The sequence below is a fragment of the Pelophylax lessonae genome (genome assembly GCF_965119305.1).
Source record: "Pelophylax lessonae genome assembly, chromosome: 1".
Taxonomy (NCBI): domain Eukaryota; kingdom Metazoa; phylum Chordata; class Amphibia; order Anura; family Ranidae; genus Pelophylax; species Pelophylax lessonae.
Genome location: NC_138768.1, coordinates 363354175 through 363498353, shown reverse-complemented (window position 1 = coordinate 363498353; position 144179 = coordinate 363354175). Strand labels below are relative to the sequence as shown.

Here is a 144179-nt window from a genome sequence, read left to right as displayed (position 1 = left end):
AAGTTAGCCCAATTTTTTTTGTATAATGTGAAAGGTATCTAATTACTCGGCGTAACATCATCTAACATGTCATGCTTTAAAATTGCGCACACTCATGAAAGGACGCCTAACTTCGGTACTTAAAAATCTCCATAGGCAACGCTTTCAAAATGTTTACAGGTTACCAGTTTAGTGTTACAGAGGAGATCTTGGTCTAGAATTGTTGCTCTCGCTCGAACATTGGTGGCAATACCTCACATGTACGGATTGAACGCCGTTTACATATATGGCCACGATGTACGCATGCATTCGCTTCTGCATGCAAGTATGCGGGCACTTTAATTTTTTTTTTTTTTTAATTGTAGATTTTATTTTTACACTTTCCCTTTAATCACTTTTATTCCCATTTACAAGGAATTTAAACATCCCTTGTAATAGTGCTTGACAGGTCCGCTTTATGGAGAGATCTGGGGTCAAAAAGACCTCACATCTCTCCTACAGGCTAGAAAGACTGAAATAAAAAAAAATAAATAAAAAAACATAATATTGGCTATCCAGCCGAGATCACGGCAGTACTGACAACTGCAAGGCCGGGCAATATGTCATAACGTCGCACCTGCTCTCCGAGGGTTGTAGAGACTCCCGGGGACTATCTGGTCCTCGGCAGTCTCTATGGTGTACTTACGCTGTTGGCAGATATCTTCTCGGCTTGCCGATCGCACGGATGAGCCGGTAGAAGCACCGGAGGGCGGCGGGAGGGATGTCCCCTCCCGCCGCCTGTAAGAACGATCAAGCAGCCGCTATGATAGTTTTTATGGTGCAGGGAATCGCAGCTGCAGGCATCATTCACATATACCCACTTAAAGTCCCAGACGTTGTATGACGTCCAGCTCTAAGGGAGTGGTTAAACATTTAGTTGCTTCCTGGTTTCTGGACAAAGTCAAAGTGAGGTTATACATCCTAGAAGTCTTCATGGGCATTTTTTCCCCTTTCAACTGGAGGAGAGGCTTTCTCAGATAAACTCACCCTCCCAGCCTGTATGCCTGAGCTTAATTCAGATGGATTCCAGGAAGTAAACACTACATGAATCACCTTGCCCTTGTTTAAGATGGCCACCACTGGAAATACTAGGGAGGGCTTTTTCAAAATAATTTCTCAATAAAATAAAGCATCGAGACATGAACATATGGACAAATTTGCTTTGAATAGTAAAAATATATTAAATAGTGTTTTCAGCTTCTGGTGCTTTAAGGAATACAGTGTTGTAATCTTTCTGATTGGTCAATAAAGAAACAGCAATTTATTTCCTAATTACACACTCTGCATTTTTCTCCTGGCAGCACCTGTGCATGCATCAAAGCCTGAGAGGGGCTATTAGGGCAGTCCCTCCCTCATGCTTTGCATTGAATAAGGTCTCGTTAACACAGGCATACAGCTGTGGAAAGGCCATATTCACCTGCACGGCGATGAACAAGGGTTCTATTCATCCCTGTGCCAGCAGTCCTATTCATATCAATTGGGACACCTTGGCTATGTCCATGCATCGCAACGGACATGTTCCCCTCCCATTTTCACAACCATGCATGCATGCATGCATGCATGAAGGTGCATGAATGCACACAGTCTGCATTTGAGGACCCACATGACTGTCAAATTAGGAGCAGAATTTGGTGTGGATGCCATTTGTGCCATACAAAATGTGCGATTCCTGTGCGAATCACATTCAGTGTTCCGCATGCACTAGTGTCCAAGTTTTGGATAGATTGGTGAGGGGTTGGTACTTTTATCAGGTCTTTACTGCTGTCAGAGTCCCAGCTAGGGAGAGGCACTTTATTTGTCCTGGGGACCACTGTTAATATAATGGAAAGAGAGGGAAATCCAACATTTGGGGTAGTTACCAGGGCAGGAATAGAGAGAACTCTTGTTCCAGTGGCAACTGCTCAAGAAGGGTTTCCTTAATTTTGGGGAGATTTTCTCGCATTCACTGTTGTGTCTAACACAAAAAATCTCCCAAGTGGACTCAGATAGCAAAAAAAATAAAATAACTGACAGACTATACTCTACCATTTAATGGATAGGCCTTGTGGCATAAAAAAAAAAAAAGTGTGGCTTTAACCCTTTGCTACCAATGTGTATCACGTCATGGTATTTAAATAGTTAAAACAAGCTCACGACTGCTTCTGAATAACAACCTTGTTTGTTGAAAGTATCTCCAGGCTCTGGGCTTTATTGTAGAATTGATGCCGTGCCCAAATACTTCTACAAAAAAAAAAGTGGCATATATGTTTGTAGAAAAATTGCAGATACATTTATTTACGTTTGCTATAAAGATACATTACCATTTCTCTTTGGGAAAAGACTTTAAAATCTCTTCGACGATAGGCTGATAACATGCATCTCTTTCCATCTTGCCTTCTTCACTCCAATCACGTACAAACTGCTTTATTGTGGACTTTAGCTTGTCCATATCGAAGCTGGATGCAGGACTCAGTTTTCTGTGAATCTATGGCACAAAAAAGAAAGACTTCCATATGAGCCGATTTTTTTTTTTTATGATTTATGGAGCATTTGAGCTACTGTTGGTTATATTTTACTAAAACGTCAAAATATGTCAAAGCTGTAAAATATACAGTGTATGTGTATATATATTTATTGTACAGGACACTGAGAATGTGTCCTGGATGGCAGGTACATTTCCCCGATATCTGAGTTGTGGTCCCTTTAATGGGGACAGCTGCAGAGCTTTTGTTGTACTCAGGGGTTCTCACCCATGCAGGGTGAGGTGTCCTGGGTTAGGTTTGGCAGGAGAGGACTGACTTCCAGAACTCTGGATTGCTAAGTTTATATAAGGGACCCGGGATTTCGAAGGTTCAAAGAGACTTGGGGGGGGGGGGGCTTCAAACCAGGACTCTGGTCCCCAAGTGATTAAGTCCCAGGTGAGGAAGGCTTGAAAGGCAGCAGAGGGCAATCCGCACCGGTGTCAAGGAAGTGGAAGAGAGAGACACTCACAAGCTGTATAACAAGTGGAAGCTCTCAAACAAAGTTGAGACACCGGCTGCTGACCCCGTGTGGCCTGTCTGGCACCCTAACTTTGGAGGAGCCTGAACCCCTGTATGGGACCAAAGACTAGCGGTGAGCCTGCTGCTTCATTACCAATACCAGGATTTGGACTATTTACTTTGGCTGAAGTAAGCTGTCTTTTGTTTTGCTGCGATTGGAATGAACTGTTTTGCTTTTACCAAACTGGCTGGCGGTCATTCCAGAGCTACCCCAGGTTACATTTGGTGGAGGTTTGCAAGGCAGAGTGCAGTCACAAAAGCCATTTGGAAGCATTTAAAGAGCCAGTACCAGGACCCACAGTTGCATGTCCTGGGTCAGTAGAGCACAAGCTCTGAAAACCTCACAGGGTGACATGGAGGAGATGATAAAAGCCCTGACTCAGAGCATGATAGCCCAGCAGCAGGCCACTGTAGAGGCCAACCGTCGCCATGAGGAGGCAATAGCTGCATTACAGAAAACAGTGCGGCATCTCGCCCAGGGACATGAAACACATGGCTGTTGCCCCTAGCAACTAGGTAGCCTTAACGGCCAGTCACTACCTGCAAAAGTTGACGCCTAGTGATGATGTGGAGGCATTTAAGGCTACTTTTGCGAGAACAGCAGAAAGAGGGATGGCCCCCAGACCAGTGGGCTGGTATTATTGCTCCATTTCTCACTGGAGAATCCAGAAGGTCTATTTCAAACTGTCATCTGCGGATGCCAAGGATTACAAAAGACTGAAGGCAGAAATCCTGGACCGCCTTGGGGTGACAACTGCTATACGGGCCCAAAGGGTACACTGTTGGAGATACCGCCTGAACTGTTCGCCAAGGACTCAGATGCATGACCTGAGTCAGCTGGTCAAAAAATGGCTGCAGCCCGAAGTGTTAACGAGTCCCTAGATGGTGGAGCAGGTCATGTTAGACCGATATCTGAGGTCGCTGCAACATGACCTTCAGCGCTGGCTGAGTCATGGGGACCCCAAGACAGCAGATGAACTAATGGAAATGGTTGAGAGACACGCAGTGGTGGAGGATCTACTGGGACCTGTCAAGCCTCGAGGACCCTTGCCAGTGAGAAGAGCCAAGCCATCCATAAACCTTGGAGTCAGCACCCAGAAGAGTCAAGGAGCGACCACCCCAGCATCCCAGAGCTCTGCACCGGCACACAGGAATGAGGGCATGCAGGAGGAACCCAGGAGTGTGGCGCTCTACAAAGGATGTCGTTTTATGCCCAGATGGTCTGTGCTACCCAGCTGGACCTAACTGAGGGGGCGGTTTGAATGTGACCTTTGGGTGAACCACTTCATGCCGAGCGCTGTTGGGCTCTGGAAGTATGGTAACACTTGTGGGTAACGGGGTAGCTGGGGAGGTCAGTCCGGGAGCAAGAACCCTGAAGGTGGCATGCATAAATGGGGACACCAAGGAATACCCACTGGTGTCAGTGACAATCACCACAGCCTATGGCACAATTGTCCAGGAGGTTGGGGTGGTACCCGACCTCATCCGTGATGTTATCATAGGGAGGGGCTGCCCGTTATTTGTTGAACTTTGGGACTACGTGAGCCAAGGACTACCGGAACAGCTGGACTGCTCTGTTCCCTATAAGGAAGCTGGACAACCCTGATAGCATTGCATCTGGAGCAGAAGGTTCCCCAGCTAAAGTGACCCTTGGGGGGGTCCCTTATGCAGGTCATGGCTGGAGAGAACACAGAGGAAGCCTCCCCTCTGCCATTTATGTCAGAGGAGGATGAAGGAGAAAGCTCCTCTAGTCTTACCCATCCTGATCTCGAGGTGTCACGGGCTGCATTTTATTCTGCCCAAAAGAGGGATCCCACACTCAAAAATGCCATGGAACAGGTTACCGTAGTTAATGGGGTGTCTCAAGTACCTGAGACCTATACCAGGTTACTGAGGTTGGGGGAGAAGTGGTCGACCAGTTACTGGTTCCCCAGCTTTTCAGATACACGGTGCTCGACCTAGCTCACAATGACGCGTTGGGGGGGTCACTTGGGGGCTGACAAGACCGAGACACGAACAACGGACCGGTTCTACTGGCCAGGAGTGATCGCAGAGGTGAAACATTATTGCGGTTCATATCCCACCTGCCAGCTGACCACACCAATGCCCCACTTGAGGAACCCATTGGTGCCGTTGCCCATTATTGAAGTACCATTTGAGGGGGCGTGGCCGGGATGTAGAAGGCGCCGGAGAGTCTCACCAGAGCTCCGCAGTATCCTACACTCATCCACATCCATCCGTGGCTTTCCACGCACCGAATCGCGGCGGTTTTGCCCTGGTCATCTTGGGGCAGCAGTGGGGGATCGATGCCGAGCAAAAAAAAAACGGCACTCCAGCTCCGCAGACTCAGCGGGTTACTCAGCCACGAGGCGCGTGCGCAGCCGCCATCTTGCCTTCTCCGGAGGCGCTTCCTCCTCCTCTCTCTCCGGCCGCCCGGGCTGCAGCATCGGCGGTGAAGATGGCACATCCGGCTGGGACGCCTCCTCGGGAGCTACAGGAAGACTCAGGCATCCCTGGATCCACATTGGGGTCTGCTGGACAGTTCGGGGGAGCCTCTGGAGGTGAGGACATCACTGCCCCCATTCTAGCTGCCATCGATGGCTGCAAAACTGCTCCGATGATACGTATTGACCATCTGGCCTCGGACTGTACATTGATCCGCCATGACCTGGACAAAATCAGGGGGCACCTGACAGAAACTGAGGGTCGCATTTCTGAGGTGGAGGATGTTACAGCTTCTCACTCTGCCCAGCTTATTGCCATGCAGGCTCAAATGAATGCTATGGCGGACAAGATGGAAGATGCTGAAAATGGGCAGCGCCGCAACAATGTCAGAGTGGTGGGTTTGCCTGAAAAGGCGGAGGGCTCTAATCCTACTCAGTTTGCTGAAAAGTTTTCTGCGACTTGCTTAACTTGCCTGCCCCTCCCCTACCTATGTGGTGGAGAGGGCCCACAGGGTGCCTACGAGGGCTCGCCCGCCCGGGGCTCTCCCACGTCAGTTTTTGAACTTCTGCGACCGGGACCGTATCCTCTCTGAAGCTGGAGGAGCTGCAGTATGCTAATAGCAGAATTATGTTATTCCCTGACTTTTCTGTTAAAAACGCAGAAGAAACGCAGATCATATACACTGAGGTACGCAAGCGCCTGAGGGCCAAAGGTCTGAAATATGGGATGATGTACCCAAGCCGGCTGCGTGTGGATTACAAACGATCAGCTCTTTTCTTCCACTCAGCGGGGGAAGCTGCTGACTGGCTGGACTCCATCTGATATTCTCCTGTGCCTGTTCTCTGGATGCCTGCGGTGTGCGGTCTGTTACCTCACAGTTCTCCTGTCACCGGGGGGCATGTCTCGTGCTTCATCCTCATCTATATCCTGGTTCTTTTCCCTAGGATGTCCTTTGGATCTACATTGTACCCCTTCTGGCTTTTTCAAGAGGAGCCACGGAGTTGGATCTCGCCCATGGGAGCTCTGGTTTCTGCACGTTGTTTGAACTTGCCCCTTTTTTTCCCCTTTTTGGGGTACTGTTGCACTTTTTCAACTTTTTTAGTGGGACTGGTTGTTTTCTGATTTTTTTCTTATTTTTCTATACCTTTCCTCTATTTTTTGGAGGAGGACTTGGACTGACAGCGACAGCCTATTGGTTGGGCCGGTACTGCCGCCTGCTGTTCTATGACACAGCCATTAATGTTCTGGGTTCTGGGATCAGGCTGAATACCAAGTTTTGTTTTTTTGTTTCTCAGGTTTTGGCTATTACAGCAGGGATGTTTTTTTCTAGGCTCCGGGCTCCATCTAGTGGTCACTTTTTCTATTACCTCAATGTATTTTTTGCTCTATACATGGGTGTCGCTCGAGGGTGGGAACGGTTCTTCGGGACCGTCCCTGGTCCTCCTGCTCGCCCACTGCGTTTACCCTATCATTGTACTTTGGCTGGGTTAATCAAGGTTATGTCATGGAATGTGCGGGGTCTCAATGATAGGGTGAAGCGAACAGTGGTGTTTAATTATATTAAAACTGTTCAGCCTCATATCATCCTCCTCCAGGAAACTCATTTGGATGGGGGCCGGGTGCTCTCTTTAAAGCAGCCGTGGATCCAACGGATTTTTAATGCCACATATTCCACTTATGCTCGGGGGGTATCTATTCTGCTTGGTAAGAGTGCACCCTGTTCCGTTCAGAAAGTGATTACGGATCCTGGGGGACGGTATGCTATTGTTCTCTTGGATGTACATCAGCAGACAATGGTATTGGTGAGTGTATACCTACCTCCACCATTTCACTCTCAACTCCTCTTGGACCTCCTGGTGACCCTGGCTCCTTACATGCACCTTCCCCTACTGATGGCGGGGGATTTCAATGCAATCCTGGATGGCGGACTTGACACCTCTAACCAGCGGGGGGCATCTGCCCTGGAGCTGCTCTCCTGGGCTTCCGCGGCACAGCTCACCGAGTTATGGCGATGGAAACATCCTGGGGTACGGGGTTATTGGTTATTCCTGCTGGTCGGGGGTTCACAGAAAGGCATCCAGGATTGATATGGCCTTTGCTAATGTGCATTGTCTACCATTTGTACAAAATGCCACCTATTTGGCGGGGGGGGGGGGGGGGGGTTGTCTGATCATAACCCTCTGCTGCTGACACTACGGTTGGCAGATGGGGGTGGGAGGGGTGCATGGTGCCCGTCACCAGGTTGGTTGCAGGTGGAAAAGGTGGTGGAACCCCACATGCCCGCGTATTGGGAGAAGAATGCCTCCTCCACGGCTGGGGTGGTGCTCTGGGATGCTTTGAAGACTTTCATGCGGGGTCACTACATCTTGGCAATTAAAGCATCGCGTAAAGAATCTAATGCTGATAGAGAGGTTGTTCTGTTGGAGGTCCGTTGGTTGAAGGAAGATTACTCGGCTGAGTCGGGGCCTGCTGCTTATGCGGCCCTGGAGGAGGCCAGGAGACACTTGGCTCTGCTAGGTACAGATTTTGCACATGCCAATAGAAGACATAGAGCGGAGTCACTCTTTGAGAAGGGTTTTCTGGTGACGAATCAGAGGACCTCGGTAAGTGTCCCCTGTATTAAGTCCAGTACTGGGGAACTGGTCAGGGATCCTGGGGAGATCTCTCAGGTATTTATGGATTATTATGCTGACACGTACTCACCCTTGCCAGCTTATGATCTGGAGGAGCTGGAGCGGCTCCTGTCTGGTCTGCCGGTGCCGGTTCTGGAGGGGGGATGATAGTGCCTGGTTAGATAATGATATTGCACTACAGGAAATCAAGAAGGCCATCCTTTCCTCCAAATAAATCGCCGGGCCCGGATGGGTTCCCGGTGGAATGGTATGGGCAGTACTCGGACTCCCTGGCCCCCAGGCTTCAGGCCCTGTATGCTGCCTGTTTAGACGAGGGGGCTCTGCCAGGTTCCATGCTGGAGGCATATGTTGTTCTCCTGACCAAACCGGGTAAGGATCACACCCTCTGTTCTTCATACCGCCCCATTGCTCTGATTAACGTGGATCTTAAAATCCTTACAAAGGTCTTGGCTACCAGACTAGCTGTGGTCTTGCCCTCGTTGGTGGACATAGATCAAATGGGCTTTAAGCTGGGTAAGTCCACGGATACCAACCTTCGCCGCCTGTTTACTCATTTGCAGGTAGCGCATGCCTCCACATGCACTAGAGTGGTGGTGTCGCTGGACATAGCCAAGGCCTTTGATACAGTAGACTGGGTGTATATGGGGCTGGTGTTGAGGCGCATGGGGTTTGGTCCCAAGTTCTGCAAGTGGATCTCCCTTCTGTACTCTACCCCTTGCATGGCGCTGAAAACTGGATCATCCCTGTCCCCCTTTTTTGTGGTGGGTCGGGGGACCAGGCAAGGTTGTCCTCTTTCACCCTTCCTGTTCTCTTTGATGATAGAACCCCTGGCCATAGCGCTGCGTACGTCTTCGGAGGTGGGTGCATTGGAGGTTGGCTTGATAAAGGAATGTCTTGGCACTTTATGCGGACGATATGCTGCTGCTGTTCCTGAAGGACCCCAATAGCTCCCTGCGTGCGGTTTAGACTATTTTGGATACTTTCGCCAAGTTCTCGGGTCTCAGGGTTAATTGGGACAAATCTACCATAAATCTACCATGCTAGCAATTGACCCGGGCACTCAGGCTGCAGCTGATGGGACATTGCCACTACTGAATTCACTTACCTGGGGGTCAGGGGGTCGGCTCAGGTGGCAGATTATCTTAATCTTAATTTACTACCTCTGTTAAACGTCTTTAAGCGCAGGGCGGAGGTGTGGAGGGACCTGCCATTATCAGTTTTGGGGCACATCAATTTAGTAAAGATGAAAATTCTCCCCGTCTTCCTGTACTTTCTCAGGAACTCTCCGGTATGGGTTCCCTGCTTGTTTCTCCGTAGGGTGCATGGCCTGATTGGGTCTTTTGTCTGGGGTAGTTCCCCTCCTAGGATTGGCATTCAGGTGCTCCAGGAGCCTCAGTCTTCTTGTGCATCGGGGTTCGAAAGCTGACTTTCCAGACAGGGACAATGCACTCCACTATCAAGGCCTGGGAACATAATGCGGGCGTTGATGGAACCTGGAGCGAATGGAGTCTCCCCGGCCTCCCCCCTGTGGTGGAATCCTAAATTTTCTCATTTACTTCGATTCCAGATCCTGTTCTCTGAGCGTCAAGAGGGATCAAAACGCTGGGTGATGTTACATTCGGTGGAGAATTTTGCCCCTTTAATGCCCTGAAAGCAAGATTTAATCTGCCGAATCATTTTCCGTTATCTTCAGCTTCGACATGCTTTTCTGGCACAGTTTGGTTCTTCCCGTGTGGAGATCAAAGCCTCTGCGTTAGAGAATGTTGTGCAGGTTGAGGATATGCGGAAGCCTCTCTTGGAATTGTATAAGGAGTCGTTTGTCACTACCCCATTAGTTGTGCGTAGGTGTAGGGAACGGTGGGTGCAGGAGGTACCAGACTTAGATGGAGATGATTGGGATGAGATGTGGTGTAACCCTTTCGCTTATCTAGTCTCTGCAAGGGATCGCCTGATCCATTTCAAGTTCCTGCATAGGATCTATTATACGCCAGCACGGTTGGCTCGTATATATCCGGAATCCTCTGCTGAGTGCTGGCGTTGCTCCTATTCACTGGCAGATTTTGGACATATCTTCTGGCGTTGCCCGGTGGTTCGGGATTATTGGACTGCGGTGCTGGCCTTCATTACAGAGGTGGTTAAGATTCCGATTCCTAACTCTATTGGGGTCTGTCTACTGGGGTTGGTTGATGGCTTAGCCCCTGCGAGGGCCCTTCGCACGCTGGTCAGCCTACTCCTCTTTTATGCCCGTAAGGCCCTGCTCCTTCATTGGAAGAGCCTGCTGGCCCCCCCTCTATCCTCTTTTGGAAGGGTTTGGTGAATAAGGTGACTCCGCTCTATAAGGCTACGTATCTCAGTAGGGGATGCCCTCACAAAATTTGATAAGGTGTGGAAGCTGTGGCTGGATTCTCCGGCCTCGACCTCTGCTAAACAGTCGTAAGGGTCATAATGTCCTATGTTGGGGTGGATGTGGGTATGTTCTTGTTCTGTGCTTAGGTTGCCTGTCTGCTGCACTGACACTGAAAAATTCTCTTGTCTACTTTATAGATTGGACATATAGGACATCCGGAGCTCCGCTTCCTGTGTGGGCGTTCTCTGAACAGTGGCCCTGCAGAGTCCGGATGGATCCTGGATCACTACAGCTCTGTGTTTTATCTGTCACAGCTTGCTTATTGTGAGTGTTTTTAATCCTTTATTTCACAATAAATATCTGAATTACTGCACTTAGAGGCGCCTTGCTTCTTTTTCCATTCCACGAAAGCGCCCATACACATCTACTTTTTATTCAGAATAATCACACGAATGCTAGAGTTATGTTCAATTTGTAGCTGAACACAGGCCAGGAAAGCATCGACAGAATGCGGATGCTCTCTTGGTGTGTCCCATATTGCCTCTGACAGCTGGATGGCAGGTACATTTCCCCGATATTTGAGTTGTAGTCCCTTTAACAGGGACAGCTGCAGAGCTTTTGTGGTACTCACCCATGCCGGATGAGGTGTCTTGGGTTAGGTTTGGCTGGAGAGGACTGACTACCAGAACTCTCTGGATTGCTAAGTTTATATCAGGGACCGGGATTTCGAAGGTTAAAAGAGACTTGGGGGGGGGGGGGGGGGCCTTCAAACCCTGAGTACCAGGACTCTGGTCCTGAAGGAGAGAGGGGAAGAGGGGGAGAGGGGGAGAGGGGGAGAGGGGGAGAGGGGGAGAGGGGGAGAGACTCACAAGCGGAAGCTCTCAGACAAGCCGAGACACAGGCTGCTAACCCCGTGTGGCCTGCCTGCCACCTTTACTTTGGAGGAGCCTGAACCCCTTGTATGGGACCAAAAGACTAGCGGTGAGCCTGCTGCTTTATTACCAATACCAGGATTTGGACTGTTTATTTACTTTGGATGAAGTAAGCTGTCTTTTGTTTTGTTGTGATTAAAATAAATGAACTCTTTTGCTTTTACCAAACTTTTTGATAAAGCACTTAACACATTAGTTATATCTAATGAGGTGTATCCCACTACCTGCAGGCAGCTGTTTCTGGTTAAAATCTTCCTGCAGGGTCTCCTTCCCAGTCACCAGATACTGCCCTGGCTAGCCGAGACCCTGTAGAATAAAATGGTGGTAGTTCCAATTTTTTGTGTCACATATTTGTAGTTTACCAAGCACACATTTTCAGTAAAAAAAATTACACTAGAATTTCATTTAAGGGCCCATTTTAGTAATGGGCGGGCGGGGGAGCTTTGAGTGTTTGGGTGCAATTTTATTTACCTTTTTTCAACTAAAACTTTATTTATATGACATAAGAGACCAAAAATCCCCTATATGATATAATGGGGTTAATTTACTAAAACTTGAGAGTGCAAAATCTGGTACAGCTGTGCATGGTAACCAATCAGCTTCTAACTTCAGCTTTGACAAAAAACAGGAAGCTGATTGGTTTCTATGCAGAGCTGCACCAGATTTTGTACTCTCCAGTTTTAGTAAATCAACCCCAATGACTGACAGGTTTTCTCTTTATTGAGACATCAGGGGTCTATTAGAATTCACTTACAGGGGTCAGCGAAAGCAGACACTTTGCTTGTAAAACGTACACACCTCCCATATATGTAAAAAGGTTAAAGTAAGCTGGCCACCACTGGGTCACTTTTATAAAAACTCCCACCTGTAAATAGGGTTTAACCGGTTGCCGACCACACGCAGTGTATTAAGTTCAACAAAGTGGCTCCCCCAGGCAAAGCAACGTAGGGCTACGTCGGTCGCGAGCAGGGAGCTAGGGGGCGAGCGCGCGCCGACACGCTCCCACCCCCAGTCGGCAGCGGGAAGCCGATGCACGGGTCAGGCGTCTCCGATTGCCACCTGACAGCCGCAATCATTCCCCGCTGAGAGAGAAGAACGGTCAGCTGTTGTAAACACAGCTGACCATTCTTCTCCCTGGAATGTTCACAGAGCCCATGTGATCCTTCTATCAGGATCACAGGTCTCTATGGTAATTTCAGAAGCCACGCCCCCCACAGTTAGAATCACTCCCCTAGGCTCAAATTTAACCCCTTGATCACCCAATTGCACTAATTTAGATTTTTTATTTATTTATTTTGACAATGTTATATAGCAGAATGTGAAAAATATATATATATTTTTTCCAGAATTGTCACTCTTTTTTTTTTTTTTTAAACAAAACGCACAGGTGATCAAATACCACCAAAAGAAAGCTCTATTTGTGGAGAAAAAAGGACATCTGCTTGAAGTGTAATAAAACTGCTTGCAGTGAAGTGGAGGGACACACAGAATGTTTTTGTCCTGTCCTCGACAGATACGACAGTCCAAATTGCATTAGCGACTGGTGAAGCCCCTCTGTGTCCATGAATACAACCTTAACATGTGAGGGGTGGACTTTAACGACCAGATGATGGCACTGCACTTAGTTGCCCGTTAGGGCAAATGCTGGTCCAAAAAAGTGTCTGTATACTTATTTCAATTGGCTCTGCCGAACCCCTCTGTGCTATACAAAGCGTCAGGAAGAAGTAGATCCTTCCTAAAATTCCAGGAAGAGATCATCACCGCCCTTCTGTATCCAGAAGGTGCTGTGGTCCAAATTCACAATCCAGATGCAGTGAGCCGCCTGCACGAGAGGCATTTTCCAGATGTCCTCCCCTACCCAAAGAACACCCCGAAGAAGATGCCTTGTCTGTAGGAAATGAGGATATAGGCATGACACCTGCTGTTTTTGTCCCTGCTGTCCTGGCCAACCTGCTCTCTGCATTGGGGACTGTTTCCGTCGCTACAACACACTAGTAGAGTATTAGTATAGAGTACAGCACGGCACAGTCTAGGGCACACTTTTTCACATAGGGTCTTGAAAAATGTTGGCTATCACATTTTGAGAGCCCCTAGACAGGAACAGTTTTTTTACAGTCACAATAAAAGTGCATAACAAATTTACAAACAAATAAATAAATAATTGAAAAGAAAATAAAAAGCCAAAAACAGTTGTTTTAAGCCCCCATTCACACTAAGGCGACTTGGTCGCCTCACAGGTCGCCTCCCATAGGGAAGCTGCGGACCCGTTCTAATAGGAGCGACACAAGTCGCTCCGACTTAGAAAAAGGGTCCGGAGCTTCTTTGGGGCGACCAGGAGGCGACCGCCATAGACTTCAATGTTATGAAGTCCGTGGCGGTCGCTCCGAGGTCACAGCGCGCTGCTCGCACCGTAGCGTCGCCCCTATGTGAACGGGGGCTCATGGAGTTAGTTTTCCGTTCTCTCTCTACTTTTCTACTCTTTCTACTACTACTGTACTTTATAATATACTGTTATACTGTAATGTTTAATTGTTAACCATTGTTTGCTTTGCAGGTACGCCCATCATCTGCAGCACTGATTTGTTTATTCTGACAGCAACAGCGTTTGCTAGCACCATATACGTAATCAATGACTGTAGGAGGGGGATTTCACCACCGCAGTTAAGAAAAAGACCATATATGGCGATAGAGAGGGGATGGGGTGGACATAGAGGGACTCCCCTATGCGTCACCATATATTTTTTAACTCATTGCTTGACAGATTTTTTCATCCACATTGATCGATACGAATGGAGGAATCTGCTATGTTTGCTTTTTTCTTTTCTTCAGCCCATTGGCTAAAAAAAAAAAAAAAAAAACCACAGAACATTGCATGTGTGCCCATCATGAGAAGTGGGTGGATGCTGGGAGGTCTAATGGTGGGCATACCACACACTTTCTGGCATGGTCTTTTTTTTTGCAGCCAGAGGTCAGCTTTCATACAAAAGCAATCCTAGCAGATAACTAGACGCTAGACTGCTTTTACAAACAGTGGGAGGGGACTCCCTCTCCCGCCGCCTTCCACAGTTTTCACAGGCTCTCCTATCCCACCGGGAACCCGAGACTGTAGCCGGTGGTTCTGTCAGCGGACCATAGAGATGATTGGAGACCAGAATGGCTCCAATCATCTTCATGGCCTAAGATACCAGAAGCTATGAGCATTTCATGACTTCGGTTTTGCCAAATATAAACAGCGTCATTGGGAAAGCATCTCATCACACCAATCTTGGCGTGGTCAGATGCTTTAAGGGCAGAGGAGAGATCTAGAGTCCAATAGACCCCAATTTTTTGGGAAAAAAAGAGAAGGAGTACCTGTTACTACTTATTGCTATCATAGAGGATATTTAAATTCCCTGTCATAACAATAAAAAAAAACGGAAGGTGTCAAAAAAAAAAAAAAAAAAATAATAATTCAAGCACCCCTGTCCCCTCATGTTTGCCCGCAAAGGCGAACACAAGCTTCGGTCTGGTGTCATATTTAGACCACAATTATAGCATGAATGTGAGGTATCGCCGCAAACGTCAGATCGAGGGCAGTAATTCTTGCAGTAGACCTCCTCTGTAAATCTAAAGTGGTAACCTGTAAAGGCTTTTAAAAATGTACATAGTTTGTTGGCGCTGCACGGGCGTGCACAATTTTAAAGCATGTCATGTTTGGTATCCATGTACTCGGCATAAGATCATCTTTTATATTTTACCAAACAATTGGGCAATATATGGTGTATTTGTGTATTGAGTTTAAAAAAAGTGTTTTTTTCCCCCCAAAAAAATTGCGTTTGGAAAATCTGCACAAATACCGTGTGACAAAAACAATTGCAACACCCACCATTTTGTTCTGTAGGGCCTCTGCTTTAAAACAAATATACGTTCAGAGGTTCAAAGTAATTTTCTAGTAATAAAAAAAAAAAATAATAATAATAATAATAATAATGTTTTCCATGTAAACAAAAAGAAAAGGCTTGGTCTTCAAGTGGTTAGAAGAGTGGGTGAGGTATGGCATAAGCTTCTAATATTGGGCATAATATGCCAGGACAGTTCAAACCCCCCCCCCCCCCCCCCAAATGACCTCTTTTTGGAAAGTAGACACCCCAAGCCATTTGCTGAGAGGCATCTTGAGCCCATGTATTATTTTATATTTAGCCACAAGTTTCAGGAAAATTACACTTTTTTTTACACAAACTGTCACTAAATATTATATTGCTCACACATGCCATGGGTATATGGCATGTGTAACCAATATTTAAAAAAAAAAAAAAAAAAAAAAACAAATGATCCCTTTTTGGAAAGTAGACACCCCAAGGTATTTGCTATGAGGCATGGTGAGTATTTTGCAGTTCTCCTTTGTTTTGGAAAATGACGAAAGAAAAAGGAAAATTTTATTTTTTTTCTTTTTTCAATTTTCAAAACTTCGTGTTTGTGACAAAAAAGTGAGATGTGCAAAATACTCAAAATGCCCCTCAGCAAATAGCTTAGGGTGTCTACTTTCCGAAAATGGGTAATTTGGGGTGGGGGTTTGCTATCTTGGCATTTCATGGCCTCCGAAACTGTGATAGGTAGGGAGGAGTGACATCAACAATATATGCCCTTAGAAAGCCTGAAGGCAGTGATTGGTTTTCGGGGTCCTGTACGTGGCTAGAATGCCAAAAAGTCTCACACGTGTGGTATCCCCATACTCAGGAGAAGCAGCAGAATGTATTTTGGGGTGCGATTCCATTTTTTTTGTCATTTTTCAAACACCTGTGACAAAAAATTTAAATATTCAATGGGCTCAACATGCTTCTCAGCAAGTTCCTTGGGGTGCATACTGCCCCGCCATTTTAGCACTTCAAGAAATTAGATAGCCAGTCAGAAAGTGAAAGCTGCGTAAATTTCAGTATATACTTCATAGTTTGTAGAAGCTATAACTTTTGCGCAAACCAATAAATATACGCTTATTGAGATTTTTTTTTTTTTTTTTTTTTTTTTTTTATCAAAGACATGTATCTAAATACATTTTGGCCTAAATGTATGACAAAAATTTAGTTTATTGGATATTTTTTATAAGAAAAAGTAGAAAATGTCATTTTTTTCCCCTCAATTTTTTTTTTTTTTTTTTTTCATTTGGATCGCAATAAATAAATACCGCAGAGGTGATTAAATACCACCAAAATAAAGCTCTATTTGTGGGAAAAAAAGGATCTAAATTTAGCTTGGGTACGGCACTGCATGACCGTGCAATTGTCAGTTAAAAAGTCACGCAGTGCCAAATTGCAAAAAATGACCTGGTCATTAATAAGTAAATCCTTCCGGTTCAGAAGTGATTAAAAACCATCTGAACTGTGGAAGCAGAAAAAAAAAAAAAGGCAGACAGAGAGAACAAAGCAATGCAGAAGAAATAGCAAATAATTAGTCCACATGTGTGACTGTCTATGAAATACTTACATTACTGTCATACTCTTTGTTCTCAAACATGCGTGTGCAGTCATTCAGAATCATCTGCAGGATCTCCTGATTGTGATCTGCACATCTGCGCAGTCTATCCATGTTAGATAAGAAATGTGGGACCAGTTTTTGTTGATATTTAGGAAGACGCTTGAATTGACTCTCTGCTCGGGTCACACGTTCATAGATGTGCGTTCTGCAGGAAAAACACAAAAGGAACAATAACAAAACTGTTATACCCCCAGCTAAGCTGATGACAGTCTATGGCACTCAGTGCTGTATAGAATATAAGAGGTGAACAGGAAGACAACCCAGACCTACAATTGTTTCACACTCTATGACTGCATTTGATGGAATTAAAAGAATCTTGTTAAAGAAAAGCTGTACTGGGGAGCATGCAGGCTGCCATTGCTGGCCACTTCTTGAAATGCTAGTTGCCTGACTTCTTTGTTGATCCATAACCTTCTGAACCATCCACTTGGAACAAGTATAAAAATGGGATGACCTGCTTTGCTTTGACTTTGTGTCACTGACTCAGAAATGTGCAGCACATAAAGTACTGAAGTTAGAAAGGTCAGGTAACTAAAATTTTAAGGAGTTCGCAATTGCTGATCATCTCAATTGCTGCCTATGGCTCCTTTCACACGGCCGCTCCGTGTGAAAGGTCCGCTGCGGGACTTTTTTTTTTTTTTCTCCACGGAGCGGATGACATTTGTGTCATCCGCTCCGTGTGCCCGCATATCCCATCCGTTTGCGGATGATATGCGGACATAATGTAAGTATATGGCACTGCGGATGTCAGCGGATGACACCGTTGACATCCGATTTTCCTTCCTTTCCGTTTTTTACACGGAAGGAAAAATGGGTTCTGTTCCATTTGTAAAAACGGAACAGAACTGAAAGGAGGAAAATCAGGGGTCAGCAGATGGTATTCCGCTGACACCCGCAGTGCCATTCACTTACATTATGTCCGCAAATCATCCGCAAACGGATGGGATGATTTGCGGACACACGGAGCGGCCGTGTGAAAGGAGCCTACCTGTTTATCAGTACAGGTGTACTTTAACCACTTTAGGACCGGAGGATTTCCCTGCTTTATGTCCAGGCCACTTTTTGCGATTCGGCACTGTGCGAATTTAACTGACAATTGCGTGGTCATGCAACGCCGTACCCAAACGAAATTTACGTCCATTTTTTCCCACAAACAGAGCTTTCTTTTGGTGGTATTTGATCACCTCTGCGCTTTTCATTTTTTTGCGATATTAATTAAAAAAAGAGCGACAATTTTAAAAAAAATAACAATATTTTTCTACTTTGACAGTTAAAAAATATCCAATATATTCAATTTTTGTCATATATTTAGGCCAAAATGTATTTAGCTACATGTCTGACAAAAAAATTCTCAATGAGCGTATTTTTAACCGCTTTAAGACCGGAAGATTTTACCCCATTCCTGACCAGGCCATATTTTGCGATTCGGCACTGGGTTACTTTAACGGACAATTGCGCGGTCGTGCGACGCTGTACCCAAATTAAATGTCCTTTTTTTTCCCCCACAAATAGAGCTCTCTTTTGGTGGTATTTGATCACCTGTGTGATTTTTACTTTTTGCGCTATAAACAAATAGCAATAAAAAAATAGCGACAATTTTGAAAAAAACAACAATATTTTTTTCACATTTTTTTTAAATGAAATTCCCCAAAAAAAAAAAAAATGTAAAAATCAAAATTTTTTTACATTTTAGACCAATTTGTTTTCTGCTACATATATTTTACAAATAAAATAAAAAATATGCGTATTTTGATTGGTTTGCGCAAAAGTTATGGCAGCTACTAACTACGGGAAATTAATGTCATTTTTATTGTTATTTTTTTAACTAGAAATGGCGGCGATCTGCGATTTTTTTTTTACGGGCCTGCGACATTGCAGGGGACAGATCGGACCCCTAACTGACATTTTTGACACTGTTGGGGGTACCAGTGACATTACTACAGTAATCAGTGCTATAAATATGCACTGTTACTGTAAAAATGACACTGGCAAGGAAGGGGTTAACTTTTATTGGTGATCAAGGGGTTAATGTATGCCTGGTGCTTACTGACGTGTGTGGGGGGGAGGGGACTGTGTGACACAGGCACAGATCGCAGGTTCAGCTATGCTGAATCCTGTAATCTGTGACTGCCTGTCACTTAGGAGATAACCTAAGTGTAAACAAAGCGGGCGGATCTCCTCACTCGATCGCCGACGTTCGGGGAAGAGCGGCGGTGATCACCGCCGCTCCTCCCCTGGCCCGACTCCCGCTGTGTCTTAATACAGCGGGAGCGCGCCGCCGACAAGGGGAGGAGTCCAGCGACGTAGACCTACGCCGCTGGACGATAACGAGCCACTTTTCCCGCAGTACGCTCAATGTGAGCGGTCGGCAAGTGGTTAAAGCCATAAAGTCATTTTTTGTTTTTGTTTAAAAACAAACATGTTATACTTACCTCCTCTGTGCAGTCGTTTTGCACAGAGCAGCCCAGATCCTCCTCTTCTCGGGTCCCCTGCCGATACTCCAGGCTCCTCCCTCCTGCTGAGTGACCACACAGCAAACAGCTTGCTATGGGGGCACCCAAACCGAGGTGCTGCTCTGTGTGTCCATTCAGACAAGGGGTTAATACTGGGGGTGATCAAGGGGTTAAATGTATGCCTCATGCTTACTGATGTGTGTGTTAGTGGGGGGGTTCTGTGACAGACACAGAGATCGCATCTGCTGATTTCTTCCTGTCTGTCACTGAGAAAATCCGCCTGCTTTGCTCCACTGTGTAGCTGCCTACCATGCTGTCATCTCTGCACACTGTAGCTGCCTACCATGCTGTCATTTCTGCACACTGTGTAGCTGCCTACCATGCTGTCATTTCTGCACACTGTGTAGCTGCCTTCCATGCTGTCATCTCTGCACACTGTAGCTGCCTACCATGCTGTCATTTCTGCACACTGTGTAGCTGCCTACCATGCTGTCGTTTCTGCACACTGTGTAGCTGCCTACCATGCTGTCGTTTCTGCACACTGTGTAGCTGCCTACCATGCTGTCGTTTCTGCACACTGTGTAGCTGCCTACCATGCTGTCATTTCTGCACACTGTAGCTGCCTACCATGCTGTCATTTCTGCACAATGTGTAGCTGCCTTCCATGCTGTCATTTCTGCACAATGTGTAGCTGCCTTCCATGCTGTCATTTCTGCACACTGTGTAGCTGTCTACCATGCTGTCATTTCTGCACACTGTGTAGCTGTCTACCATGCTGTCATTTCTGCACACTGTGTAGCTGCCTACCATGCTGTCGTTTCTGCACACTGTGTAGCTGCCTTCCATGCTGTCATTTCTGCACACTGTGTAGCTGCCTTCCATGCTGTCATTTCTGCACACTGTGTAGCTGCCTACCATGCTGTCATTTCTGCACACTGTGTAGCTGCCTTCCATGCTGTCGTTTCTGCACACTGTGTAGCTGCCTACAATGCTGTCATTTCTGCACACTGTGTAGCTACCTACCATGCTGTCATTTCGGCACACTGTGTAGCTGCCTTCCATGCTGTAGTTTCTGCACACTGTGTAGCTGCCTTCCATGCTGTAGTTTCTGCACACTGTGTAGCTGCCTACCATGCTGTAGTTTCTGCACACTGTGTAGCTGCCTACCATGCTGTCGTTTCTGCACGCTGTGTAGCTGCCTACCATGCTGTCGTTTCTGCACACTGTGTAGCTGCCTACCATGCTGTCGTTTCTGCACACTGTGTAGCTGCCTACCATGCTGTCATTTCTGCACACTGTGAGCTGCCTACCATGCTGTCGTTTCTGCACACTGTGTAGCTGCCTACCATGCTGTCGTTTCTGCACACTGTGTAGCTGCCTACCATGCTGTCATTTCTGCACACTGTGTAGCTGCCTACCATGCTGTCATTTCTGCACACTGTGTAGCTGCCTACCATGCTGTCATTTCTGCACACTGTGTAGCTGCCTACCATGCTGTCCTTTCTGCACACTGTGTAGCTGCCTACCATGCTGTCCTTTCTGCACACTGTGTAGCTGCCTACCATGCTGTCATTTCTGCACACTGTGTAGCTGCCTACCATGCTGTCATTTCTGCACACTGTGTAGCTGCCTACCATGCTGTCGTTTCTGCACACTGTGTAGCTGCCTACCATGCTGTCATTTCTGCATACTATGCAGCTGCCTACCATGCTGTCGTTTCTGCACGCTGTGTAGCTGCCTACCATGCTGTCATTTCTGCACACTGTGTAGCTGCCTACCATGCTGTCATTTCTGCACACTGTGTAGCTGCCTACCATGCTGTCGTTTCTGCACACTGTGTAGCTGCCTACCATGCTGTCATTTCTGCACACTATGCAGCTGCCTACCATGCTGTCATTTCTGCACACTATGCAGCTGCCTACCATGCTGTCATTTCTGCACACTATGCAGCTGCCTACCATGCTGTCATTTCTGCACACTATGCAGCTGCCTACCATGCTGTCATTTCTGCACACTATGTAGTTGCCTACCATGCTGTCGTTTCTGCACACTGGGTAGCTGCCTACCATGCTGTCGTTTCTGCACACTGGCACACTGCTATGCTGCAATTCTGACCTATGACGTTCCCATATAAAATAAAATGTCCGTGCAGCAGAGCAGTGTGCTGATAAAGGCTGTCTGTAAGAGAACGGATCTGAGCCGTTTGAGAGGAGGGAGAGGAGTTGTGCTGTCTGTGCTCACACTGTGTGCAGTGTGGGGATTTGAGAAGGAGCCCAACAGGCACAGGATCCATGGAGCATGGGGGGGGCACAACTGAAATCTAAGGGAGGGAGGCACAGCCCTCCCCAACACCTCCTCCTAGATCCAGCAATGTCTATACCACTTAAGTATGTTCCACTAATCACAGGAACAGCACAGTGTCTGAACTTATTTACTGTTCAGGTGTGTGAGGGACAGAAAGAGTGGGCTGATTGCTGAAGTTGTATCCATCCCCTCTAAACTTCCAAACAGCCCGTTACTGGGACCTACATGACAGATGAAGTGCCCCAGTAGGAAAAACAAAAAGAGGGAGGACAGAAAAAACAGCAGATTCATGATTATGGTAATATGTGTTAATTATTCACTTGAAGACCGCCACCATACATACTAGGGCTGCACGATATTGGGGAAAAAAGTACATTGCGATATTTGGTTCTCAATTATATATATATATATATAATCGCAATATTTCTCTGGGTGGAATGCTGAAGACACTGACAGTGTGGATTAGGCAGAGTCGGGACTCACAGTGGTGGTAGGAGGTAGAAGAACATCCTCACACCCAGTCCCAGTGCCAGCTCCGTATACACAGCGCCCCGGACAGTCTCCGGAGGAGGGATCAGTGAGCAGAGCTCAGCTCTCCGCCAGGGGATCCGCCACACTTGTAGAACTTCTCCCACCCGGACAGCCCGAGCCTTGTGTCGGAGCCGGAGTGTAGAGGAAGCGGGCTGAGTGAAGTCTCCCAGCAGTAGTACAGTAGCAGCCTTTGTCCCCCAGTGCTCCTCCGCCATGCTCCAGACGTCTCTCCCCCCTCTCCTGCTGCTTTGCACTGTAGCGCTTTGCAGCCTCTACGCCGCCATGCAATCCAGCTCTCCCAGCTCTGCCTCTTAGTCTCCAGCCGACCATTACTCCGCCCTGCTCCGCCCATTGTCTCTCCATTGAATCTATTTACAAAACATTACAGCCTGATCCCGCCCCCGATGCAGCCAGGAGAGACAATGGGCGGAGTAATGGTCGGCTGGATACTAGAGGCAGAGCTGGGAGGGCTGGATTGCATCAGGCTGGAGGGGCGGAATTCCGATCACAGCCGAAATCAAAACGGATGTGTTGGCTGCCAGCACTGCGAGTCCTCACTTCTCCCTGCCTATGCTAAATATCGTGTCTTCGGCGATATAAATATCGCCCACGCCCGCAGAACAATAGTCGATATCACATCAACTATCGTTCAGCCCTAATACATACAGTGCCTTGCCAATGTATTCGGCCCCCTTGAACTTTGACCTTTTGCCACATTTCAGCCTTCAAACATAAAGATATAAAACTGTAATTTTTTGTGAAGAAGCAACAAGTGGGACACAGTCATGAAGTCGAACTACATTTATTGGATATTTCAAACTTTAACAAATAAAAAGCTAAAATATTGGGCGTGCAAAATTATTCAGCCCCCTTAAGTTAATACTTTGTAGAGCCACCTTTTGCTGCGATTACAGCTGTAAGTCGCTTGGGGTATGTCTAGAAGTTTTGCACATCGAGAGACTGAAATTTTTGCCCATTGCTCCTTGCAAAACAGCTCGAGCTCAGTGAGGTTGGATGGAGAGCGTTTATGAACAGCAGTTTTCAGTTCTTTCCACAGATTCTCGATTGGATTCAGGTCTGGACTTTGACTTGGCCATTCTAACACCTGGATGTGTTTATTTGTGAACCATTCCATTGTAGATTTTGCTTTATGTTTTGGATCATCGTCTTGTTGGAAGACAAATCTCCGTCCCAGTCTCAGGTCTTTTGCAGACTCCATCAGGTTTTCTTCCAGAATGGTCCTGTATTTGGCTCCATCCATCTTCCCTGTCCCTGCTGAAGAAAAGCAGGCGCAAACCATGATACTGCCACCACCATGTTTGACAGTGGGGATGGTGTGTTCAGGGTGATGAGCTGTGTTGCTTTTACGCCAAACATAACGTTTTGCATTGTTGCCAAAAGTTCGATTTTGGTTTCATCTGACCAGAGCACCTTCTTCCGCGAATGTTTGGTGTGTCTCCCAGGTGGCTTGTGGCAAACTTTAAACTACACTTTTTATGGAGATCTTTAAGAAATGGCTTTCTTCTTGCCACTCTTTCATAAAGGCCAGATTTGTGCAGTATACAACTGATTGTTGTCATGGACAGAGTCTCCCACCTCAGCTGTAGATCTCTGCAGTTCCTCCAGAGTGATCATGGGCCTCTTGGCTGCATCTCTGATCAGTCTTCTCCTTGTATGAGCTGAAAGTTTAGAGGGACGGCCAGGTCTTCGTAGATTTGCAGTGGTCTGATACTCCTTCCATTTCAATATTATCGCTTGCACAGTACTCCTTGGGATGTTTAAAGCTTGGGAAATCTTTTTGTATCCAAATCCGGCTTTAAACTTCTCCACAACAGTATCTCAGACCTATGTAAAAAATCCTCAGCCTTACGCCTAAACTGTGAATTAATCTCCGCGCTCCAGGGAGCACCAGCACACCGGCTGGTAAAAGTTAAAACCAATGTAGCAGCTACTTAAACAAATATAAAGTATATTTGATGATAAAATGAACAAAGAATAATAGTAGCGCTTGAAACAATGTTAAAAAGTCTCTAAAAATAAACCATAAAGTATCTCAGACCTGCCTGGTGTGTTCCTTGTTCTTCATGATGCTCTCTGCGCTTTAAACGGACCTCTGAGACTATCACAGTGCAGGTGCATTTATACAGAGACTTAATTACACACAGGTGGATTCTATTTTTCATCATTAGTCATTTAGGTCAACATTGGATCATTCAGAGATCCTCACTGAACTTCTGGAGAGAGTTTGCTGCACTGAAAGTAAAGGGGCTGAATAATTTTGCACGCCCAATTTTTCAGTTTTTTAGTTAACAAAGTTTGAAATATCAAATAGATTTCGTTCCACTTCATGATTGTGTCCCACTTGTTGATTCTTCACAAAAAATTACAGTTTTAGATCTTTATGTTTGAAGCCTGAAATGTGGCAAAAGGTCGCAAAGTTCAAGGGGGCCAAATACTTTCGCAAGGCACTGTAAACCTCGTGGCTTTCAAGTGGTATATCAGGATGATGCCTGCAGCCACAGGCATCATTCATATATCTTTTTTTTTCTGCCAGTGGCCGATTTTGTAAAATCCATTCTAGTGGCTAATTAACCACGGATTGTTTTTACAGGCACCAGGAAGGGGTCAACCCACTGCTGGTGCCTCTCCAGGTTCTCCTTCCCACCGACGAACCCTAAACGGAAACTGACGCTTCCGCCCGCTTACCATAGAGCTTTTTGAGGGCTGGAAGGTCCCCATGAGCTCTATTGCATAGGAAACTGGAAGTGACAAGCATTGTTACTTATGATTTCCCCAGATGTAAACAGGGCCATTTTTAAAATAGGAAAGCATCTGATCACAACAATCTTGGTGTGATCAAATGCTTTTAAGGGCAGAGGAAACATGTGGGGTCTAATCTAAATATATATATAACATCTGGGGTCTAGATGTCAAAAGTACCTGTCACTGCCTATTGCTGTCTGATGTTTACATTCCTTGTGATAGCAATAAAAGTGATCAAATATTTTTTTGGAAAAAAAAAAAAAAAAAAAGAGAAGATGTAAGCGCCCCCTACCCTCATGCTTGAGTGCAAAGGCCCTGGTCCCAACCGCTGCGTCACCAACAGACATCGATGGGACTGCCGGTAAAGGAATGGCTACAACACCTGTACATTCCCTTGCCAGTAAAACACAGCCATGCATATCACAGGCATGTAATTGCCCTGTGTGAACGAAGCCTAAGGGCTCTTTCACACAGGCGGACCGTTCAGATCCGCCTGTCAGTTTTTTTGGCGGATCTGAACGGTCCCCCCATGCATCTCTATGGGGCATCGGATGTCAGCGGAGACATGTCCACTGCCATCCAATCCGTCAAATCTGGACGGATGGAAACCCTATTTTCCATCCGTCCAGCGGATCGGATCGGACAGACGGTCCGTTCCCATCCGATTTCCCCCATAGAGATGCATAGGGAACTGACAGCTGTGTCTCCGGACACACAGAGACACAGCTGTCATCCTCCTGCTCAGCAGGGGATCAGCGGATCGATCCCCCGCTGAGAAAAACGGACTCCGTCTGACGGACGTAGTGTGTGAAAGGGGACTTAGGCTGCCATAACTTGCTAATATGCTGTGCATACTGGCACATTATTGGTAAGAAAAAAAAAAATATAGCAGAGGTTTATATTTGCTGTATTACTTTCTCGTGCAACATCTGCAGAAATGCCGCCCTCTTGAAAAGCTACCTGACAGATGTGGTTTCCCCTGCAGCCTGCTGTGGTTTCTCCCGCTGACCCCTGTGTCTTATAGTAGAGTGGGGGTATGCGGGAGAAACCACAGCATCCTGCAGGGGATGTGTAATCAGAATGGGAGGTATTGGATGACACTGGTGACCAGAGCAGTAGGGTATTACTTGTATTATATTATGATGTATTAGAACATATATACACAATCATAGTGGCAGGGTGTGGAAGCCATGAACAGTATATAAAGAGAGATGGGGGCAGTCCAAGGACTCATCACCTATACCAGGAGAAGGCGTTAATGATCTTCCAGAAGTGCTCCTTCTCCAGCCTCTCCTCCTCCTCCGGACTCTGCCTCCTCTTGGTGTACACACTGATCTCCAGCTCCTCGACCTCCTGCTCATCCCCCGGCCGTCTCTCTGCCTGGAGCCCAGGGCTTTCCTCACTCCCCTCCAGCTCTTCGTCTCTTCTCCGCCGCCGGCCCCGGCTGCATGCTATCATATCTCCCCCCTCGGTGATCAGACAGCTGCGGGCCGGTGTACCGGACCAGCTTCAACTCATTCACCGGACAATACATACAACATTACAGCACGTTGTATAGTATCCGTGCTACAGGGCTCCGGATGTGACGTCAATTCTGAGCAACATTACAAAACCCATTAGGTGACATCTTGAGTCCTGGCAATGCCCTTCTCTGGATGCTTACAATGAGTTCCCAGCTGTCCCTTTCTTCCTCAGTTCTGTACATACATGCCAGGACAGGAAGTCAGAGAAGATCTCTCTGTTTCAGTGTACACTTACAATTAGGGGACATGAAAAACAGGCAATTATACCACAATTGTACTGTCCAATAAGGATGCCACCTCATCCCTTTAAACCAGAACACAAAATAATTAAACAGGTTCTGTGACTGATTAGCCACTCCTGGACCGGAAGGTTTTATTTACCCCCTTAATGACCAGGCCATTTCTTGCGTTTCGGCACTGTATTACTTTAACCACTGGAAGATTTTGCTGTCTTACGTCTGGGCCACTTTTTGCGATTCAGCACTGTGCGACTTTAACTGACAATTGCGCGGTCATGCAACTTCGTACCCAAACAAAATTTACGTCCTTCTTTCCCCACAAACAGAGCTTTCTTTTGGTGGTATTTGATCACCTGTGCGATTTTTACTTTTTGCGCTATATACAAAAAAAGAGCGACAATTTTGAAAAAATAACAATATTTTTCACATTTTTTTATATGAAATTCCTCCCAAAAAATGTAAAAATCAAAATTTTTTATCATTTTAGGCCAATTTGTTTTCTGCTACATATTTTCGGTAAAAAAAATCGCAATAAGCATATATTGATTGGTTTGCGCAAAAGTTATTGCGTTTACTAACTAAGGGAAAGATTTCTGTCATTTTTGGTGGGTTTTTTTTAACGAGTAATGGCGGCGATCTGCGATTTTTTTTTTGCGGGACTGCGACATTGCGGCGGACAGATCGGACCCTTAACTGACATTTTTGACACTTTTTGGGGTACCAGTGACATTACTATATACAGTATATGCACTGTTACTGTAAAAATGACACTGGCAGGGAAGGGGTTAATTTTATTGGAGAGGGAGGGGTTAATGTATGCCTGGTGCTTACTAACGTGTGTGGGGGAGGTGACTGAGTGACACAGGGACAGATCGCAGGTTCAGCTATGCTGAATCCTGCAATCTGTCACTGTCTGTCACTTAGGGATCCGCCCGCTTTGTTTACACAAGCGGGCGGATTTCCACACTCGATTCCCCGACGATCGGGGAAGAGCGGCGGTGATTACCGCCGCTCCTCCCCTTGCCCGACTCCCGCTGTAACTGAATACAGCGGGTGCGAGCCTCCGGCGGCACAGAGAAAGGGGAGTGTCTGGCGACGTAGGTCTACGTCGCCAGACGATAACGAACCACTTTGCCGCAGTAGCAGCTCAGTGAGCAGCGGTAAAGTGGTTAAGGGACAATTGTGCGGTCGTGCGACGCTGCACCCAAAATAAATTTCCTTTTTTTTCCCACAAAGAGCTTTCTTTTGGTGGTATTTGATCACCCCTGCAAATTTTATTTTTTGCACTATAAACAAAAAAATAGCAACAATTCTGAAAAAAACCTATATTTTTTACTTTCTTCTATATAACATTCCCAATAAAAAAAAAAATGTAAAAATCTAATTGTTTCATCATTTTAGCCCAATTTGTATTCTGCTACATATTTTTGGCAAAAAAAGAACCCAATACCTGGCAGGGGAGATGCCATGATCATGAAGGTGGCTCTGTCATTCCACTCCGGTTGTACTGACCCCTGCGATTTCCCCAAATGCAGGAAACTCTACGGCATAATGTGTGGCAGTGGGGGACTGCGTTCGCGCTTTTCCCTGATAAAAAAAAAAAATCCCAATAAGCGTTTTTTGATTGGTTTGCACAAAAGTTATTGCGTCTACAAACTAGAGGAAAGATTTATGTAATTCTTTTTTTTTTTTTTTTACTAGTAATGGCGGAATGGCGGCGATCATCGATTTTTAGCGGGACTGTGACATTGCGGCGGACAGATCAGATCCCTAACTGACATTTTTTACACTTTTGTGGGGACCAGTGACATTACTACAGTAATCAGTGCTATACATATGCACTATTATTGTACTAATGGCACTGGCAGGGAAGGGGTTAACCCAGGGGCACTCAAAGGATTAAGTGTGAGCCTAGAGGGTTGTTTTCTAACTGTGAGGGGGATGGGCTTGTGGAATCAATACAGAGACCGGTGTTCCAAAATAGGAGGATCACAGGAGCTCTATGCTGATTCCTGAGAGAACAACGATCTGCTTTGTTTACAACAGCAGGTCGCTGTTCTCTCTTCATGGGGATCGATCGCAGGTGTCCGGCGGCAATTGCGGCCGCTGGGCCCATGGATTGGCTTCCCCACTGCCCAATCGGGGCATGTGCATTCGCACCCCCAGGACCGCTCCCACGAATCGACGTACCTATACAGCAGTTCACGCAGCCGAGCCAGCCTGACACAGTATATCTGTGGAAGGTGGTTGGCAAGTGGTTAGTATGGTAATTCAACTCACTTGGTGCATTAAATTAGCCTCAGAACCTGTGTAACTGATATGTGTTGGGGTTTAAAGGGATGAGGTGGCAAACCTACCGTCCACCATTAGGGCTCATTCATACTACAGCAGTGAGTGGCATTTTCCCACACATGGAAGAGCGCCCGCCACCACTAGGGCACATAGAAAATGATTACTCTCACTTCAATGCAGCCTGAGGTGTGGTGCAGTGTACTGTGATAAAATGCATAATATCGCACCATGCTGCATGGCACTGCATACTGCACCTCTGTGCTGTGTGGTTTCATGAATGAAGTATCACTTAGAAATAAAGTTCCTGGAAAAAAAAAAGGGCACTATATGGTGCGGTATAACACACACAACACTGCAGCCCAAAACAGACTGCTGCCCGTACACTGACCCCCATTGGTTTAGTGTACAGGCAGGTATGGATGGGCCCTTAAAGTAGAACTGTAGGCAAAAGTTATTATTTTTTTTTTTTTTTCCATTTTGAATAGAGCAAGGAAGGGTTATAACCCCTGTCAGATTTTTTTTCACAATCTGTTTCCCTTCACTTCGTGTCCCATAGCACCACACAGGAAATCCCTGCAAATTAAAGCGGAGTTCCACCCAGTGAAAGTTTTTTTTAATAAAAATACCCCCGGGACAGTCAGGGCTAGTACATTCCACAATGGCTAGCCTCTGATCTGTCCCGGGTTGCACTTAAATTTTAGGACAAATACTTACCTTGAAAAAGTATTCTCCAGCGCTGCCATCTAAGGTGTGGGCAGCTTGAAGCCAGCGCGATCCTCTTCTGTGTCCTCTTCCGTCTTCTTCGGTCCCACGATGCACTGCACCGGCCCCACCGTCACTTCCGGTGCCGCAGCGTCATCCCTGCACAGCTTCTGGGCATGCCCAGAAGCTGTTTAGCAATGTATGACGGCGCCTGCACCGGAACTGACGTCGGGGCCGGTGCAGGCACATTGATTCCTGGGAGCGATGACGTTCAGCTCCCAGGAATCATTGCAAGCCAGGAAGTGATGAATCGCCGTGGCCGCCGAGGGGAGGAAGAGGAAGTAAGGTAAGTATATTTTCTTCTAAACAAAGTAAGTAAAAAATAAAAAATACAATTGCGATTATCCATTTGTTTTTCAGGTGACCCGGAGCAAGAAGATGGAGGTAAGTATCATTTTAGGGTGGAACTCCGCTTTAAGAGAATTTCTTGGGGGCCCCCAGATCTCGTGTCCCCATAGGAAGATTTCCCTTTTATTACTTTTCTGGGGACAACCCAATATCTGGGATTTTCTTTTACTTTCACTTTTAATGATAATGGTAAACAGAACAAATGGAGAGAGAAAAACTCCCTAATAGGGGCACAGACTGCAATAAAAACTGAATGGTGTTCTAATCCCTCTCCACTCTATCCAAACCCAAAAAATAGTCTTGCTTTTAGTTATACTTTAACCTGTTCCTGCCCACACTATAGCCGAACGACGGCTACAATGCGGGCTTTAAATGCTGGGACGGTGTCAATGGACGTCTTCCCATGCTCGCGCTGCCCGCGCACCCCCTGTGGTCACCGAATCCTTCAGACTCATCTGATCACAGATTGGGGTAAAAAACCAATCAAGGCCCTTTACCACTTGATCAGCTATCAGCCAATGACAGCTGATCACACGATGTAAACAAAAGCCGGTTATCCATGACTGCGTGAGGAGAATGGAATGAAGCTGATAATCAGCTTCTGTAAAAGAGACATCGGTCCCAACATTTGCCCACCAGTGCTGCTAATCAGTGCCCACCAGTGCTGCTAAGTTCTAACCAGTGCCACCTATCAATGCCCATCAGTGCTTTCAATCAGTGCCCATCAGTGCCTTATCATTAGTGTCACCTATCAGTGCTGCCTATCCATAACCATCAGTGCCACCTATCAGCGCCCACCAGTGCCACCTCCTCAGTACCACCTTATCAGTGCCCATCAATGCCACCTTTTCAATGCCTGTTAGTGCAGCTTATCAGTGCCCATTAGTGCAGCTGCATCAGCGCACATCAATGAAGGAGAAAAATGACCTGTTTGCAAAATTTTATAGCAAACTGTGAAAACTGTTTGTTTTTTTCAAAATTTCTTCTTTTTTTTGTTTTTCAGCAAAAATAAATTACCCCAGTGGTGAATAAATACCACCGAAGGAAAGCTCTATTTGTGTGAAACAAATGATAAACATTTCATATGGGTACAGTGTTGCATGGCCACGCAATTGTCATTCAAAGTGTGACAGTGCTGAAGGTTGAAATTTGGCCTGGGCAGATGGGGGTAAAAGTGCCCAGTAGGCAAGTGGTTAACATAGTTTCCAACATTTCAACAAAGTTTCCAAGGACACCTTTTTTTGCTGTTTGTCCAGAAAGACTTTGTAGGCAGAGAATGTACTTTAATTAGGAGTGAAGCATTTATTCTAAAATTCTACAAGAAGCATATCGTTAACCTCTTTCCGCCGCCGCCTCCTGGTTTTTTCGGAAGTTCTGAATGTCAGGAGGCAGAGGCAGGCATTCCAATCATGTGACCGCTATGATTGGCAGTCGCCAGGTGATCAGAAAGCTCCCGATCGCAAGTATGCACCCGATGGTTACTGTGCCGGGTATGTGCAGAGAGCGCATTCTCAGCGCAGTAATGTGTTTAACCACTTGCCGACTGCGCACAGTATATTTACTGCGGCAGTCGGCCCCGGCCAGGCAGAGTGATGTAGATCTACGTCACTCGCCTGTCACTCCTTCTAGAGCCAATAGCGGGCGAGCGCGCGCCCGCCGAGGCGCGCGCCCGCCGAGGCTCGTTCACGGAGGAGTGCGGGAGTGTGGCTGGCGGACCCGATGTCCGCCGGTCACACTACGATCGCCGGTACAGCGGGAGAAAGACAGAGCGGCTTCTGTAAACAAGCCGCCTGTCTGTTCTCCCTGTGTAAAAATGAAGATCAGATGGTTCTACTATGTAGAACCGTTGATCTTTGTTTTTACACCAATAGCAATGTCCCACTACAGTTAGAAGCACGCCCCTAGGACACACTTAACCCCTCCCTGTCCAATACTGTTAACCCCTTCCCTGCCAGTGTCATTTTTGCAGTAACAGTGCATATATATATCACTGATTACTGCAGTAATGTCACTGGTACCCCCAAAAGTGTCAAAAATGTCAGTCAAGGGTCCGATCTGTCCGCCGCAATGTCGCAGTCCCGCAAAAAAAAAATCGCAGATCGCCGCCATTACTCGTTAAAAAAAAAAACACCAAAAATGACAAAAATCTTTCCCTTTGTTAGTAAACGCGACAACTTTTGCGCAAACCAATCAAAATACGCTTTTTGCGATTTTTTTTACCAAACATAGGTAGCGTAAAACAAATTGGCCGAAAATGTTAAAAAATTTTGATTTTTACATTTTTTTTTGGGGGGAATTTCATATAAAAAAAAGTGAAAAATATTGTTATTTTTGCAAAAATTACGCTCTTTTTTTGTTTATAGCGCGTGATCAAAAAATCGCACAGGTGATCAAATACCACCAAAAGAAAGCTCTGTTTGTGGGAAAAAAAGGACGTGAAATTCGTTTAGGTACAGCGTCGCACGACCGTACAATTGTCCGTTAAAGTCACTGAGTAAAAAATCGCAAAAAACCCCCTGGTCTTTTAGCAGGAAAATCCTCCGGTGGTAAAGTGGTTAAATAGGGCTGTATATAAGCATACAGCTGATGGGAAGAGGTTAATCAAATGATTTATTTGTAACAGGCATATACACTCACCAGCCACTTTGTTAGGTACACCTTGCTAGTACCGGGTTGGACAACCTTTTGCCGTCAGAACTGCCTTAATTCTTCTTGGCATAGATTCAACAAGGTGTTGGAAACATTCCTCCGAGATTTTAGTACATATTGACATGATGGTGCCATGCAGTTGCTGCAAATTTGTTGGCTGGTGACTGTTGAGGCCATTGGAGTACAGTGAACTCATTGTCATGTTCAAGAAACCAGTTTGAGATGATTTGAGCTTTGTGAAATGGAGCATTATCCTGCTGGAAGTAGCCATCAGAAGATGGGAACAATGCAGTCATAAAGGGACTTGGTCAGCAAAAATACTCAGGTAGGCCGTGGCGTTTAATGCTTAATTGAAACTAAGGGGCCCAACGTGTGCCAAGAAAATACCCCCCACATAATTACACCACCAGCCTGAACCATTGATACAAGGCAGGATGGATCCATGATTTCATGTTGTTTACGCCAAATTCTGTACTCTCTATTCACAACTCTCTACCATCTGAATGTCGCAACTGAAATCGAGACTCATCAGACCAGGCAAAGCTTTTCCAAACTTCTATTGTCCAATTTTGGTGGGCCTGTGTGAATTTTAAATGTGAGAAAGTGCGCTGATATGTGTATGTGAGCTGCAACCAAAGATCCAAATGATGGAATATAAAAATAAATGAAAAAAGTCTGGTACGCTAAACGTGTATCGTCTGAAACAGGTGGATGTGATATAAAACATACCTTTTAAACAAATCAATAAATGTTCAATAAATGCTGTTGACCAGGTTCTGGTCTGAGACTCAGAAGGGAATCTGAGAGGAGCTCTTTTTGGACTTTAAAAATAGATGTGAAAATTGGACATTGAACCGAGCGTGAGCGCCAGGATACCTTCCTCTGTACATTACCTATTGCCTAAGAGAGACTGGATGATATACCACAAGCCTCATATATTTGGGATCTGGTAAGAAGCCCCTTTGTATATTGGTGTGGGATTCATCACTTTCAACTTGGTTTGTCACAGAGGCTCTCCCTGGATTGTTTTCTGCCTTCTACATGCCCTTTATATTATAATTTCTGGTAAAGGCCCGTACACACGATAAGAAAATCTGTAGGGAAAATTCTTCCGACGACAGATCTGCCGATTTTCGAATTGTTAGTATGGTGCTTTCGACAGCCGACTCCGACTTTTCGGCTGACAAAATCCTGATGTGCAGGCTATAAGATTTTTGTTGTCCGTAATACAACGTCCAATTTTCGCCTCATTAGTACAGATTTCGACAGAAAAAAATCTTAAGAGCAAGACTAGGCATGCTCAGAGACGAAAGAACACATACAAAGCAATCCAACACATGACATCACTTCTGAAGTAGAATTCTGTCGTATGGGAAAATTCATATGAAAATAATCTCTTCACTTTCCACATCAGACTAGCATGCCACAAAAACGGACGACAGATCATTCGATAATCTGATCGTGTGTACGGGGCTTTAGAAGCAAACTGGTTAGGTGGTGGGAAACTGTCACCTAAGTTGGATCACCCTAGTTTTCTTCATTACCAGCCCACCTATCACTCATCACATTCATAATATTCAGCACCATTGGATTTTAGTCAGATAGTTTTGGATCTATTGCACCATTTACCATTGGACTTTGATTTGTTCACTTTGGGACTTTTGCACATTCCTGAATGGGATAATTGGTATTCCCCATATTATTCACCATAAGTTCACTCTTGTCTTTAGTCAACAGCATTTATTGAGCATTTATTGATTTGTTTAATGGGCCTGTGTGAATTGTAGCCTCAGTTTCCAGATCTTAGCTCACAGGAGTAGCACCCGGTGTGGTCTTCTTCTGCTCTAGCCCGTCTGCTTCAAGGTTCGATGTGTTGTGCGTTCAGAGATGGTATTCTGCATACCTTGGTTGTACAGAGTGGTCATTTGAGTTACTTTTGGCTTTCTACCATCTCAAACCAGTCTGCCTATTCTCCTCTGGACCATTCTCTGTAAACCCTAGAGATAGTTTTGCATAAAAATCCCAGTAGATCAGCAGTTTTTGCAATACTCAGACCAGCCGTCTGGCACCAACAACCATGCCACGTTCAAAGTCACTTAAATCCCCTTTCTTCCCATTCTGATCCTCGGTTTGAACTTCAGCAAGTCATCTTCACCACATCTAGATGCCTAAATGCATTGAGTTGCTGCCATGAGATTGGCTGATTAGTAATTTGTGTTACCAAGCAATTGAACAAGTGTATGTAATAAAGTGGCCAGTGAGTGTATAAAGCCCCTACAATTTTCACAGTGCTTTACATACAGTAAAATGGGGGTTCTTCCTGAGTCAATACAGAGTGCCAGAAACTGCCAGGGGAAAGTAAAGCGGGGAGATTTCATTCTGGGTTGTAGATTTAGCCCAATGATATGCTGCTGCAATCCCCTCGGCCCTGGACACGGCTAAAGCGGGATAGCTTAGTAAAAAGTGTGACTGTCCCTGTAAATCCGGGATAGTTGGCAAGCATGCCTTAACCACTTGCCGACCGCCCACAGTATATTTACTGCGGCAGTCAGCCCCTACTGGGCAAAGTGACGTAGTACTATGTCACTCGCCCAGGAGCCTATAAGGGGCGAGCGCGCGCCGCTGGAGGCGCACTCCAGCCCCCGCTCGTTCACGGCCATCCCCGCGCGAGTGACCGGTGGCTCCGATGTCCGCCAGCCACTCGCGATCTTTTGCTGGAGAGGGAGAAAGGCAGGCGGCTGATGTAAACAAAGTAGCCTGTCATTCTCCCTGGTGTAACTGCAGAGATCATATGATCCTGCTATGTAGGATCGTGTGTCTCTGTGGTTACATCACAAGCCACGCCCCTTGACAGTTAGAATCACGTCCCTAAGGACACACTTAACCCCTTGATCACTAATAAAGTTAAGCCCTTCCCTGCCAGTGTCATTTTTACAGTAACAGTGCATATGTATAGCACTGATTACTGTAGTAATGTCACTGGTACCCCCAAAAGTGTCAAAAATGTTAGTCAGTGGTCCGATCTGTCCGCCGCAATGTCGCAGTCCCGCAAAAAAAAAAAAACACAGATCACCGCCATTACTAGTTAAAAAAAATAAAAAATAAATATTACATAAATCTTTCCCTTAGTTAGTAAACGCAATAACCTTTGCGCAAACCAATAAAAATACGCTTATTGGGATTTTTTTTTTACCAAACATACAGCATGTAGCAGAAAACAAATTGGCCTAAAATGTTAAAAAATTTTGATTTTTACATTTTTTTGGGGGAATTTCATATAAAAAAATGTGAAAAATATTGTTTTTTTTTTTTAATTGACGCTTTTTTTTTGTTAACAGTGCAAAAAATAAACATTGCACAGGTGATCAAATACCACCAAAAGAAAGCCCTGTTTGTGGGAAAAAAAGGATGTCGATTTCATTTGGGTACAGCGTCGCACAACCGCGCAATTGTCTGTTAGAGTCACGCAGTGCCGAATCGCAAAATAGGCCCTGGTCTTTGAGCAGCCAAATCCTCCGGGGCTTAAGTGGTTAAAAAGAAACTAAAGTTCACAATACCTACCTCTCTGAGGTGCCATGCAGGCATCTTCTACCCAACCTCTTCCAGCTGTCTTCATTGGCTGGCATGGGATGATGTTGCTCCTGGCCTGCAAATTCAAGACAGTTGGCATGTATGGCTTAAAAAGGAACTAAAGTCCACAATACTTACATCCATGAAGTACCGTGGAGGCATTGGCATCTTCCATCCAACCTCTTCCAGGTGTCAGGATGTGGCTGTCTTCATTGACTTGCACAGGATGATGTCACTCCTGCCATGCAGGATCTGTGCCAGAATGTAAACTAAGTTGCATATGCACAGCACATCACAGCGTACATTCAAAGGAAGACTGCGAGAAAGCACATTCATTTATTTTATTACAGGAGACACATTGCGTGTCACTTCTGCAATAAAGAGCCTGAATGTTCACAGTTTTTAAATGTAGAGAATAGTTCTGCTTTAAACAAAGGCAGACAGACAGGGTTGTATTTTTGCCACGGCCTTGATGCTTTGCTTAACCACTTGCTGACCGCCCTATAGCAGTATTACTCCTACAGGGCGGCAGCTGTGTGCAGGATCACGTATACATTCAGTACATGATCCCGCACTTCAGGCTAGGGGGCTCTAATGCATGCGACCAGCGGCTTGCTCCCCCTGTTATTACACACAGCAGGAGCCGATTGGCAGGTGCTGGGTACTCGATGTCACCTGGCACCCGCCGATCGGCAGGCAGAGACATAGAACTGCCATCTGCCAATGTAAACAAGACAGGGAAGGGATGGAATTTGTGTTCCTGCAAAGCAAGGAATAAAATCTATCTCTTTCCCTAGTAAAAGCACCTCACACAGTTCAAATAAACACAGGCTAGGCTAACCCTTTAATTGCCCCTGATGTTTAGCCCCTTCCCAGCCAGTGTCATAAGTACAGTGACAGTGAATATTTTTAGCACTGATCACTGTATTAGTGTCATTGGTTCCAACAAAGTGTCAAAAGTGTCAGTTTGTGTCAGAACATCCCCCACAATATCGCAGTTCCACTATAAGTAGCTGATTGCTGCCATTAATAGTAAAAATAAAAAATTAATATCCCATAGTTTGTAGACGCTATAACTTTTGTGCAAACTAATCAATATATGCTTATTGGGATTTTTTTTAACTGAAAACATGTAGCAGAATACATATTGGCCTCAAATTTATGAAGAAAATATTTTTTTTTAAATCTTTTATTCAATCTATTTTATAGCAGAAAGTAAAATGTATTTTCTTTTTTTTTTTTTAAATTTGTCGGTCGTTTTTTGTTAACAGCACAAAAAATAAAAAAAGCAGTGGTGATCAAATACCACCCAAAGCTCTGTTTGTAGGATAAAAAGGGCATTCTTTTTTTTTGGATACAGTATCCAGTGGTGTATTTAGGTTTTGTGCTGTCCTAGGCCGGACTAAATTTGTGCACCCCCTAATTTAACTACGACCCACCCCTTCCTGTCAAGGCCACACCCCTTCCTGCTTCGCGCAGCCGAGCCAGCTTGCCGTAGTAAAACTGCAGCGGGCAGTTGGCAAGTGGTTAACCACTTCCCGACCACCTATCGCCGAATTACTGCGGCAGGCTGGCTCGGCTGCGCAAACTGATGTATGGGTACATCGGTTCGTGGGAGAGCTCCTGGGGCTAAGCGCACACTCCTGGGGCCCCCACTAGACAGCGGAGATGCCAATCCACAGGGCCGGCGGGACGCGATCGCTACCCGCTGAGAGAGAAGGACGGTCAGATGTTGTAAACACAGCAGACCGTTCTTCTCTCTGGAATGATCACAGAACGCCTTTGATCCTTCTATTTAGGATCACAGGTCTCTGTGGTCATTTGACAAGTCTCTCCCCCATACAGTTAGAAAACACCCCTTAGGCTCACATTTAACCCTTTGATTACCCCTGGTGTTAACCCTTCCCTGACAGTGTCATTATTACAGCAACAGTGCATATTTTTAGCACTGATTACTGTAGTAATGTCACTGGTCCTCCCAAAAGTGTAAAAAATGTCAGTTAGGGGTCCGATCTGTCCGCCGCAATGTCGCAGTCCAGCTAAAAACCACAGATCGCCACCATTAGAGCATGGTACACTTTGCAGTACATGAACTTTCACAGAATGTAAACTGTTTAATGATTTCATTGATTTCAGCATGCATGAAACACTTTGTACATGATGAAATCACAATGCAACATCATTAAACAGTTCACACTCTGTTAAAATGTATGTACTGCAGTCAGTGCACAGCACAGTTTAAATTTAAGTTAATTTACAGTACCTGCTCCTGGCTCCTGCTGTCCTGGCCTGGGGGTTCCCGGGTTCTCTTCTGCTCTCTATCCCCTGCTCTCTCCTCTCGTCCAACACGCACAGTCAGTTGCACTGTGCAGGGCAGCCCAGGGATCATGTGCAGGGATGGCGGCCGCGCGGAGGAGGGTGGGCGGAGAATTAGGCTCCGCCCCACCACCAAAATTAGGTGAAGTTACCAGCATCTATGGGGGTGGCACTGTCCGTCCCCTCCCCCCCCCCCCCCCTGGTAAAGTAAGCCGCCCTTTCAGCTGCCTTCAGTGAAAGGCAAGTCTGTATTCTTCTTCAAGCCACCGGCCGCCTGGGACTGCTTGTGTGAGGCAGGCGGCCGCGGGCAGCGGAAGGCAGCAGAGTGTTGCCAGTACCCGGGACTCGGGAGGATGGGTTGGGGGAGTTTTCATGCAAGGGGGGGCGGTTTTTTTGCCGCCCCACCGCAAAGTGCCGCCCTAGGCCTGGGCCTTGTCGGCCTAGGCCTAGATACAGCACTGACAGTATCGCACGGCTGTGCAATTGTCAAGTAAAGTAACACAGTGCCGTATCGCAAAAAATGGCCAGGTCATGAAAGGGGGTAAATCCGGAGGTCAAGTGGGTACAGAACAAGGTGTTGAGGTGACATAACACTTCCCGAGCACCTATCACTCTCTGAAAAGCAATCCACCGCTCATCTCTCTTCAGATGGCAACGCCAATTGTAAACAGGCCCTATAAGCGACACACAAAAAGAAAAACATCTTTGCTACAGTAGGGAATGAATACAACTTATGACAATATTTTTATTGCTGTTTGTGCCTTCCGGTCTCGATCACAAATACACCTCCTTTCTGGAATGCGGTGCCACCTGGCTAGGGTTTTTTTGGGACTTCCAATGTTTTTAACCCGTTATCTACTATTTCTATTTATAAATGGTCGGTGGCTCCTGTAGGATCCCCTTGGTATTAGCAGGGCCGTTGATAAGGCAGTACAGCCAGCCCTCCTGTTCTGGGCCCAGGCTCCATCAGTTCAAAAGGGGGGCTTGGCTAGCTTTACTGCCTGATTGCCAACTCTTGTGGCTCACCCTGTAGGTGTTATGATTGGTATATGGGCGATCACTTCCCTGCTGTTTGACCCCCCCCCCCATGTGAATTTTATATATAATTTGATATTTTCTGTTGATATTTTCTGAGGGGGTGGCAGGGGCCTGTCAGGTAGGCACTACGGGGCTCCGTGATTTCTAACAGCAGCCCTGGGCACTAGCACTGCAACCGCTGGCTGTCAGTGACAGCTGTGGTCCCGTGTTAAGTGTAGGAGCTGAAGCAATCAGTTCCTGGGCTTCTGATTGTTCTACAGACCACTCCATAGGCTCCTACTGTAGAAGCAAAAATAAAACACTTCTGTATCAGAAAGGATGTGACATCATGGCAGTTGCTTTCAGTAGGAAGGCTAAGGTAGAGCTGGTATAGCGCTGCCATGCCTCTCCCTGCAGAGGTAGATCACTGCCATAGCCATCTATTGCTGGCTGACTGCAGAAGTGATCTGCTGCAACTCAACTGCATTGGGGGACTCTGGATCTGGTCTCCACTGATGAGATCCAGACCCCCTATAAAGAAAACAAAGATAAGATAGAAATCATAAGACTGCTAATAATGTTTTCTAGAAAAGATACTAAACTTAGAATCATAGTGACAAAATATTCCTGCATAACTGGATTGGGGAATATGGATGGTGCACACAGTCAGGAGAATTCCATTCTGCCTCCGTGTGACAAATGTCGGTGCATGCAACAAATCTGAGGGGCGCAGTGAGACCAGAGTATCCATACAGACACTCCATCTTCAATGCAGCTGTGCTCCCTCCCTGCTTAGGATTTTTGAAGCCTGATGGGGACTCACAGACACTAGTTTCCTATGTGATCTGCTCTCTCCTTGTGATTAACAGCAGGCAGTGGACGGATTCATAGCTAATAGAGAGCTTTTGAATCTGCCCACTGCCTGTTGTCAATCACAAGGAAAGAGTGGACCTGATGGAGAACTAGTGTCTCAGCTTCCCCATCAAGCTCTGTCCACTCTCAGCATCACTGGTTGCTAGGGGGAAGTCAACTTAGGGGGGACTTTATCAAAGTTAAAATCTGGAACAGCTGTGCATGGCAACCAATCAGCTTCTATCCTTTGCCTGTTCAGTGAAGCTTTGAAAATAAAAGATAGAAGCTGATTGGTTGCCATTCACAGCTGCTCCACTTTTCCGGCTGCTCCAATTTTGATAAATTCTCTGCAAAGTAAAAAAATGCCCCACTACCTGTCCTACATACCACTTAGCTGGCTCCATGTCACCGCTCCAGCACTGTCTCTGGCTCTTGCACCTCTCATAGCAGAGCAGAGCCATAGGTTCCTGGTGCTGTCATTCAAACTCCTGTCAGGAGGGATCGGGCAAGTGGCTTACTGGCGCAGTGTGGGTCTACAGATGCACACAGCCAAGCTCAGGACCCAAGGAGAGCATGCATACATGGGTGTCTCCTTGGCATCTGGCTGGCATCTGGGAGGCAGCTGAAGGAAAGAGCCACCAGGCACTGCCAGAAGAAGGGATAAGCAACCTTCATGTGCAATATCATTGTACAGAGCAAGTAAATATATCCTTTTTTTTTATTAAATTTTTGGACATGTTTAGAGTTTAATTACCTGCAGTTTTATTATATATAAACTGGAGGTAACCATTTTTGAATTAGGTGCAGTAGTAACGCCACTTTGTAAAAGTGGCGCTACTAAAATCTACCTGAATCTACCAAGTGTCAGTAAAACGACAGAGACAGCAAATATTTTGAATCTTTTGCAGGGCATTTCAAAGGGCCATATTGCCAGAAAAGTGTTGTTAGGACTTTATTGAATTCCTTCAAATATAGCTTATGAGGTAGGGAGACCAAGTCTGTCCCCATTTTTGCCCCCGGCAGGGGCGGCGCCAGATGGGTGCTTGGGTGTGTTTAAGCACCCCCAAAAATTCTTCAGCATCCTCATAGCACCCCCCAAAATTCAGATGCCACTACCTGCATATGTCACAAACTTGTTTTGTACCTACACATCCTCTATTGATGGCAGAAGGCAGAGGGCCCTTTTTTCCTGTCGAGGGATACAGCTGCTCCGGCCGCATAAGCCAATAATCTTTAGTTAGACCTGGCAGCCTGATTTTAGAGGCAGATGGATATTGTCAGAGAAACGGTCATGCTGCAACTGGCAACTCCGCCAGTACTTCCAATGGCCGCAATGGACTCAGGCCATAGACTCATTGTCAGTGAAATGGCTGTGCTGCACTGGCAACTTTGCCAGTACTTCCCATGGCCGCAATGGACTCAGGCCATAGACTAATGCACTGGCCTATAAAAGGACTCTGCTCAGCCCATCAGATTGCTGGATTGTCTTCAGCTCTTCCTGTTTCCTGAGCATTGCTACTTTCTGGATTCCAGTTTGACCCGGCTTGTTCCTGACCTGTCTGCTCTCTCTCCTGGCTTTGACCCTTCGGCTTTGTCTGACCATCCCTGCTCCAGTTTGGCTCTCCCGTTATCTGATCTCGGCTTGGCTCACGGACTTGCTTCCTGTCTTCCTGCCCTCCAGTACCTGATCTTGGCTTTTCCACGGACTTGTCTGCTTCTGGCCTTCCTGCTATACTTTTGGCTCGCACATGTTGCAGCTTCCTGCCGAGCCCTGTGTTTGACCCCCGGTCGGTCTTACACCTACTGCCTGGTTGTTCCTGGTTCCTCCTTGGACTGTCCGGTGTATTCCTGCTCAGCACTCTGCTAGAGACCGCCTGTCTACCATCAGGACCCAGCCAGCAACCAGTGCTTCTGTGGGCGCTACACTCTTTGTCTCAACCCCAGGGGTGTGCCGCACTCAGCCGCAAGGGGAGCCCTCTCTGCATCTCGACCTCGGATCAGGTACGTGACAGATATACAGCCTCTCTGCTGCTTCCTCAGCCAATTAGAAAGCATTGTACCCGCCCCCTTCCTCAGCCCACCTGATTTGATTTCTAAGCTAAGCTGTATCAGGAGGAGGTGCCTGCAGATTGATAGGAGGGGGACAAGTGGAGAGAACACAGCCTAGTATGGAGGATGGATTACAAGAGGCAGACAGATTATTTCTCAGCCTCTGCAGTGAGCCTGTGAGTCTAAAGAAACAGCTTCTGCCAGCAATGAGAGAGCAGAGGCTGTATTCACAGAGTGTGATACAGAAAGTTAGAAGAGCAGTACCAGGAAAGGATTTCTGTGTGTTCTATCCCTCCCTCCCTTAATCCATCCATCACTCTATCCATTCCCCCATCCATTTATCCATCCCCCCCTCCATCCATCCTCCCACCCCTCCTTTCATCCACCCCTCCCTCCCTCTATCCAACTATCCCTCCCTCTATCCAACCATCCATCCGTCCCTCCCTTCATCCCATTGTGTACCTAGCGCATTCCTGATCTCTGCAATGTGTTCGTAGACCACGCCTGATCTCTGCATTGTATACGTAGCGCGCTATTATACTCTGCACTCTGTATATAGTGCACTCCTGAACTCTGTACATAGCGCACCCTTAAACTCTGCACTCTTAATGTTGTGTACGCCTAAACTCTGTACATAGCGCACTTTTGAACTCTACACTCTGTAACGTTGTACACCCCCGATTTATGCACTCTGTACGTACATAGCACACCCCTGATCTCTGAACTCGGTACATCGCACACCCCTGACCGCTGAACTCTGCACTCGGTAAATCGCACACCCCTGACCGATGAACTCTGCACTCGGTACATCGCACACCCCTGACAGCTGAACTCTGCACTCGGTACATCGCACACCCCTGACCGCTGAACTCTGCACTCGGTACATCGCGCACCCCTGACCGCTGAACTCTGCACTCGGTACATCGCACACCCCTGACCGCTGAACTCTGCACTTGGTACATCGCACACCCCTGACCGCTGAACTCTGCACTCGGTACATCGCACACCCCTGACCGCTGAACTCTGCACTCGGTGCATCGCACACCCCTGACCGCTGAACTCTGCACTTGGTATATTGCACACCCCTGACCGCTGAACTCTGCATTCGGTGCATCGCACACCCCTGACCGCTGAACTCTGCACTTGGTACATCGCGCACCCCTGACTTCTGAACTTTGCAATCTGTACTTCACGCACTCCTGAACTATGCACTCTGTACATACACTGTGTATATAATTTAAATTAAAATATGCTTATAAAATAGTTTACCATTTGCCAATAAAAAAAAATTTGTCCCTGGATTTCATTTTAAAAATTTGGTCACCTTATTATGAGGTGTACTTTTACTTTTTCAGCCATTCTTCCCCAACACTTGGAGCATTTCATACACTTGCACTCTGTATGGCATTTGACCATCCCTTGACTGAAGTCTTCAGAATCCCTCTAACTTGTACTAATGTATGCATGATGCATTCTTTGTTTTAACACAAAGCAGATCTGTCAGCTATTTGTGGACTATATATAGACAACATGGCAATATACTGGGCAATAAAGCCTTTACAGATGCCCTAGCGGCAATATACAGAAAGTATGGCACATAAAGGAAAGCAAGTAGCGTTGTACAATAAAATGCGACATATGCAGTCTAGTAGATAACTGTTCTTTTAAAACACATTAAAGTAGAACTATAGGCACATTTTTTTATTTATTTTTTTCATTTTGAATAGAGCAATGGAGGGTATAAACTCTGTCAGAATTTTGTTTTGCCATTTGTGTCCCGTTTCTGAGATTTCCCTTCACTTCCTGTCCCATAGCCAAGGAGGAATTGAGAGGAAATCCCTGAAAATTAAGGGAATTCTTTGGGGTCACCAGAAATAGTGTCACCATTGGAAGATTTCCCCTTTATTACTTTTCTGGGGACAACCTAAAATCTGGGATTTTCTTTTACTGTTACTTTCAATGATAATAGTAAACAGGACAAATAAAGGGGGTGAATCTGCACAACGGGAGCACAGACAGAAATAAAAACTGATAGGGATCCTAATCTCTCTCCACTCTATCCAAAACTAAAAAAAAAAAAAAAAAAAAGAAAATTGCCTTTAATTATACTTTAACTCATTTACATTCAGAAATAATAAGTAACATTTTTTACATGCAGTTTCTCTGCAGTCTGTAAACACAGACCAGGACTGACAATCAATAGGTTTCATATACTTTTTTTGGTTCAATGTTTTCACTGAAGCAGGAACCATACATTATTATTTCTAGCGGCAACCATACATTATTATTTCTAGTAGTCAGTGGAGATCACAAACATCTAGATCCAGTTTCCACATATGTTTTGAGTCCAGAGTGCAGAACATGTCTCTAGACCAGGTCTGATAAAAAGAAATCAGGGATCCCTCTGCATTTGGCTTTCAGTGACAATTACTTGTCTGGAATCTCAACATGGGAAGGGAGTGTAGAGATTGAGCAGGGCGTAGCTCAACTTATACAGCGGCTATTTGCTTCTAGCGTTTTGTGATTTATCAGAGATAACAAGTACATGTTGTATTCTGATCTGCAGTTCACTATAGAAAATAACACTTCAGGTTTTCTTTATCATTGCACTTCGTGTTTTTTTTTTTTTTTTCTTGTACATGGGCAGTTTATTGTAATATCTCAGCATGCCTTGGTGCCAGGATGATTTGAAATAGAACTTTACCACTTCAACTCCAGAAGATTTACCCCCTTCATGTCCAGGCCATTTTTTGTGATACAGCATTGCTTTATTTTAGTCTACCTATAGCGCTTGCTTTAAATAATTACAATATATATTATTATAAGTGAGTATAATAAATTTCATAAAATTGGTATTACTGACAAATATAATAAGTGCAGATAATAAACCTTATTCCATATAACATTTATGAATGTGAAAGTCCAAGATGAAAAAGTCCAATAAATAATGCTGTATAAAGTGAGTCTTTTGTGCAAACAGTGCCAATTTCCAAACGAATCTCCGGAGACGTCACCGGATGTGACGAAACGCGTAAGATTGGAACGCACAGCGTAGTGACGTGTGACGTAGGTGGAACACAAGCCAGAAGTTCTCCCGATTGCTTCCACGCTATCGGCTTGCGCTTAACACACGGTCACAAGCGGCCGTATTAGGGCTGCATTCGGGTAAAACCCCGTTTTTTTTTATCCTACGTTTTTGCTTATTTGCACATAGCTCTGTAAATATTATTTTTGCCCAAACGGGAATAAACTTATATTGAAGATATTACACTATCTGGAGCTCCTTTTTTTTTTTTCCTTATATCCTTTTGGCACGAGGGGAGAGGAGACAGAGGGGGATCCCACCATCTCATCTACCTGGAGCAAGCCATAAGCAGAGCCCATTCCAGCCTGGACGGCTATTCAAGCTCGATTGGTAGTGGTGCTATAAGGCATACATGACCCTCGCCATCCGGTAAGTGATCGAATCTTACCATTGTCAAGGTGACATTATAGCTATATGGATTACTACTGAGTAGACTGAGCAATCATCACGCTGAGCACTTGCACTTTTCTTTTGGAAATTGGCACTGTTTGCACAAAAGACTCACTTTATACAGCATTATTTATTGGACTTTTTAATCTTGGACTTTCACATTCATAAATGTTATATGGAATAAGGTTTATTATCTGCACTTATTATATTTGTCACTAATACCAATTTTATGAAATTTATTATACTCACTTATAATAATATATATTGTAATTATTTAAAGCAAGCGCTATAGGTAGTCATCTAGACTACTTACCTGCAAACATCTTTTTTATTTCTATAGCAGCTGCTATAAACACACCAATTTTAAAATAATTTTTTATTCACAAAAATATATTTTTTCATTAATTTTATCACTATTTATTCACATATTTATAAAGTAAATACGTGGCGCGGTGCATATACACTAGTATAATCCTTACACATTGCTTTATTTTAACTGACAATTGCACGGTCGTGCGGCACTGTACCCAAATAAAGTTGATGTGTTTTTTTCCCCACAAATATAACTTTCTTTTGGTGGTATTTGATTACCTCTGTGGTTTTTATTGTTTGTGCTATAAACAAAAACAGACCAACAATTTTTTAAAAATATATATTTTTTACTTTCTGCTATAAAACGTATCCAATAAAAAAATGTAAACGATCTAAAATTTTTCACAAATTTAGGCCAATATGGATTCTGCTACATATTTTTGGTAAAAAATATCCCAATAAGCGTATATTGATTGATTTGCGCAAAAGTTATAGCTCCCACAAACTATGAGATATTTTTTAATATAATTTTTTTTAATAGTAATGGTGGTGATCAGCGTCTTATAGCGGTAGTGCGATATTGCGGCAGACAGTCAGGACACTGACTGACACTTTTTTGGGGACCAGTGACACAAATACAGTGATCAGTGCTAAAAAAAATATGCACTGTCACTGTACTAATGACACTGGCTGGAAAGGGGTTAACATTGGGTGCGAATAAAGGGTTAAATGTGTTCCTAGGCTGTTTTTTTACTAAAATGTGGAAGGTGCTTGTACTAGGGGAAGGCAGAGATCCGTGTTCCTGCTTATCAGGAACACTGTATCAATGTCTTCCTCACTAACAGAATGGCAATCTGCCTTGTTTACATAGACAGACTGCCGTCCTGCCTGTGTAATGAATAATTGGTGGGTGCCAGCGGATATCGAGTCCACGGTACCCACTGATCGGCTCCTGCTGTGAATAGTCACAGCGGGAATGGGTTGTCGGCGGTGCGCCTGCACGCCCCAACCCAGAAGTGCTGGATTATGTACTAGGTACATGATTCGGCACAGGAGAGCAGCCTTGCCATTATATATATATATATATATATATATATATATATATATATATATATAGAGTATACAGTCAGCAAGCAGTTAAAGTAGTTGTAAACCCTTACATCGCCCAGTTAAGTGATTTGCCTCAAATAATACAGAGAGTCAAAACAAATCCTCCTACATAAGTTGTTCTTGTTTATTAGCATGTTTCCCTTCTCTACATTCATTCAAATGCCAGAATTAAAAAAGTTTGTCTAAGCGTTCAGAAAAAAGGTGTGGAGAACTGAAGCTACACTCTGCAGAGCTCAGTAAAGAGAACTCTGAGAGCTGATTGGAGGGAAGGGAAGACTGTCAATTGGCTGGAGGTGCCTACCCTGTCACCTTTTTTCCCTTGGTGTCAGGAAAACTTGTCAGAAGTGACTCATGCAGATAGCAGAGGAACAAGGCATGAGACAGAAATTACACTTAATGACAGAAATAGTACTCTGTAATGAGACAAGTACGCACTATAGAGGGATAGGCTTTGTTCATATTTCATGTCTGAGGTTTACAATGACTTTATTTTTACGTGACTAACCTTCCTTCCAGCGATGCAAAATCTACAAGCTCCCTTGCTGGTGTCTTCACCCAATTTTTTGTATGGGTTTAGCATCTTTGGCCATTTAGATGATCTGGCACAGGAATAAGTAATGGGGTTTAATTACTAAAACTGTAGAGTGCAAAATCTGGTGCAGCTGTGCATAGCAGCCAATCGGCTTCTAACTTCATCTTGTTTAATTGAACTTTGACAAAAAAACATAGAAGCTGATTGGTTTCTATGCAGAACTGCACCAGAATTTGCACTCTCCAGTTTTAGTAAATCAACTCCGATATCTACATATGTGCATAGAAGTAAATTCATCCCAGAACCAAAGTATTCCAAGAATGTATCCTGAGCTGTTAATGTACATTCTAAATACATAGTCAAACAGGAAGGTGAGAAGCTTCTGTTCTGCAATAAAAAAAGTCCTGCTTGCAATTTATTGTTTTTATGGTAAAGGTCCGCTTTAATTCCTGTGCAAATATACTGCAATTACATTATCCTGGGGCAGCTAATCAGGATGGCCAAAAGACACCGAACCTAGAAAAAGACCAGGGGAAGATAAAGACAGGGCAGAATAATGAAACAGTCACCTCCTTCATTTCAGAGAGCATTTTTCATTGCGGGAACTAGTATAACAACTTCTCTAAATGGAGGGAGAGGGCGTAGAAGGTGGGCATATTCAGCACTTTTGATGAGTGATTGCCACAGATGAAGCCACTTGTATAAACCCCCACAGCAATGGAATATCACTGCTGCAGGGGTATCCTGGAGGACAGAGGATGGAAGATTTCAAGACACAGAACAGCCATCAGCATAAGGAACATACTTCATTTGTGTGGTGTCATTAAAAATAAAAAAAATCACTTTGGCCCCTGGGGAGGTTCCGTGGCAGTTAGGTGCTTCCAGTTTTTGGCTGGATCTGAGCTGAAATCTCTGGCAGCATTGAGGGAAGAATGGGGCATTAGCCTATTGGATTCTTGGAGGCACCTAAAGCTGCGGTATTTCTTTGGGGGCCTTAGGGGCTTGATATGGTATGGGGATTCTCTCACCCACTTTGAGGCCCTGTGTATGATGACATAGAGACTGACTAGACTGTTATCTCAGCTCTTCCAGCTATTGCTTGACTTTTCTGCCCAGGTGGTCCCATATTATATTAGGGACTGGGAGAACAAGCTTGGTCGCAGCCTCTCAGAGAACCTAATCGCTAAAATGACCAAACTAACCCACACATCCTCTGCTTGCTCTAGGACACGAGAATCTTCTAATGAGGTGGTATAGGGTCCCAGAAAGGGTTTTCCACATCTATCTCTCTGTATTTTCACATTGTTGGAAGGGATGTGGACAATAGGGAACATACCTGCATATTTGGTGGGAATGCCCCCGTATTAAGTCATTCTTGGCTGAGGTCCGGAACATTCTAGCAGAGGCCATAAAAAATTAGTTAGGTAATGACCCTCTTCCAGTATCATTCCATGGTACTCATCTGCCAGTTGGTAACGACAAATGATCAGTGATACCCCACCTCCCTAACGATGGCAAGAGTCTGATACCTCTGCATTGGAAATCCTCTGGAGCCCCCACAGTGAGAGAGTGGCTCCTTAGGGTACATGAAATCCTGTCAGCAGAGGAGTGGCGGTATCAATGTGATGATAAATACTCTCACTATTATAAGACCTGGGTGTTGTGACAAATATAAGCAGTAGATGGTGTAAGTCTTCTTTTAGATGTGCATTGTGATATGCACATCCTATTTCCTTTGTTACAACAAATTTTATGATACTTCACGGGGGTCTAAATGCAATGTTTTCAAATGTTCTTTGTGTTGTTTTGACTCCCGCCCTAGGTGGTGAAGGATTTGCTATCTTTTACCTTCTTTCCTCCTCTTTTTTTTTTTTCCTGGTCTCTTTTCTCCTGTCTCTTGTTTTTCTTCCTGCTCAGGCTCCATACTTCTCAGTATGGTATGGGCTCGGGAAGTTCAGGCATTCAACCTTTATTGTTGATTCTTTTAATTTTAGCACAGACCATAGCCCAGGCCTGGAAGGAGTAAAGTCTCTCATGTCCGCCCTGATGATTCAGGAACAAATGTCCAGCATCGCAAACGATTCACTGTAAATTTCTCAAAATTTTGGGACCTCGGATTTCCTAGGAGTTCCTCTCACTCCAGACGGCTTGTGCGGGCCTCCTCTGACTGTTCCCAGCGGCGTCACCGAGTCCAAACTCACCCCTTCTCTCTTTTCTCTCCCCTCTTCCTAAGGTATAACCTCTTCCAGCTCTCCCCTGCTGGATCCCTAGATCCCTTTCTCTACCTTCTCTTCTTTAAAATTTTAGGAAACTTATGGGGCTGGTTCCAGAGTCAACGTTCCCGGAGTTGCTCGAGATTGGCAACGGTGTGCGATTTACAGCATTACCTTGCCCTCAGGGGAATTCCCCCTCTAGCCTGTTTTTTTGCCCCGATACATTAAGCATTTACTGTTATTATCTCTACGATACAAAGGTTTACAATGATGTAAACATTTTCGATCTATATTACAATTTTATTCTTCCTGTATTACTGTAAAATTGGTAGCCCCTGCGTGGGCGATATTTGTCCTGTTTCGAATTCTATATGGGGCAGTAGGCAGGATTTCCTTAATTTAACACTAAAACTATTTAAATAAGACACCATCAGACTCTATTAAAGTTTGGAATAAAAGAGGCCGCGGCCGTTTATTATTTAACACATTAAAGATCGATAAATCTTTTAAACTTTAATAAACATCAGGATAAAACAACCCGGTCACCATGACCCAGGTTGCCATTAGCAGAAATAAATACATCAAAAACTCATCCAACTCACATATTAAAGTGGAGTTCCACCCTATTTTTATACTTACCTCCATCTTCTCGCTCCGGGTCACCTGAAAAAGAAATGGATAATCGCATATTTTTTTTTTTTTTACTTACCTCGTAGCGAAGAAAATATACTTACCTTACTTCCTTCTTCCTCCTTCCTCGGCCGCGGCCCGTCGTCACTTCCTGGCTCTGCAATGATTCCTGGGAGCTGGACGTCATAGCTCCCAGGAATCATTGCGCCTGCACCGGCCCCGACGTCAGTTCCGGGTCGCGCGCGTCATCCCCTTCTAAACAGCTTCTGGGCATGCCCAGAAGCTGTGGAGGGGTGACGCGCGCGACCCGGAAGTGACGTCGGGGCCGGCGCAGAGCATCGTGGGACCACAGAAGGCGGAAGAAGACGCCGAAGAGGACGCGCTGGCTTCAAGCTGCCCACATCTGAGATGGCAGCGCTGGACAAGACGTTTGCAAGGTAAGTATTTCGTCTTGCAGGTAAGTGCAACCCGGGACAGATCAGAGGCTAGCCATTGTGGAATGCACTAGACCTGACTGTCCCGGGGGTATTAAAAAAAAAAAAAAACAAATCCAGGGTGGAACTCCGCTTTAAACACAAACGTCCCCCTTTGCAATGAGCAAAGGTGACCTAAAATAATAAACTGACCGCGACAAACAAGGGGGGGGGGGGGGTGGTCGGGGAACCGCTGGGCTATCTTCTCTCTTCTTTCTTGACAGGCGAAGTGACGTCTCGTCCGTGAGGGGACCCATTAAATAGGTCCGCTGAGAACCCTTGAGCCAATCATCAGCCTGTATCTCCGGCGGGAAAGAACCGGCTGAAACAAGTAAGGGGCTTATTCTCGCTAGATACTCGGACATCTAACTTATGAATTTTAATGACCAATCAGCTTAAAGTGCTAGCTGACAGGCTCAGAATCTGCCTAACAACTAAACTCTGCCTATTGCTTGCCTATACTGACCTTACCTGCCACTACCCCATAAATAAAAGGGGCTATTCAGCCCCTTTTCTCTTTATGGGGCAGTAGGCAGGATTTCCTTAATTTAACACTAAAACTATTTAAATAAGACACCATCAGACTCTATTAAAGTTTGGAATAAAAGAGGCCGCGGCCGTTTATTATTTAACACATTAAAGATCGATAAATCTTTTAAACTTTAATAAACATCAGGATAAAACAACCCGGTCACCACGACCCAGGTTGCCATTAGCAGAAATAAATACATCAAAAACTCATCCATCAGGCAGGTGGCTCACGCCCGCCTGGCACAACCCCAACACGCGGCCTCCTCAATGCAAGTTCCCAAATTAGCATTAAAAGTATCAAGTCCTATGTCTGATAAATGGGTGTCATCGAACCTATATAAACCTCTAGTACCACCCTCTAATTCCCTGTGCCTAAATGGCAAAATGCCCGCGACACGCAGCAGCTTTTCTAAAGCTCTGTTGACCCGTTTACGAATTTTTTCAAGTGGTTTCAAATAACAATGTTTGAACCATGCGAGTCTAGGGATGACTTCCGAAAAAACCACGGTCATAAAAGGGTAAGACAATTTCAATATTTGTAAGTCATCCTGAATCGCAAAAATTAAGTCAAGAGTTCTGGCCCTACCGACATCATTCCGCCCGAGATGCACCACCAGCACATCCGGGGGGGGGGGGAAAGAAACTGCAAAAGCCGAAATACCTCGAGACGAAATACTGACCACAGCATCCCTCTCTTACTAAACCACTGCACATTGTAGTAATTGGGATTCAGGCCAAGATTTTCCCCATATGGTCTTCTTCTGGCTCGTGCACGAGCCCAGTGCACAAACGAGTGTCCGATGATCCATATGTTCAAGCTGCGTCCTAAAATATTAACAGACAGTGTCAGGGCGGATATATGACTGAAAAACATCAGACTTCCATCTACCCAACTTTTTATCCAACTGATCATCCAGACCCAATCTTGCAGCTTCAGTAGCGGCACCGATTCGAAAAGAATGAGAAGTCAACCTTTCTTTGTCCAGTCCCAACCTCACAAGACATTTCTTAAAAACTGCGGTAAACTGATAGCCAGTCAATGGCCTACCATCCTGGTGGGTGAACAGAAATACGGAACCGGCCAACCGTATGGACAAAAATTCATTCATTAAGCGAACCGGACATACCGCCGATTCCCGAAACATATGTAAATGAACACGTTTCCCCACACCCAGCTGATCTGTTTTAGAGAAACGTATTAAAATGCTACAACTTCTGTCCGAAAAAACCACGTCCGAAAGAAAAAGACCAGAATTAAGCGTTCTCCCCGAAGGCACCAGCTCAGAAATTCTCAGTGCCGCGAAAAACATCAACGAAAAAGCCGCCTTAAAAAGGACCGACTCGTAATAAGAATAGCAAACAGAAAACGCAACCTTACATAGCCTAGTCAAAATTGGGATAGTTATAGGTCTCCTAGAATCCGGTAGAAAAGTGGCTTTACGATAGCCTTTCAAAGCTTGACGCACCATAAAAAAGGAAGAGCAAGAAGGAAAATTCCTTAGCTTAACAAAAAAGGACACGCCGGCTAAAATTTTGTTAACGTGTGACCACGCATATTTTTTATGAAATAAAGAATTCAAAAAGGATAGCACCAAGTGCTCCGAAAACTGGTTTGGTGATATACCCAACAACTGAAGGTGTGACACCCATAGCGACCACGCTGATTGATATCCCGCCATGGTCGACGGAGCTAAAGAATGTAAAACATTCCTCGCGACCAAATCTAAACTATGCTCCACAGATGGCTCGGGTAATGACAGCTCAGCTCGTCCGCTTCCGGGAACAACGTAAAAAAGCGCTCCATCTGCAAGCGAGACAAAGCATCCGCCAATACATTATCTCTGCCCGGGAAGAAAGTCGCCTTTATGCATACGTTCAGCGACAAGCATTTAGATACCAAATAACGTAATAAAGCTATAACAGGGGGGGATTTAGAAGATAAACAATTAATTGCAAACATAACCCCCCTGTTATCAGTTCTAACCATTAGTCGCCTATTCCGAAAGTGTTGGCCCCATTACTCCAAGGCCACCACGATAGGAAAAAGCTCAAGTAAAACACTGTTGCATGTGAAACCCAATTGAATCCATCTCTGACACCAGCGATCTGCGCACCAACGCGTGCGCCAAATGGCAGCAAAGCCAACCGAACCCGCTGAATCAGTAAAAAGACAAAAATCTTTGTCCAGGACAAATTCTTCCTGCCAAACACTTTTGCCGTTAAAATCCGTCAAAAATTGAAACCACACCAACATATCCTCCCTAATCTCCTGAGTTAACCTAACATGAGAATTAGGGGATTTCAGACCTGCAATCGCCACATACAGTTTCCTGGAAAATAGCTTACCCAAGGGGATAACCCTGGAAGCAAATGCCAGTAAACCAAGCAAAGACTGCATTTCTTTCAAACGTACCTTTCGTCTGCGGATCAAACTCAATAAACATACCTTAAGCTTTGAAACTTTCTCCTGGGGAAGCCTAAACTCCATGCTTTCAGAATCAATTGTAATGCCTAAAAATTGAACGCAGGTAGACGGCCAAGCCGTCTTCTCATGAGCCAATGGGATCCCAAACTGCTCGCACATCTGGAAAAAAACATTCAGCAAGCGCAAACAGTCTGTAGACCCAGCTCTTCCCAAAAACAAAAAATCGTCCAAATAGTGGACTACATTGGTCGAATCACAAGAGACAGAAACGACCCATTCCAAAAAAGTGGCAAAACATTCAAAATAAAAACATGATAGTGAGCATCCCATAGGAAGGCACCTATCAAAATAAAACTTACGTAAAAAGAAAAATCCCAGGGAATTGAACGCATCCGGGTGTACTGGTAGCAAACGAAAAGCCGATTTGATGTCTGTCTTGGCCATCAAAACCCCCCTCCCAAGACTCCGCAATTTAACCAAGGCATCATCAAAGGAGGAATACTGAACCGTAGCTAAATCCTCACTTATCTCATCATTCAGAGAATCCCCGAAAGGAAACGATAAATGATGGATAAGTCTATAAGTATTAGGCTCCTTCTTTTGGACAATGCCCAACGGAGAGACCCTAAAATCACAAAAGGGGGGGGACCAAAAAGGGCCAGCAAATCTGCCCAATTCAAGCTCCTTACTCACCTTTTCAGCCACTACTGATTCCAGGCTATGAACAGACTTCAGATTCTCAACCATTTTACAACCCTGCCCGGAAAACTTGGGCAGAGGGAAACCATCCCTAAAGCCCTCAGTTAGGAGGGTGGCCTTCGCCCTGTCTGGGTACCGCTGAAGCCAAGGAAGCATGGCGGTGAGCCTCACCGGGGTTATTGCTTTTCTGCACAACACCCGTGGGCTGACTCCCTTGCCTCTTGAAGCATTTTGCAATGGGGTGAGACCCAGAGCAAAAGGCGCATTCGTGTCTATACTTGCACGAACCCGGCCACTTACAGACGGACTCGTTATAGTTGAAGCATACGCCCTTTCGAAATTGAAAACCTGTGGCAAGGGGCTGGGGTTGCTGATTGGGAAAAGGCTGTCTGGAGAAAATTGACCTTTGCGGGAGAAAAAGGTCCAGCCAAAGGCTGACATCCTTAACCCCCCACTTCATGGATGGCTGTACTGCCAACTTCTGGCGAAAAGCCACATCATACTGGAACCATGAAGTGCCACCGAAATTCTTGTATGCTTCCAGGATGATATCTGCATGTTGAAAAAGCCCTATGCTCTTAGCAGGGAATCTTTCACACATAACAGAAGAAAATATAAAAAAGCCCTGCAACCAGTTGTTAAAGGACTTGGAAATAGGACGCCTCCTCTCATCCTCGTCCTTCTTATCACCTTTAGAGACAAAATCCCTGGCTGAAGGTAGAAGAGATAAAACATCTATAAAATTACCCTGCCAGATCCTTTCCTTAACAGCCTCAGATAGGTGAAAAACTAAAGGAGAGACTTCACATGTAAGTGCTTCTCTCAACGCAGTTTCAGGTAAATTCTGGGATCTTGCCAATAGATATGAATGAGACACCTCGGAGTGCACACTCTGAGGCCTATGAGGGTTAACCTCCAAGCTGTCCGTAGGAGGCACCCACACATCTCTTGGAGAAGGGGCAGGCTGATTAGCCACAATATTGCTAGACATGGCAGGGCTAGCATCAACAATGGATTTAAAATCCCTTAAAAAAGTTTGCAATAGACAAGAAATGGCTGGCTGAGAAGTGCTGTCCTGAATGACAGCACTTCCCTGTGTGTGTTCCGCCCCCATTTGTGGCATCCCGGGGGGCTGTGTGGTAAAATCAGGGGCTGACACAAAATCCAGGAAATGCTCCTCAGCTGTCCCCGCCGGCTCCGAGCTCCTCGCCTGGCCGGACACCCTCGCACCCGATGCTTGGGCCCTCGCTCCGGTTCCTGGAGCAGGTCTTCTCCCCGTTCTTCTCCGCGGTGATTCTCCTCCGCCCCTCCCGGCACGTCTGGCATCCGCCGGAGGGGAGAAGCGATGGCGCGGAGTGCGCCGCCTCTTCGCCGGTCCGACCTCGGAACCGGCTCTTCCGGGGGTGACGCGCCTGAGTACCCCCCTCTCCGTGACGTCGCCTTCCTCCGGAGTCACCGGCGATGACGTTCTTCCGCCCGCGACAACCGCGTCACCCGGTCCGCGTCCTCCGTCTCTTCCGGTGGCCGCCTGAGATGACGCTCCCGCCCGATCTCTGTCCGCCGGTCCTCCAGGTTCCGCGACAAGCGTCAACTCCAAACATCTCCGAAGCCAGTCTTCACCGCCATCTTCTCCGGCGCGCTCGATCAGCCGACGAAGGAGGCTCATCTTCTCCCAGGTAATAGGAACAGCGGGGCTTTCTTGCTTCTCTCTTCTGACAGGAACCGCTGGGCCGATGTCTTCCGCCTCCTAGACCGGGAACCGCTGGGCTATCTTCTCTCTTCTTTCTTGACAGGCGAAGTGACGTCTCGTCCGTGAGGGGACCCATTAAATAGGTCCGCTGAGAACCCTTGAGCCAATCATCAGCCTGTATCTCCGGCGGGAAAGAACAGGCTGAAACAAGTAAGGGGCTTATTCTCCCTAGATACTTGGACATCTAACTTATGAATTTTAATGACCAATCAGCTTAAAGTGCTAGCTGACAGGCTCAGAATCTGCCTAACAACTAAACTCTGCCTATTGCTTGCCTATACTGACCTTACCTGCCACTACCCCATAAATAAAAGGGGCTATTCAGCCCCTTTTCTCTTTATTCTCCTTGAAAACTGATAAACATATTGAAACAGAAAACTTAAAACCACCCTGTTAAGACTCCAGTTGAAATTGCAAACATTGCCCTAGCCTGGCAATGACTAGGTGTTTATGGCAACAGGAGAGCAGAAGAGATGTGCCCTGTAGTCACAGTGGTCGTAATTGGCTTGAACAGGGAGCGCGCATGCCACTATGTGGTACAGCGCATGGTCCGAAACGCGTTGCATTCTGGTCCTGAGCCCTGCCCGCATCATCCTGCTCCTGGCTGTGTCCCACACTGCGCCCCACCTGCTTCCGGAAGGACTTCGGCCGGCATTTTCCTCCACTCGGGGGCTCCTGTCATATTCCACCTGGCAGTCCCAGTAGCCCGTTCCAACTGGCATTCTGTACCTACACTCATTGATGTTCCTGTTTTTACCTACCTATTGTGAGGGATCTCAAGGCATACAAACTAGCTGGAGAGGTGGAATACATCTGGAGATTCTGTACAGCCACACAGTGCTGTGAATGCTGGCTTGCACCTAAACAGGGGAGAATCTCTGGTGAGTGAGGTAGAAAAGGGGGAGCACGAGTGGACACCACCAATGACCTCTATAAGGTTCTATTGTCACTGGATATGGATCTCTTAAAGGCACATGTCACTTTATGGACTCACTAATAATTTTGGATGATTTTTTTATGGACTGATTTTGATTTCGTTAGGTTTTCAGCACGTCACTTTATTAAAAAAAAAATGTCCTAATATAGCAGTCACTTTATTATATATTTTTAGATTTATATATTTTAGCATATATTCCTGTATGTATTTGGCAAAAAAAAATTGGGTTACACACACCATTAAAGCACACATTCAACAAGCAGCACCACACCTATTTCTTCCCATAACAAACCTTACAGACTTCACCAACCGTGATAGTTGTGATAGGGGCAGCAGCTTGATGCATTTTAAATGATTTTTCCCATAGCGTGGGACATTTCTTTCTATTGCTCTTCATAGGTCAGAATTTGTTTGTTTATACCCTGTCACTTAAATCTGTAAATTCTATACCTAAAAAAATACCATTTCTTACCACTAGTGAAGCAACCCTCATACTTATGTGTATTATTATTATAATACAGGATTTATTTAGCACCAACAGTATGCACAGTGCTTTACAACATAAGGGCAGACAGTACAAACTCTAACATCTATAGTTGTAGTAGTGTTTTATAATACAAAAAGTGTCCAGATTTGTGTAAAAAAGCAAATAGTTTTACCACATAGTTTAATCAAGGGAACTTTATTAAAAAGTAAATGAAACTTACAAAGTACAATTTTGTTACACTGTATATATAAAGTACAGCTGACATTCTGTGTATTATTGCATGACAACTCAAATGTTTTGTCCAACTTTGGTTCAATGTAGTGAAGTCTTTATTGCATCTTCTGTTCGTTGGAGTATCCCCCAAGGAAACCCCACTTTGTCTGTGGGTCCCCTCTTCATAACAGCTTATTGAATCTGTAGCAACACCACTTATTTGAAGACTCATTTACATTATACGGCTGTGTAAGTATTCTTTTTTTTTTTAAGATAGGTTAATTAATTTTATAAAACAGATTACACAACACTAGCACAACGCAGTGTGCAATGTACAAACAAACAACAACACTCAAAAAAAATAAAAAAACAACCCCATCAATAAACAATTTCTCTCCCCTGCAAGGTTATCCTATGTGCAGTTTACAGTCAGTGATTACATAGAATGTACACAACTTCGCCTACAGTCTCACCATAAGCAAGGATGCCATTTGTCAAAGTGTGACGTATAGGTAGTGATGTATAAACAAATTTTTATACTCGTGGCAATACAGGAGTAAGGGTCAGAGGACAGGCAATTCACCGATCCCATATTTTCTGAAATGTTTTATTTCTTTTCCTATTCTCAAAGGTAAGCTTATACAGTGGAAGTGAGTGATTGACCAGTTTTAACCACAGAGATCTTGTTAATTATATCGATCCCTTCCATGATAATAGTAGGGAATTATTTGCATAAAAGTAAAGAATACGGAGCAGTCTCTTAGCACTAGAAGGGATGGCCAGATCTCCAAAGATACCCAGCAGACAGTTTTTAGGGTTCACAATGTTTGGCAGGGCCAGTGCAGATGAAATGAAGGAGTTTATATCTCTCCAGAACTCCTGGTCTAAAGGACACGTCCAGAAGCAATGGAGAAAGTCAGAATCCCGACCGCAACCCCTAAAACACTCGTCCGACTGAAATAATCCTATCTTAAAAAGTCTAGCAGGAGTGAGATGTGAATGGTGGAAACGTTTAAGTTGTATAATGCGATCTCTAGAGGATATCACTGAAGTACCATATGTATCACTGAATTCAGACCAGTCTGATTCTGTAAGGAGTATATCCATATCTACCCATTTTATCCTGCGCAGTTTGGAATCTAGAGTTAGAATCAGCAATAAGAGTAGCATAATACGTAGAAATAAGCCTAGTAGGGTCAGGGTGTCTCAGCATTTTCTCCATGGGAGGGATCTGAATAGGGTTCTCCAATAAACCAAACTGCGCACGCATTGCATGTCTAAGTTGATAATAATAGAAGAGATATATGCAGGGTAAATCAAAGTCCGCGCGCATCTGGTGAAAGGATTTGAACCCTTGTGAGGTATATAGGTGACACAGGTATTTAACTCCCCTAGAGTACCACCACTGTGGGTCAGGCAACACATATAACTCTCTGAGATTGGGATTAAACCATAATGGACTATTGGGGGTGTGGACCATGAGTCTTTGGAAATTGTAGCTACTACATATTGAAACAGGGATAAGGATGTATTTAGCAGTGACATACTCGTAAGCTCCGGAGTGCGCCCCCTATAGAGGAGGCAATAACCCTCTCTGTAGTAGTACAGGCATTGGCCGAATCTGGGTGCAGCCAATCATGAATGGGAACCAACTGGGATGCCAAGTAGTATAGGTAAAAGTTAGGGAATGCCAGTCCCGCCAGCCAGGCAGGGAGTCACAGTGTCTCCATTACCACTCTGGATGAATGGCCACTCTACAGGAATTCTGTGTAGATTGTGCCAATATGTTTAAAAATTGATTTGGGAATTTTACATGGTGAGTTGGCCATAACATAAAGAAGTTTAGGGAGGTAAATCCTCGTGATGACATTGGCCCTTCCCATGAGGACCAAAGGCAGATCCATCCACTGCTTTGTTTGTAAGTGCAGCTGAGTCAGCAGAGGGCACAAGTTATTGCTAATGTACGAGGATAAAGGCAACTGGATCACAACTCCCAGGTATCTAAATAAGGATACAACCTGGCTGTGTAAGTATTCTGCCTATGTTATATGAAATTTACAATACAACATTTTATAATAGGGTCCATTATTGGATATAATACAGATTACTCCTTTTAGTGAAGAAACTACCAATGCATCCCACAAAACTTCTGGGGCTGAGGAGTAGGGTGGATGCAACTACAGGACTTATATGCCGTTTACAATGGTCCAACTAGAAAAAGGATGAAGGTATCAAACTGGTGTTTGTTGCATAAATCTTTTATTGCTCCCCCATAGAGAGCAGCGGGAGCTGTGACACCTCCCTCTCCGCACTGCAAGCGGAGATGGAGCTGTCATCCGCCTACGGAGGCGGACCGTGTGAAAGAGCCCTAAGAGGTTTGAGACAACCAGTCAATTACAATGGTCAGTTTTTAGATATTTTTGTAAAACCTTTATCCCAAAAGGAACAAACTGCTGTAACTGCTTATAAAGTGTTAGCTGGAGTTCAGCTTCAATGTGTTATGCCCCTTTCACACATAGGTCCGTTTGTCTGTTTTTCATCCATCTGTTGACGGATGAAAAACGGACATAAATGCATCTCTATGTAAAAACGGATGACAACAGATGATCATCTGTTAACATCCATTTTCATCCGCTTCTGTCAATGTCTGTTTTTTGAACGGATGAATGTCCTATTTTTCATCCTTCAAAAAAAACGGATCGGACGAAAAACGGATGTAAAACAGACAAACGGTCTGTTTTTCATCCGTTTTTGCATTGGTAGTGGATGTAAAAAAAAACGGATGAAAAACTGATGAAAAATGGATGAAAAACTGATACATTTTGATGTGACTGAACTGATGAACTGAACGGACAGTATGTGTGAAAGGAAGGTTAGTCAAGTCCATCTAATGGCGCTTTTCCACTGCATGGAACCGAACGGTTCGGCACGCTTTTGTGCTTTTCCACTGCTGGTACCGCATGGTATAGCGTCGGAACGGTTCGGTACGGTACGGCGGCGCTTTTCCACTGCATGGAACCGAATGGTACGGTACGGCTCTGAAAAAACAGTACCTACTCGATTGTGGTTCCAACAGGTACCAAACTGGTACCATATCCCACAATCCTTTGCATGCAGTCACTACTAGCCACTGATTGGTCAGAGAATCCCACCCACTCCGTTGTTATCCCACCCACTTAACTTTAGTACTACTTTAGTGGAAAAGCAAACCTATACCGTACTGAACCCTTCCAACACCGTACCATGCGGTACCAGCAGTGGAAAAGCAAACCGGGCCAAGCAGGGCCGAGTAGAACCGAGCCGGTACTTGCAGTGGAAAAGTGCCATAAATCGGCTAGTCTAGCACTCCCCACCTCCCGCACTGACAATGCTGCTGTCCAAGGTTGTCTGCTTTACTACTTTATCCAGAGTGGAGACACTGTAGGACAGGAGGGGTTTTACTGGATGGATCACCAGGTGAAATAAAAAAGGAAAACTAATGCAGCCACTGCACCTAAGAATTGGTAAACTGCAATATGTTACATTATTATTTTGGGTTTTAATAGCACTTTAAGGTGGAGGATGTTGCCACAAAAAAACCCAAATTAAATCACAAATCCACAATAAATACTGTGTTTCAGTTTTACAGTGATGACATGTACACAGTCAATGTCACAATTTCATTTCAATACAGTATGCATTAACTACTTAATATACAAAGCCATGCAAACAGTGAGAATTTGCATAAGGGCCCCACAGGTTTTATCTTTATAGTTATGGAGAACGGTGACCTGTGCTCCAAATACATGTTGTATTTTTAAATAGTACATATTTGCAAGAACAATAAATGCCCCTAAAAGCTTGCAAAAGCTTTAGACACTTTTACAAGCTTCAGGATTTCTTTTTTTTTATTTGCAAAAACACTGCTGACAGAAGGAAAAGTTTCTAGGAGAGTTTGCAAAATATCCTGTGTGCATGAGGCCTAAGGCTCAGTTCACATTGGTGATTTGCGGGAACCCTGCGAATCCACTGTGGGTTCCTACATCGCACCCGCCTCGCAGGCAGTTCACACTGCCATATGCAAACTGCTGGGAGTGTTAATACAAAGTTAACGACACCCCCAGATCAGAGCACCCATGTGATCTGATTCTGGTGTGGACCAAAAAAAGGGTCCTGCACAACTTTGTTCCGAATGCGATGCTAATTCAGCCATACAATATGTATTCCTGAATTCGCATCGCACAGACATCGCATGTGATTTGCATAGCAGTGCGGTACGAATCACATGCGATGTCTCACAACGCTATAGCGTTAACCGGCTCTAAGTCATGCAAAAACATCACACTGGTAAATCGATTGTTTTGTACTATTGTTATAGTCTGTTGTAAGTTCAACCAAGACCTGATAACACTGTACTATATTAAACCTTTTTTTTGTGTGCCGTTGTTGAAATTTGCATCTTCCATCTCTTTATTAAGATGTAAGTTGCTGAGCTGCAAAAAAATACAATAAATATTGAATAAATAATTTAACAAAACTAGCAATGACATGTCTGTGAACACACAGTATACATACAAAAGTCAAAAAAGTGCAGAAAAGTAATCAATATATATACTGTATGCTTGGTGGCCTATCCCAAAGACTATGGCAGCCCATAAAGGAGTCTTTTTTTTTTTTCATTCAACCAGTGGGTCGACTGACCGGACTTGAATCCCACATCCACACACTTCATATGGATGGGGGAATCCTCCCCAGTGAACTACTGTATGCTGGCAGTGGGGGGACTGCCCCGCTGTCAGAATACACTGATCAGCACTGCTGGCTATAGCTGGCTGATCAAGCGGGATAAATCAGCCAAGGTGCTTAATCGGCTGAATTTCGATCCTTGGATGGCCGGTTTAAGTTTTTCAAAGCACTGTTGTCTCATGCCATTTTGAAGTGATGGTAGCTATCGGAAACTCTAGATTACTGACACAGGTAAGGAGGTATACCTGTCCATTACACACAGGGAGAGTATTGACAGCACTCCAGCATCAAAGGCGATAGACAGACTTTATTGAATAAAGGTATCCGATATGTGAGGCATTATGGACATGACAGACAACAAGGAACGGTTGATACCTGTCCATTAACCGCTTGTTCTACGGCGGCAGGTCGGCAGGTTCCCTGTACAGCGGATCGCGGGAGCGATCCTGGGGGCGCACCCAGGAAAGCTGATCCACGGGGGCCAGCAGCCGCGATTGCTGCCGGGCACCTGCGATTGCTCTCCATGAAGAGAGAACGGCGGTCTGCTGTTGTAAACACAGCAGACCGTTGTTCTCTCAGGAATCAACACAGAGCTTCTATGTTCCTTCTATTTAGGATCACAGGTCTCAGTGTTGATTTCACAACCCCAACCCCCCCCCCAACAGTTAGAAAACACTCCCCTAGGCTCACATTTAACCCGTTAATCGCCCCTGGGTTAACCCCTTCCCTGCCAGTGTCATTATTACAGTAACAGTGCATATTTTTAGCACTGATTACTGTAGTAATATCACTGGTCCCCCCAAAAGTGTCAAAAATGTCAGTAAGGGGTCCGATCTGTCCGCCACAACGTCACAGTCCCGCTAAAAATCACAGATCGCCGCCATTACTAGCAAAAAAAACCCCCAATAAAAATGACATATATCTTTCCCCTAGTTTGTAGACACGGTAACTTTTGCGCAAACCAATCAAAATACGCTTATTCAGATTTTTTTTACCAAAAATATGTAGCAGAATATAAATTGGCCTACGATGATGAAAAAATTTGATTTTTACATTTTTTTTTATTGGGAAAGTTATATAGCAGAAAGTGAAAAATATTGTTTTTTTTGTTCAGAATTGTAGCTCTTTTTTTGTTTATATCGAAAAAAATAAAAATCGGAGAGGTGAGTCCAGAGCTTTCCAAAACTGTTGCAAAACCTAGACACTCCTAGTCTCTTGAAGCAAATCTTCTTCCCCACATCTGGTCCATCTCATGATACCTCACTGCTAAAGTGCTCCTAGTGGCTGTACATGTAAGCCCTCCCAACTGCTTGGCTCACTGTCACATACCCTCTCTGATGAACAGTGATGCAAGATTCTTCTCCTAACTCATATCTCTTCCATTAATGCCAACATCACTGAAATACATTTTAACCACAATACAGGGCACTTCCCCCCCTACCCCCCCCCCCCCCCTCCTGCACAGGCCAATTTTTAGCTTAAAGCGCTGTCACACTTTGAATGACAATTGTGCACTCATGCAATGCTGTACCCAAACAACATTTTTATAATTTTTCTGAGACCGATAGAGCTTTTTATTTTTTGCTAAACAAATGAAAATAGACCAAAAATATTGAATTTCTTTGTTTCTGTTGTTTTGTAAATAAGTAACTTTTCCCCATCACTGATGGGGACTAATAGGCTGCACTGATGGTCATCAATGGTGGGCACTGGCAGGCATCGCTGATGGAGCTGCACTGATCATCATTGCACTGATTATTAGTGCAGACCCCCCCTGTGAGGAAAGCCACTTATCGGCTCTCCTCTACTCACGTGCTGTTGGACACAGCTGATCACATGGTAAAGAGCCTGCATCATAGGCTCTTTACTGTGATCGGAGATGCAGTGTAAACGAAGGACACACCACACCAATGATCGCCCCCGGGACGCACACGAGCCGCTTGTTCTGAAGGACGTTATCTGATGTCAGTCAGAACAAATAAACCATTAACAGCAAAATGATGGCCAGGCAGGAAGTAGTTAAACTTCTGGCAAGGTGGTATAGAAACCAAGTGCGCCTAAATAGATGGGACACCCGCATGTTTCTTTATGCTAGAGATGTGGAATGGCCCCTGGCGCACTTTCTCATAGCAAAATGGCAGCCAGGCAGGAATTAGTTAAACTCCTGGCAAGGTGGTAAAGAAACCAAGTGCGCCTAAATAGATTGGACACCCACATGTCCCTGCTATGCTAGAGATGTGGAATTGCTCCTGGCACACTTTCTCATATCTTGTGGTAGTGCCTTTTAATTAAACCCTATTAGCGCCGGTTCACACTACCGCAACGCTACTTCCCAGGGCGACCTCCGAGATCACGGTGCGAGCAGCGCGCCGCGACCTCGGAGCGGCCGCCACGGACTTCATAACATTGAAGTCTATGGCGGTCGCCTCCTGGTCGCCCCAAAGAAGCTCCGGACCCTTTTTCTAGGTCGGAGCGACTTGTGTCGCTCCTATTAGAACGGGTCCGCAGCTTCCCTATGGGAGGCGACCTGCGGCGACCTGTGAGGCGACCAGGTCGCCTCACAGGTCGCCCTAGTGTGAACCGAGGCTTAGTGTCTTTATGCACAATGTTTGGAGGTTGTTTTTACTTTTGTTTCAATTGTTTTGTCCTGGGATGTTCAAGCTTTCCACATTGCTATGCATATAATAACTCAAACGCCCCCAGTTTACCTGAATTTTTATATAAGCAACTTTTTTTTGTGACCAATGTCCCATTCTAAGTACACTGTGTGTGATGTACACATTGGGGGAGATATACTAAAATCTGTGCACACAGACTGGTGCATCTGTGCATAGTAACCAATCAGCTTCCAGGTTTTATTGTCAAAGCTTAAAGGGGTTGTAAAGTCAGAAGGTTTTTTTTATCTTAATGCATTCTTTGCATTAGGATAAAAAAAATTCTGGGTGTAGCAACTGCCCCAGCACCCTCTAATACTTACCTGAGGTCCTTCTCTGTCCAGCAATGTCCACAAGTTCCTCGGCCGTCTGGGACTTTCCCTCCTGATTGGCTGGGACACCATGGCGTCATTTGCTCCCACGGCTGTCAAAGTCAGTTAGCCAATCAGGAGAGAGAGGGGGCAGGGCCGGACCGCAGCTACGTGTCTGAATAGACACAGGGAGCTGCAGCTCGGCTCAGGTGCCCCCACAGCAAGCTGCTTGCTGTGGGGGCACTCACCAGGAGGGAGGGGCTAGGAGCAGCAACAAGGGACCCGAGAAGAGGAGGATCCAGGCTGCTCTGGGCAAAATCAACTGCACAGAAGAGGTAAGTATACCATGTTTGTTATTTATTAAAAAAAAAAAAAAAAACGAGACTTTACGATCACTTTAATTGAACAAGCTTAAGTTAAAAGCTGATTGGTTACTATGCACTGCTGCACCAGACTTTATGTGCCTGTAGTCAATTTCCCCCATTTTCTTCCTGATACACATTTTGTCATATGTATGGAAACACTGTTAAATACATTGACAGCTGTCAGATTTTTATCCTGCATGTTCATTTTAATATTTGCTAACTGCCTTCACCTCATCCTCATCCCATTCACTGTAGAACTGACACTCATTTGTGAACTTCCTAATTCACCAATCAGGACAAGCCTTGTAAAGTTGTGAGTGAAAGAGTGCCAGATCTAGGACGTGTCTGTCAGCTACGAGCCTATACTATGTACGAATCATATAAATCAAACCCTAATATCAGGGGGCTTTCACAAACTTGAGATTTGCTACTATTTAGAAATGCAAGCAGGAGTAGCATCTTTCCTAGAAACGGCAGCCATACATCAACTGAACTCTGGTAAATACAACCTTACTTTTTTTCTCAAATAGATTGATATTAAAGTAGAACTAAAGGTATTTTTGTTTGTTTTGGATAGTGTGGTGAGGGATCCCACATTTTGGGTTGTCCCCAGAAAAGTAGTAGAGTGAAAATTCTTCTAGTGAGCTGAGGGGCCCAATGGATTTCCTTCATTTGCAGGGACTTCCTGTTTTGACAGGAAGTGAAGAGAAATCTCCCCAATGGGACACAGATGGCAAACAAAACTGACAGGGGTTATACCTCCCTTACTCTATCCAAAATGAATAAAAAAAGTGTTGCCTAAAGTTCTACATTAAATACAAAATGTTCTGTGATACAAGAAGGTCGATGTAAAATTTACACTTAATTTCCAGTGGTCCATTTTTTTTTATAAAATAGAAACATTTGGACTGTACCCTAGATGTGTTCCAGGACCTGCAATGTTGTAAATACAGAATTATTGAAAACAACAGCAGAAATGAACTAGCATGCTGCTGAACTAGCAAAACTGAGGACTAAAGGAAGTAGCTGAAGAAAACGAGTCAGTGAGGAAAAGCAGATAAAACAGGGAAGGAAACAGCATGTTGAAATGTGCTGTTTTTACCAGACAAACTCTGATACAGTGAGGTTTGTTCAATAAACCAGAGACATGACTGATGTGAAAGCATAACTAAAGGCAAACTTTTTTTTTTTTTTAGGGGAGTTCCAGCCTGGGGAAAAAATTGAAAGTCAGCAGCTACAAATACTGTAGCTGCTGACTTTTAATAAAAGGACACTTGCCTGTCCAGGGATCCTGCAATGTCGGCACCCCAAGCCGATCGGTTCATCGGCTTCAGGTGCAACGCTGGCATTGCAAGTAAGGGAAATGGCACACAGCGGGTTTCCTAATATGCATGCGTGTGGTGCTTTCTGAATGGTCCTGTCGTCTTCTGGGACACAAACAGGTTCCAGAAGGCAGTGGGGAGAAGGAGGAGGGCCCGATGCAACCGTGGAAGTGATGTACCTCGCCGCAACATAGGACAAAAGTCCTGAAGAAAAAATGCAAAAAATGTACCATAAAGATAAAAAAAAAAAATATATACAAAAACGAGGAGGGGGTGTTCAATTGTTTGAGACCGAGATGTCTTTTTGCCTGGAACTCGGTTTTAAGTTTAGGATAGAGTGGAGAGGGATTAGAATGTTTGTTGGGTCTTTATTGCTGTCTGAGCCCACCTTAGGGGAATCACCCTCTCTATTTTTCCTGTTTACCATAACCATCATTAACCACTTGCCAACCGTGCCTCAGTCATGCCTTTAATTGTGCCTCAGTCATGCCTCAATCATGCCCATTCATGCCTCAATCATGTCCATCCATGCCTCATCTGTGCCTCAATTATGTCTATCCATGCCTCAATCATGCCTCATTTATCCCCATCTGTGCCACATCCATGCCTCACCTGTGCCCACCCATGCCATCTCAGTGCTCATCCGTGACTCACCCATGCCACATCAGTGCTCATCCATGCCACATCAGTGATCATCCTTGCCACATCCATGTCACATCAGTGCTAATCTGTGCTACATCCAAGCCACATCCATGCCACATTAATGCTCATCCGTGCCACATCCATGCTCATCCGTGCCACATCAGTGATCATCTGTGCCACATCCATGCCACGTCACTGCTCATCCGTACCACATTCATGCCACATCAGTGCTCACCCATGCCACGTCAGTGCTCATCCATGACACATCAGTGCTCAGCCATGCCACGTCAGTGCTCAGCCATGCCACCTCAGTGCTCATCTGTGCCACATCCATTCCACGTTAGTGCTCATCCATGCCACATCAGTGCTCATCCATGCCACATCAGTGCCACTACAGTGCTTATCAGTGCCCTACAGTGCCTCACAGAAATGTCAAGGGTATTCAGGAAATGACGATGCTCCCTGAATGTTGGGCATCTGTATGTGGCCAGGCTGTGTAAAAGTTTCACATATGTGGTATCGCCATACTCAGGAGGAGTAGCAGATTTTGTATTTTGAGCTGTCATTTTTGCTATGTACATGCTTATAATATCTTATAAATGGAAAACTTTGTGTAAAAAAAATGCGTTTTTATTTTCTTTCCACATTTTTCAAAAACTTGTGGAAAAAAATGCTATGTTCAAAAGACTCATTATGCCTCCTAGATCATGTGTTGGGGTGCTTGCTTTCCAAAATGGGGTCATTTTGTGGGCGTTTCCATTGTCCTGGTGCTCCAGGGCATTCAAAAGTGTGATAGGTTGTCAGGAAACTATATGTGTAATTTATGCTCCTAGAATACCTGATGGTGCTACTTGTATGTTGGGCCTCTGTATATAACCAGGATGTGTAAAAGTCTCATACATGTGGTATCGCCATACCCAGGAGGAGTAGCAGAATGTATTTTAGGGTGTAGTTGCAAGTATGCCTATACAGTGTGGGAGAAATAACTTGGTAATATTACAATTTTGTGAAAAAAAAAATCTTCATTTTGCAAAGAATTGTGGGGAAAAAATGACAAGAAAAACTCACCATGCCTCTTACTAAATACCTTGGAATGTCTGGAATGTCATTTGGGGGGTATTTGTACTTTCCTGGCTTATTAAGCTGGCCATACATGTTCAATTTTCTAGTACAATTTTCTGTTAGGTTTACCAAAAACCATAGAAGGTCAAAACTAAACAACACTTTCAATTGTATCCTATTAGGCTGGTCTTTGTACTAATTAGTTGAAGGTAAATCTAATGAAAATTGTACAGAAAATTGTATAATGTATGGCCAGCCTAAAGCCCCGTACACATGCAACGATTATCGGCCGACCGATCGTCCGACTTTTGTCCAGAGTGGTGTTTTGTTGGTTGGAATGTGCCTAAACTGCACACGAATTTTCTCGCCCAACAAAAATCTGCTTCAGAAGTGATGTCATGTGTTGGATTGCTTTCTTTGTGTTCTTTCTTCTCTGAGCATGCCCAGTCTTGCTCATCAGATTTTTCCCGGTCGAAATCTGTACTGACTGCACGAAAATCGGCCGTGTTTTGACGTCGGACAAAAATTTTATAGCCTGCACACCAGATGTTTTTTGCCTGAAAAGTCTGAGTCGGTTGTCGGAAGCATCATACTAACAAGCCGAAAAATCGTCAGATCGGACGTTGGCCGAAAATTCCCTGCCAATTTTCGAAGCGTGTGTACGGGGCTTAAGTCTCAAGAAATGAGATAGGCCGGCAGTACATCAGGTGTGATCAATTATCAATGATTAGCCCCATAGCTTGTAGACTCTATAACCTTCACAAAGACCAAATAATATATACTTATTTGGGTTATGTTTACCAAAGATATGTAGCCGTATACAGTGCCTTGCAAAAGTATTCGGCCCCCTTGAACTTTTCAACCTTTTTCCACATTTCAGGCTTCCAACATAAAGATATAAAACTGTAATTTTTTGTGAAGAATCAACAACAAGTGGGACACAATCATGAAGTGGAACGAAATGTATCGGATATTTCAAACTTTTTTAACAAATAAAGAACTGAAAAATTGGGCGTGCAAAATTATTCAGCCCCTTTACTTTCAGTGCAGCGAACTCTCTCCAGAAGTTCAGTGAGGATCTCTGAATGATCCAATGTTGACCTAAATGACTAATGATGATAAATAGAATCCACCTGTGTGTAATCAAGTCTCCGTATAAATGCACCTGCACTGTGATAGTCTCAGAGGTCCGTTTAAAGCGCAAAGAGCATCATGAAGAACAAGGAACACACCAGGCAGGTCCGAGATACTGTTGTGGAGAAGTTTAAAGCTGGATTTGGATACAAAAAGATTTCCCAAGCTTTAAACATCCCAAGGAGCACTGTGCAAGCGATAATATTGAAATGGAAGGAGTATCAGACCACTGCAAATCTACGAAGACCTGGACGTCCCTCTAAACTTTCAGCTCATACAAGGAGAAGACTGATCAGAGATGCAGCCAAGAGGTCCATGATCACTCTGGATGAACTGCAGAGATCTACAGCTGAGGTGGGAGACTCTGTCCATAGGACAACAATCAATCATATACTGCACAAATCTGGCCTTTATGGAAGAGTGGCAAGAAGAAAGCCATTTCTTAAAGATATCCATAAAAAGTGTTGTTTAAAGTTTGCCACAAGCCACCTGGGAGACACACCAAACATGTGGAAGAAGGTGCTCTGGTCAGATGAAACCAAAATCAAACTTTTTGGCAACAAGGCAAAATGTTATGTTTGGCGTAAAAGCAACACAGCTCATCACCCTGAACACACCATCCCCACTGTCAAACATGGTGGTGGCAGCATCATGGTTTGGGCCTCCTTTTCTTCAGCAGGGAGAGGGAAGATGGTTAAAATTGATGGGAAGATGGATGGAGCCAAATACAGGACCATTCTGGAAGAAAACCTGATAGAATCTGCAAAAGACCTGAGACTGGGACGGAGATTTGTCTTCCAACAAGACAATGATCCAAAACATAAAGCAAAATCTACAATGGAATGGTTTACAAATAAACATATCCAGGTGTTAGAATGGCCAAGTCAAAGTCCAGACCTGAATCCAATAGAGAATCTGTGGAAAGAACTGAAAACTGCTGTTCACAAACGCTCTCCATGCAACCTCACTGAGCTCGAGCTGTTTTGCAAGGAGGAATGGGCAAAAATTTCAGTCTCTCGATGTGCAAAACTGATAGAGACATACCCCAAGAGACTTACAGCTGTAATCGCAGCAAAAGGTGGCGCTACAAAGTATTAACTTTGGGGGCTGAATAATTTTGCACGCCCAATTTTTCAGTTTTTTTTATTTGTTAAAAAAGTTTGAAATATCCAATAAATTTCGTTCCACTTCATGATTGTGTCCCACTTGTTGTTGATTCTTCACAAAAAATTAGTTTTATATCTTTATGTTTGAAGCCTGAAATGTGGTAAAAGGTCGCAAAGTTCAAGGGGGCCGAATACTTTCGCAAGGCACTGTAACTTTTGGCCAAAATTTATGAAGAAAAATGACTAAATTTGCTAAATTTTAAAACCTAAACAAAGAAAATAGCTTTTTATTTACAAACTTTTTGGTCTTTTTTCATTTATAGTGCAAAAAAAAAAAAACAACCAATGATGAATAAATACCACCAAAAGAAAGCCCTATTTGTGTGAAAAAAGGACCAAAATTTCATATTGGTACAATGTTGCATGACTGAATATTGTCACTGTCATTCAAAATGTGAGAGCACTGAAAGCTGAAAAATACCATCAAAACAAAAGTAGAAGAGGAACGGGGTAACAATGTGGACTCACCAGCTCGATTTATATCATTATAAACAAAACATAGAATCTCTTCTTGAGGCTTGGTACCATCTACAAAAACTAATACAGAAAAATACAATAAAAATGCAGAATAAATGATGCTGCTAAATCTGACACATTTTTTCTCAAAATATGTGAACAGTGAGAAAGTGAAACTCAGATTTAGTAGTGTGTTACAGCTTATTATCAAGGTTAGTTCTGTTTTCTTTTTTTTTTTGTGCTGCAGAGGTATTAAAATGTGTATTTTTACGTAGCAAGTCAAGAGATTCTGGAAGTGAACTACACAGTCCAGCCAATGATCTGCGAAGGGAGGAAGTATACTAGCATAAAGGAAACAAAAGATTTCATTTTTTTTTAGCTTTAGATTACAGAATGGTTAAAACAGGTTTCATATTTTTTTACCTACACTTCCTGTTGCATATACTATATACATCGGGAAGTGGGAAGAAGTCTTCCCAAAGACTGGAATAACCCTTCAGCCTTTCCATCTATTCTATTCTAATGTTTTAATTTTCCCTCCCTTGGTTCCGGTAACAGTCCAGGTTCTAGATACTATGACAAATAGGGCGTATCTCCCTAAGACAGTGATGGGGAACCTTGGCACCCATATGTTTTGGAACTACATTTCCCATGATGTTCATGCACTCTGCAGTGTAGTGGAGCATCATGGGAAATGCAGTTCCAAAATATCTGGGGTGCCAAGGTTCCCCATCACTGTCCTAGGACAAAGACAGACATAAAAGCCTGAAAGGAGTTCTAACATGCACTATCCAAAACTATAAAAACTATTTTTGCATTGCGTGCACTTTAAAAAAAAATATATATATATATATATTTTTATTATTGGGAGGGTAAAAAAAACAAATGAAAAAGTATATTATTTTTACACGAGAGATTGATATTGTACAAACATTCTCTTAAAACAACTACTAAGTACCTATATCCCTTTGAACTTTGTCCATTTCTTTCTTGTGCTTTAGGTACATAGGCCACACATAACCATCAAAATATCCTGGGGGATCTGGAGGCTGATAAACCCGTGAACTGTGTAAGGAACAGTTTATCTGTTATTTTTGCAGAAGAGGAAAGTGATGGCATAAATTGAATAAATTAGTGAGAAAAACAAACTTGTGTCAGTAAGAACATAGACAAAGCCAACCAACACTTGCCCATTTTTACCAACCACCATGGTCTTCTAGGGCAAAGTGACAGAGTCTCTTGCAAAGACCCTCCGACAGTAATGACCTGCTACTCTGTGAGAGAGCTCAGCCCTAGCAACTAATCTCTAGACCCGAGCACTGTGAAATGACCATGGAAGTGACATCACTGCTACCCCAAGTCAAGATCAGTATAAAGGGGTTGGGGGGCCCTGACATCTACCTTGGAGTTGATTAACCGTTGGAGCTGGTTTGACGACCATGAAGGCATTTGTAGCTGGTGAGTTTTCATTCACGGGGAGAGGGATCGCCTATTGCACGTGAGGTGGTGTTTGGAAGTGGAAATTTTGAATAAGGACTTCACCTAAATTATAATTTATAGAGCTTTGGCACAACATCAGCACGGAGAACAGCACTGAGTGTTTCAAACTACATGGACTTTATTTAATTTTACAACAGTTTTAATAAATATAATTTTTGTTTTTATCACAGCACTACCTGTAAAGAGTGATGCACTGTCATTTTTTCTTTTTTCTTTGTTTATAACATGTTTATTTAAAAAAAAATATATATATATAGAATTTACAATTACTTTTTTTTTTTTTTATAAAGAAAATTTTTATTTGTATTTCAAAAGTTAACAACTTTGCACAAGACAGCATGCGTTTACAGAAACTCAAAAACAGTAAACGTAACAAACCATGACGTTCCGTAAAGCATTATGAAAGAAGTATGCAGTAACCATAGAAAGAGGATCGGGGGGGGGGGGGGGTGATTGTTTAGGTGGGGGGGGGGGAGGATAGTCATATGGATGCACTAGGGCATCCCCTTCTAGTAGCAGATTGCCAGCAAATGTGCACCCCCCACGATGCGGGGAGTGGGAGTAGATATAGAATATTAGGAGCAATGAGCAAGTGTAAAAGTGAGGGGGGGGGGAGGGAATGATAGGGAGGGAGAAGGGGGAGGGGGTAAGGAAGACCGAGTGAGCAGAGGCTGAGAAAAGGAACAACCTAATAATAGAGCTAAAACATTAGGCATACATCTAAGTTGTAGACATCGAATGCAAGCTGAGTACATAACTCAAATAACTGGACAAGACTAGAGCGTTGTTGAGGGGCTGAGTAGAGGTAAGTGGAATGTGGGAGGGGAGAATGGCCTCCCAGCTGTGTCATCAAGAGAAGTTCCATTCGGGCTACGTGGGAGATGAGTAGGGTATAGTTCCATGTAGGCAGACCATTTTCTCCAAAGCTGGTCAGGGACGGTTTTGTTTAAGGCCAAATCCAAGTGTTCTCTTTGAAGGAGGGCGGTAAGATCCGACCTCAGTTCTCCCACCCGGGAAGGCGTGGGAGACACCCAATGGCGAAGTAAGACCATCCTGGAGACCATGAAGCAGGTGACTAGCCAGGGTTTGTTCTTACGGATAATTGATGCCCTTTGGTGTCCCATCCGAGTAGCCAAATAAAAGGGGGAGAGGGTCCCTGGAAGGTCGGAGGGAGGTGACCCTAAGGGCCATAAGTTCTACTTGGTCCCAGAACTTAGAGATATGTGGGCACGACCACAATTTATGCAGCAGTGTGGGACGAGGGGACAAACACCAGGAACAAGCCTGATAAGGGGAGTCCAATCAGGATGAGGAGAAGGGAGAATAGGCATGGTGGAGTATTTTGAGTTGTTGCTCTCTCCAAAAGGCATTACAGATGTAGGTGCAAGTGGTGTTGAATCCAGCTAACAGAAGAGGTTTTGTGGCCGTGAGCGATAAGGCTTTATCCCAAGAGGAAGTGAGGTAGTCTTTGGCTTTGGCTTCCAATGCAAGCTGAAGTGGGCGGTAAATCTGCGACAGCTTCAGGGGGGGTTCCAGGTGCAAAGAGTCCAGAGGATCAAGGGTAAAGCGTCCAGACGGTTTAGAGCAAAGAGAGTTGACAAAGCCATGTAGCTGGTGTATGTAGAGGTATTGAACAGCAGGTATTCCAAAAGAAGATCGGAGGGTAGAGAAGGAGAGTGGAGATCCAGAAACAGGGTCATAGAGTTGGTAGAGGAATTTTAGACCACGGGTTGCCCAGAGAGAGTAGATCCGTTCCAGGTTGAGGTGAAAGAGAGCAGGATGGCTCCAATATGCAAACATCTGGATAAATATTTAGGACAACCAAGCTTCTTGCGTACTTCCTTCCATGCAGCCCCAGTGTCTCTGAGTAGGATATGCTGTCTTAAGTGCATAGGTAAGTCGCCCAGTTTGCAATGTAGGATAGCACTGAGATTAAATGGTTGTGCAATTTGTGATTCCAATAAAAAGTTGGAGACAGTGGAGGTGCCATGAATCCAGTCTAGACCTACCCTAACGAGACTACACAAATTATATAACCTGATGTCAGGGAGATTCATGCCACCTCTGGGTCTCGGGGGGTATCATTTGTGTAAGGCAATGCGGGGTTTCTTAGAGGACCATAAAAAGGCAGTGAGAGATTTGTGGAAAGCCATCAGATCTTTGTGTTTAACCAGAAGGGGCAGGGTCTGTATCACATAACAATTTGGGGAAGGAAACCATTTTATAAAGGTGACATCTCCCAATGAGGGATATGGGAAGCTTGGACCACCCGGATAGCGCTTTGGTGATTTTCTGGAAAAGTGGAGCGTAATTCAGATTGTATAGGGCCGACGGTGTCTTACCAATGTGGATCCCCAGGTATTTAATGTGGGATTTTGCTAGCGGGAAAGGGGAGGACTGTGACCAGGGAGGTGACTGTGTGTATTTCAGGGATAAGATCTCGCTCTTGGCATAGTTTATGCGGAGTCCAGAGCATAGTCTGAACCTATCAAAAATAATTTTGACCCTACCCGCATCCTGTGCCGGGTTGGAAGAAAACAGTAGTATATCGTCTGCGAATAGTACCGAGCGCAATTCCATATTGCCAACCTGAACTCCCGATAAAGTTGCATGGTTCGCGAGATAACGGGATAGGGGTTCTAGGGCCAAGTTAAAAAGGAGGGGCGAAAGGGGGCAGCCTTGGCGAGTACCCTTGTGGAGGGGGATGTTGTCAGACAGGACATTCAAGGTGACCACTTTCGCAGTGGGTGATTTGTACATGGCGGTGATGAGGTGTAGGAAGGGGCCCGCAAAGCCAAATTTTTGGAGGACTAGGTGTAACCATTGAAAGCTGACGTTGTCAAATGCCTTTTCGGCATCAGGTGTAAGTATGGCAATATCCGACTGCGGGTTAAGTTGTTGCTGGGATAAGACGGCTAGTACTTTTCGAATGTTGGCTGTGGCAGATCGGCCTTTGGTAAAGCCTGATTGAGAGGGATGGAGAATCGTGGGCATTATGTGTGCCAGTCAGCGGGCTATTATTTTAGAAAGCAGTTTGGCGTCAAGGTTGATCAAAGAGATGGGACGATATGACCCAGGTTCGGACGGATCCTTGCCTGGTTTAGGGATCAATTTTATGTAAGCTTGGGACCCTGTGTGGATGTAGGGACCACCATCTAAAATAAATTGAAAAAGGGACAATAGAGAGGGGGACAGGGCCTGTGACAGTAATTTGAAAAATTCGGAGGAGAAGCCGTCAGGGCCGGGGGCCTTACCAGGGGACAGGGAAGAGATGGCTTCGAAGACCTCCGAGATGTCAATGGGTGCATTGAGTTGCGAGAGTTGGGAGTCAGAGATCGTGGGCAAAGTCACTTCCCAAAGGAAGGAGGAGGCCTCGGCCTCGTCTATGGGGTCCTCACCATAGAGTGAGGCATAGAATCTTTCCATGACCAAATTAATGTCTTCGGGGGACGAGACTAGGGAACCCGTGTGATCTTTCAGTGATTTAATCGGTGCGACTGTGTGTGGACCCTTGCAGAGACGCGCCAGGAGTTTGCCCGACTTGTTCCCAAATTTATGGAATTGTAAATCATGTACCGACATATGAAATTGCTCCTGTGACAGTGCCCATTTATCAAAATCTTGTTTAGCTTCCTTCCACTGTGCTACGTGTAAGGGTGTGTGTTGCTGCTGGAGACGAGCGTGTGCAGCCTGGAGCGCCACACTGGCCTTAAGATAGCCAGCTGTCGCTTTCCTTTTGTATGCCGAGGCGAAGGCGATGATACATCCTCTGAGTACAGCCTTGTCCGTCTCCCACAGCAACACTGGGTCATCAGTGTGTTGGGCATTATCCGAAAGGAAGGTCCGCCACGTGTCCTCCAGTATGCTGCGTAGTTCAGCATTGTTTGCCAAGTACGAGGGGAATCGCCAAGGTTTATATGAGGGCTGCGGGGTGGAAATCGAGAGGGTGATCGAAAGGGGGGAATGATCCGAGATTACCATATCATGAAACTCAGGGGAGTGTGCTAAGCGCAGACTCGGGTGGTTGCCAAGGAAGTAGTCAATGCGAGAAAAGGAGTCGTGTGGTGAAGAATAAAAGGAATAGGATCTATCAATGGGGTATGCCAGTCGCCAGAGGTCTTGGAGCTGGAGACTATCAGCAAAGCTAGCAAGGAGGGAAGGGGAGACATCCGTCGTGCGTTGTGTTTTGGGGATGGGAGTTGACCTATCCATGAGGGGGTCCATCACTGCATTTAGGTCACCCCCCAGTAGGAGAGGCAAGTGAACATGTGGGCCAGGAGGCCTGTCAACTGCTGGAAAAAGGATGCGGAGGGGGGGTGGGGGCATAGACATTAGCTAAGATCACGGATTCAGAGTGTAGAGTCAGTTGGAGGATCAGTAATCTACCATCCACATTTGAGTGGAGATTTGATATGTCGATGGAGACCCGTTTGTGGACTAGGATCAGTACACCAGCTTTACCCTTGGGGGATGGAGAGCCATATACCTGACCCACCCATGACTTTTTCATGCAATCTATGTCAGACTGGGACAGGTGTGACTCTTGGAGGAGAGCTATGTCGGTGTTTAGTCTGCGTAAGTGACGTAATACAGCCATGCGTTTATGGGGAGACCGTAAACCCTTCACATTCCACGAGATTATGCGTAAATCAAGGTGGGCGTAACATGAGGACTAGGAGCTTGCAAGAAGGTAGCAAAATAGGATGAGCAGTGTGGGTCACTCGGAATGGGAATACAGGGGTAATGTAGGGAGACACAGGGACGGCATGAAGGATGGGGATAACCAGGGGAGAGGTGTCGTACCGTTCCCACTCCAGCAAAGCCAGTGGGGGAAGGGACGAGACAAACAAAAAAGTAAACAAAATAATAGAACGTACCATAGGGAATGGAAACATACCTCCGACAGCGTTACCGAGTAGTGGCTGAGTCCGCTCGCTCTAAGATGAGATGAGATGTTCATTCTTCTTCCTCATGAATATACACATAGCACCCCATACTGACAGAAAAACACAGAATTGTTGACATTGTTGCAGATTTATTAAAAAAGAAAAACTGAAATATCACATGGTCCTAAGTATTCAGACCCTTTGCTCAGTATTTAGTAGAAGCCCCCTTTTGATCTAATACAGCCAGGAGTATTTTTGGGAAAGATGCAACAAGTCTTTCACACCTGGATTTGGGGATCCTCTGCCATTCCTCCTTGCAGATCCTCTCCAGTTCTGTCAGGTTGGATGGTAAACGTTGGTGGACAGCCATTTTTAGGTCTCTCCAGAGAAGCTCAATTGGGTTTAGGTCAGGGCTCTGGCTGGGCCATTCAAGAACAGTCACGGAGTTGTTGTGAAGCCACTCTTTCGTTATTTTAGCTGTGTGCTTAGGGTCATTGTCTTGTTGGAAGGTAAACCTTCGGCCCAGTCTGAGGTCCAGAGCACTCTGGAGAAGGTTTTTGTCCAGGATATCCCTGTACTTGGCCGCATTCATCTTTCCCTCGATTGCAACCAGTCGTCCTGTCCCTGCAGCTGAAAAACACCCCCACAGCATGATGCTGCCACCACCATGCTTCACTGTTGGGACTGTATTGGACAGGTGATGAGCAGTGCCTGGTTTTCTCCACACATACCGCTTAGAATTAAGGCCAAAAAGTTCTATTTTGGTCTCATCAGACCAGAGAATCTTATTTCTCACCATCTTGGAGTCCTTCAGGTGTTTTTTTAGCAAACTCCATGCGGGCTTTCATGTGTCTTACACTGAGGAGAGGCTTCCGTCGGGCCACTCTGCCATAAAGCCCCGACTGGTGGAGGGCTGCAGTGATGGTTGACTTTCTACAACTTTCTCCCATCTCCTGACTGCATCTCTGGAGCTCAGCCACAGTGATCTTTGGGTTCTTCTTTACCTCTCTCACCAAGGCTCTTCTCCCCCGATAGCTCAGTTTGGCCGGACGGCCAGCTCTAGGAAGGGTTCTGGTCGTCCCAAACGTCTTCCATTTGAGGATTATGGAGGCCACTGTGCTCTTAGGAACCTTAAGTGCAGCATTATACTTTCCGTACCCACTGTATGCCAGGCATAGCATCCCACTGGGGGAGACGAAAAGGCATCAGTGCTCCGGTAAGGCTGTGGATAGGAGGATAACAAACAAAGTAGCATAAACATTATTACCGTAATAACGGCAAATAGGCAGAAGCATTCAAATGGGTACATGAGTGAGGCGCAGTATAGGGCTAGAGTCAAGTCAGAGAGCTAGTCAAACAGTGGATCCAAGAGTGTAGAATGGGCTTGGTGAAAGTGATGGGGCAGAAAGACCAAGTGCCTGGGGGATACGAGTGGAGCAAATGTCAGGGAGGTGACCCGCATTAAATGATTCCGGCAGGCCGATGACCCGCAAGTTGTTCCTACGAGACCTGTTCTCAAGGTCATCAATTTTCTCCAGTAGATATTGCTGGGTCTGTGCCGTTTTGGTTTCATTGGCAAACGAGGATTGGATCTCCTCTTCCAGGTCAGAGACTCTGGATTCCACCTCCGTAAGTCTCTTAGCCTGATCACCCAGCTCCTTCCTCAGCTGGGTGATCCCCGCGGTTACCGCCCGCTCCACTGCCACAGTGATGGTTGGAGTGATTATAGCAGCCACTGCTTGTGCCATGAGCTGGTATTGGGGGTCAGTGGCTAATTTCGGCGGAAGAGCTGTGTGCTGCAGATCCGCGCCATCCACTACAGGTGCGGCGGCCATATTGCCAGGGGGCTGGGGAGCGGCGGGTCAGGATGCAGCGCGGCCGGATTGCTTGAGGCTCCGTGGACTAAGAACCGATCCATCGGTGCGGGTTGGTGTGGGGAGACTCACCGGCACTAGATGGGGTGCTGATAGCTATCGGCGAGCGGTGTGAGCGGGTTTTATAAGCAAGGTTTGTCGGAGCCGCTGCGCTTACACCCTCTCCATACGGCGCCGGAACCGGAAGTCTACAATTACTTTAAACTAAAGCCAGGTATTTAGCATAGAGAAGCATATTCTTCTTTGTGCAACTACTTTAATGTAAACTTTGGCAGAAACATAATTCTATGTAACTCCTTATGCTCCACATACCTCCTTCGCCTTTTACATTCTTCAAAGGGAACAGTTAGAAAATATCTTCTATCAAATACCTTGTCCAATGGCCTGTAAGATTGACTCCATTATTGTACATACTATAAACAACAGACATCATGTGCTTATTTCTAAATGCAACATATATCCTTTAGCCATGCCTAAATCATTTAGTCAAGTAATGTTAAAATGTATTTTAAAACTTTAACAATAATTGTATCTTTTCCCCCTTTTGGTTTATTAAATATACCACTAGAAGTGTTTTATTATATCTTTTGTTAGACCTGTTCAATATATGCAAAAAAAAAAAAAGAAAAAGAAAAAAAAGCTGTTTATCCAGCCAGAAATCTTGTGAGCTGATAACAGTCTGGTAGAAAGCACAGAAAGTTATCAGTTAGCTCTGTTCCCTACTATCTTTGTGAACCATAAAGTGAGGTACACACTAGTAGAAAATCTGCCGAAAATTCTCACTTGAGGTAAAATCTTACGATTTTCGCCTAGTGTGTACGCAACTTTCAGCAGCTGATACCGACATTTTCAATGAAAAAAAAAAATCGGAGGGACAAACACCCAAAATTTTTATCGTCCGTCCCCAGCACAACCAATTTTTGTTTAATGTGTATGCAGTACGTCCGGGAAAAATCGGATACGAAAGACCGCGCATGATCTGAAGTTGCTGAGGACCCGGAAGTCTGGAACAAATGTCCCAAAAAAAAAAATTGTACGAGAAATTTCGTGAACATTATGCACTGTCAACTAAAAATGGTTATGACCGCTGAGCATGAGACAACTCCATCTGTTATGGAGATGAGAGGGAGGAGTTATGTAGCCCCAACAAACTGCCTTTCTTAGGCTAACAATGCTGCCAAATACGGGAGTCACCCGAGGACAGGAAGTGAGTTAACGGAAAGTTTACCAAGTTAAAATAAAAAAATAAAAAAGTCAGAATAAAGGAAATGAATGCAGCCACCACATCTAAAGATAGGTAGGCTGCAATAATATACTTTGCTCGTGGGTTTAGATACTCTTTAAGTATTAAAAAAAAAATCTATAAGGCATTAAAAAATCATATGTACTATAAAAAAAAACTGAAATGAATGGATTTTTTTTTTTATAGATCTTTGTGTCTTAATATATGTTGTACACAATAAGCCTTATTCAATAAAAAGTACATTTTTAAGTGCTAATTATTAAAATGCATCAAAACCCTAAAACAAAGAATTAATATATTGCAGCTGCAGATGGTGCTTGCATTCGCTTTCTTTCCTTAAGTTTTTTTTTTTTAGTATGTTATCTTGCCAGTAAAAAGGTTCCTGCCCTAGGGTGACAGCGCCCACTCACTGTACTGTAGTTATAGAGGAACAATTGTGTCACCCAGGACAGACTACAGAACTCCCACTTTCCTCAGTTCCACACCATGTACTTTTTTTTTTAGCAATGTGACACTACAAAAATTTGCATGCATTTGCGCATACCAGTGCAAAATACTGACTGGGAACGCAGATTTTTTTTTTTTTTTTATTTAAGAATACATAGCGCTTGTTTATGTGCCTGTGAGTATAGGCACACTGTAAAAAAGAGGCTGCATTTTAGATCAGTAACAAAAAAAAAAGGCTGTACTGAGTTTTTTAAGCTGCAGTCTATTTCATACTTACTCATAGTGGTACAGGAGGAAGCCTTCAACTACTAAAAACTGCACAGTGTTTTCGCATCTTTCTTGCACTATATTTAATTTATCTCCTGAAGAGGCACATTTGTTATGCTGAGATATCCACGATTGAACAGTTGACATCATTTTTTCCATTTCCAAGGCCTCAAGTTCTAGAAGATATATGCAGAATAATGAGCCAATGATTGTATACAAAGAATACAATAAAGCTATACTTGCATAAAAGATCAAACATTCATCAATATGTTCTTGGAACAAAGTGTTAAAACTCCCACTGAAAACGACCCATTAAACATTAAATGCATACCTATACGGCACTGCTCCAAATGTCTAACCCTTATATTGATGGACCATTCGGGTACTGGCTTCTTGCAGCTCGTCTCTGTTCCACAAAGCAATATTGAAAGATAGGAGTTTCACTTCATTGTGAATTCATCTTGGTGCTTTATCTCACAGTCCATAAGAAGGCTGCATACATATTGTCTCCACCCAAAAAAACCACACTCCCATTATGCGTTTCACCCCCAATGGGCTTGCTTACAAGGACGGAGTAGGACTATGAAGTGAAGCACCAAGACGGATTTTCAGCGGAGTGCGACTCTTATCTTTCAATAACCTAGTAATGATAGTCAGTTTTTATGGGATTTATCCTTTAACTTGGGACACCTTGGAAAAGAATAGTGCTATTTAAAGGTAATTAAATACTGTTGTTACACAGGTAATTAAAGTTCACACTATGATTACTGTTTCTCTGAAATTTCTGTATTGAGATGACAATTTGAGCAAAATATGTATGATGGCAACACCTTACCAAAGACTGACATTTAGGGAATGTGAGGCCTGAGAGATGTGTTCACATTAAAGTGGTTGTAAACCCTTCCATACACCCAGTAAAGTGATTGGCATCAGTTAATACACAAAGATTAAACAAATCCTCCTATATACGTTGTATCTGTTTATCTTCAGTCTTCTCTTCTTTACATCTGTTCAAAAGGCTGAATATTTAAAGCTTGTCTGAGAGTTCCGAAAAAAAAGATGGAGAGCTGAAAACACACTCTGCAGAGGTCAGCGATAAGGGCTCTGAGAGCGGATTGGAAGAAAAAGGACACACCTCCTTCACACAGCACACAGGAATAAAGCTGAGACTGTCAATCAGCTGGAGATTCCTCCCTGTCACCTATTTTTTCTTGGTGTCAGGAAAACTTGTCAGAAGTGACTCATACTGATATCAGAGGAATAAAGCAGCAGACAGAAATGACAGTTAGTGCTCTTAATTAAGACAAGTACATACTATAGAGGGATAGCCTTTGTTCATATTTTATGTCTGAGGTTTACAACTATTTTAAGCTTTGACATTTCTATCTGTAGCACTGTCCCCGTAGAGCTTGCTGTATGATGACTTGTTGGGCCTCCTCTGATTACCAGCACACAGTCACTTAGGGTACAGTTCACACATTCATCCTTACTCCCAATGGCTTGTTGCTCAATAAACAGTCCAGGGGTATTGGTTTGTGGTGTTTATTTTGGAACTTGGATGGGGGGGAAGGGAATAGTGGGATACTCCAAAGGGAACTATGTATATTGGATAAGGACAACTTTCACTTGGCCTCACCAGGTTTGATTGTGGAAGCAGCTGCACTGCTGGAAACCATACTGCCACATGTATGGAAAGGGTTAAATCTCCTTGCTCTTTCTCTCCAGCAATAGACCTAGTGATCAACATTCTCTCCAGGACACTCACTAGCATCCCCTTTACTGACACCTATCCACTGATTCTTCTAGCTGCAGGGGTGGTCCTCCTTCGGTCAGGCTGCTTGACACAGATCTGTACTCACTGTACTGCAGAATCAGATCTTCAGTGTCTCCCCCCTTCCAGTTAGCTTCACAGGACCTTTGGGTTCAGTTCCTCTCTAGCTCTCTTTAGGCCCTCTGGTCGACTACCGAGACTCCGCTATCCACCCGAAAGACCCCGAGCACATGTGCTCCTAGCATTTATACACTATCCCAGCATGCCCAGAGGCACTTTACTCTGCCAAATCACCAGGGCTGTATCAAACACCTGTGCACTCATTTGTCAGGTTTCCCCCCACTGTCCAACATGCCTCCCTATTGGACCAGTGTGAAACACTCTGCAGACAGAGTTGCACCTGAGGACATTGAGAACAATATAGATTTACCTGCAATCCCTCTGGTAAGCAAACAGGATTCAAAACTATACTTTCTCTCTCTAGCACCTACCTAGGAGGGTGCTACATATCCACTCTGTATTTTTTCACTATCTATTAGACACTTTTTCATTAAACTATATTTCTAAAATTGTTGGAACTCACGCTTGGCTACAAATAGTTAGACCGCGGCACCAAAAGTAGCTAAATATTGTACTACAAAAAAACACTATAAAAATATATAAAAGTGCACTGCCTCAATTTACATTAGGAATGTAAAAATCACCTCTTATTAGATCCGGCATACACAGATCTCTTATTTGTGATAATACAAATCAACTGTGCAAAAATTCATACAATAAAGTGCAAATAAGCCATGCAGTATTTTACAAGATAAACATTACATATAAAGTGCAATGTGCAAAGGGCAAATAAATCATCCTCAATTATCCAAAATGATGTGCACATGAACCAAATCATAATTATACATTAGTGATAAATAGTGAAACTGAATGAAACAAATTAATATAGTGACAATCCAATAACATTCATCTCGTTGCAAAAAAGTGCTCTTGTGCTATTCACTGGGGGTTATGCAGACAGACAGACTGCTTACCAGAACATGTGAACCCGCAAAGGGGATCAAATGCGCTTAGAAATATCCTCTTCAAGAAGAGCCACAGTTCACTCCCAAGTAGGTTCCTAGATGTTATGATAAGATCAACTTTCCGGCTCCAAAAGATGTAAATATGTCAAAAGCAAGTAGGAGAACTCTTAGTGCATTACTGTTAAAGCATTTATTAAAAAAACGTAATGTATTGCACTTACAGACTGAGTGAGTTATCAAGGCAAACAAATATCTCAATCGGCCCGTGTGTGCTGACGTCACATCACTAGCTCCGCCCAATGTGTTTCCCCTTAGAAGGTATCAACTGGGATAGGAGGCTAGCAAGCTACGTCATCAGCAAGCCTTTTATAGAAGAAATGTGCCAGAGCTACTAGTATCGTGCATAGGAACCCCTGCGGGTAGAAACAAAGCACTTCTGCCCTGTCTCGCGGTTCAGTGACACATAGTTCTAAATAATGAGAGCCCAATTGTAAATCAGTCTATTAGGACTAAAAGGGCCAAAGGCCATATGCCCCTGTAAAGAATCACTTTGAACCCCTTTTTGGTTATCAAAAAAGAGAAGATGATGAATAGGAGTCATCTTTTGAACCATAACCAGTGACTCATTTAAACACTAGGTCACATGGTTTTTTAAGACAAGGGACCAGGAAAAAGGGAAGGAAAAAAGCAAGAGGGTGTAGGGGAGGAAGGAGAAGGCACCCCAAGATAAAGAAGACGATAAGTTGCCAAGGGATTAGAGTTGGGTGAGCAGTTCAGACCGAGCATAAGTTCCGCCTAAACATCGCCCGTTTAGCGGACACCGGAATTTACAGGGTGTTTGGCAACTCAAAGTTTCAGCTCTCTCCATAACTTTCCTATAGTACTAAAGTCTGGAGACTGGCTAGGCCCCTTCATGACCTTAATGTGCTTCTTCTTGAGCCACTCCTTTGTTGCCTTGTCAGTATTTTTTGGGTCATTGTCATGCTGGAAGGCCCATTCACAACCCATCTTCTGTGTTCTGGCTGGGGAAAGAAGGTTCTCATCTAAGATTTTACAGTACATGGCCCCGTCCACTGGCCCCTCAGTGCAGCAAAGTCGGCCTGTACCTTTAGCAGAGAAACAGCCCCAAAGCATAATGTTTCCACCTCCAAGCGAGTCAAGTTAATGCCAAAGAGCTCAATTTTGATCGCGTCTGACCACAGAACTTTCTCACAATCCTTCTCTGAATCATTTAGATCAAGGTTTCTCAACTAGGGTTCCTCCTGAGGTTGCTAGGGGTTCCTTGAGCAATTTCTGGGACCTGAGTAAGGAGACTCCGCCTCCGAAACGCGTTGTCCGTAGCAACAGCAGAGGCAGTGCACCCGTGTCTTGAATCCCCCACCTCGCAGCTCCGTACAACCTGTGGCTCCGGCTTTGGCTCCCCTGAGGCGCCGTAGATCACGTTGGTATAGTGCGCAGGCGCACCAGAACTGGCATCCGGTGACCAGGCAACACAGGAAGTGAAGGAGATCAGGGATACAGCGGCGGCAGCCATGGATGAGGAGACCGCAGAGTCACCATCTGGAGGGACGGGAGGAGTGCAATTCCAATGTACTGTGTTATTGTCCTTTATTAAAGCGTTATTGCCCGAAGTTGCGTGCGCTTTTCTTTACAGATTTGAATTGTTTTGATCCGCCCCCCCCCCCCCCCCTCCCAGTGGAGTGAGAGAGGAGCAGCAGCAACCGGGACATTTCAGCTAAAAAACATACAAACAAAGGAGGTGAATACATGGACAGCGCCATGGGCTGGTAAAGTACTCCTCTTTGTACTTGTTGTATATCAGCATGTGCAGGATCTGTCCTTTTTGATTGTTATCTTGAGCAATTTCTGCCTCTCAGATAAGTTTCCAATGACACCATTGTTCCTTTTAGCTATCTGTAAGGGGGTAATTCTTCACAATGATGACAAGAATAAAGAGCATTCTTCCCACTGACTGTCACACTAATGTGTCATGATTTGTAGATTTTTCAATTTTAAGCAGGGGTTCCCCGAGAACAGAAATTTATTTCAAGGGTTCCTCTGTGTTGAAAAGGTTGCAAAAGGCTGATTTAGATGTTCATTGGCAAACTTCAGACGTTCAGCCTGCCCCTGGGAAAATGTCACTGATGACAAAACGTGTCGGAAAGGGCTGTTACTGAAGACATCACGCTTGCTTAGCCATCACTTACGGTGTTCCTTTCTCAAGAGCTGACAGTCTGCTGGTTTTTTACTCGTTTGTGCCTGTTTACAACATCGAAGGTATTTTATATATTTTAAATAAAGGACTTAAATGTTAGCAGGCTTCACTATGCTTGTTAATTTTTTTTGTATTCCTGATCCATTTGGAGCTGCTGCTGAGCAGCCACCACCTATCCCGGGTGCTGTTTTTTTTTGTGCTTTTATGACTATTATAATTTATGGTCTATGCTGTCTGGTTAGAAGCGTATGCTAAGTGTTGGTGCTTGCTGGTGGATTTCATCAATCAACGTTTGAAATCTCCCCTGTGGGAATCACATGTAGGGCAAAGAGGCGTATCCCGCCTACCCCACTTATGCAGGAGGACTGGGGTACGATACGTCCTATGGAGTATAAAAGCTGGGAAAGCTTGTGGGAAGCCGACAGAGACACAGAGGGAAGGGCCTGTAAGGCCTGATCCCACTGATCTCTGCCAATATCCCCCAGATCCATTTCCCATGCCGCTCTGCACCGCAAGGAGGCCGGGTCCTGTATACACGAGAGAAGCCATTGGTACCTAAGGGAGATCAGTCCCCGTTTATCTTGAGCCCTAATCACTGAGTTCACAATCGTCTGGTCCGCCTGTCGTATGGAGGACAGTCGCTGCTGGGCTTGAAGGGCATGGCGCAGTTGGAGGTAACGATAGAAGTGTTGGCGAGGGAGATTAAATTCAGACTGAAGGTGGTCAAAAGGCTTAAGCACAGAGCCCTCAAACAGTTGGGCAAAGTACCTTATACCCCTGTCCCGCCACCCCAGAGAGTCTTGCAACCTAGCGACCTCTGGAAAGGCCGGGTTATCCCACAATGGCGTAAAATCAAAAAATCCGTCCGAGTGTGACAACACACGCAGTTCCCGCCACAGGCGACGCAACAGGGTCGCCGTGGGAGCACGGAACGGCAATGAGGGAAGATCCATCTCCAAAAGGGACGCCGCTAAGAGAGGTAGCCTGGAATTAGTCAGAAGCAGGGACTGTGGGTCCGTCGAGGACTGATCCCCCCACCCCGCCAAATGCTGCAACTGAGCTGCAAGAAAGTACATCCACGGATGGGGCACTGCCAGTCCACCCTTATCCTTGGGGTACTGAAGGGTAGACAATTTAATACGGGGCTGCTGCCTCCGCCAGACAAGGTCACGAAACTGGGACTCCACCCGCTTAAACCAGGACACTGGGATCCACATTGGAGAATTATGAAAGATATACAATAGCTGGGGGGCCCAAATCATTTTAATTAAGTTCACTCTGCCGACCACCGAAAGTGGCAGCTTACACCAACTCTTACCCTTAGTACGTTGCTTGTCTAAAAGAGGCAGCAGGTTCAAACGCAGGTACTGAGCCGGATCCGGGGAGACCATCACCCCCAAATACCTAAAAGTGTCTGCTACACGCAGGCGACCCAGGGCCGGCAGAGAGGGATTGGGTATGGGGTCAAGAGGCATTAGTATGGACTTATCCCAATTAATAGAAAAACCTGAAAATGAGCCAAATTGCGCTATAAGAACCATAAGCGAATTAAGGGAACCCTCAGTGTCACCCAAATACAGAAGGGTATCGTCCGCATATAGGGACACCTTCTCCTCCAGGTCACCCCTCCGGAAACCCACCACAGCCGGGGAACTCCTAATGAGGGCCGCCAAAGGCTCTATCGCCAGTGCAAACAGAAGTGGGGACAGAGGGCACCCCTGCCTAGTACCCCTGTAAAGGGGGAACGGGGAAGAAAGTTCCCCATTCACCCTGACTCGCGCCCTAGGTGCAGAATACAACGCCTTAACCCAACCAACGAAGTCATCGCCCAGGCCAAAGGGAGAGAGGACCTCCCACAGATAAGGCCACTCGACGCTATCAAATGCCTTGGCCGCGTCCAAGGACAATATGGCTCTATTACCCGGGTTATCAACTGGAATTTGTAAATTGAGATAAAGCCGCTGTATATTAATCGCCGTGGACCTGCCCGGAATAAATCCAGATTGGTCCGGGTGAATGATGGAGGTAATGACCTTCGAAAGCCGGTTAGCAAGAATACGTGCGAAAAGTTTTATATCAGTGGTCAACAGGGAGATCGGTCGGTATGAGTCGGGGTATCTAGGGTCTTTCCCTGGCTTGGGCAAGACAATAATAATGGCTTCACTCATGGAATCCGGCAGGACCCCCGTCCGCATAATATCCTGCATAGTGGAGAGGAGAGCCGGCAAAAGGACTCGCCCATACCTAGAGTAGACCTCAACCGGAAGGCCATCCGCTCCCGATGCCTTATTATTAGGTGCCTGCCCCAACGCATCCGTCAGTTCAGACATAGTAATCGGAGCCCTAAGGGACAGATTATCCTGCTGCCGAAGCTGAGGCAGGAAGCACCCGTCCAAAAAGGAGGACAGGGCCGCCCCCCGGCCCCCGCACCGGGACTGATACAGATCAGCATAAAACTGCCTAAAGCCCTCAAGCACCTGAGGAGTGGAGGAGACCACCTCCCCGGAGGGAGAGACAATCTCCGTCACCGAGCCAGGATCCTGTTGAGACCTGGCTACCATAGCCAGCATGTGCCCAGTGTTCTCGCCCTCCTCAAAGTACGTTTGCTGCAGGAAATATCGTTTCTTCTCAGCCGCTGAAAGTACCACTGAGTTATACAAAGCCTGCGCTTCCAGCCAGGCCTTCTGCGCAGAGGGAGAGGGTGAGGCTATCATAGCCTCCTCCCTACGCTTCATGTCATCACGAACCGTTTCCTCCCACTGCGCAGAATTACGTTTAACCATAGTAATCCCTTTGATAATTTGACCACGCAAAAAGGCCTTAAGGGCATCCTACACCACCGCAGGGGAGGCAGAACCCCGATTAACAGCCAGGAAGTCTTCCAAGGCCGGTGCAATCGGATCCGGCTCAGGGAACAACGTCAGCCAGAACGGGTTCACCCGCCACAGCCCACGAGTCCCCGAGCCAGGAACCGAAAACCTAACCCAAAGCGGGGAATGATCGGACACCAGGCGAGGCTCGTACGCCGAATCAGTCACCCGGGGCCTCATAGAGTCATTCCCCAGGGCCAAATCAATGCGTGACAGTCCTCCATGAGTGGCCGAATAGCAGGAATAACATTTAGTGGAGGCCTGCCTGTCCCTCCAAACATCTCTGAGGCCCAATTCCATCAAAAACGTAGCAAGCGCCGTAGGGCGTGAAATAGGGGCGGGCCCGTGATAGGAGGGGTGGAATTTGTCAAGTGCCGGGTCAAGATAATTATTGTAATCCCCCACGGCCAATACTGGGGTATCAGGGTGGGGCGCCATAAATTGCGCCAATAGACGGAGAACCTCGTGGGAGAAGGGTGGAGGGACATAGACAGCAGCCAAAATACACAGAAAACCATTAAGTTTGCATAATAAAAAAACATATCTCCCCAGATCGTCCACCCTGCTGCGCAGGCACGCAAAAGCCACCTCCCTGGACACCAAAATGCTCACCCCCCGCGAATACGAGGAGTGAACAGAATGGTATTGAACAGGATATGCCCGAGAGCGTAGCAAATGCGTGGAAGTGCGCACCAGGTGGGTCTCCTGTAAACAGACAATAGTGGGCTTAAGCTTCCTAAGATATGCAAATACCGCTTTACGCTTAACCCCATCCGCCAGGCCCCAAACATTCCAGGACAAGATTAATGCATTAAGCTGTGAGAGCTCCATGAGTTAACAAAAACACAATATAAATGTAACAGCAAAAATCCCCCAGACCACCCGACACACCACTCCCCACCGCCAACCATAGTTCGCCAGAACAGAGTCTCCGGGAGCATGCGCACCAAGTGCGTAGGTAAGTAGAGAGGGAAGTGCAGTCCACGCCAGCCATCTGCAGCCGGAAGAGTCCTAGGCCTGAGAGGTCTCACCTGAAAAAGAACATGAGGTAAGGAACGGGGGAAGAGCAGCAGTGCAAAAAAGAACAAAGTCAAGGGGGCCAACAGGGCCCAGTAGTAAACCATTCTCCGTTCCACGGAGTCAGCATGTCCCCGCAGGACAACAGGATATGGGCACAGTATGCAAAGGAACCGCATACAATCAATCTGGGGGGGAAACACGACAGTCTCGCTCAGCCGAGCGGTGATCCCAAATGTAATACCCCTATTGGGGGGTAAAAAACACCAACTGTAGAAAAAAAAAAGAAAACTTGGAAACGGACAGTCAGTGCTCCGCATCATAGACTGAAACTCAAAGCCAGTAAAGGATAACAGCGTCCCCAAACTCAGGGGGGTGCCTGCCGGGCTAGATGATATTCCTCCCTATCCAGCCAGTTCACAGCGGCCTGGGGGTTGTCAAAGAATTGGGTCGAGCCATTCGCCACCACCTTCAATTTGGCAGGATAAAGCATGAAATATGGCACATTCAGTTTACGCAGCCTCTTCTTAACATCCAGAAATTTAGCCCTCCTGCGTTGCACTTCAGCAGAAAAATCAGGGTACAGAGAGACTCTGGCATTATCTATAGAGAGATCAGCAATGGTTCTTGCTTTATTCAGGATGACATTGCGGTCCTTGTAATTGAGCAGCTTGAATAGAAAGGGTCTGGGGGGGGGCTCCCGGCGGAGGAGGTCTAGCAGGGATCCTGTGGGCCCGCTCCACGGCAAACATAGGGGAGAAGGATTCCTTGCCAAAGGTTGTCTGCAGCCATGCTTCAATAAAATCCACAGGGTGTTTCCCCTCCGCCTTCTCAGGGATTCCCACTGCCCTCACATTATTCCTACACAAGCGGTTTTCCATGTCCTCCAGTCTGGCTGCATTAGCTGTAGTAATAGAGTGGAGAAACTGAACATCCCGCTGTAATGGTTGCCACTCATCTTCTATAGTACTAACCCGGCCCTCCAATGCAGCCGCGCGATCCCGCAGCTTCTGCATGTCCTGGTGTACTAGGGACAGTTCTAGTTTCATGCCCTGAACTTCACCAGCCAGTCTAGCGTTGCCAGTGGTGACCGCTGAAAGGATATCCCGCAGGGTGGGCTCCGAGTCAAGGGTCATGGAAGGGAAGGTAGGCCCCAACTGCAGCGGCGCTCCCGCCTCAGGGGGAGCCAAAGGCCCAGAGTCCAGCGACAGTAGAGGGCCAGCATCTCCCAAGTCCCCCGAGGTCATATCCACATCCCCCACATCAGCCTGACAGGGAGGGGGAGCAAGGTCTTTACCTGGAGGCTTTGCTAACAGGCGCTGTGCGGCCTCCTTCTGCTTCTCCTTTGCCGAGCGGGTCGCGGCACCGCCATCTTGGCCGCCAGGGTCCGCCGCCGATCGGGACTTCGTGCCGCGGGAGGACATCCGTCCGGATGGAAATGGTGGCACGGCCGGCAAGCAGAGGGTGTGGAGAGGTGAGCCCGAAAATTGCAGGTGAATCGGGCACAGGATGGCTGAGATCGGCAGGAGAATAGCAGGATACCAGCGGAGCTACTGTGGGACACGTCCGCTCACATCACTCGTCGGCCACGCCCCCAATCAACGTTACTTAAACACTTTTTGGCACTTTATGGACACTTTTGTTTAATATTGAAAAGAACTTTTTTCATTGAAAGAACTTTTTTATGTTCTTCTAACACTGGATTTTGCATCTATTTCATTATATCACTTTCATATGATTGATTTTTTTCAATGATATATTTTTCTCATAATTTATTCACTGCATGTTTAGTTGTTTTCATGCCACATTTTTTTACCATATAATTATTCATGATTGCACTATTAGGATTTAGTGCCACTTCTTATTTTTATTGATCATTTACAGCTGGTAGCATAGTTGGTTGAATGGCTGCTTACCTTTTCATTCTTTTTGCTTGACCTAGCGCAGATTTTTTCCTATTTTATATTGGGCCTGTATATGTGCCTTCTTGAAAAGGGGGACCTTGCGAGTGCGCCAGGATTTCAATCCATGGTGGCATATTGTGTTATCAATGGTTTGTTTGGTGATTGTGGTCCCAACTGCCTTGAGATAATTCACAAGCTCCTCCCGTGTAGTTCTGGGCTGATCCTTAACTTTTCTCATGATCATCCTTCCCCTATGAGGTGAAAAATCTTGTTTGTGATGTCCTTTGGCAGCTCTTTGGTCTTGCCCATGATAGTGGGTTTGAATAGAAGAAAAAGATTCTGTGGACAGGTGTCTTTTATACACATAACGAGTTGTCATTAGGAGCCCCTTCCTAAATTGACAGTACTAATCTGTGTACCACATGAGCACAAACTGTAGCCAGTCTGTGGGAGTCAGAATTATTGTAGGTTGGTAGGGATCAAATAAAATTCTCACCAAACACTGGAATGTTTCAAAGGGAAATATCAAAGTCAAATAGTCTTTAGGAAGGCACAAAGTTTGAGAGATTTAGTGGTTGCAAATCTGGTAGAAAGACCCCCAAAAGTTAAAATGTTTGGGAATTTAACAGGTTAATACCACTCTAGGAGGTGTAATATTTGTCCTAATGCAAGAAAAATAAGAAAATCTACTTTCACTTCAAGTGTTACATCTAAGGAATTTACCATTCCGTGCAGTCTCCAGTATGTGGGGAGAACCACACGGGCACTCTTGATACGCATTAGGGAGCACTTGGCCAATATCAGAAAAGGTTTCAGTGGGCATAGTGTATCGCAACATCTTTCTCATTGTCATTACAAAGACCCCTCTAAGTTGGAAATTAATGCGATTGAAAAATACACACCACATTGGTCGGGGAAGCAACTTGAGGAGACAAATTTCTCGTTGAGAAACCCAATGGCTTTTTTACCTTAGGACCTTTCGTCCATGGGGGCTCAATGTAGCGTGGGACGTTAACTCTTTTATTAACAATAGCTGAACTCAGGTTTTTTCTTCTTTTGCTTTGGGTACATTGTAGTTTACATATAGGAAGTTATACTATCATAAATAAGTTTGAACATCATACATGTCTGTTCGTAAGAGCTAAATACTTGTTAGGGACTTATTACCTGTGTCCTTAAGTAGTTATAACCTTTCTTGCCATTTGGGTTATCTTTTGTTCTATTAGAGATCCATAGGAATTTGCTGAATTGTAAAATAATTTGTTCAAGATGTTTGGCGATGTTATTTCATTTTTGGTTTAATTTAAGAGGATGTGTCATTTTGGACCGAACTCGAAAGTATCTCTCCATGGAACCCTTTTATAATTTTTTCCTTTTTATACATATTTTTAATTTACTTTTATTAATTTCACCTATATTTCTCTATTTTGAAATTGTTTGTAATGTACTCATAGTAGTAGTAGTAGGGTTTTTCAATAATAAATAGTCTTTGGTTTTCAAATATTTTTTATTAATTTAATTATTAAGTTTTTGATATTATTGATTTTTATTATTAAAAATATTTTAAAGTACATCAGTATTATTATAAATGGTTGCCTTTGGCCCTTTTAGTCCTAATAGACTGAATGATTTACAATTCGTTTTTTTATTTAGAACTATGTGTCACTGAACCACGGGACAGGGTGGAAGTGCTTTGTTTCATTTTGCAGAAGTTGCACAAAACTAGCAGTTCTGGCACATTTCCGCTATAAAAGGCTTGCTGATGATGTCACACGTTAGCCTGCAATCCCAGTTGACGCCTTCTAAGGGAAAAGCATCGGGCGGAATTAGTGAGATTGACTTCAGCATGCATGGCCCAAAGTATTCATATTTCTCTCCATCCATAGGATTTCTACAGTCAGAGGATGACTGTAGAAAGAATACATTGATATACTTACTTAATTTCGCACACGCATAAAGCAGTAGTTAAGAAGTTGTGGCCGAGTCAAGCAGGGTGTCTGCGAGATATTTGTTTAATCTGCAGAGTAAAGTGTTACCACTTCAGCAGCGCTAAGCCTAAACACAGTATAACAGAGGAGCCTCTACCTCCCAGTGATAAGAGTGCATGCAAACAATCTAAATAATCAATCCAATTAATTGATAATCCTTATAATGGTCCATAAATCCTTGCTTGCAGTAAACTTCAAGTCACCACAAGTGAAGTAATGTGTTTCACTCCCCTCATGCCACCTCACTCATCGCCAGTAATTGCCTCTCATTTCTGACTAGCAAAACTTGCATAATACTCCAATTAGTACACTTGTTCCCAGGTATAGCTTGAAGTGAAAGCAAAGAGGACACAGGCGATCCTCATAGTATAATTCCATTGCACACTCTTTAATAAAATGTAAAAAAACCACACTCACAATGTTAAAATACCAAAAATGCTCATCAATATCACAGCAAGCTAAGGCCATCTGTGTGTTGCCTATCGTCTCACCGCTCTCTCGGATCAACGATCCACTTGGCCGTTGCTCCCTGTTGCTGTGCAATCACACCTTGATATTTCATCATTCTGACTTCTGAAGTTCATGCAAATAAACTGAATGTATTTTGATTAAGCAGCTGCTGGAGTTAACATTTACAAATTGATTTATTAATGTTAATTAATGTGTTGATATACTTTCCTCCAGGAGTGCATAGAACAAACCCAATTCCAAAAAAGTTGGGACACTGTACAAATTGTGAGTAAAAAAGGAATGGACTAATTTACAAATCTCAAAATCTTATATTTTATTCACAATATACAGCGGGTACAGAAAGTATTCAGACCCCCTTAAATTTTTCACTCTTTTTTATTTTGCAGCCATTTGCTAAAATCATTTAAGTTCATTCTTCTTCCTCGTGAATGTACACATAGCACCCCATACTGACAGAAAAACACAGAATTGTTGACATTGTTGCAGATTTATTAAAAAAGAAAAACTGAAATATCACATGGTCCTAAGTATTCAGACCCTTTGCTGTGACACTCATATATTTAACTCAGGTGCTTTCCATTTCTTCTGATCATCCTTGAGATGGTTCTACACCTTCATTTGAGTCCAGCTGTGTTTGATTATACTGATTGGACTTGATTAGGAAAGCCACACACCTGTCTATATAAGACCTTCCAGATCACAATGCATGTCAGAGCAAATGAGAATCATGAGGTCAAAGGAACTGCCTGAAGAGCTCAGAGACAGAATTGTGGCAAGGCACAGATCTGGCCAAGGTTACAAAAAGATTTCTACTGCACTTAAGGTTCCTACGAGCACAGTGGCCTCCATAATCCTCAAATGGAAGACGTTTGGGACGACCAGAACCCTTCCTAGAGCTGGCCGTCTGGCCAAACTGAGCTATCGGGGGAGAAGAGCCTTGGTGAGAGAGGTAAAGAAGAACCCAAAGATCACTGTGGCTGAGCTCCAGAGATGCAGTCAGGAGATGGGAGAAAGTTGTAGAAAGTCAACCATCACTGCAGCCCTCCACCAGTCGGGGCTTTATGGCAGAGTGGCCCGACGGAAGCCTCTCCTCAGTGTAAAACACATGAAAGCCCGCATGGAGTTTGCTAAAAAACACCTGAAGGACTCCAAGATGGTGAGAAATAAGATTCTCTGGTCTGATGAGACCAAAATAGACATTTTTGGCCTTAATTCTAAGCGGTATGTGTGGAGAAAACCAGGCACTGCTCATCACCTGTCCAATACAGTCCCAACAGTGAAGCATGGTGGTGGCAGCATCATGCTGTGGGGGTGTTTTTCAGCTGCAGGGACAGGACGACTGGTTGCAATTGAGGGAAAGATGAATGCGGCCAAGTACAGGGATATCCTGGACAAAAACCTTCTCCAGAATGCTCTGGACCTCAGACTGGGCCGAAGGTTTACCTTCCAACAAGACAATGACCCTAAGCACACAGCTAAAATAACGAAGGAGTGGCTTAAAAACAACTCCGTGACTGTTCTTGAATTGCCCAGCCAGAGCCCTGACTTAAACCCAATTGAGCATCTCTGGAGAGACCTAAAAATGGCTGTCCACCAACGTTTACCATCCAACCTGACAGAACTGGAGAGGATCTGCAAGGAGGAATGGCAGAGGATCCCCAAATCCAGGTGTGAAAGACTTGTTGCATCTTTCCCAAAAAGACTCCTGGCTGTATTAGATCAAAAGGGGGCTTCTACTAAATACTGAGCAAAGGGTCTGAATACTTAGGACCATGTGATATTTCAGTTTTTCTTTTTTAATAAATCTGCAACAATGTCAACAATTCTGTGTTTTTCTGTCAGTATGGGGTGCTATGTGTACATTCATGAGGAAGAAGAATGAACTTAAATGATTTTAGCAAATGGCTGCAATATAACAAAGAGTGAAAAATTTAAGGGGGTCTGAATACTTTCCGTACCCACTGTAATATAGATAACATATCAAATGTTGAAAGTGAGACATTTTGAAATGTCATGCCAAATATTGGCTCATTTTGGATTTCATGAGAGCTACACATTCCAAAAAAGTTGGGACAGGTAGCAATAAGAGGCCAGAAAAGTTAAATGTACATATAAGGAAAAGCTGGAGGACCAATTTGAAACTTCTTAGGTCAATTGGCAACATGATTGGGTATAAAAAGAGCCTCTCAGAGTGACAGTGTCCCTCAGAAGTCAGGATGGGCAGAGGATCACCAATTCCCCCAATGCTGCGACGAACAATAGTGGAGCAATATCATAAAAGAGTTTCTCAGAGAATCTGGAACAATCTCTGTGTGTAAGGGTCAAGGCCGGAAAACCATACTGGATGCCCATGATCTTTGGGCTCTTAGACAGCACTGCATTACATACAGGAATGCTACTGTAATGGAAATCACAACATGGGCTAAGGAATACTTCCAGAAAACATTGTCGGTGAACACAATCCACCGTGCCATTCGCCATTGCCAGCTAAAACTCTATAGGCAAAAAAAGAAGCCATATCTAAACATGATCCAGAAGTGCAGGCGTTTTCTCTGGGCCAAGGCTCATTTAAAATGGAATGTGGCAAAGTAGAAAACTGTTCTGTGGTCAGACGAATCAAGATTTGAGGTTCTTTTTGGAAAACTGGGACGCCATGTCATCTGGACTAAAGAGGCCAAGGACAACCCAAGTGGTAATCAGCACTCAGTTCAGAAGCCTGCATCTCTGATGGTATGGGGTTGCATGAGTGCGTGTGGCATGGACAGCTTACACATCTGGAAAGGCAACATCAATGCTGAAAGGTATATCCAAGTTTTAGAACAACATATGCTCCCATCCAGTCGTCGTCTCTTTCAGGGAAAACCTTGCATTTTCCAACATGACAATGCCAGACCACATACTGCATCAATTACAACATCATGGCTGCGTAGAAGAAGGATTCGGGTACTGAAATGGCCAGCCTGCAGTCCAGATCTTTCACCCATAGAAAACATTTGGTGCATCATAAAGAGGAAGATGCGACAAAGAAGACCTAAGACAGTTAAGCAACTAGGAGCCTGTATTAGACAAGAATGGGACAAAATTCCTATTCCTAAACTTGAGCAACTTGTCTCCTCAGTCCCGAGACGTTTGCAGACTGTTATAAAATGAAGAGGGGATGCCACACAGTGGTAAACATGGCCTTGTCCCAACTTTGTTGAGATGTGTTGATGCCATGAAATTTAAAATCAACTTATTTTTCCCTTAAAATGATAAATTTTCTCAGTTTAAACATTTGATATGTCATCTATATTGTATTCTGAATAAAATATTGAAATTTGAAACTTCCACATCATTGCATTCTGTTTTTCTTCACAATTTGTACAGTGTCCCAACTTTTTTGGAATCGGGTTTGTAGTAAGAATACTAGAGATATTTGTTTGTCTTGATATCTCAGTCTGTAAGTGCAATACTTTGTGTTTTTTAATAAATGGTTTAACAGTAATGCACTATGAGTTCTCCTCCTTGCTTTTGACATATTTACATCTTTTGGAGCCAGAAGGTTGATCTTATCAGGACATCTAGGAACTTACTTGGGAGTGAGCTGTGGCTCTTTTTAAAGAGGATATTTCTAAGCACTTTTGATCCCCTTTGCGAGATCACGTGTTCTGGTAAGCAGCCTGTCTGTGTGCATGAGTACTAAGGTGGAAGTGAAGTGGTGGTTATACAGTGATAACCCACAGTGAGTAGCACAAGAACACTTTTTTTTTTGCACTGAGACGGATATTATTTGGACTGTCACTATATACATTTTTTTATTCAGTTTTGCTATTTTCTCATTTATTGTCACTAATGAAATGATGTATGTGAATTATATATTTTTATGATTTGGGTCATGTGCACATCATTTTAGACCATTTAGGATGATTTATTTGCTCTTTGCATGTAATATTTATCTTGTGAAATACTGTGTGGCTTATTTGCACTTTATTGTATGAATTTTTGCACTGTTTATTTGCATCATCACAAATAAGAGATCTTTGTATGCTGGATGTAATAAGTGGTGGTTTTTACATTCCTAATGTAAATCGAGACAGTGCAATTGTATATATTTTCATTTAACTGACGTAGGCTAGGGTTACATGGGTAAGGCTCCTTTCACACAGGAGGTGAGCCCGATGGAGTCTGTTTTGCTCAGCGGGGATCGATCCGCCGATCCCAGCTGAGCAGGCGGATGACAGCTCTCTCTCCGCTCTGTGTGCAGAGACTAAGCTGTCAGATCCCTGCTGTCCTCTATGGGAGATCGGATGAGAACGGACCGCCTGTCGCTTCTAATCCGATCCTCCAGATTGATGGAAAATAGGGTTTGCATCCATCAGGATTTCACGGACAGGATCGGATTGGATAGCAGCGGATGTCATAGGGCTGCATGGAGCATCCGATTTGGTCCGCCTGAAAAACAGGTGGATCGGATGGGAAAAGCCCATGTGAAAGGGGCCATATTTGTGGTAGCCACCTCATTTGCAACACATGGATATAAATGTGCTGCTATTAAGAAGTCTGCCAATAAATTACTCCCATGTTTACTGTGGGAAGCTTTACATTTCTCCCAGCTTTTTTTCCCTCTTAAATTCACCTTACAGCAAACTAAAGGAAGAAATCACTGAAATTTCACACCCATCCCTAGACCTGGCCACAACGCCTTTACTACTGCTTTATGCGTATGCAAAATGAAGAGAGGAAATCCTACTGTATTCTTTCTACAGTCATCTTCTGACTGTAGAAATACTCTGGAAAGAGAGAAGTCGAAATACTTTGGAAAGTAAAAAAGCTCCCTTATAAGTTTTTGATTTGTGCATTCAGCTGTTTGCCTCTAAGCAGCTCTGCCCTAATACAAATATAAACTTTACCCATAACTAAGTAGTATAAGGGGTGCTTACCATCATATCGCTTAAATCCTCTTTCATTTGTTGCAACTTCTGCATCAGCCTACATTAAAAAAAAAATAAAAAGAGAATATCTCAATAATTTGCATTTCATTGTTTCTTACAACAAACGCAGAAACTGTGTCATATTTGTGTAAGAAAGACAAGCAACTGGTATGCTGTCAGAATTTTGCTATGACATGTCATTAGAATCCTAATCAGCCATACAAATTTGTAAATTATTTTCTCATATTTTACCAAACAAATGATTAGTAGTATGCCATGGCATGTCATCTATGCAATCAGGATGCCCTGAGCACAGGACCCAGTTTGCCTTGGATCAGCGTCATTAGTTGCCATAGTGCTGCCGGACGGCCGCCAGCACCATAGCAACTAATGACACTCTAAGGCCTTTTGTTGCTGTGGTGACAGTGACAGGCTCACACGCACCATGGCAGCACATGACTCTGATCTAGGGCAGGTAGCATGGAAGGCCACCCCCAGCATTCAGGAGAAGATGGAGGTCTGCCTCCTCCAGACCTCCTTAAACTCCCAACCTCTGCCAAGCTGCTAGAGTCAAAAGGTAGGCTCTGATTATTATTTTACAGAATTTATTTAACGCCAACAGTTTGCGCAGCGCTTTACAACATAAGGGCAGGCAGTACAGTTACAATACTATTCAATACAGGAGAAATCAGAGGGCCCTGCTCGTTAGAGCTTACAATCTGAGAGGGAGGGTCAAGTGATACAAAAGGTAATAGCTGATGGAGAAAACTAAATTACAGTTGTTAGGTGTGGGCAGAATAGGCTTCTTTGAAGAGATGGGTTTTCAGGGATCATCTAAAAGCAAACAGAGAAGGAGATAATCGGACAGATTGGGGTAGGGCGTTCCATAGGATGGGAGAGGCTTGGGAAAAGTCCTGGAGGCAAGAATGGGATGAAGTGACAAGGGAGCTAGAGAGCAGGAGGTCTTGGGAGAAATTAAGAGATAGATTTGGTTGGTATTTTGAGACTAGGTTAGTGATATAGCTGGGAGCAGGTTTCAGGATGGCTTTGTAAGTTGTTGCTACGAGCAGAGTGGTGCGTTCCCACTAATAACACAGGCGGGTTGATCATGCCGATATTAGGCACTTTTTAATGTGAGCATAACTTTAATTATTTGTTTTATTTTTATGGATAAATAAATAAACATACTACACTATATATTATTACCATCTCTTGGTTTTTATGGTGGATTGAAGGAGACATATTAGATAGACAATCAATCCTTGTATAAGCAAGGGGTATATTTGGAAGCCGAATCGTTTGGCCAGTATGGAATCAGTATGGTTAGTGGACATCCTTTATCACATATGAACAGAGGAGAGACAAGTGCATACTGACCTTCTTTACCACAAAGGGGCCATTGTTTTCCAGTGAGTGATCCATTCACATGAGCACATAGGGTGTGAAGTAATTTTGCACAGTGAAAGCACAATAGCGGAGAACACAGAAGAGAATTAATTATATTTATGGACACTATTATTATGGACATTACTATTCAGAATTTGGTTGTTTAAAGCGGTGTTCCAGCCTTTTCTCTGTTTATTAATAGTCAGCAGCTACAAAAAGTATAGCTGCTGACTTTTAAATAAACACACACTCACCTGTCCCATGATTCAGCGATGCGGCCGCCCGAAGCCTCGATCCTCTCCCTCTGGTCTCAACGGCGCCGGCATCACTAGTGTGGGCACCCGGCTGTGACAGCTTGCGGCTTCACAGCTGGCTGCGCACTACGAATGCGCGAGTCGCGCTGCGCGTCTTGATTGGCTGACAATCTTCTGGGACATGTCCCAGAAGATTGCAGGGAGGGAGGGGGAGAGGGGAACTTACGCTCAGGGCACTGTGGCGCTCTGTGCAGAAGAGGGAGCGAGTACCTGTCAAAACTAGGTACCTGCTCCCCCCAAAACAAATGACATGCCAAATGTGGCATGTCAGGGGGTTAGGACTACTTAAAGCGGAAGTTCCACTTTTTAGAATATTAGAAGCATTTTTTTTTTAACCAAAAGGAATCAGTAGTATAGCTTGACATATGATCTGTTTGTTTAAAATGATCCTGTAAGTTTCTATGTATCTTGTATACTTGAATGGGAAGATTTTTGACAGTGGTAGAGAAATTTTTATCTTTAGGAAAAACATTCAGATTCCTAAACGTATATTTCTTAAGAACACTAGAAGTAACGCTTTAATTCTGCACAAGCAGCTCTCCTTGATCTTTCTTAAATCACACAGAGTGCTCTATTTGTAAGTGAAGTCAAGCTGCGCGATTAATCGTTAAAGAAAAAATAAAAATTGCAATCTCAATTCAACCCCCCCACGATCTTAATCCAGCATTTCCACGATTCATGTAACAGGTGCTGAGCTCTGATCAGAACTGTCAAAAAAAAAGAAAAAGGCAGCTGGCAAAGTTTATCACAAAATTGATCAGCGCTGAGATAAAAAGAAACATTGTATCATTTGGTTCTTTTGGATCAAAGGGATGAACTTCGTCTGCAAATAAGGGCAGTTTAACACTTACAATCCAGGCCTTTTTGCTTACACTTGTTGCTTACAAGTTAAAATCAGTATTTTTTCTAGGAAATTACTTCAAATCCCCAAACATTATATATATTTTTTTAGCAGAGACCCTAGAGAATAGAATGGCGGTCATTGCAATATTTTCACACTGTATTTGCGCAGCAGTCTTTCAGAAGCATTTTTTTGGGAAAAAACACACTTTAATGAATTAAAAAAAACAAAACAGTAAAGTTAGCCCAATTTTTTTTTGTATAATGTGAAAGATGTTGTTACGCCGAGATCTTTATTTTAAGCAAAAAAATTGTGATTCTCATTTTATCCAGAATCATGCAGCTCTAATGTGAAGTGAGGACTACTTATGCACACGCTTAGATGTATGGGTTAACCACATTTTCATTCTTGCTATTAAGTAAAGCTGACCTCCAGGCAGATATAAAAATACAATGCAGCTATTAATAAATACTTTATTTGGATTTTTAAATGCAACTAGTGTAGGTACTTGATTTATACATGGTAGCAGCCTCTTGGAATCCCCTATACAGCAAAACTGAGGCGGGAAGAGGAAAGAGCAAAACTGGGAGCCAATGAGGTGTACTGCATGCAAACATGCTGACAGGAGTAGAAGTAGAGAGTAGAGTGAGCAGGAGAGGTGAGAGAAAGGACCCCACTGTAGCCTTTCTACAGCTATCCACTATGCTGTGCTGTATAGCAACTCCGTGTTAGCCCGAGGATTAGGACCTCTGTCAATTTTCTTTTTTAATCAGAGAAAAGTTTATTAAGAACTAATTAACAGTACAAAAACAATGCACATTCTGGTGAGTTTGGTCATTCAATGCAGTCACAGAAAGTGAAGTACAACAATGCTCATATACACACCCAAAGCAGGTATAAACACCAAATCAAACTTGATATACCATCATTTGTTACTTTCATAGTATATACATCCATACCTTTCGCCGATGATCTGTCAATTTTTAATTCTTGCCTGTCTCCAGGTTGGCTAAATTTACTCTCTTTGATTGTACTGGTGACCTCTGTCACAGAAAGATAAAGTAATGGGAAATCCAAAATATTAAAGTTTTTACCAGAACATTAGGTGAGGGTATATCTTCCAATGGGACACCTGTTCCAGTGACAGATATAGAAAAGGAGATTTCCCCTTAGTTTGAAGATTTCTTTCAAATTCTTAAATTGTCTCTGGGAAAGAAATGTGAAGAGAAATATCTCCAAAAGGACACAGCAAAAAAATAAACTCATTGTTGTTTTAACCTATCCCTACTCCATCCAACACTAAGGCCCTGTTCACACCTGAGCGTTTTTCAGCTCATAAAACGCTCATCTGTGAAAATCCAAAATGCGCAACAATCAAAATCCCATTCATTTCAATGGCCCCTGTTCACATCTGAGCGTTCTGTCCCCTGAAGAAAAACGCCTGTAGCTGAAAAAAGTACAGGAGCTTCTTTTTGGGCTGATTACCATCGTTTTTGTTAGATGTCAATGCCTGCCTCCAAAAACACCTGAAAAAAACGCCTGAAAAACGCAGTAAAAATTGCGGTAAAAAAACGTGCGAAAACGCTACACTCAAGTGTAAATGCAGCCTAATGCTTAGTACACACGATGAGAATATTGGATGGAAAAAAAAAAAAAAAACACATTCAGACAATTGTCCGATAATCAATTCGTTAGTATACAGCTTTTGAGAGCCGACTAGGACAGTTCATGGAAAAATATCCAAAGGGACAAACATTAAAAATGTTCTTGTACGATAACAGAACTAATTATTTTCTTGTAATCAGGTTTGTATTTGTACAAAAACAATCGTGTGACCAGGACCATTCATGTTCGTAAATGAAATACATTACAATACATTGCATCACTTCCGAAGTTGTATTCTCTCTTATGAGAATTTTCGTAAATGTAGTAACTTATTGGTTTTCGATATGAGACTAGCATGCAATAAAAAAAATGATGATTCGTCTGATATTCTTATCGTGCGTACTAGGTATAAGCTTAGGCTATAAATTATCTTTAAGAATGATGTTTTAGGTGCTCAAGAACTTTATATCAGTAGCACCAATCAGATCCTAGCAGCCTGATAACCAAGTAGCATTTCTAGCTTCGAAATCTGGTGGTGGCTCATTCTTAGTCCAGTTAAAGCTATGGTAGGTCTAAAATGACTTTCTCTGTCTCTTATGATACCTAAATGCTATCCTTCTGCAAATTGGAATTTGTGGGTTCTACAACATATGAATGTAATCTAAAAGCCACTATACCTTGTTTATCTACTATGGATACTGACATCACTTTGTTTTGGGTGGACATGTGGAAAACTGATCATATTAGGCATTGTCAGCCCAAAAAGAAAGTTCTATAAAACCAAAAATATGGTTGCCCGAAACACTTTAGCATACCTATGTACCTATGGTCAAAATATAAAATTTAGTATTCATTTCCACATTGTATTTCAATTATTTCTGGCCTACTCCTATTATTGTAAATGATCTTGAAGTTTTTACACTTTGTGAATATCCTCATACATTTATTTTCTTGAAATCTGTGACAAGTAATTACTACGCCCTGTTAGTAGGCACTGCTGTGTCATACATTTCACAGAGTCTGTCTTCTGAGCTACAGAGGCTCCGAGAGGAAGAGTTTTAGGCCCCGTTCACACTGGGGCGACTTGTCAGGCGACCTGGTCGCCTGACAAGTCGCCTGCCATAGAGTAGCACAGGACCCGTTCTAATAGGAGCGACACAAGTCGCTCCGACTTAGAAAAAGGGTCCTGAGCTTCTTTGGGGCGACCTGGAGTGACCTGCATTGACTTCAATGATATGAAGTCCATGCATGCCGCTCCGAGGTCGCGGTGCGAGATGCGCACCGCGACTTCACAGGTCGCCCCGGAAAGTCGGGTCGCGCCTATGTGAACCGGCTCTTAGGGGGGTCAGCACAGGAATCACTGATTGCGGGCAAGGTAATATGGGATATGTAAACCATAGAAATTGAAAGTGAGTAAAAGCTAAAAAAGCATGCAGGGAATCCAGGAAGTTATGGAAAGTGATGACCAGCAGACAGGCAGAACTTCCAAGTAAGCTTATATTGGATTGTCAAATATAACTATTGTTTGTTATGATAATACACTACTGATGTTATAAAATGAAAGTGTATTCTTTGACTATAGTGCCCCTTTATTACTTTAAAAACATATTCAATATATCACATCAATCACAGGAATACCTTGAAGTAGTCATCCTGGCTGATTTTGCTGCAGTTAGGAAGGACTTTCAGAAGTTCATTGGCAAGTGTTGTTTTTCCACCATTTGTCACTCTGTAAAAAAAATTCAACTGCACTGGTTGGTCGGTAATAACAATATATCATACAGTATATATTTTAAATGCTCAATGCCAGACAATATGCAGCAAATAGAGTGGAGCTGGTTCTATCTATATTACTTACAAACAAATGCACTGCTACAGAATGTTCCATAATTTACTAGTAGTACCTTTTATTGTAAAGAGAGCTATATAAATAAAACATAGTGGATTCAAATCATTTTTCAAAGAATAACTCAGTAAGGATAATGTAGCATGGAACGGAAGAACAATATTCTTATGTACTGTATGTATCATAAAGGTTTATACACCTTTCATTTATACTGTACATAATTTAAAAGATATTGTTGAAAAGTACCGGTATTTCAAAAGTGCCCATAGTCTTTAGATACCTATCATATAACAGAGATTTTGACAGGATAAGGTGAAGACTGGTTTGTCTACAAGGTAATATTAAGATCCAGGTAAACTAACCTGTGTTGTATGTAGCACAATGCACTGTATTAAGGATGGTCTAATAAATTAGTATAATACATCTGGTGTTGGGTGAGACACCGAGACCGGCCCATGGGGAAGCATGGGGATGTATGAGGTTTAGGAGTGTTACTGGATCTTGTGATAAAACATGCTTGTATTTGTAACTCATTTGTGAGTAGGGTTTTATTTTAAATACATTTTAAACTTTTATTATGATAATGCGCTATGGGAAAGTTTTTATATTTGAGGAATATATGAAGGTGAAGTGTTGATAATACTCCGACCTTCCAGGAGCCAGATGAAACATCAGGATTAGGATACACCCAAGCGATATTTGCCCTCACATGACGAATGTTCAGCAAATCCCTCTGGTCATTTTGTGACACCTACTTTTATCACACTTTGGTTTTCTAGTGGGAGGGTTTACTTTTTCACCTTTATGTATTTCATTATATGAAGAATTTGAGACTCACAGCACCTCTGAAATCTATATATAATTTTAAGATTTCTCAATGTATAATAAATAGGTATAGCCCATTCCCAGTATCCAGTAGCAATTTCTATGTGTACAGTAGTAGTAATGTTAAGAGATGACATCACAAAGGCATTTCAATAGAACACAGGGGTGTTGATTTACTGAAACTGGAGAGTGCACAATCTGGTGCAGTTCTGCATAGGAACCAATCAGCTTCCAGTTTTTTTTTTTTTTTAATTAAACAATTAGGAACTGATAGGCTACCATGCAAAGCTTCACCAGATTTTTAATTTTCCAGTTTTAGTAAATCAACCCCAGTGTGTTGTTAGGGCAACATTAAACTGGGACCAGAACCGGTTCAGTTGTCAGTTGGGGTTGAGTCATTCATGACCTCCTCTCCCTTCAGATAACTGATAGACAGAGCTACTTAGATCAGTGGTTCTTAACCTTGTTGGAGGTACTGAACCCCACCAGTTTCATATACGCATTCACCGAACCCTTCTTAATTGGAAAAGTAAAATATGATTTTTTTCAAATTCAAAACATAGGTATATATTTAGGTATATATTTATACATAGGTGCACAAAATGAACAAAACCATTAAAGAACAAGGCAGACTAGCCTTTTCATCAAATCTGGCTCTCCTCACCTTGAATTCAGCAAGCGTTGTGTTCTTGTATTTTCCATCTTCCTGCAGCTTAAGGAAGTGTTCTCTTAGTTTTGCCGGTGCTAGACTAGAATTGCTCAACTTGGCATTGCAAATCATGCAGTTAGGACGCTGACTCCCATCACGTTCCGTTATACATGTGAATCAATATTGTACATATTCGTCCGACCACTTTCTTTTTTTGCTCGACATAGTTAGTATGAAGGGATTATTATTAAGAAAGAAATCACACGACGTACCATCACGACAGTTACAATTCGACTACTGGGCGCGCCAAATTCCCTGCAGCACATATAGGCAAAGCGATGTTGCGTGATCACCTGCAGGCAATGAGCGGGCGTGTCATCACGAATCATATGAGTCGGGTGTGTGTCTTGACCCCCGCCGAACCCGTGAGACTGACTCACCGAACCCCTGGGGTTCGATCGAACCCAGGTTAAGAACCACTGTACTAGATCTATTAAGCTGTAATAGTGCAAGAACACCTATCCCTCTCCTCAGCACTGAATGGCACCCTAATATCATTTAAAATGAAAGGGAACATGTCAGAACATCTGTTATGCCAAAATTCCTACCCAGTGCTGGAGGCTACCGCTGCAAGTAGAGCTAGTACCAGGATGACATACTGTATGTGCCTGATGCTGCACTTTGCTTCTGGGAGTTGTGCAATGGGATTCAACAGAACTGGATAGAAGTCTATGCTGTGCTGTCCTAACAGGTTTAGGAATTAGTACCTTATTTACATTGCAGCAACAAATGTGTGACTAGTTGGGTTATTTTAGTTTCTATTTCTAATCTGCACTTGAAACATGAAAATGAATATATGCTAAACTGCTATTCCACGATACAAATAACGGATAGACCATAGTAGGTGGCATCTAAGTTTGTCCTTGACACCAGAGACATATGAATAGCACAGGGCCTAAGTAGCTGATTGAATTAAATTGAATAAAATAACTTGTTTAAAGAGATTGTAAAGGCAGAAGTTTTTTTTATCTTAATGTGCAGCAGCCCCCTTCAGCTCCCCTAGTACTTACTTGAGCCTGTCTCTATCCAGGGATGTTACAGGAGTGTCTATGCTGACTGTGACTCCCCTTCTCATTGCCTGAGACAGCAGCGTGGCGCATTTGGCTCCTGCTGCTGTCAATCAAAATCATTCAGCCAATCAGTAGAGAAAGGGGGCAGGGCCAGCTCACAGCTCCGTGTCTAAATAGACACAGGGAGCTGTGACTTGGCTCGGTTGCCCCCTTAGCAATCTGCTTGCTGTGGGGGGCACTGAACAGGAGGAAGGGTTTAGGAGCACAGAAGAGGGACCAAAGAAGAGGAGGGTCAGGGCTGCTCTGTGCAAAACCAACTACGCAGAAAAGGTAAGTATAACATGTTTGTTGTTTTTAAAAAAACGAAACAAAAAAACAAGACTTTACATTAACTTTAAGGCTCGGTTCACACTACGTCGCTCCGACTTAGGGGGCGACCTGTGAAGTCGCGTGCAGCGCGACTTCGGCGTGACTTGCACAGACTTCATAAAATGAATGTCTATGCAAGTCGCTCCAGGTCGCCCCGAAGTAGTACAGGACCCTTTTCCTAAGTCGGGGCGACTTGTGTCGATCCTATTAGAACGGCTCCTGTACCAGTCAATGGACCGCGACAGTGTGTGACTTTTCAGGCTGACCAAGTCGCCTGACAAGTCGGACTAGTGTGAATGGACACTAATTATTTTGTGTTGGGCTTTCAAAGTGATGAGGTGGTAACCCTACAATGATCAATGAAATGTCAATATATTTTCTGTTTTTTCTATTTTCCAGGCAGAGGCCATCTTTGTGGCTTCCAAATTCCTCATGCAACATTTAGGCACAAATTGGCCTATTTAAAGCAGAACTTCACTCTTTCAATCAACATTGACTATTTTTAATCTTTATACTGTTGAATTAGTAAAATGATAGGAAGGTATATTATATGTACTAGTTTTAAATTTTTTTTTTTTTTTACATTTCTTCAGTTACTTCCCTGGTTTCTGGCCTAGGCATATTATGTCATATAATAGAAAAAGCCGTGCTAATATAACCTGATTGGTGTAATGCACCGATCTCGCTAATGAATGATAATGTTCTAATGAAGAACAAAAATGGCAACAGGCGTCAGATATGCACCCAAAGCGAGATCAATATATGAATATGTTGATCATAAGCATAGCAGGGTGAACTTATATGTGAACAAAAACATTATAAATAGTAACCATATAAAGTTCATAAAAGTTCATAAAGTAGTCATAAAGTCCCAGAGATGAGTTCCAAGATCGGTAGAGTGAAAGGATCCAGTAGGCTAATCACCACAGTGCTGCACACAAGAGACATGCATATCTCCTTACCAGATGAAAGGTTAAATGGGCATATAATGGTGATTCCTCGCAGCGCCACTCAAACAGGATCTCAGCAGCAACAAGCCTCCTCACACTTACGGTCTCGCTGACTGAAAAATGCGCGCTTCCTCCAACCAATCACAGCCTTTTCTTTTTTGAGTGACGTCATGTTCACATATAAGTTCACCCTGCTATGTTATGATCAACATATTCATATATTGATCTCGCTTTGGGTGCATATCTGACACCTGTTGCCATTTTTGTTCTTCATTAGAACATTATCATTCATTAGCGAGATCGGTGCATTACACCAATCAGGTTATATTAGCGCGGCTTTTTCTATTTTATTACTTGTGTTTGGTGCTGTCTCACCTGAAGCTGCAGCTTTTTAGTATATGATTAGCGTGGTTATCTCCTTTTATACTTATATTATGTCATATATGCCAGGAGTCTTCAGGAAGGGAGGAGGGGTTTTCTCAGTTTGGCGCACTCTCCTGCATGCATGCCTAAGCTAAGGGCAGATGGATTCCAGGAAGTAAATGCTACATAAATCATCTGCCCATACATTAGATGGCCACCACCAGAAATGCTAGGAGTGTGTTTTTCAATGTGGTTTCTCAGAAAAATACAGCATGGAGACATAGATGGATGGAGGATTTTGCTTTGAATATTAAAGATGAATTAAATAGCATTATCAATTTGTGGTGCTCTGATGCAGTGTAGTTCCCCTTTAAGTATTTACCTATGTGCTCACAATCATTTTTCCATTTGCTGGATAACCGTTGGGAGAACTGTACAGTCTTTCTCTACTTTTCCCCAAGAAGAGGTAAGAAAGTAGTAACCACACTTGTGTTGCTTCTTCCATTTTTTGGGGAAATAGTAGAATAATCAGTGGCAGGTCATGACATTACTGAGAATGGGTAGATATCTCCCTATCTGAAATGTTAAAGGAAGAGGAAGATATCTCCCATTCTGTAGTGTTGAAGGAATAGGAAGATATTTCCCAATCTGTAATGTTGAAGGAAGAGGAAGATATCTCCCAATCTGTAGTGTTGAAGGAATAGGAAGATATCTCCCAATCTGTAATGTTAAAGGAAGAGGAAGATATCTCCCAATCTGTAATGTTGAAGGAATAGGAAGATATCTCCCAATCTGTAGAGTTGAAGGAATAGGAAGATATCTCCCAATCTGTAATGTTAAAGGAAGAGGAAGATATCTCCCAATCTGTAATGTTGAAGGAATAGGAAGATATCTCCCAATCTGTAATGTTGAAGGAATAGGAAGATATCTCCCAATCTGTAATGTTAAAGGAAGAGGAAGATATCTCCCAATCTGTAATGTTGAAGGAATAGGAAGATATCTCCCAATCTGTAATGTTGAAGGAATAGGAAGATATCTCCCAATCTGTAGTGTTGAAGGAATAGGAAGATATCTCCCAATCTGTAGTGTTGAAGGAATAGGAAGATATCTCCCAATCTGTAATGTTGAAGGAATAGGAAGATATCTCCCAATCTGTAGTGTTGAAGGGATAGGAAGATATCTCCCAATCTGTAGTGTTGAAGGAATAGGAAGATATCTCCCAATCTGTAATGTTGAAGGAATAGGAAGATATCTCCCAATCTGTAATGTTGAAGGAATAGGAAGATATCTCCCAATCTGTAGTGTTGAAGGAATAGGAAGATATCTCCCAATCTGTAGTGTTGAAGGAATAGGAAGATATCTCCCAATCTGTAATGTTGAAGGAATAGGAAGATATCTCCCAATCTGTAATGTTGAAGGAATAGGAAGATATCTCCCAATCTGTAATGTTGAAGGAATAGGAAGATATCTCCCAATCTGTAGTGTTGAAGGAATAGGAAGATATCTCCCAATCTGTAGTGTTGAAGGAATAGGAAGATATCTCCCAATCTGTAGTGTTGAAGGAATAGGAAGATATCTCCCAATCTGTAATGTTGAAGGAAGAGGAAGATATCTCCCAATCTGTAATGTTGAAGGAATAGGAAGATATCTCCCAATCTGTAATGTTGAAGGAATAGGAAGATATCTCCCAATCTGTAATGTTGAAGGAAGAGGAAGATATCTCCCAATCTGTAATGTTAAAGGAAGAGGAAGATATCTCCCAATCTGTAATGTTGAAGGAATAGGAAGATATTTCCCAATCTGTAATGTTGAAGGAATAGGAAGATATCTCCCAATCTGTAATGTTGAAGGAATAGGAAGATATCTCCCAATCTGTAATGTTGAAGGAATAGGAAGATATCTCCCAATCTGTAGTGTTGAAGGAATAGGAAGATATCTCCCAATCTGTAGTGTTGAAGGAAGAAGAAAATATCTCCCAATCTGTAATGTTGAAGGAATAGGAAGATATCTCCCAATCTGTAATGTTGAAGGAATAGGAAGATATCTCCCAATCTGTAGTGTTGAAGGAATAGGAAGATATCTCCCAATCTGTAATGTTGAAGGAATAGGAAGATATCTCCCAATCTGTAGTGTTGAAGGGATAGGAAGATATCTCCCAATTTGTAGTGTTGAAGGAATAGGAAGATATCTCCCAATCTGTAATGTTGAAGGAATAGGAAGATATCTCCCAATCTGTAATGTTGAAGGAATAGGAAGATATCTCCCAATCTGTAATGTTGAAGGAATAGGAAGATATCTCCCAATCTGTAGTGTTGAAGGAATAGGAAGATATCCCCCAATCTGTAGTGTTGAAGGAAGAAGAAAATATCTCCCAATCTGTAATGTTGAAGGAATAGGAAGATATCTCCCAATCTGTAATGTTGAAGGAATAGGAAGATATCTCCCAATCTGTAATGTTGAATGAATAGGAAGATATCTCCCAATCTGTAGTGTTGAAGGAATAGGAAGATATCTCCCAATCTGTAGTGTTGAAGGAAGAGGAAGATATCTACCATTCTGTATTGTTGAAGGAAGATATCTCCCAATCAGTGATAATAAACATTTCATTTGACATTTTGAAGGAATTACAGATATTCTTGCCCTTATCTTATATAGAACGAGCTTGCAACTGAATTGTAGCTTGGCCCATACACATGATCAGAAAATTGTACAAAAAATACTGCTTTTAAGGCGATCGTACGATAATCTGATCGTAAGTACACAGCTTTTGAGAGCCGATCACGACAGTTCATCCGATATTAACCGATGGGACAAGTATAAACATTTTTTTGTACGATACCAGATTGTACAATTTTAATTTAACCAGTACAGTTGTCATTCGAAAATCCAATACAAATACATTACAACACTTGACATCACTTCTGAAATTTTATTCTGTCGCACGAGAATTTTCATCACTTTAGTAAACACTTCATTTTCGATTTGAGACTAGCATACGAAAAAAAAAAAAATGGACCATCATTTGTTCGATAATTGTGTACCAGGCATAAGATAGGGGACAGGGAAAATTGCCCCTGCTGGGACCATGAACAGACGTAAAGCCCTACCCGCTCTAAACAAAGCTAAAACAAAAAAAAACACAGCCAACCCATCCACATTCTCTCTAACAACTGTACCAAATCCTCCAGTATCAGCACCATAATAATTTGCCCTGCCAGCCACACTATAATGTCCCCCAGTATCAACACCATAAAATTAAACCACACCTTGCACACTATAATAAAATGTCCAAGCACTATAATAATATCTTCTACCACCAGCAACATATCATATTGCTGCACTATAATAAATTCCCTACCATTAGCACTATAATAATGTCCCCTAGCACCAACATCATACTAAATATTACTTACCATGTGCACTAAAATGATGCTAATTGTCAGAACCATAATAAAATCTCTCCCCATCTGCACCATCATTATTTCCCCTGAATAATAATATTTCCCACAATCCATACCATAAAAATGTTTTCCACCACTATAACCTTTAAAAAGCTCTTCGACCATTGTAATAATATCTTTCAGCATCAGCCCCAAGTCACGCCAGTACCATTACAATATTATCCCCTTGCATCAGTACAATAAATACATCCCATCAACTTTATAATATATCTATATACTATAACAATAGTTGTACCATTAGCCTTATAATAATTCCACCCATCATCAGCACCATAATAATGTCCTTACGCTTTACAAGAGCCCACATACATGGGCTTCGGTTTGACCCTGAGCTGTCGTTCGTTCTCTAATGAGTCAATGTGAATGCAAAAGCAACTTGAAGCAGCTAAAGGCAGCCTAAATAAACTCCTTTAGTAACTGAAAGGCAAAGCTAAAAAACTCAAAAGCAGCTGAAAACATATATTACATTTGACTCACTTTGGGGTCTAATGCCTGCTTACATAAGCCCCCCAACAGCACAGTAATATCCTCCACTACTAGTGCTATTCTTCACAACCAGATTCACAATGCTATCTCCACTCTGCCATATTGATATCCTTCAGCTCTGGTACCCTAATTAAATCCCCTGCAATCTTAATACTATCCCTCACTACCAGCAGTTCAGTAGTCCCCACCATCATAATAATATACTAATAAAGAAATTATATGTAAAAAACTTTAGCACACTCCATTTAACATAACAAAAGCTTGGTTGGTAAGCAAACTGGCTAGCAAATTGAACTGGGAATTTTATTTTTGTTTGTCTCATACCATAAAAATGGTTTCCACCACTAGAACCATTTAAAAGCTGTTCGACCATTGTAATAATATCTTTCAGCATCAGCCCCAAATCACGCCAGTACCATTACAATATTATCCCCTTGCATCAGTACAATAAATACATCCCACAACATTCATCAACTTTATAATATATCTATATACTATAACAATAGTTGTACCATTAGCCTTATAATAATTCCGCCCATCATCAGCACCATAATAATGTCCTCACGCTTTACAAGAGCCCACATACATGGGCTTCTGTTTGACCCTGAGCTGTCGTTCGTTCTCTAATGAGTCAATGTGAATGCAAAAGCAACTTGAAGCAGCTAAAGGCCGCCTAAATGAACTTCTTTAGTAACTGAAAGGCAAACCTAAAAAACACAAAAGCACCTGAACATATATTACATTTGACTCACTTTGGGGTCTAATGCCTGCGTACATAAGCCCCCTAATATCCTCCACTACTAGTGCTATTCTCCACTACCAGATTCACAATGCTATCTCTACTCTGCCATATTGATATCCTTCAGCTCTTGTACCCTAATTAAATCCCCTGCAATCTTAATACTATCCCTCACTACCAGCAGTTCAGTATTCCCCACCATCATAATAATATACTAATAAAGTAATTATATGCAAAAAAACTTTAGCACACTCCATTTAACATAACAAAAGCTTGTTTCATTCTATGAATAGTAAAACAAACTTACCCACCAATTCCAACAATGAACGTTTTCATGGCTTGCAGTTCCTTTATTTTCTTTCTGTGATAGAAAGCATAATATACAAAGAAACATATAATTTATTTTTGTTTTTTGTTTTTTTTTGCTGACTAGCTTGTAAGAATGATAGGAAATGTATGTTTGTACTGTTCGTTCTATATAAAGCTTTTTCAGAAGCAGCTTACTTTGAAAAGACCGTTTATAAAATGAAATGGTTGCCATTTTTGTTTACTGTCCAATCTGGTCCTGAATAATGATGTTCAAGTAGATAGGACGTGGCTGAAAGAGGCTAGAAAAGATGAGCAGCACTAAGATACAAGGGATACAAAAAAATAAAAATAGTATTTTATACAAAAAAAAAAAAACACCATGGCATCTGCTTATGATGTATAGTGTTTAAGCAAAATAAAATGATTCTGATTAGAGTCTAGATTTACCATTAAAAAAAAATCCCACACCACTGCCTAGAAGGATATACATTCACCAGCCACTTTATTGGGTGCACCTGTTCAAATGCTTGGTAACACAAACTGCTAATTAGCCAACCATGTGGCAGCAACTCAATACATTTAGGCATCTAGACATGGTGAAGACAACTTGCTGAAGTTCAAACTGAGCATCAGAATGGGAAAAAAAGGGGAATTTACGTGACTTTAAACATGGCATGGTAGTTGGTGCCAAACGGGCTGGCCTGAGTATTTCAAAAACTGCTGATCTACTGGGATTTTCATGCACAACCATTTCTAGGGTTTACAGAGAATGGTCCGAAAAAGAGAAAATATCCAGTGGCAGTTGTGGTTTTGACAGACTGGTTTGATATGATAGAAAGACAAGAATAACTCAAATAACCACTCGTTACAACCAAGGTATGCAGAATACTATCTCTGAACACACAACACATCGAACCTTGAAGCAGATGGGCTACAGCAGCAGAAGACCACACCGGGTGCTCTCCTATCAGCTAAGAACAGGAAACTAAGGCTTCAATTCACACAGGTCAACCAAAATTGGACAATAGAAGATGGGAAAAACATTGCCTGGTCTGAGGAGTCTTGATTTCAGTAGTAAAACAAAACCTCCTGCGCTCGAGTGCTGTCTGATGGAGTAGAAAGAGGTGCACTACTAACTCAGATGTAGAGAGAGCTGTTTGGTCTTGCTGCCCCCTTCAGGATCAAGGGTATCCAGAACCACTGATAGAAAAGACAAAAAAGAAAAAGAGGGGCGCACCGACCTAGTGCATTACCATAAAACCATTTATTAAAATATTAAAAAGTGTACAAAGTACTCACAAAACTGGTTTGATACAACACACATCAAAGTAGCATATACAGTCTCCAAAGTAGCCAGGTCCCAGTTGTAACGAATGGAAATGCAGATAGTCGCATGGGGCTGCTGTGGCTAGGCTAGCCTAGCCACAGCAGCCCCATGCGACTATCTGCATGTCCATTCGTTACAACTGGGACCTGGCTACTTTGGAGACTGTATATGCTACTTTGATGTGTGTTGTATCAAACCAGTTTTGTGAGTACTTTGTACACTCTTTGAGTCTTGATTTCAGCTGGGACCTTCAGATGGTAAGGTCAGAATTTGGCGTAAACATGAAGGTACGCATCCATCCTGCCTTGTATCAATCATTCAGGCTGGTGGTGGTGATGTAATGGTGTGGGGAATATTTTCTTGGCACACTTTGGGCTCCTTAGTACCAATTGAGCATTGTTTAAACATCACGGCCCATCTGAGTATTGCCGCTGGCCATGTCCATCCCTTTATGACTACATTGTACCCATCTTCTGATGGCTCCTTCCAGCAGGATAATTTACCATTTCAAAAAGCTCAAATCATCCCAAACATGTTTCTTGAACATGACTGTGATGGAATGCCTGGCACCCAGCTTGGGTGCATCCGCCAAACAGTGCCTCCTGCCCTCCAAACTCTTTCAGCAGACCGAGAGCTAATATCAGCCCCTTTACCCCAAGCATCGTACACAGACAAGATGCTGGGGGAAAAAAACCAAAGGAATGACTGTTTATTGAACAGAAATACAGGTTTTTATACACTTCAAAAGTAGGGCAGTCACCACATGAACAATAAAACCAAAAATATTACCCAAATCATCACACAATGGTTAGATGATGTGGTAAGGTTGATACAAGACTAATCCCATCATGTAGGAACCTCCAAAAGGATTAGCCAACAGAGAGAAACAATACTCAACGGTGACTCAATTAACAATGGCAATGCAAACCAAGGAAGCACACAATAAGAGAGACAGACTTAACAATAAACACATACACCTTAATAAAGAGATTATAGCAGGTGACCCCAGCATCAGGTTGATTATAGATTGAGCTGATTGCATTAACATCTGCTCTGAGTCTAGAAGGGGGGTGAAGCAGTCATTGCTGATTTGGGCACAGAGGCCCCAAATCTGTATCCAGGTGTTCGTTTCCCAGAGTCTGTGTATTTGGGGGAGACACACACCAGAATCCAAAGCAAAACCACTCCAAGTGTCCCCCAGGCACACGCCTCCCAAGAATAGAGCCCCCTCAAATGCCAGGGCCCATAGTCAGTAGGAAAGAGGCTAGCCTGCAGTCCCCTCCAAAAGCCCCTGTCCCGGTTGGGTCTGTCCCGATGACAATGAGTTCTCTGTACTCCAATGGCCTCCACAGTCACCATAACTCAATCCAAAAGAGTACCTTTGGGATGTGGTGGAACGGGAAATTCGCATCATGGAGCCAGCAAATCTGCAGCAACTGCTTAAAGCGATCATGTCAACATGGACCAAAATCTTTAAGGCATGTTTCCAACACCTTGTTGAATCTATGCCACAAGGAAGTAAGGCAGTTCTGAAGGCAAAAGGGGTCCAACCCGGCACTAGCAAGGTGTACCTAACAAAGTGGCCGGTGAGTGTATATGCACACCTTACTCTGCGTATACTTATTTGTCTTTGTGAAATGGCTCTTTGTCTAAAGTTGTCCCCTCACTGCTTCATTATTTTGCTAACATTATTTATTCTAAACCTTGCAGGATGATGAGACAAGACAACCTTTGGCTGGCTTTACTGATGGAACATCGCAGATGACTGTAAATGCCAATCTCCTTTCTTCCAGAAAAGAAGACTTGTTGGAAAGTGAGGACCTACAAAAGACCAAACAAGTTGCTTTCTTTTTCACTGCTGTGGATAAGGTCATAATGTTTTCAAATTTAGGAGGTCAAATAATTTTTATGTATCCCTTGGCCATATCTGCAGTATTATTTTACAGTTGTAGTAAAATCAATTGAAATACAATGATGTTCATAGCATCATATATAAATACTTACTCTAAATCTCAAACAATCTAATTGACATAACTTTGTGGGCATGTATACAGTATATGAGAAGCAGGCACAGCCATCAAAGTGAAGCACTAGATGGTTCTTAAGCCGGCCATACATGAATCGAAATTCGTCTGCTTTAGGAAGGATAGGGCGTGTTTCAGGTTATGTATAGGCAAGGTGGTTGTACAGAAGTCAAACTACCAATAAAAAGATAAGTATGGGGTTTGTTTTTTCCCCCATTTATACTTACCTAGGTGGATGCAGCATTGGTCCAATGCTGTATCTGTCCCCCAGCGCTTCTACACTGAGAACCGAGCGATCGAACACCGCCGATCGCTCAGTTCTGACATCTCCCCGAGCAGAGAGCTGCTGACTGTCAGTCAGAGATCTCTGCTCTGCCCCTCCTCGCCCATTGGAGAGCTGAGCTGTGGAGGGGCGGGGAGCATCCGGCTCAGGCTCTCAGCAGCTCGCTGAGAGGCTGAGCTGGGTGTTGGTCCAGGCACCTGGCAGATCCCGACTCGGTGGTCGTGATGATGCGGTGCCTGGACCGACATCTGTGACGTCAGCAGAGAGCGGACTTCAGCCCTCTCTCTGGTGAAAACGGGTCACAGGAGAGTGCAGAAAGAACTGCACTCCTGTGATCCATAGGAGATGTACAGCCAAATGAGCTTTGGTTGTACATCTCCTTTACCTTTTTTACAACTGCTCTGTTGGATTTTTACTGCTTGATCAGTGCTGCATGCTAAAGCTAGCAGCACTGATCAATGTATTCTGACAGCCAGAAAGTCTCCCTGCTGTCAGAAAATAACTCAGCGGGGAGGGTTTCTCCATCTACATAGAGTGTGTGGATGGGGGAATCATATCAGTTTTTTTCACTCAACCCGTTGGTTGAATAAAAAAAAAAAAAAAAAAAAGAAAAAGAAAAAATTAGTCAGACATGGGCTGCTTTAGTATCAATGAAAAACATTTAACCAGCAGGAAATTTACTTTCGTCTGTGGTCATTTTGATTAGTTCAGGGTGAAAACAGATTTCCTGGAGCATTTCAGTCCCTAGTAGTGCAACTGAAGCAAACAATCAACTATGATTGGCAAGGCATTGTCAAAAGATCGCCGGGATAGAGTTGTTGACAGACATACAAAAAAAAAATTTGCCTAGAAGCACAGTGAAGTCTACTATTAAGAAGTTCTGGATCGGAACATTGCTCCAAACTGGATGAAAGAGCCACGAGGAAACTGGTTAGAAAGGCTACCAAGCCATGGTATCTTACTAGGGATGGAGACGCTTGCTTTACAGGCGGGTGTCTCACTCAAAGTCCCCATTTGCCTTTGGCATCTTTACTAAAGGGATGGGGGTGTGTGTCTCCCAGCTGATCACATTTAGTTTGCACCCCATGGCTTTTTTGTGCAGCCATGCGTTTTTCGTTGCCAGTCGTGGATTGGAGCAGGTGGGGGAGGATTGGGCGGTCTCCATTCCCATTGTTTCCAATCCACCTATTGGCAAGCATGTACTTCCCTTTGTGAAGACACTTATACACTCAGGTTGAGCAGTGTTATTTAGTGTTAGGTTCTGCAAGAACGCAGGATGCCTTGTTGCTGGCCTTGCAGCTTCCGCATGCATTTGCAAATATGTGCTAACTAAACTCCTGCTTTTAACTTATTTGTTAGACAGGTTTATTTCGGTTTGTTAGCAGACTGGTGGGTAAGTAATTCAAACTAGGGATCGGCTGTTTTTCACACACCCTCATTTATCCCATCTTGTTTTTCAATTGACAGGGATGGAGACACTGTGCAGTGCTCGCCAGTTCTCACATAAAGTCCCAAATTGCCCATTTCTTGTATAGAAAGGCTACCAAGAGGCCTAGAGCAGCTCTGAAGTAGTTTCAGGAATTTATGACAAAGACTAGGCATTGTGTGCATGTGACAACAATATCACAAATTCTCTACCACTGTGGCTTCTATGGGAGGGTTGCAAGAAAAAAGCTACTCCTCAAGAAAGGCCACATGCAGTCACGACTGAGCTTTGCCAAAATGCACCTTAAAGATTCTGAGGCCCCATGAAAAAAGGTGTTATGGTCAGATAAGACTAAAATTGAATTATTTGGCCTCAACACCAAACAATATACCGTATTTGGTGGAAATCCAATACAGCGCACCATTCAAAAAACACAATTCCTACAGTAGAGCATGGAGGTGGTAATATCCTGTTATGGGCATGTCTTTCTGCTGTTGGGACTGGGGCACTTGTCAGGATAGAAGAAAAATGGATTGGCAAAATACCATCAAATTCTTGAGGAAAATCTGCTGCCCTCTGCCAGAAAGTTGTCAATGGGAAGAAGGTTTACCTTCTAACATGACAATGACCCAAAGCACACAGCAGAAATGACCACACAGTGATTGAAGGAGAAAAAGGTTAATGTCCTTGCATGGCCTAGTCACAGCCCAGACTTAAACTCTATTAAAAATCTGTGGAACGACTTGAAGACTGAACTCCACAAATGGTCACCATCAAATTTAACTGAACTTGAGCAGTTCTGCAAAGAGTGGGCAAATATTGCAATGTCTAGATGTGCACAGTTAGTAGAGACATAGCCAAACAAACTAAAGGTTGTCAATAAAGCAAAAGGTGGTTCAACAAAATACTGACACAAGGGGGGTGGTCCTTTTTCCAACTCAGTGATTCTGTTTTTGAATTCTATATATTTTTTTCTGACATGTTGGAGTTGTATGTTTCACTTGGATGTTATATGTTGCACTGAGTACAGCTGGATTAACCACTTGCCGACCAGTCACTGGGACTGTACTGCTGCAAAGTGGCTTGATTCCGTCCAGCGAGGTAGAACTACGTCGCTGGACTCCTCCCCTTCCGGGCGGCGCTCACGCGCCGCCGGAGGCTCGCTCCCGCTGTGTTCAGTCACAGCAGGAGTTGGGCCAGGGGAGGAGCAAAGGCGATCGCCGCCGCTCTTACCCGGTCGGGGAATCGAGTCTGGAGATCCGCCTGCTTGTGTAAACAAAGCGGGCGGATCTCCTAAGTGACAAACAGTGACAGATTGCAGGGTTCAGCATAGCTGAACATGCGATCTGTCCCTGTGTCACTCAGTCACCTCCCCCCACACGTCAGTAAGCACCAGGCATACATTAACCCCTCTCTCTCTCCAATAAAATTAACCCCTTCCCTGCCAGTGTCATTTTTACAGTAACAGTGCATATGTATAGCACTGATTACTATAGAAATGTCACTGGTACCCCCAAAAGTGTCAAAAATGTCAGTCAAGGGTCCGATCTGTCCAACGCAATGTCGCAGTCCCGCAAAAAAAAATTACAGATCGCCGCCATTAGTCGTTAAAAAAAAAAAAACACCAAAAATGACAGAAATCTTTCCCTTAGTTAGTAAACGCAATACCTTTTGCGCAAACCAATCAAAATACGCTTATTGTGATTTTTTTTACCAAACATAGGTAGCAGAAAACAAATTGGCCAAAAATTTAAAAAAATTTTGATTTTTACATTTTTGGGGGGGGGGAATTTCATATAAAAAAATGTGAAAAATATTATTTTTTCAAAATTTATGCTCTTTTTTTGTTTATGGCGCAAAAAGTAAAAATCACACAGGTGATCGAATACCACCAAAAGAAAAACGGAATTTTTGTAAAATCTTACCTGTAAAATTCCTTTCTCTGAGTCCTCCGACAGTCGCCGCCTCTTCATATTCGTCACATATGGGGTATTAGACTTTGCTCCGAAGGAGTAGCTAGGCAACAGAATATGTTAACAATAAAGCTTTAACATATCCCACCCTCAAGGGGTGGTCCCCTCAGTCAATACCCTCCTACTTCCTGCAACCATATCTCAGTTTTAGTGGAATAGCAGTAGAGTATACATTCAAACCCCAGAAGAGGGGCGGGGGCGGCGACTGTCGGAGGACTCAGAGAAAGGAATTTTACAGGTAAGATTTTACAAAAATTCCGTTTTCTCTTACGTCCTCCGACAGTCGCCGCCTCTTCATATTCGTCACATATGGGGACGTCCCAAAGCAGTGCAAACATGAGGGGTGGGAAACGCATCCGCGCCGAAAGGTAACGCAGTCTCCACATCAAAGAAAGGAACCTTACCAAAGGAAGGAAACCAGCTGGGCAACAGCAAAAACAAGTGCTCAACAGGAGCAACAACCCAGGAAAAGACAAAAAAACCAGGGGATACAAAAAACTATCCCAACAGCCAGGAGTCCCCAACAAGGGACCCTATGGAACAGCCGCACTAAGAACCTTGCGGCCAAAGGAAGCATCCGCCGATGCCTGAACATCTACTTTGTAGAATTTTGTGAAAGTGTGTACGGTCGACCAAGTCGCCGCCTTACACACCTGGGCTACAGAAGCCCCATGACGGCAGGCCCAAGACGTACTCAGTGATCTAGTAGAGTGCGCCTTCACAGGCACAGGGGGAACCTTCCCCTGCAAGGCATAGGCCTGTTCAATGGTCTGCCTGATCCATTTGGCAATGGTAGAGGCGGAAGCCGCCATGCCCTTCCGAGGACCCTCTGGAAGAACAAACAAGGAGTCAGTCTTACGAAAAGACTCAGTCGATTTAAGGTAAACCCTTATCGCCCGAACAACATCCAGAGAGTGCAATCTCACCTCCTTCGGATGTTTAGGCTTCGTGCACAACGAAGGCAAAACAATATCCTCGTTAAGAAGGAATTCCGAAACTCGTTTCGGTAGAAAAGAAGGATTAGGTCGCAAGACCACCTTATCCAAATGAACAACCAGGTACGGAGACTTGCAGGACAAAGCCGCCAGTTCCGACACTCTGCGAGCCGAAGTGATCGCCACCAAAAAGGCGACCTTTTTGGACAACATAGACAACGAGATCTCCCTGATCTGTTCAAAAGGAGCACGTTGTAACACAGATAGAACGAGATTCAAGTCCCAAGGGGGCAAAGGATCCCTCCTAGGAGGAACCAGATGCCGCACACCCTGAATAAAAGTGCCAACCAAGGAGTTGGAAGCCACGGGACGTTGAAACAGAACGGCCAGCGCCGACACCTGACCCTTAATCGTAGCCAGCGCCAAACGCTGATCGACACCCGTCTGAAGGAAAGACAGCACACGGGAAACCGAGTACGTGCGGGGTGAAAACCCCCTGGACTCACACCAGGCAAAATAGGCCTTCCAAGTACGGTAATAAACCTTCCCCGAGGAAGACTTCCTCGCGTTGATCAAAGTATGAACGACCTCTGGAGAGAGACCCTTCTCCTTCAGGACCTCGGTCTCAACAGCCAGGCCGTCAAAGCCAGCGACTGTAAAGCAGGATGGTAAATCGGTCCTTGAGACAGTAGATCGTCTCGAAGAGGCAGACGCCAAGGAGCGTCGACCGCCAGATTCACGAGGTCTGCGTACCAGGACCGGCGAGGCCAGTCCGGTGCCACAAGAATCACCGTGCTGCGTTCCGAGTGCAACCTGCGAAGGAACCTGGACAGCAACTGAATCGGTGGAAACGCGTACATCAGCCTGTACTGATGCCACGGGGCCACTAACGCGTCCGACGCGTCTGCCCGAGGGTCGCGCGTCCTTGCCACGAACCTCTTCACCTTGTAGTTGAGGCGAGACGCGAACAGGTCCACATCTGGAAGACCCCACTTCGCGCACAACATCTGGAAGACAGCCGGGTGGAGAGACCATTCCCCCTGATCCAGGGTCTGGCGACTCAGATAGTCCGCCTGCCAGTTCTCCACTCCCGGAATGTGAACCGCCGTTATCGCCGGGACATGAGTCTCGGCCCAAGACAGAATGTCGGCCACTTCTCGAGCCGCTCGGGCACTCCTGGTGCCCCCTTGGTGGTTGATGTAGGCCACCGCCGTGGCATTGTCCGTCTGCACCCGAACCGGGCAGCCCTGCAGCCGGTCCGTCCAGCGATGAAGACAGAGCCTTATCGCACGCAATTCCAGAATGTTGATCGGAAGGGAAGACTCCCCCTCCGACCAGGTCCCCTGGGCGGACAGAACGCCCAGAACACCACCCCAGCCCGACAGGCTGGCGTCCGTGGTGATTATCGTCCACGAGATCGGACGAAACGACTTGCCCCCGGACACCAACGGGGACTGGAGCCACCACAGAAGGTTTTCCCTGGTGCGATGACTCAACGAGATCTGAAGATCCAGAGATTGAGGTCGCCCGTCCCACCTGGACAGGATCTCCGCTTGGAGACCCCGCGTGTGAAACTGCGCGAAAGGAATCGCCTCGAAGGCCGAGACCATCAATCCCAGACATCTCATACCCGTCCGCAGAGACGAGTGTGGAACGTCCCTGAGGGACCTGACTTCCTCCTGAAGAGTCCTGAGTTTGTCTTCCGGCAGGAAGACCTTCGCCTGCACCGAGTCCAGTATCATTCCCAGATAGGGGAGACGAACCGACGGACTCAGTGTCGACTTTGGAACATTTATCGTCCAACCGAACTCCTGCAGAGTTTGCATTGTGAGAGACAGGTCCTTCTCCAGACCCTGTCTGGTCGCAGACCGAACCAGAATGTCGTCCAGATACCCCAGGACAGAAATGCCCTGGGCTCTCAATAATGCCAGAACCGGTGCAAGCACCTTGGTGAAGACCCGCGGAGCCGAGGCGACGCCACAAACTGGTAGTGATCCTCCGCAATGGCAAATCGAAGGTACCTCTGATGACCCTCGAATATGGGGATGTGAAGGTACGCATCCTTCAAATCGATGGAGGCCATGAATTCCCCCGGAACCAGGGCAGCCACCACCGAGCGCAGGGATTCCATGCGGAACTTGCGAACCCGCACAGAGCGGTTCAGAGCTTTCAAGTCCAGAATCGGACGAACCTTGCCCTCCTTCCTGGGCACGGTGAACAGATTGGAATAAAACCCCCGAAATCTGTCCCGATGAGGCACCGGAACCACCACTCCCTGAGCCCTCAGGTCCCGCACCGCCAGGTGCAGATCCCGCAGGCGCTCTGGAGACAGTTGAAGATTTGAGGGAAAAAATCTGCTCTCCGGCCGAGAGAGAAACTCGATCTTGTAACCAGATCGAACGATTTCCAGAACCCATCTGTCCCTCACACGGGCCAACCAGGGCTGAAGAAAACCGAGCAAGCGTCCCCCCACCCCAAAACTGGGTGAGGGCGCCCCTTCAGGCCGAACTGTTATGGGCCGCAGGTCCGGATTGACCGGACTTCTGTTTCCCAGACCAGGGCTTCTTCTGAGAGCCTTGGCCCTTGAACGGTTTGCCCTTGTAGTGCGGCCGAAAGGCACGAAAGGACCCCTGAGGGGGCCGAAAATGAGCATGCTTCTTCCCAGAAGCCCCCTTAGCCTTGGGGAAATGGGGCAAGAGAGTGCTCTTACCCCCGGTAATCCCCTTAATCAACACATCCAGGGACTCCCCAAAAAGGCGAGACCCATCATAAGGCAGATTGGCTAAGGTTTTACGTGAAGATTGGTCCACCGACCAACATTTCAACCAAACCAGGCGGCGAGACAACACCGCCACGCTGTGCACACGCGCAGCCAACGGAATCAGGTCCAGGTCCGCATCACACAGATACATGACACCCTGGTGGATCTGATCCACCATATCCAGGGTCGCCGGCGAGGCCGAGTCGGCCACTAGGACGCGCCTAAGCATCTGCGTCCAACTTGCGATCGCCTGGGCCGCCATGAGAGAAGCAAACAGAGCCTTAAGCATAGAACCCGTAACAGAATAAGTATGACGGGCAAGAGACTCCAGTCTCCTATCCGTGGCATCACGGAAAACAGGGGATCCCTCTGCAGGGATCGCAGTGGCTTTGTTCAAAACCGCAATAGAATGATCCACTGGCGGAGGCACACACCACCGTTCATCAGTGGCAGGCGAGAAAGGATAACGCAGCTTAAATTTACTTGGTACCGCAAAAGGCTTGCGCAAATCGCGCCATTGGTCCTTAACAGCGCGCTGAAAATCAGCATTGCAGGGAAAAACCTGCGGCGTCCTGCGTTTTCTCTGCGTCCCATAAGCCGCCAAGGCAGCTGGGGGACACACCTCGTCCTGCAAACGTAGCGTCTGCTTAATGGAAGCAATCAACTCATCCATGATTGCAAGCTCTTCAGGCGAGCCAGGGGGAGAATTATCAACCCCCTCAACTTCAGCCTCTACCTCAGACCCCACTAGATCAAGAGAGGAGCGGGACCCCGATAGGGAGGTCCCCGCCAGAACAGCCCCATCACCTTCACCCTCAGAATCAGAGGACAGAGCAACTCTGGGCCGTTTTGTAGATTGAGCAGCCACCAGCATTTGCACCTGTGCAGCAAGGCCAGCCACAATAGTGGCTAAATCCCCCCCTGGGGGGGAAACAGCTTTCCACCAATACTGTGGGAAACTTGCCCTCCTGAGAATCCATTGCCCCTGTATGCCAGACAACCAAGGGTTAACTGCCCCCTTACAGCAAGCGCGGCAAGCGCAGCCCACCGCACCACACTCAGGCACAATGAGACCCCCACAGGGAATATACAGACTGAATACAGGCAATGGAACACAGGAATAGAAGGATAAAACCTGAGGAGACTCCGCTGCTGCTGCTGCCTCGATCGGTGCTTCCAGGAGAGAGGAAGTGATGCTGCCAGGGCGCTCTATGTAAGCCTATGGAGGCTACAAGAAAATGGCCGCCGTGCATGTAAACCATGCGGCCGGAGCGGGCGCCGGTAAAATGGCGTCGTTTGGCGCCGAAATCGCCGCTCCACAGTGCATAAAATCACACACAATATTATCCCATTATATGGATACATGTTAGATCGCCGCAGCGATCGCTGTATATGCCCCAACATGCCATTAAAAACATGCCCCACAGCACACAGCTCCTCACACTGCCCAGCCTGACATACTCAGTGTCATACAGCTCCCCCCCCCCCTTGCAGCCCACAGCATGCAGCCGAGAGATAGGGAGACAAGCAGTGTGATTAAAGGCAGGTTACACAGTCCCAGACTGAGACCCCCCCCAGACAGACAGGTCCCCACATAGATACACTTACCTCACATGGCGTGGGGAACCCGCACAGGCGAACAAGCCGCTGCACATGAGGCAGGGAGAGTCGCAATTCAAGACGCACACAATGGCGGTTCAGAAACCGCACAGCGTCCGGTGAGGTAGCCACCTCACCAATCATCCCTGCACCGAACAGGGATGGGTCGTTCACTGTGCCAGGAGCGTTACCTGGCCGAACGCTCGATGGCAGACTGGGAAGCCACTGACCCACGACCTGCGACCAGGGGGATCAGCCCGAGACCCAGTCCGCATGATCCTCTTCGTCCGAAGAACTAACTAATGCTGACAAAAATAACAGCTAAGTAAAGGTAGAGAGAAAACTCAAACAAAATATCAAAAAGAAGAAAGAGTCTGGGACAAAAAGTCCCAGCACAGAGAGAGCCAGCCACTCCTGACAAGCTAGACATTAAAACTGAGATATGGTTGCAGGAAGTAGGAGGGTATTGACTGAGGGGACCACCCCTTGAGGGTGGGATATGTTAAAGCTTTATTGTTAACATATTCTGTTGCCTAGCTACTCCTTCGGAGCAAAGTCTAATACCCCATATGTGACGAATATGAAGAGGCGGCGACTGTCGGAGGACGTAAGAGAAACTCTGTTTGTGGAAAAAAAAAGGACGTAAATTTCGTTTGGGTACGGCATTGCACGACCGCGCAATTGTCAGTTAAAGTTGCACAGTGCCGAATCGCAAAAAGTGGCCCAGACCTAAGACAGCAAAATCCTCCGGTGGTAAAGTGGTTAAACAAAAACTGTGTGTCTTCATTTTAGGCTACAAAGCAACAAAATGTGATTATTTTAAAGGTGGTGATTCTTTTCTATACCCACTGTAGTTACACATTCATGTATATATTTACCTGTGTTTATGTAGTTTCCATTACATGAATTCAGAAGAATGTTCTTCTAAATTTCTCCCAATGTTCCACTACAAAATAAAAAAAAGGCTTGTAATTATCTTGGAAAAAAATGCTGATTTAGACAAAACAAATGTATTTTATTTCAATTGCTTACTTAGCTAAATATACACATTTTATTTTTTTCAGTCATGTCCTGATACTGGCAATCCAATGTAGTATGCTAGAATTTTTCACAAATTTTAGCAAGCTAGGCAAATTGTGAAATATATAACATACAGGCTTTTTAACAATTGCTGAGTCATTAGTGTTACAGATATAAAAACTGAGATTGTTTATTCAAGAAGAAGACACATTTCATTTCCATTAGCTCCATGCTAACAAGACTCAGGTGTTGGGACGTTTCGCTTCACCTGAAATGAGACATGTTAAATCCCCAAACCACGTGGAGCAGGAAGTACATATAGCATTTTAAAGGGAAGCCTCTTTCATAAAGTACATATTTTGAATTATTATTATAACCTTGACAGTAGTTTTTGATGTGACTTTCACATTTTTCATGACTGCTGTTCCATGTTTTAACTACTTGCCTACTGTGCACTTAAACCCCCTTCCCATCCAGGCCAATTTTCAGCTTTCAGCGCTCTCACACTTTGAATGACAATTGCGCGGTCATGCTACACTGTACCCATATGAAATTGTTATCATTTTTTTCACACAAATAGAGCTTTCTTTTGGTGGTATTTAATCATCTCTGGGTTTTTTATTTTTTACAAAAAAAAAGAATAAAGACAGAAAATTTTGAAAAAAAAAAAGTTTTTCTTATTTTCTGCGAGTAAATTTTGAAAATACATTTTTCTCCTTCACTGATGTGCGCTGATGAGGCGGCACTGATGGGCACTGATAGGCTGCACTGATGGGCACTGATGAGGTGGCACTTATGGGCACTGATGAGGAGGTACTAATATGCCGCACTGATGAGCACTGATAGGCGGCACTGATAGGCGGCACTGATGAGCACTGATAGGCGGCACTGATGAGCACTGATAGGCGGCACTGCTGGGCACTGAGAGGTGGCACTGCTGGGCACTGAGAGGCGGCACTGACAGGCGGCACTGATGGGCACTGGCGGATGGCACTGGACACTGACGAGTGGCACTGATGAGCGGCACTGATGGGCAGCACCATCAGTGCCCACACTCAGTGCCCATAGTGCTGCCAGTCAGTGCTCATCAGTGCCTATATGAGCAGGCACTGATGGGCACTGACTGGCAGCACTATGGGCACTGATTGTGGGCATTGATGGGGGGCACTGATGGCGGGCACTGTGGGCACTGATGGGGGGGCAATGTGTGTATGTTTTTACCTCTAGTAATCAGGGCACTGGTGATCAGTGCCCTGATTACATTCCTGTGTGTCCCCGGCGGCTAACGGCTCCCCTCCTTCCTCACACTGCAGGCTCCGTGTGAGGAAGGAGCGCCGGCGATGAGAGATGATCTCATATGTTTACATATGAGATCATCGCTCATTGGACGGCCCGATCACGTGGTGAATGGCCGCTGTGATTGGCCATTCACCACGATCTGTGATCGGCCGTGTCCAAGGGACACGGCCGACACAGATTTTCCCCGCTGCGCGCTCGCGGGAGCGCGCTGGGGGCGTGTCACTGGGAGGCCGTTTAAAAACGGGCTCCCGAAAATTCGAGTCCGCGCTGCAGCCGTATATAGGCTGCAGCGCGGATGGGGGGAGGTTAATAACTGCACTTCCAATACAGATTGGTAGATTTTGGGTGGTTGCAGGGACTCATTATCAGAGAAGGAGATTTTCTAGCTATTTAACCCCTTCCGGACCGCCCACCACACATTTACTGCGGCAGGGAAACCCGACTGCGCCGACATACCTGTACGTCGCATCTTCTTCCTGGTCTGAGGCGCGCGCTGCCAACATCCCGCTCCCGCTGTGATTGGACACAGCAGGAGCCAATCAGCAGACGCGATGTCCGCCGGGACCCGCTGATCTTTCCAGAGAGAGGCAGAACGTTCAATCACAGCGGGAGCCAACCAGCAGGTCCTAGAGAGGCAGAACGACGATCTGCCTTGTTTACATAGCCATTCTGTCAGCGGAGAACAAACAGGAACACGGATCTCTGTCTTCCCCCAGTCAGAATATCCCCCATACAGTTAGCAAGCACCCCCTAGGGACACATTTAACCCTTTGATCGCCTCCGATGTTAACCTCTTCCCTGCCAGTGTCATTAGTATAGTAACAGTACATATTTTTAGCACTGATCACTGTAATAATGTCACTGGTCCCCAAAAAAAGTGTCCAAAGTGTCAGTTAGGTGTCCGATTTGTTCGCCGTAATGTCGCAGTCCAGCTAAAAATCGCTGATCACCGCTATTACTAATAAAAACAAACGAAAAATAAATAAAAATGCCATAAAAGTATCCCATAGTTTGTAGAAGCGATAACCAATCAATATGTCCTTATTGGGATTTTTTTTTTACCAAAAATATGTAGCAGAATAAATATTAGCTTGAATTGATGAAGAAATTAGATTTTTTAATTTTTTTTTTATTGGATGTGTTTTATAGCAGAAAGTAAAACATTGTTTTTTTTTTTTTTTTTCACAAAATTTTCGGTCTTTTTTGGTTTATAGCGCAAAAAATAAAAACGACAGAGGTGATCAAATACCACCAAAAGAAAGCTCTATTTGTGGGAAAAAAGGACATCAATTTTATCTAGTTTAACTAAACTAAAATCAATTAGAATTTTCGTCAATTGATAAAAAACTATGACAAAAATCTATTCCAATCTTCGTCAACAAAACAAAACAAAATTGTGAGGGCGGCACATTAACCCATGTGAACTTCCGATTTATAGAATGGCTAAATCTGTGTTTGTAGTTTGTTCAAACCCTAAAGAGGAACTGCACTCTGCTCACATAATTTGTATTAAAAACATCTTTGCCATTCTAAAGCTTCCCTCCAACCACTTTGCATCATTTTTTATATACTCTGTGATTCTATACTTGCCAAATATGCTGCAGAAATCTTCCTCCACTAAGTCTGGCTGCACCACTTGCTTGCCTGCACATTTCTCCTCTCTGGATGAATAGACCTCTGCAGTCTGCTGTTATCTCCACCCTCATCCAGCCCCTTCCAGCTCTGCAGCTATCATTGGCTTTCCTATGACTCATCCCTTCCTCCCTTGCTGACAAACTCTCACAAGAGTGAGAGAGAGCTGTGCATGAGGTCATTAGCCTAGGCAAATGACCATAAAAGAAAGAGGAAGTGGGCTGTAGAAGGTATTTACTGGCAGAAAAAAAAATGTTTTACAATCCAAAGTTAAAACTCAATAGATGGAAAAATGAGAAAATGACTGAATACTTTAATACTATAAAAATAACATGTTATTAGATTGTTTGGAAATTCTAGAGAAATGCCTAAATAATGCAATACAATTTAACTAAACCCATTAGATTTGTTGACTAAAATGATTTTAATTAGGGATACACTGATACCGGTATCGGTGCTGATACCAAGCATCTACATTAGTATTGGCACTCCCATGGTGTTCCCTGGAGATTCACATTTTTACCTTGTGTTCTGCTCTCTGCACTCCTCTGTCAGTGGAAATGGGCAGGATGAATATTCTTGGCTTGCTGAAGTTACAAGTCCTAGAAAAAAGGTAGTGACCAATGCTTTTACAATAGTAACACATAAACAAAAGAAACAGAATACTTTGTGGTGCGATTTGTGTCAATACAAAATGAATGGGCGCAAATCGCACTGCAAAGAATCGCATGCAATGTGAACAGAAATGCGGTGTGATTCCTGTCCAAACCGTATGCGATTTTCTCCATTGCTACTGTGTGGGTGTGTTCGTATAGAAAGAGAAAAATACCATCCAGTGGGCAGTTTACTAAAAACGTTAAAACCTGCAGTACATATCTGGCCAGATGCAAAATCTGCATAGGTGTCCCAGTCCCGCCGATGATAACAAATCATGGCTGCTGGAAGTGCTCACAAGGGCTGGAGGAGATGTCTGGCGCTCCGTCCCCAAGCTGACATCCCTTTCTCACTATACCACAGGGTCCCCAAAATTCTCCTCTAGACCCGTGAACACCTCCAGCAGCCGTGATTTGCTATCATCTGCGGGACCAGGACACCAATGCAGATTTTGCATTTGGTTAGATATGTACTGTGAGTTCTAACATTTTTATTCAACTGCCCCCTAGTCGCTTTTCCCTTTCTATACACACACACACACACACACACACACACACAGGAGCAGTGGGGGAAATCGCATGAGTTTTGGGCAGGAATCCCACCAAATTCCTGTTCAAATTGCATGCTATTATTTGCAGTGCGATTTGCACCAATATTTTTGTATTGTACATGTACACATAACTGCTTGTAAGAAATGTTATGACTTGGGAATCCAGAGTGGTTGGCCACAACCTTTTGTAGCAGCTGGGTGGACAGTGGTGAAAGCCACAGGGTGCACACAGAGGACTCGACTGGCCGCTTACTTAGCAGTGGTAAGAGCCCTGAAAAGGCACAGGATTTAAAATACCATCTGGTTTTCACCAGAGCTCATAGTGGTGGAGATGCTGTGATGCAGGGGATAGCCAGGCTGCAGCCCTCCGACTGATCTGAGAGCAGCACTGAAGCACTGGGCTTCCTAGTGCGTAGGGTACACAGGGAAAGATCAGAGAGCACACAAATACACTGAGAGACAACCAGAAAGCAGAGTGAGTGATACACGACGGTGAAGCAAGACTGACTGCAGATTGGTGTGCACAGAGTGACAAAAGCAGGATACAGACAGATGGACACAATGCTGGCACACACTGGCTGGAATACACTGGACGCAAGGCTGGAGCACATAGGATCGCAGAGACACAAAAAATAAAAAATAGATGAGAACGCAGGAAGGTCCGGGTGCTAACATGTGGACATGGTGATTGAATGCTGAGAAACTCTCATGCTAGCGCTTTAAGACAGTGCCCGCTCTGTGGCTACACACAGAGGGAAAGACCCAGTGCTGGAGCAAGGAACAGGCGAGTGTGACAAGAACAAGGTTTTTAAACATTAACCTAAACTAGTAAGATTATTTACATTAGGCAGATCATATTCACGTAAAACAACTTAAAGTAAAGTAAAGTACAAATTCCCAGTAATAAGACAAAAAGCAAAGCATTCAGTCCCATGGTGTTCCCTGGAGATTCACATTCTTACCCTCTGCGCTCCTCTGTCAGTGGAAGTGGGCAGGACGAATATTCTTGGCCTGCTGAACTTACAAGTCACGTGGTCCTAAAAAAAAAGGTAGTGACAGATGCTTTTACAATAGTAATACATTAACAAAAGAAACAGAACTCCAAACATGCAGCTATCTTTCTTTTCATTCAGCATAGTGAGTGAAGTGTAAACCTTTTTCAGAAGGAATTGTCTTTTAGCACGCAAGATAATGGGTTTAACCACTTAAGGATCAAGCTTAATTCTGACACATGTTGTGTACAAGTTAAAATCAGTATTTTTTGCTAGAAAATTACTTAGAAAACCCAAACATATATTTTTTTAGTAGAGACCCTAGAGAATAAAATGGATATTGTTGCAATACCTTATGTCACACCGTATTTGAGCAGCGGTCTTACAAACGCAATTTTTTGGGGGAAAAAATACACTTTTTAAAATAAAAAAATAAGAAAAAAGTAAAGTTAGCCAATTTTTTTTTCTATAATGTGAAAGATAATGTTACACTGAGTAAATATATACCTAACATGTCATGCTTCAAAATTGTGCACGCTCGTGGAATGGCGGCAAACATGGGTACTTAAAAATCTCCATAGGCGACGCTTTAAAAATTTCTACAGATTATCAATTTAGAGTTACAGAGGAGTTCTAGTGCTAGAATTATTGCTCTCACTCACATGTGTGGTTTGAATGCTGTTTACATATGTGGGCGCAACTTGTGTATGCGTTCGCTTCTGCGCGCAACCTGAGAGGGACAGGGCACTTTAAATTTTTTTTCTTATTTATTTTACTTTTTATTTTTTTATTTTTACACTGTTCCTTTAGTCCCGGTTCACACTGGGGCAACTTGTCAGGCAACTTAGCCACCTGACAAGTCACGCTCCATTCAGTGCAATGGAACCATTCTAATCGGAGCAACTCAAGTCGCCCCGACTTAGAAAAAGGTTCCTGCACTACTTTGGGGGCGAATTGCATTGACTTCTATTAGAGAAGTCGTCTGCAAACAACGCTGAAGTCGCACTGCACGGGGCAGCTTCAGAGTCGGGCGACTTTGAAGCTGCCCCAGTGTGAACCCAGCCTTAAAAAAATGTTTTTTCAATCACTTTTATTCCTATTACAAGGAATGTAAACATCCCTTGTAATAGAAAAAAGCAGGAAGGGTCCTCTTTAACCACTTAAGCCCCGGAAGATTTTACCCCCTTCCTGACCAGGGCCTATTTTGCGATTCGGCACTGCGTGACTTTAACGGACAATTGCGCGGTCGTGCGTCGCTGTACCCAAACGTATTTGACGTCCATTTTTTCCCACAAACAGAGCTTTCTTTTGGTGGTAATTGATCACCTGTGCGATTTTTTGATCATGCGCTATAAACAAAAAAGAGCCACAATTTTGCAAAAATAACAATATTTTTCACATTTTTTTATATGAAATTCCCCCGCAAAAAAATGTAAAAATCAAAATTTTTTAACATTTCAGGCCAATTTGTTTTCTGCTACATGCTGTATGTTTGGTAAAAAAAAAAAATCGCAAAAAGCGTATTTTGATTGGGTTGCGCAAAAGTTATTGCGTTTACTAACTAAGGGAAAGATTTTTGTAATTTTTATTGTTTTTTTTTTTTTTCAACGAGTAATGGCGGCGATCTGCTTTTTTTTTTGCGGGACTGCGACATTGCGGCGGACAGATTGGACCCTTGACTGACATTTTTGACACTTTTGGGGTTACCAGTGACATTACTACAGTAATCAGTGCTATACATGCAGGGAAGGGGTTAACTTTATTTGAGCGGAAGGGGTTAAGTGTGTCCCTAGGGGCGTGATTATAACTGTGATTGGATGTGGCTGTGTGTGTAACAGCAGAGATCAACGGTCCTACATAGCAGGACCGTATGATCTGTGCTGTTACACAGGGGAGAATGACAGGCGGCTTTGTTTACACTAGCCGCATGCCTTTCTCCCGGTGTAACCGACGATTGCGAGTGACCGGCGGACATCGGGTCCACCGGTCACTCGCGCAGGGGGTCCGTGAGCGAGCAGGAGCGCGCCTTCAGCGGCACGCGCTCACTCCCTAGAGCCTCACAGGCAAGCGACGTAATACTACGTCGCTTTGCCTGTGAGGGGCTGACCGCCGCAGTAAATAGTCGTGCGGCGGTCGGCAAGTGGTTAATGTGAGATCTGGGGTAAAAAAATACCTCAGATCTCACAGTTACACTTAAAAGCGATAAAAAAAAAAGAAAAAAAGGTAAATTTTTCGGTCCTTTAAGACCATTGGGAGGAAGTGAGGTTTGACATCGCTCCTGTCCTCCAAAGCCATAGAGTCGAATGAGGGCCATCTTGCCCTCGACTTCCTGCCCATCAGGAGAAAGGTTCGGATAGTTTTCCCCGCTCCCAACAGCTCCGGTAAGCAGGGAAAACAACCAGGAAGCAGCGGGAGGGGGGTGGGTACTTCTCCCGCTGCCCAGAAATGTAATCCCACAGCGAATCCACCGTTGGGACCACTTTTACAGTATGTGAAAGAGGACCGTCGGCCGTGTAAGAAAATAGCGGGGTTATGGCAGCTATCTGCTGCCATTGTTTTGGTATTTATCGTCAAAGTAGCGACATAAATACATGGCGGGGGGCCCGGAAGTTATTTAGGCTACATTCACACCTGAGCGTAGCGTTTTTCGTGCGTTTTTTACCGCGATTTTACCGCGATTTTTGCGGCGTTTTTTACCGCGATTTTACCGCGATTTTTACCGCGATTTTTGTGCAGGCGTTTTTAGATTGAATAGAGATCAATGGAAAACGCCTGTAATCTGCCCAAAAAGAAGCTCATGTACTTTTTTGAGCGTTGGGCGTTTTGTATACAGCGTCAAAACGCTCAGATGTGAACAGGGGCCATTGAAATGAATAGGATTTGTCTTGTTGGGCGTTTTGAGAGCTGATCCTAGAGCAGAAAAACGCCCCAAAAACGCCCCAAAACGCCTAGATGTGAACGGAGCCTAAAGTACTCCCTGTCCTTTAGCATGCCACTGTGCGGCACGTGCATATATATTGCCAAGCGCTGCTCTCTGCAACTAACCCGGGCAGATTAATGACGTTTGTTCCTTTGTTCTTCTCTCAGATATGAAAAAAATGCAAGCACATAAAATATAAAAGATAAACTGTAAATTTATTTGCAGGTACCATCTTTTCTATGTTTACACAATGCGGTCAGGGATACCTGATTTGCAGAACTGTAAGGCCGCACATGATACTCCTGTTTCAGCATCTACTTTTTCAGACTTTTTTTTTTTTTTTATGTATTTGCACATATTTACGCGCATGTTCCCGTATATGCATTCACGCACGCATTTGCAAAAACGTATTCTCGTTTTCCTGTTTTGCACAATATGTAAATGAGCATTCGTGCAGATTTGCATGCATGAGGCATAAATTACTGACCAAAAAAGCAGATTTTTCTATTTTTTTTTGCGAAGGTATGCACAGGGCTTGTTTACACGCCTGTGTGCATAGGCACATTACAATTAATAAGCTGCATTTTAGCTCAGTTAAAAAACATTAAAAAAAAGCTGTACTGAGCTTTTTCAAGTTGCAGTGTGCAAGAGGTCTAAAGGTGGATGTGCCAAGCTGCACTATGCACACTTTTTTTTCCAAATAACTTTTTTTAAAGGTTTTTTTCATTTTACATAAAATAACAAATAATAAGCAAAAAAATTTAAATACAAAGAAAACAATACACAAAACAATAATCAGCACTTGCATCCTCACATACTTCTGATGTTATACAGTTTAAGAATAATTTCAGACTCAGAGCAAAACCTGTCATTAAAGGGAAACCATTAGACATTCGGAGACTATTGGGTTACATCAAAAAATGAAATGCCAGATGCTCTTGGTTTGACTATGCTTTGTCATAGTGAGGAAAATTCCTGGTACCTGAACAAACTTAACAGAAAAAAAAAAAATTGTAAGCCATCCTATTACTTTAAACCATAAAAGCACGCGTCAGAGCAACTCATGAGGCTGCTGATGTTCTGTCAAAACAGCCAACTCGTCAAAATCTCCAACCATGTCACTCGCCAAAATCTCCAACCGGTGACTCTCCAGCATCAGTAGTTGGAGATTTTGGCGAGTTGGCTGTGTTGACAGAACACTGGCAGCATATACACTACGGAACACGACGAGTTAGCTGTTCTGACAGAACAGAAAAAAAGTTGTCGCCACCCTGGCCATGTTGTTGGTTACTAGCGGGCGGATTAATATTTTCCACTCATCATATTGTGTACCATAGTGTATATGCTGCCGGTGTTCGGTCAAAACAGCCATTTTGTCAAAATCCCCAAACACTGATGCTTGAGAGTCAACGGAAATGACGTGGTTGGAGATTTTGATGAGTTGGCTATTTTGACAGAACACAGGTCAGCAGTCAATGCATCTGCCTGGACAACAATTAGCATTTTAGCAGACTTAAAGATATTAGGGCTAGATTGGCAAGGCCAGGAGTCTGTATTCGTAGGTCCCATATTTTGGTAAACTTAAGGGGAGTGTAACGCTCCTGCGTTTTTGTAGTAGGCTGGATTTGCAGCTGCAGAATCTCCACTCAGTAGTCATGTAGAGATGTGTTGAATAACCAGATCCAACTCTCCAGACTCATCACTGTGGGCCTGTCAGCTTCAGCATACAGATATACACACTCAATAAGATGTTCCTGGAGTGATAGGATGTATATGATAGTATGAAGATGATGTGCTGAAGGGACAGGTGTGAACAGTGACAGAGATGGTAAGCACTTGATAGAAATGTTCAGGAGAGTATTAGATGGTATTAGGTAGAATGCAGATAGGTTAGTAATCGAGTATGGTAATAGGTGGTAAGGACAGCAGATGACAAATACAGGATAGACTAACCAAGTGCAAGGATAGATGGTAGTAGTCTCAAGAGCTAGCAATCTATGTAACAGTGCAGATGATAGAATTAGTATGCATAGATAGTAACAGTCCTTATGTGCAGAGGTAGATAGTGTAAGTAAGGTTATGGAGGATTCCCCTGTGGGGTACTTATCACTAGTAAGTTAGTAGTAGAAGGGTCCAGTAGTAAGGGAGTGATCCAGTAGCGATATACAGGGATCGGTAGCGAGGTTCTGGTCTGTTTCCAAGTAAAGGGAATAGCTGGAGGTTCCGGTAGCAAGGCAAGCTTGTAAGCATGTGGACACACGGCAGGTTGAACGAACAATGTGAGAGAGAACGCCGGCGGTTGAAATAGCTGCTCTGCGGCGCTCGGCGATGACGTCATCCGTCTTAAAGGTGTATGCGTACCACCTAATTAGAAAGGTGGGACGCATATTTGAAAGAAAAGTGGAAAATAAGGGTACCAGAATCTTACAGTACCCCCCCCCCCTTAAGGCCGGCTCCGGAAGGCCTATAGCACTGGTTTCTCCGGGTATTTCGAGTAAAATCTTCGTATAAGTCTAGGTGCGTGAACATCAGTGGTATCCAACCAGGTGTCGTCTTGGGGTCCATAGTTCTTCCATCCTATGAGATACTGGAGTCTTCCTCTGTGGATACGAGAATCCAAAATCTCCTTAATCTCATATTCTTCTCCGCCTTCAACTTGTACTGGAGGTGGAGGCAAGATGGCAGGCCTTATTCCTTGATTAGGAACATGGGGCTTCAGTAGCGACACATGGAAGATGGGATGGATCTTGAGATCTGCTGGTAAGGTGAGCTGTACTGCAGCTTTTCCAATAAGTTTCTTAATTGGGAAGGGTCCCAGAAATAAAGGTCCAAGCTTTTTGCTAGGGATCTTTAATCTTAAATTTCTTGTCGATAGCCAAACGAGGTCCCCAATAGCATACTGAGGAGAAGGTCTTCTACGTAGGTCGTAGTACCTTTTTTGTTGGCTGTGGGCGTGTGAGATAGTGGTATTAAGTAAACCCAGAGAGTCCTTTATTTGGGTAAGATAGTCTGAGGCTACTGGGTTACTTGATGGTAGGATGCGTGGTGGAAGAAGTGTGGGATGAAACCCATAGTTCAAGTAGAACGGACTTTGCTTAGTAGTACTGTGGATTGCGTTGTTATAAGCAAATTCCGCCAGAGGGAGAAGGTCCACCCAATCATCCTGTAGGTATGATGTGTAGCAACGCAGATATTGTTCTATACACTGGTTGACTGTTTCAGTCTGTCCGTTGGTCTGAGGGTGGTAGGGAGAAGTGAGTTTTCGCTCAATCCGTAATATTTGACAAAGAGCTTGCCAAAATTTGGAGATGAACTGTGAACCATGGTCTGATAAAAGAGTCTTTGGTATTCCGTGTAACTTGAACACATGTTTAATCAGTAGTTCCGCTGTTTGTTTGGATGAAGGTAGTCTACGGATAGCGATGAAATGTGCCATCTTTGTCAGGTGGTCCACTGACACTAGAATGGTATTAAATCCTTTAGAAGGTGGTAGTTCTACTATAAAGTCTAAGGATACAACCTCCCATGGAACCTGGGGTATTGGTAGACTGCAGAGTAGACCAGATGGTTTTGTAGTGTCAATTTTGGACCTTGCACAGATGTCACATGAAGATACAAATTTTTGTACAGACGTCTTCATATCAGGCCACCAAAACTGCCTAGTAAGCAAATTAAGGGTTTTCGTCATACCCATATGTCCTGCCATGGGCACATCATGTGATAACTCCAAGATCTTGGTGCGCATAGTAGGGGGTACGTAAAGTTTGTCGTTGTAGTAGAGGAAGCCTTCTGCATCAGTACTTAGTTGTGGTGGAGGTGAATCCAATCCTATACTGTGCAAAATCTCTTCCTTCAGGGAACGAACAACCCCAATAATACGTTCATAGGGTATTATAGGAATAGAAGGGATTTCAGCGCAGTTATCTTCGGTTAATCGTGATAGCGCATCCGCTTTTTTATTTTTGTCTGCAGGCGTGTAGGTCACTAAGAAGTTGAGACTTAGGAAGAATAATGACCATCGTACCTGCCGGTGGGAGAGAGTTTTGTTAGTCTGGAGGTATTGAAGGTTTTTATGATCTGTATATATGAGTATTGGTAACCGGGTACCCTCAAGTAGATGTCGCCAATTCTCCAGTGCCAGTTTTATGGCAAGCAACTCCTTTTCACCCACTGGGTAATTCACCTCTGGGCTGCTTAATGATTTTGAAAAGAAAGCAACTGGGTGGAGTGGTGAAGTATTTGTTAGTCGTTGGGAGAGAACTGCTCCTACTGCCATATTTGACGCATCTACCTCCAGAATATATTGGAGGGATGGGTCTGGATGGCGTAGTATGGGAGCAGAAGTAAAGCTTGATTTTAACAAGCAGAAAGCTCGATTTGTTTCTTCTGACCATTTGAATGGTTTCTTTATACTTGTCAGTTGTGTGAGAGGTCTCACAATGGCAGAAAAGTTCTTGATGAAGTTCCTATAGAAGTTTGAAAATCCAAGGAATCGCTGTAATGCCTTACGAGTTGTTGGTATAGGCCAGTCCAGAATACAGGATATCTTGCTCATATCCATCTTAATTCCGGTTTTGGATATGATGTATCCTAGAAATAATATTTCTTCTTTATGAAATAGGCATTTTTTTAATTTCACGTATAGATTGTGTGCAAGTAATCTGGATAACACAAGTCTTACATGTTTTATATGTTCAGAGAGAGATCGAGAATAGATAAGTATATCGTCCAGATATACTACAACACAGACATCAAGTAAGTCTCTAAAGATGTAGTTTATGAACCTTTGGAAAGCTGCGGGAGCATTACACAACCCGAATGGCATCACAAGATATTCGAATAGTCCGTGTCTGGTTCTGAATGCTGTTTTCCACTCATCTCCGTCACGGATTCGGATTAGGTTGTATGCCCCTTTCAGGTTTAATTTAGAGAAGTAAGTAGCCCCACGCACTTGTTCAATGAGTTCAGGGATGAGCAGTAAAGGATAGCGATCCTTTATTCTTTATTATAATCGTATTTAATTGCCTATAATCGATAATAGGCCTAAGACTTGAATCCTTATTGCGGACAAAGAAAAGTCCTGCAGCTGTGGAAGAAGTAGAGGGTCTGATGAAACCTTTTGTCAAATTCTCATCCAAGTATTCCTTGATATGAGAAAGTTCATCCTGAGAAAGAGGATAAACATAACCTAAAGGCAATTTGCTGTTAGGGAGTAGATCGATAGTGCAATCATAATCCCTATGGGGAGGCAACACTTGAGCATTTTTTTTCAAGGAATACTTCGGACAGGTCCTGATAGCATAGTGGTGCAATCTCATCTGACACCACAGACAGGATCTTTCCAAAAGATGGGAGGTTACACGTAATCTCGCAATAGTGAGAAGGGAAAGACAGGGTCCGTCTTTTCCAATCTATGATTGGTTGATGTGTGTGTAACCAGGGGAGTCCCAAAATAATAGAAAAATGGGGTGAAGATAGTATATCAAAAGTGGTGGTCTCCATATGAGACTCGTTAGTAGTGACAAGGAGTGCTTGTGTCTGGTTGGTGATTGGACCAGAAGATAGTGAAATACCGTTAATGAAACTAACAGAAACAGGTTTAGGTTTTGAAATAATAGGTATTTTATTTAAGGTAACAAAACATGTATCAATATAGTTTCCACAAGATCCGGTGTCGATCATAGCCTTGGTGGTAATCCTAGTCTGGTCCCACTGCAATGTCAAATGAACAAAAAGATAGGGGTTAGAAAAGGAAATAGTTAATCCTCCTAGCAAGACATGTGAACACTCACCCTCTTTTTTGCGGACAAGGGGACAGACGCTTATCAAATGATCCGGGGATGCGCAGTACATGCAGAGGTTTCTGGATCTTCTTCTGGCTCGTTCAGTATTTGATAAAGGTGGGCGTATGGTTCCTACCTCCATGGGAGTAGGGTCAACGGCCGAAATCCGAGAAGGACTAGACAATGGCATTCCCATTTTTTCAGCCCTTCTTTCACGCAGTCGCCTGTCGATGTTGATACTGAGTTGTATTAAGGCATCCAAGGTGCCAGGTAAATCCGCTCGGGCGAGCTCGTCTTTAACAGCTTCTGACAACCCGAGTCTGAATTGAGTTCGCAGAGATGTGTCATTCCACCCTGAATCAAGGGTCCATCTTTTGAACTCAGCTACAAAGTCTTCTACAGGTCTCCTTCCTTGTTTTAAAGCCCTCAATTGAATATCAGCAGTACTCTGCCTGTTGGGGTCATCATATAAACTAGCGAGTTCCGCTAGGAATAAAGAATAGGAGTTGAGAAGCTGATCATTTTTCTCAAAGAGAGAGTCTGCCCAGGCCCGTGGATCACCCGTTAAGTATGAGATAACGGTACAGACTTTAATTTGTTCAGTAGGGTATGTACGAGGTTTTAACAAAAAAAGCAATTGACATGCGTTTTTGAATTCACAAAATTTTTTCCGATCACCTGTAAACACTAGAGGAGGGTTTATTTTAGGTTCAGGGGGTTGAGCAGCAGTGAGCCGTGAAAGACGGGTTACCTGCTGTATCAGAGTCTGATTTTCTTCTTTTACTTCAGTAAGAGCAAGCATTAATGCATTTACTTGTTGTGTTAATTGTGTCACTTGAGTGGGTAATTCTGCTGAATCCATTTTTAGGTTTGTTCAATCTGTAACGCTCCTGCGTTTTTGTAGTAGGCTGGATTTGCAGCTGTAGAATCTCCACTCAGTAGTCATGTAGAGATGTGTTGAATAACCAGATCCAACTCTCCAGACTCATCACTGTGGGCCTGTCAGCTTCAGCATACAGATATACACACTCAATAAGATGTTCCTGGAGTGATAGGATGTATATGATAGTATGAAGATGATGTGCTGAAGGGACAGGTGTGAACAGTGACAGAGATGGTAAGCACTTGATAGAAATGTTCAGGAGAGTATTAGATGGTATTAGGTAGAATGCAGATAGGTTAGTAATCGAGTATGGTAATAG

General features: G+C 44.2%; 2 protein-coding genes across 3 annotated transcripts in view; both read right to left on the bottom strand.

Annotated features, from left to right (window-relative positions):
- Nucleotides 1-26530, bottom strand: part of CARNMT1 (carnosine N-methyltransferase 1) — a 66770-nt gene extending 40240 nt beyond the window's left edge. The window contains exons 1-3 of one of the 2 annotated variants that reach the window (XM_082260597.1): nucleotides 26195-26530; nucleotides 16856-17051; nucleotides 2319-2482 (exon numbers count right to left, since the gene is read on the bottom strand). In XM_082260597.1, the coding sequence (XP_082116723.1) occupies nucleotides 2319-2482; nucleotides 16856-17051; nucleotides 26195-26415 (581 nt within the window). In that variant the 5' untranslated portion in view covers nucleotides 26416-26530. The remainder of the gene's footprint in view (nucleotides 1-2318; nucleotides 2483-16855; nucleotides 17052-26194) is intronic. The other variant, XM_082260598.1, reaches the window with a different exon arrangement.
- Nucleotides 26531-62557: 36027 nt separating this feature from the next.
- On the bottom strand, nucleotides 62558-134318 carry NMRK1 (nicotinamide riboside kinase 1). The gene is made up of 11 exons (XM_082260620.1): nucleotides 134237-134318; nucleotides 132602-132680; nucleotides 129006-129073; nucleotides 115798-115851; nucleotides 106371-106461; nucleotides 100596-100644; nucleotides 82426-82591; nucleotides 80771-80842; nucleotides 73157-73263; nucleotides 72211-72279; nucleotides 62558-62833 (listed from the first exon to the last, which is right to left on the bottom strand). The coding sequence occupies exons 4-11, from the start codon at nucleotides 115824-115826 to the stop codon at nucleotides 62814-62816; spliced, it is 603 nt and encodes a 200-aa protein (XP_082116746.1). The 5' UTR covers nucleotides 115827-115851; nucleotides 129006-129073; nucleotides 132602-132680; nucleotides 134237-134318; the 3' UTR covers nucleotides 62558-62813.
- Nucleotides 134319-144179: the final 9861 nt, after the last annotated feature.

Coding starts and splice junctions, on each gene's coding strand:
- NMRK1 (XM_082260620.1), bottom strand. CDS start 115,826: ATGAAAACGTTCATTGTTGGAATTGGTGG. Junction 100,645..106,370: donor GCCAGGATGACTACTTCAAG/GTATTCCTGTGA, acceptor TTTTTAATGTAG/GCTGATGCAGAAGTTGCAAC. Junction 73,264..80,770: donor GAATGTAAAAGGCGAAGGAG/GTATGTGGAGCA, acceptor TTCCTTACACAG/TTCACGGGTTTATCAGCCTC.